Source organism: Psittacula echo (assembly GCF_963264785.1).
Source record: "Psittacula echo genome assembly, chromosome: 1".
NCBI classification, from domain to species: Eukaryota; Metazoa; Chordata; class Aves; order Psittaciformes; family Psittacidae; genus Psittacula; species Psittacula echo.
Window position 1 is genome coordinate 158,242,127 of NC_137735.1, and position 144,179 is coordinate 158,386,305.

The 144,179-nt window shown below is 40.8% G+C and overlaps 1 protein-coding gene across 1 annotated transcript; it reads right to left on the bottom strand.

Annotated features, from left to right (window-relative positions):
• Positions 1-20,959: 20,959 nt before the first annotated feature.
• GPR85 (G protein-coupled receptor 85) lies at positions 20,960-22,072 on the bottom strand (the record flags this gene model as incomplete). The annotated part of the gene is made up of 1 exon (XM_080638972.1): positions 20,960-22,072. One exon carries the CDS (start codon positions 22,070-22,072, stop codon positions 20,960-20,962), a length of 1,113 nt encoding a protein of 370 aa, XP_080495098.1.
• Between the last annotated feature and the right edge of the window lie 122,107 nt (positions 22,073-144,179).

Sequence of the window (144,179 nt, forward strand, 5' to 3'; positions counted from 1 at the left end):
GGAGGTCAATTACTGTGCAAAATCGTTTCGCCAGGTAATATTTAGTGCTTGAAACTTCACCTGGCTTGCACTGACTGGAAGGCAGCCTGCATGTGAAATGCCCTGGAAAATGCAGGGTTGTTTGCAGTGGGTTACTGCATTGCAAATGTTATCTTTTGCATTTTTGCTATTTCCAAGCTAAAAATCAGTGATGGTTTTGCCCTTTTAAGTTATAATAGTGTGTTGTCCAATCCTCAACACTGTTCTCCCTAGGGATTAAGTTATATTAATGGAGAAAGTTAATTAAGATTTCCCCCCATCTTCATTTTTACAAACTGGTGCACTTCTAGACTTAGTGCTGAAATATGGAAAAATACAGTTTCTCCAGGAATGTGAAATATTAAATGGTTCAGGCCATTTTGTTCTAATGAGATTAGAAAATAATTCTGCTGATACAAACGACTAAAGTAGCATATGATAAATATATAGTTCAGATAAGCACCAACGCTCTAAAATGATTACCTAATCTGACCTTCTTCTATTCCTTTTGTCCACCTGGCACTGCACAGCAGTGACAGCAGTGATGGCAATGAGGGGCCAAGTCATGGGATCCTTTCTTTAATCTAGACTGTTCTCACAGGCTTTTGCTACTGCAGACCCACTCATCTCAACAGAGCCCCAGCATTAAGACACGACATTTCCAACCCTCCCTGCAAATGTATCAGCCCTCTGAGGAACTCTGGCATGGTTGCTGTTTCACCAGCCCTTCTGCTGACCTATACCAGGCTGATCTTCCAGTTAAATACAACTTTTTTTTACCCTGGATGGAATGAAACAATAGCCTCAAATAAAACAGTTCCTCAAGCCTTTCAGGCTTAATAGTCTTTTCACAAACTTCATTGTTGCTATGGGTTTCTCTAAATCTTTAACCACTTACCCAATCAGAAATTGTTCACAGTATTCTGGTAGCAGCCATGTCCATACCAAACATTCAAATGAAACCACCTCTTTGCTCCTTTTCCACATGGCTTTGTTTAAATACTGAAGGATTACATTTGGCCCCTTCAGCCACACTTGTACACTGGGAACTGGTGCCTGGCTGATTACCAGGCCAGTAAGTCATTGTCAGAGTGACTGCTCGTTAGTACCAAGCTCCTGATCTTGAAGCATGAGCCAATAAACTGATCAGAAATGCATATTGTTTGCCTGTGCCCGCTCAAAAACACAATCCAAATTCTATCAGCAACCTGTCAGCCTCACTGTTTACTGCTCTCTCAATCCCTGTAAACCTTCTCAATCATGATTTTTTTTGTCCTCCCGGTCACTGATAAAAAAAGAAACCATCTGTAGCCAAGAGCAAATCCTTGAAGGCTGCAGTAACTTTTTTTTCTGTTTGATGGGGATTCAGAGCCTACAGTTTCACGCAGGCGGTTACTCAGACCTCAGTGGCTTTAAACAGTTACTTTTGTATCCTGTTTCTTAAGCACAAGTACAAGTTACAAGTCTAGGTCAAGTGATGTATCAAAGTGTAAGTACGTTACATCTCCAATACTGCTTTGAACAATGCTGTTTGTCTTTTAGTCAGAAGTATCAATCAATTAAACCTTTTTTTCCCTGGGATTAATAATTCATGAATCCTACCATGCATCCCATGGTTTGGACTAAATATTGCCTAAGTTTTTCCAGCTGTTCCTTTATCTATCCTGATATTGATACCAGGCTAATCAGTTTGTAACTTGACTAAACCCCTAGAAACAGTCACCCAGCAGAAACTGTTTGTAGTCAATGGTCCAAAATTATCAGCAATGATTTTGGAATTTATCAGGTAGGCTATACCCCAGACACACACCTCTTAGCAAAGGTCTATAATCACTAGGCTATAAAACCAAATTCCTCCATGCTTGCTTTCCTTTCAGTTTCATCAGTCACACAGTGCTGTTTAAACAATGACTCTACTTAAACAGATTGTTCCATAGTCTCATCCTGGGGCATGGAAGGATGAATGGAAGGTTTGAATTTGCTGAAACTAAGGAGGGATTGAACTATCAGAGCTCTAATCACCCCCAGAGTCCTGTTTTAAAAGAATCAGTCTTCCTCAGGAGAGGATTTTGTAGTCTGGATCTTGGCAGGACAGGAAATCCTCCCAGCACAGGAGGTCAGAAGAGTGCTTTTGTGTCCATTGTCACTTACCAGCAAGCACTTTCTTACTTTGGATCAGTTTGTAGGCTTTCCTGTTTGCCCTCTGGGTAAGCACTTTCTTTCCACTAATTAAATATGCTTTTTAAGGATATGTTTCCACTCCTCTGAATCAACAAGTATGAAACAGTTGTTTATCTTTAGGCATTCCAGTGCCTAAATTACTGTCATCACTATAGTCAATTTGGTTCTCCACTTGGTATTACTGAAGTCAAAGGTGAAGTGTCATCCACTTTGCTGGCAGTGTGCCTAAATGATAGTCCACATCCTCATATGTATATTGATTTCACTAATATCAGAGGACCTATAACAAGTAAGGACTTACTTTTAGCCTATATTGGATAAATATTTAAATAATTATTATTTTTTTAAAATAATAATGCTATTCTACTTCTAGACAAAAGTTGTAAATTGTTCTAAATTATTTTTAATCTTTCATCTCATGTGTCACTAAAGTGTTGCATGTCCATAATTCCTAGTAAAATGAAAGTATAATTCAATAGCTATAGTTAAAATTGTGCTTAATTTTGGTGTGTTTGGAATCTCAAGATTAAATTCAGTGGGACCAATTCAATTAAATATACTGTAGACCTCAGTGAAGATGCCAGCTTCTGGAGAACAGTTATTAATCACTATGAGCCACATCATGTCCTCTGAGTTAGCTAAATACATACACAGAGCTGATCTTAAACTGATATCCTTGAGGACATGACCTTCCACTCTTTTAATGATTAGACAATGATAACAATGCTATCAGTAAGAAAGCTGCACTTAAAATAAATTTAACTATCCAAGCTTACAAAGGAACACTTTAAAGATTTTGTATCTGAAGGTATTTAAAATAGAAAATATCCTAAAGATCTCAAGTGAAAAAGCTGGCATCCACCTGAATGTGGCTGGATGATATGAGATAGTTGTATAAACAATGGGAAGAAAAAAAGTCCTGCAGTGATTTCTGATCACAGGTTTCTGCTTTGGCAATCTTATCTGGGAGGACGCTCAGAAATAAGAAGTTTAAACTTTTTTCAGTGTATCTGTACACCGAATATAAAATGCTGTACCCAGTGAGCATGAGAGGTGAAGAGCTCTTCACCTTGGAAAGAGAAGAGCTCCCATTTAAATTTTTAAAATTAATTACTATTGAGAGAGTGGAATAAGTAAACTTTTGAATGCCTATAGGAAATCTAGATTTTCTAATAAAACACTGAAGCAAAAACAAATACCTCAGATCTCTCTGATCTATTTCTATTTCAGGACAGGAATGTAAGGACCAATTTGCTTTGTACGTTATCTTCCAAAAGCCCTTATCCATGGTCCTAAATTCAGATCGTATCTCCTACCTAACAAGGACATGTGCTCCATAAACTTTGTATTCCAACTGTATTTCAACTTATATTCTGTGAAGAGGAAAAGGAACTTGAATTCCACCTTCTGTGTCATAAATTTTACAAAATAAGGTTTTAGGAAAATTCATAGTTTGTTAAGAGAAAAGCAGCTTTGAATGTTCTTGATACACACACATGCAGATCAGCCGAGCTGACCCATGCTATCCATTTGGAACTGAAGTGAAATTAAAACATTTTATTAAACTTACTCAGCTGTACTAAGGATGAAACCTGCTAATTATTATTAGCTTTATTATACACTGCAGTGTTGGCATTGGCATTTCATAACTAGTCTCACAGGATAAAATGTATAATCGTTTCTTTTTCTACACTACTTGCACTGGAGTTAACTGCCTAAGACACACAAATTTAAATCTTGTAGTGCCAAGCTAGTTTTTATTCCCTGAGAAATAGAGAGGAAACGTAGGATTTCTGTGTTGTGGTTTACTCTGGATATCCTTTCCCATACATGTATCAGTCCTGCAAAAGTTTATGTACATAACTAATTAATTGCAGCTAAGCAACTGTTTACCTCACTGAGGCTAAGACTACCAATGCTCTTACTTGACATTGTTACATTTGTAGTACTCTAAATTCAGTTTATGACATCTCTTCAGAATATCCCACTATTTCTAGAAGCTTGCTTTGCTGCCTCATTATTATTAGCAGGCTAGAAAAAAAAATGTTATGCAACTTTTCTTCCTTTCTTCATGATACATTTTGGCTTCATTCAGTGCCCCACAAAACCATGGGGAAGCTCTTGTGGGCTTAAATAGGTACTAGTTCAAGCCCTGAGTGAATCATTCAAGAGTTCTGTTTCTGTGATCAGACATTCTCTCGCCTGGGAACCACTGCTTCTCTTTTTCTGTTTGTTGCAATCCATTCCCCTTAGTCTACTGGTATTCAAATAACCTTTCTTTCGACTACAGTAACAGAGTCATTTATTCCCAAGTTATTATTTCTGCTCTTTTCAAACAGTGGCAGCTACTATCCTGACAATATTGAACTGCACTATGAACTCTCCTCAGGAGGAAGAGCCTCAGGCACTGGCACAGGCTGCAGGCTGACTGGCTGGAAGCCACTTCGCAGAAAAGGACCTTTGGAATCCTGGTGGACCCCAAATTGAACATGGGCCAGCAATAAACCCCTGTGGCAAAGAAGGCCAACAGTGTTCAGGGCTGCTCTAGGAGGAGCATTGCCAGCAGGTTAAGGGAAGTGATCCTTCCCTTCTACTCAGCACTGGGCTCAGTGCTGGACTCCCCAGTACAAAAGAGATGTGGAGGTACTGGATAGAGTCCAACCAAGGGCCACTAAGATAACTAAGGGTATATGGGGAGATGTGAGAGATCTGGGACTGCTTAGCTGGAACTGCTTAAGGAGGGATCTTATCAATGTGTGTAAATGCCTGACTGGGGGAGAAAAGAAGACAGGCAGACTCTGCTCAGTGACAGGATAAGAGGCAATGGCCACAACCTGAAAAACAGGAAATAACACTTAAAACTATTAAAAAACCCCAACCTCTCTTTATTGTGAGGGTGGTCAAACACTGGCACAGGTTACCCAGACAGGTTGTGGACCCTCCACCCTTGGAAGCACTCATAACCTGACGCCCTGAACAACCTCCTCTAGCTTACCCTCCTTTGAGCAGGTGTTTGATCTAGATGATCTCCAGAGGTACTTTCTAACATCAGCTCTTTCGTCTTTCACTTTAATAGAAAAATACTGGGTAGCGAAGGTATTGGAATGTGGTTCTTATGTCCTAGAATCCAATTCTGAGCATGTGTTTTACTGAGAATAAGATCTGCTATCAGAAATATCACTAACGATGAATTGTTACTGGTTATAGGTTGCATTTGCAAGATTAGGCCCTTCGTAAACTCAAGAAATTCACTTCTAACAAGTCCAGGCTTTCAATTAAGGGATTGTTCTTTAACAGAGCTTACAACAGGACTGCATTCTATATACACTTCACTGGTTAGACAGGTTTGATGGAAGGAGGGAATCAATAATTTAGGTTCTTATAAAAATATGCATAAGTACATCACAGAGACTATAAAAACTTCAGGGGAAAGGTGATATTATTATTTAATGCCTTGTTGATGAGGTTTATTTTGGTAAGCTCTTGACAGCACAAGGTAACATATCATCTTTGCGTTGACACAAACACTATCAAAATGTGAAAGGATGCATAGCAGAAAAAGATCTGCATCTAAAATAAGATTTTTGAGAGAGCAAATTATTTTTCTCCTTCCCAATAGCCTGTTGATTTTCTTTGTTAGAATGCTGCCAACACCTTGAAGCAAAATTAAAAAGCATTTTTATTATTGTATGCTATTCTTTCCAGGTCTGTTTAAAATACTCAATTACTTTCTGCCTTCCATTCAGTGTTGAGAATATTTGCTGGTATTTGTGATGGGGTTGAATGTCTTTGTATTTCCATTGCTTTTGCAGTACAGCTGCTTTCAGCACTCACTGCACTGTGTGCACTGTGCTATTCATTTTCACATTGGAGACCAAGGCCTTTTTCTGGTTTTCTCTCTGATGTTCTTTGTTCGGCTTGCAACGAGAGTGATTCAGAAAGCTCCAGAGGGCAGTGTTGTGCTGAAAGCATCGGCTCTTTGGGCTCTGCCTCGATACTTCTTGGCAGCCGGAGGCCTAGGGTTATTTACTCACATGCAGACTTGCTTAAATGGCTTTAAGTCTTAATTCCACAATGGCCTTGGATATCCACATCTTGTGACTGGGGTCCTTGCAACAAACAAATTATCTGTGCTTGTGCACATAACATGATCTTCAAGGTTTTTCAAATGCTAAGTCAGATGGCAACAGTTAAAAAAGAAGTAAAAATTCCAGTCATCTTAAATAATGCTGTGCCAGATTCACCAAGCAGGATCAATGGGCTGGAATATCAATTTCCCTGTTTGTGTCACAGGAGAGAAAAGGAGGAAAGAAATCATCCCCACGACAGTGAAGGCAATGCTGTTCCCCTTCTCCCTAGGGAGTTCTGCGAAAGAGCAGCAGTTTTCAGTTCCAATTAAGGCCTTACAGGAGCACACTGTTGAGACAGGCTGCAGGGGAAGCATCAAATCACACACCTCTTTCAAGTATGGCCTCCCATACCTTCCCTCTGCCTTGTCCTGCCCTCGATAGAGTGTGCACCAGAATTGCTAGCTGGCCTGGAAAAAACAGGATCATCAGATCCAATTGCCACTGACCCCTATATTCTTTGAGAACTTTCTGGCTGCATTTATTGTGTTTTTTAAGCATGATTCATGTTTTCCCCTAAACCAAGCCACTTTGGCTGTGTCTAAAATGACTTCCCAAGGCACAGAATGGCTACTGATGAATGGTTACATTTCAGCAGCCTTTCAAATCACCATCCTTTCTCACCCAGACCTGCTTGCCTGCCTGTGCATGCATTTCTTTTGCTCCTTGTCCCAAGACCCCTACTGTCTCTCGTAGTCTCTCCACATTGCCTCTGCTCTCTGAGCATTCACGCTACTCCTAGGTATACTGCCTCTGACACTGCAATTGTTGTCATCGGTCCTCCTCTTTCACAATGAAATCCAATGTTCATCTCCTCCCTCCCACTGCAATTCTTCCCTTTGCCCACCCTGCAGTGCCCACAGTTAAATCTTTCCTTGGCCCTCAGAGACAACTCTTGCTGCTCAGTGTGCTGCTTGGGTTAGAGGCATGAGCAAAAACAACAAAGGTACAAGTACCCTGACTAGTCCATCAGTTGACTAAGGACATGCCTGTACCACCGCACATCCCGAGCATAGAAGCACTTGCTTACGCCCCAGATGCAGAAATCACCTTGGGAGTTGTGTGTGGCTTACAGCCATAGCTTGAACTGTTTGGATGCAAGCCTGCAGTCAGGAGGAAGAGGCTTTCAAGAGCCAGCATGCCACCTTTTTTAAACATGCCCTTCAAGCAGCAGCAATGGGACAGGCATAACCACAGCATAGCTTGAATTCACCACAGGTATCCCAGAATACCAGTCTGGATTCTTTAGTAGATTATATGTATAGGAAGGTACCATGGGACGGTCATTGTGAGCTGAACCAAGAACCTATGATGGACAGAACATCATGGAGCATTTTGCACTTTAAGTTGCTCTTGAGCCTCCACACCACTGAACAATGGAGACAGACTAAAGACCAGATGATGCAAATGTTTACAGATTTAAGCAGTCCTGACAGGGTAAACCTAGGTTTTCACCTGGGTCATACTCTGTCCTCCTCCAATGAGACACTTGGAAGCAAGCACGGGGGTATCAAACGAAAGTAGCTCAGGACACAAATTAGTATTTGCTGAATTTTTGTTGGATAGGGACAAATATGGTCGAGTTCTGCAGTTGTTGCCCTCCAAGAACACAAGGTCTTAAGGCTGTAGCATCTGGAAAAGGAGAAAGGAAAAAACTGACAGAGTGGGGCAGTACTTGTGCAAACTGGACATTACAGATTTGCATTTATATTCTTCATGTGGGTGCTGGCAGAAGTTTCTGCCCTTTGGAACTACTAAATTCCATGTGGATTTTGAGGATCTACTAGATGGCAGAGTCACTCCCTCTGACACCAGTGACATGGACTTCCCGTGGATATTCACAAGAGCTGGCAGGAACAGCTATTGACAGGCTGTTCAGAAGTGCCCGCAAGTGAAACAGGTTTTCAATACGCTCATGAGACTGTGAGAAATACATCACTCTTTAAACTCCTCATGCAGCAGAGGGAGCCTTTGCTATTAGCTCTGTTTATAAACACATCCCTAGATTCGTGACTTGAGGACAGTGATGCACTCCATGCTGAGAAAGGAAGTGGAAAAGAAAGCGTTGCCGCCTGCTTGTGTAGAAGTTTAAATTCATGCACCAGCTCTACTGCACAGTGAAATAAAAAGTCTTCCCTTTATGTTACATTCAGTATTAAGAGCGAGGCAGTTTTCTCACAGAGAGACCTGAAGAAAGACTGAAAGAGTGCTCACCATCAAGCCTCGTGCTCTGATTCAGGCACCTAGACTGAAAGCCTCCAGAATTCAGAAAATGCCTCTCTAAACCTATCAATCAAACCATCAATCTATTTGTTAGAAGTCCACTGACAGTCAAGGGAACTAGGTTGTTCCAAGAGAGGCTAGGTTGGTCCAAAGCGACACACATAGCCTCCATGGTGCTGCTGTTCCCATAGGGTCATTATGTCTCACTCGGGTTTTACATGTTTGAGTTCTAACATTGCATTAGTATGATTTGGTTTCAAATACTAGCATGTTAAAGTAACATTGCCAAAGTCCACCTAACTGATGACAGCATTGCTGCCTGACAGAAGTACTGGGTTTTTTTAATCAGGGATCAATACTTGTTTTTATTTATAATATTTTGTGGTAACCCAGATATGGAATCGCCCAGACAACTGTGACTTAATCATGTGTAACTGCCAGCTTGCATTTTTGCAGGCACATCTACCCTGACAAAAGCTTTTAATATTTAAAATCATGCAGATTATCTATTCAGCCCTCAGAAAACTCATTGTGATTAATTCAGTATCTGAGTTTCAGGCACTTCAACTGCTGACACCTTTCTTCAGGCTACAGAGAGACTTTATTAATTGTACTAAAAATCCTGTGCAAACATTTTAAAAATATTAGTTAGCACTCAGTGAAATATTTTTTTATTTGAGTATGTTACCATCTATCACTGTTGTCACGAGACTCTAGATCTCAGGAGTGTTTTTTACTTTCCTTTCTAAATGCATTTTTATTCTAAGAGCCTCTGTTTATGCAAATTCATCAGTCATGTCTACTCAGAAATGCTTATATCATATCTGAGGTCAGGAATTCAGCTGTATTTAAATTATATGCCAGACGGATGGGCAATGCATACATTTCAGTTCCTTGACAACTTAATGAACATATCTCTTGGCAAGATGAGGTTATCTGAACATCCAAAATCATCTGTCATAGTTGTCTCCAAACTTTGGGGCTGCAGTCAGCAAAGTCTACGATCAGCAATGAAGCTGACCACCACACTGTCTCATCAACCTTTAACTGAAAAAACTCTTAACAATTATTTGCTTGCCTAGGGCGGCTCTCGGCATCTTACCATGGCCCTGTCAATTACAGGGGGTAAATCCTGATTTATAACGAGTTTCAGCAATCTAGAAACATTACATAATTAAGCCTCTCATACTTCAAGTAAGTTATATTATTAGCCATTTCATTCAACTGGCAAACAACGCAGAAAAGTTTCCAACCTCCATTTTCAAGCTGACTATTGATCTGGTTACCTTATTTTTGGAAGACTACCTCGAGATACTGTTTGCCCTAATCTTAAACAGTGGTCAGGAATTAGAACTTTTCTTCCCAAAATATTTTCTGTTTCTCAGGAAGGAAAAGTCTGAGAAGTGGAAGATAAAATTTCCCACACAAGGCCAAGACTTGGCTAACCAAGTTAAATAGAATATTCTTGATTGGCTTCACCACCTATACACCTACCACATTAACACAATCTATAATTATGGGTGCTGCATTTCCTTATAAATACATTCAGTAGTGTCTTAAACTGGGAACCCAAAATGTCCTTGAATTGCTTAAAATTAGTGGATAGCTGAAAAGTTGTCCTATATGAATCACCCAAGGTCACCCATGCGGTGATGTTAGTGGCAAAGCTGCAATGAGAACCTGGACGTTACTGGCTTTCATCCTAATGGTCACTTCACCAGACCAAGATACCACCATTATGGGAGATAATGACAATAAAACACTGCAGTGCTCTCAAATTGCACAGAAACTGCACTTTCACTGTTCTGAAAAGCTATCATTCAGTCTGAAAGTTATAAAAATTGCTGGGCCAACATACTCTAAATACATAGTGTCACTTACGAAGAACATGTAGTTTTTCTTAGTAGAGTAACGTTACAAAAAAGGGCAAGAAAAAGAACATGAATGTAGAACAGAAACTCCTGTTAAGATGTTACAAAGGAAAGACCAGTAAATAATGGATACTAGTCAGTCTTTCTTCAAGCTTCTACTGAACTCAGATGTAATACAGGCTGCAAGACACTACAAGAGCACTGGGACCACAGTTGCCCAGAACTCACTAATGTTGGAATCACTTGACACTGCTTCCTTTTGCCAAAGGTTAACACAGTGTAATTGATAAGCAGCACCTATAACAGACAACAGCAACCTGTTCCTGTCTGGGTGACCTCACTGTTGGCTTTTGCCATCCTCCTGCAAGACGGCTGCTCATCACTTCTTTGTCCCTCCCTTTCCCTGAGTGATGTCATTACCCTTTCTTGTTATTATCATCCTTTCCATCTTTCCCAGAGTCCTCCACCTCCTGGAATCTCAGATGCACATTTCATCACTTTACTCCAAGAACATTCATCCAAATTTGGTATTTCTGCCAGCCCTCCCTTCAGCTATCCTCACCTCCCACCACCCTTACCAATAGCTAGTCCTGACCCTCAGCCACTCCTTTGCTGGTTTCATCACCTTCTTCTGTCCTCTGTCTCTTCCCATACAATTCAGGCATTATGCAGTCTCTTCCTTACTTTAGTACGGGAAAAAAAGAAAAAAAAGGGGTGAGGGAATGACAAACCTGTATCCCACTTATTCTGGCAGCTATTCCGCCATCTCTACTGCTCTTTTTAAGTTCCCTGACTGCAGTCACTACCTGGAGTCAGTCTCCTTGGCTTTCACCAATTGTTTTCATTGAACCTTACTTTCAGTCTGACCTCTAATGACCTCTCTCCACCTAATGCTGTGAATCAGCAGCTATGTTTCTCCCTCAGCTTTGATGCGACTTCATTCTCGTCTTGGCCTATCACGTTTCTTTCTTTATCAAGAGGTTCCAATCCGCTCATGTTGACAGGCTATCACTGACAATTACCACTGACAATTAGATTTTCAGGAAAACAGACTTTGTACTTTCTCCCAAGCTGCTCTTCCCTTCTGACAATCCATCCCCCTGTTATTTTTCAGTTCTTTTAAAACTTCATTTTTCAAATATATATCTCTCTCCCTCTCTTTCCTTTTCCCTTTCCTCTCTCCCAGCTCCCCCCCTCACAAAGCCTGATTATGCTGGGATCTCCTTGCCCATCATGCTTACCAGCACTGTCTCATCAATTCCTTGCAATCCCACTTGTCTGCACCCATCTTGTGTTATCTTTTAATTGTTTGCTTTTAGACAGCAGTTGCTTTTTCACAGAACCTAATACAAAGGGGTAATTGTCTACGAAGAAGCTATTAAGCAACATGGTTATATATAAATACAAATTACAGCAGGAGTTTAGATTTCATTGCTGTAAGAGCATAGTATGAAGACCTTGTCATGAAGAAATCAGAACAAAAAAGCTTAAGAATGAGAAGTGGGCCTGAAAAACTCATTTCTTAGATATGCTGGGCATACAAGTGCAACGCATACATCAACTGCATGGCATGTATCCATTGTCTTTAGAACTTACGGTTTATAGAACCCTGCCTTCACTGAAAGCAACAGGCATTTTATTACTTATTTCAGTATGGTCAAGGTTTTTCTATCTGAGTTTTACCATACACACTTTTTCAATATTTGCAAAGAAGCAGTCAAGTAGAATATATATAACAATACCATTTCATAGTTACATTCAGTGACTAGAAATTATCTTGACAGCTTGGTTTCTAATTCTGTATTAAGTTTGAATGCTAAATCTGACAATAGTCAGGTACCAAAGCCAATGTTTAATGGATCACATACATTGCTCATTTTTTTTTATGGTAGCTAGTTTCACACAGTCTCCTCTGAAATTTAAATGAATAAATTATTTAGCAGCCAGCACTTGTCCTTAGATGGCATAACTTAGATGTCAATACCACTCAAAGCAGCCACATTTGCCAAACCTGTCTTGCATGAAATGGGATGAGGATATTTGCATAAGAAAAATGTCAAAGCAGGAAATTAACCCCTTCAGGGGTTCATACAATCAAATATTGCAATAATTGTTATTGCATTAGCATTTAAATGATGTCAAAGGATCAAAATATTCCGATCAACATTGTGTTTACCAGTTAGACTGGTGGTTTTCCTGACTGGGAGGGGTAATGGGCTTTTCTGTGATACCACATTTAAGTTAGCATGCTAAAAAGCAAGTTTAGCATGAAATTTTAATACAAAAGGTACAAAACGGAAATGTTTTCTGCAATACCAAAGGAAACAACAAATCTCAGCTTCTGTGACGATGTACCTCTTAGAGGATGGTCATCTATCTAGACAAGTCTCCACAAAAAATGGTGTGTGTTTTTCTGGAGATGAACATTAGAAAGAGAGACTGAATACTGACTGGGGCAGACCATTTGAGGCCCTTGTATGTGTAAATGCTAGCTACACTGAAGTAACAGGGTGTCTGAGATGTGGAATAATTGTGAGGGGCTTCCACACCTATTTACACCCTGATGAAATTCCTCACACCAAGACTGGGTTGATAAGGATTTGCTCAACTCATTCACTCCCTTTACATGCATTTCTTTTCCACAGAACAGAAACTACTCACAGAAAACACTGAAAGAAAAACAAGCTTCAAAAATATGACTGTGACCAAATAACCCATCTGGAGGAAATCCCAAGGCTGCTGAGTTTAGTGAGTATTACTGCTACACAAGGTGTTTGGTGCAGCAGCCAGCCTAAAATGTGTACTGCTTCCAGCCCCCCCTATGTAAAGAAGTGGGGATAAGGACTCAGCTGCAGCAGTACACCCCACCTTACTGCAGATGCCCTTAGCACCACTTAGGAGCTTATAAGGTTTACAAATGAGTCCAAAAACATTATTTACAACTACATAGCATAGCAAGCTATTACTAAATGTCCCTCTCCTTCCTTGCATCAAGATTTTATACTCACTGTATTCTAGCGTGATATTTTGTGCCCTGAAAAGGGCTTGAGCTGTCCCTGTTTGGTTTCGACTACACTACACTATTTTGGGGAGTCTAAGAAGTCGATCTCTATATGTGTGTGTATATACATATATTTCCCTCTTTAAACCAATCAGAAGATTGCTTTTGCCCACAAGCTATGACAGAGATTACAAGTCCTGCTATGCTGTGCTCTCACTGAGAACTGGTCAAGTAAGAAACATAAACACTTACGTAAATTATAAAGATCTTGTAGTCTTTATTGAGACAATTTTCCACAAAAGAGGGGGAAAATTCTGCTTGAGTAGGAATTGTAGGAACTGAGCCAGTTACATGGATTACATATCAAATGGTACGCTGCTTTTTCTTTTTTGCTTTGTGCCCATCTTGCTGGAGCTATGACTGAATATGTTAATCAAAATCCTATAGAACTGTACTCATTTGTGTGTGTGTTTACTTTCTATGTACATAATCATCTTACAAAAGGAGCATTTCTGCTTTGTGCTAGATGTCTTACTATGTAATTTAAAAGTTGCAGTTACTGAAATATCCTATTCTAGCAGTCCCACCACTATCGATTCTATTGCCCAGTCATTACAATAAATTATTATACAGGACCTAAATATATATTTTCAGTCTCTGATGTCCAAACAGTTCTGCAGTCAGAGAAATAAAATGTTCCCTGTGGTGTGCCCTAAGAAACTGCATTTAGTATTTTGGATCAACAAACAGGAGGATTTTCCAAAGTTTAAAGGCCTTCACAGAGAATTCAGGAAACACGTAATTGTAGAGTGTTTTAACTTAAAAAACAGGATTTGTGTGTCTGTTACACAGGAAATGCTTATGGAAATGAGGAAGCACATACGCTGATATACCTGTCCATAATCAGTTCAAAGCTACAAATACATTTTACTATTAAATATGTATTTTAAAGAGTATACAAACTTGATTGAGCATAAAATCAAATGCTCAACTGTTAATTGGTGGGATGGAATGGAGTAGCTGAGATGGCATGCATTTTCCACAAAAACCCCGAATTAAGAATAGAATAGATCTTCTCAGCCACTTCTGAGGGGCCAACAAGGCATGAAATATCAACCAGGTCACAAAAAAACCATTTACCTTTGGGCCTCTGCTGCTTCTGTTCTGTTTTGAGAAGACAAGCACGTATCACCTGTCTGTAGCCTATGAATGTTGTCTAGGCATTCCTTATCTTTGCTCACTGCTGAATTTCACTCACCTAGCACTCAGAGTATGCAGAACCAAAGTTCAACTTAAACTCAACATGAAGAGGGTCACAGGGCTGTGATGGGCTGTGATAGGAGGTGGCTTCATTATGGGATAACAGCAGTTTTTTAACTGGCTCATAAACAGGGGTGAAAAGTTTATTGTATCCTTCAACCTGCTGCCCAGAATAGTCATAAAATATCTGTGCCGCCCTCTTAAACTATGTGAAGGACCTGATCTGCTGAGATAGTGCAAAACTTCATATTTTTAGCAATTTCTTCAATTTGCATGAGGATGTTAGCATGCCTGAGCTTAATGGTTACAGAATGAAAATAAAAGGGCTCAGGAAATCCTGCAGTTAATGGTGGCCCAAAAATTGTATCTATACAACATATACGTACTGGGAAAAAGTAGGCAAACTGACAGATTATAACTATGGATAAAATGCACTACATATACGCTATGTACCAAATACGATACATATATTGCAAAGGTAACCTTAACAGATCTATTTCTGGTATTTTTTCTCTCCTATCCAACACACTTGTATTTCAGAGCTTGCCTTTACATTCCTAAATTGAAACTGTAACATTCAGTGGAAATAAGAGAAAGAATGAACTGGAAGCACGTGATTGTTTGGGGGGATTTTTTCATCATAAATCATTTGCATTCTTCAGACATAAACTTTGTGAGGTTATTTAAAATGTGGCTACAACAACGCCACATATAGGTAGTGTAATAACTGAAATTCAAATGAATTATTTGATATTGTGATTTTTAACTCCACATTACAGCAGAACTTGTCTTAGCCAGCCAATGAAAGGATGAAAAAAAATATGCATCTTTAACTGGATGGCTCTTTAATAAATGTGAAGTAGACTTTTCATGAATTAGCACAGGGATAATTATGAATAATCTCTGGAGACAGTAACTTGCCAAATATTTGGAGAAGTTTTGTTGTAGCTGATGCAGAGTTTGTTGAAGATTGTATCAGTTGAATTCTGGTTGTACCTTTCTTGTGCTTATTAAATACAAAGCATAGTACAAAACCAGTGATGCGAAGAGTAAGTCTCTCACTGGGCTGCATCAGCCAACTCACTGTCTAAAGGCATTGTTCTTTAAAAGCATCAAGTACCTAAAATCACTAAGTGCTGAAAATGTCAATAACTGTTTTGTTATCTAAATTTTATGAAACATATGGACATCTGCAATTATTTTATTTCAAATGGCTGATGATTGTTGTTATTTATTTCCCCTTTAGACTATAAAAAAATCTAACTTATTTACTGTGGCACTCCTTTGATCATCGTATACTTATGTCATTACACAGTTCAGCCCAACTAAGAACACCACAAAACCACTTCACTCTTTATAATGAGCCAAGTTTAAAATTCACCCCTGTTTTTCCACACTGGCTAGTTAAAAGACTTTATCCACTTAAATGGGCAGCTTTATCTTTTCTTTTTTTTTTTTTCCTAAATATAAAGCATGAGCTATTTTCAGGCCACTCAGGGAAAGTCATGGTGTGTTATATCAAACTCTTTGATTTGTTGCTGGCATACGCATTGCAAAATGTCATCTCCTGTTGTTAACGGTCATGGCCAGAGAATGCTTATGATCATTACTGATTTGTATCACTGGTTTCTTCACACTCAGAATCACTTCAGTAAACACAAGCAGAGAACATACTGAATTTTAGTTTTGACAAACAGTACCTCAGACTGAGCCTTCTCTTTTCTCTGAAAAGTCAATCAGATTAGCAATGTACATTTACACAGCTCTCAATGAATATAAACCAGAAGGAAGTTGTCTGTGGTATGCAGAATTGTACAGTCAACTCTTGGTAGTCTGTGGGTGTGTAACCCAGGTTGCAGATTAGCAGTGCTATGCTAAAACAAAAAAGAAAAAAAGGAAAAACACCCACCATTTTTCTTTGAATTCTGAACTCACTTTTTACTTCAGCTTAACTTTACTCCTCAATAAATGTAACAAACACAGGAAGTCCTTACCTAATGTGCATACGCTTTGTATTACCTGTGTTATAGCTTTATGTGGGTTAGGCTACTCCATTTCTATTTTCAATAACTAAGAGTTGACTGTGCAACCATGAAAGAGCCCAGCAACCCACAGTTTTATTTGACATTTGCTAAAAACCAATTGCTTGTCAAAATACCTAATTCACCTTAAAAAGCATCAGAGTTCCCCTTTATATTATTTTTTTAAACCCATGAGTAATAGCAGCTTGCTGCAATACTGGACTTCTATTAATATAAGTAAAATGTTCACCTGCTTGAAAGGCAAAGCAAAGACAATAGAAGGGAACAAACTCAATGCACTTAAAAGGAGATAGATTCAGTGGACTCATCTGCCCCCAAAGACTAGAGACTGATGGAATGCTATTTTGTAATTAGATTTTGTAGCTGTACCAAAACCCTTGTATTAATTGGCTAGCTGTACATTTTATTAATTTAGAGGGTCATTAGCACCGAATATACTTTAAAAAAATCATTTGCTCCTAGGCAATGCAACAATAATAGAGGTTTCTTCATGAGGAGTTAGGAGAGGGGAAGTTGTTTCCTGTTGCCCCCTTCCCCTCATTTCTCATTCTCATTTTAATCTGCAGAACATAAACAACACCTGCTTCATAGCAAAGCCAAAAGACAGCGACACCCAGTGTGTCATGGAATGATGACTCCATGAACTACTGAGGCAGCTGGAACTGGCGGTCTCTCTCTGTCTTCAGGAAGGGAATGCAGACACTAACAAACCTTGGGAAGCTGCTGCAGGAGCTTATCTGCTGAGGAGGAGGGATGGCTGAGGCACTTTGTAAGGAGCAGGAGAAAGATAAGACTCACTATATGAAACATTTAATTTTGAAGAAGGATTGACAGAGAGGCTGTCAAAGGGCCAGTGGGGCAACAGAGGGCAGGAAAGCAACAGGGACAGACAGCCTTTTCTCCACAGAATCTGTTCTCACCCTTTTTTTATGTCACCAGGAAAATTAAAGCTACTAACTTCACATTACCCATGAGCATACAGATACAAAATAGTATGACATTCTTCGCTGTTCTAAAAGAAAAGAGTAACCTACCAGCCCTGTATTTAACTTTGGCAATAGCTTACTCCTGTATCAAAATGAAAGCAAAAGACTTTTCATACTGTGAGACAACAGTGTACTGAATTGGAATAAACCTTCTTGCTCCTTTGAATTTATAGCTTAATATATTAGGTCTGATATGCTGACTGGGATCAAAATGCCAAAACCTGCAAGCTGCTTTAATTCATGTATACATACAATTCTTGTAGGAATCTCTCTAAACTACTTGACATCCTGTGCCAGTGAGTTCCACTGAGTAATAACTTCGCATAAAATATTACTTCATATGTTGCATTTTAATTTCCCTGAACATCCTCTTGTTCTTTTAACAACAGAGAAAATAAAAGGAAATACTTCAGTTGTTTGCTGACTGCTTACTGGAACAATTATAAAAATTTGCTTAAAAAAAGTACTTCTCCTCTGCCATGTAGTAATACAGTTGCGCATTTCGCAGCTAGCCGAAGAAATTATATTCATATCAAAAGAAAAACATTTAGCAAAATATTTGCTTTCAGACTTGTTTACTGTTTATTATTTTAATTTACATCAGTTACTGCTTGCAAAACTTCCAGGGAAATAATTTTGAATTGTTTTTATTTTTTCTTTTCCCACTGCATAGTAATTACAGCCTTCTTAGTATTTCAGAAGCATAGTACTATAGAAATGTTAGGGCCTGCTTCTGCTCCAAATGAAGTTAATGGGAAAACACCAACTGACTTTATTAGGAGTTAGGTCAGGCCCCAGATTTGCAGCTTTTGAAATTTCATGGTTGAAAATTTTCTGGCTAACCTTCAAAACCGACTACTTCTACAACTATAACACTATTTACAACTTTATTTATATGTACTTCTTTATTACAATATGTAATATCAATGTTCCTTGTAAAGGTTACTATTTTATAGAAATTAGACTGAAGTTATTGCCAATCAACCTTTTAATAAACTTAAGTGGGATAACTTTCAGATTTTTTCTCCACATACGATCCAGGTTTTATTCACTCTTGCTATCTTTGACAATTACTTAACTACCTTAATTTCAAAGCCTTTTTCAGTGTAATAAAAAAGTCCTTTTGGTAGAAGTTTATTGGTCCCATTTCAAATTATGTTCTGAAACATTCTTGTATTGACGAGGACTCATTATTTTAGCAATTTTTCTGTTTCAACACAGTATATATAGCCATGCCTCTCAACCAATCAACCTCAGTATAAAAGTGTAAGTGAGGTCAAACAGATTGCTCACCAAATCTTTGATCAAGTTGTCTGATCATATATAGACACAACTCTCTGAATTGTTGCATACGTTGTATAATGTTATCATACAAATTTAAGCGTTTCCATTATTGACTGCTGCTTGTGTATGTCTATATTAACTTGCTGGTCATAAAAACACAACAAAGGACAAGATGTACCAATACTGAATTAAGACCTCTAGTCTTGTCTCTCCAAAAATTAAGAAAAATCCATGTTCTTTGTGATTGACCAACTCATGATGTTGTGCTTCAAATATACACATTTTCCAAAATTAAACTGTGAAGTTAATGTCAAATACTGTGTTGTAACTTTAAATATAGCTGACATATTAGAACAGATAAATGGGTAATTATGATAAACTACACAATAGTGCTACTGTAGATAATATCATTTATCAATCCTGTGGTCCCCATCATTCATGCATTTACAGTTTGGGAATACAGTGACTGCAAAGGATAATAATTCATAATGGCTACATTCTCAGTACTTCATGCTACCTCACTAGACAAAATAAAAAAGGTTAATTGTATAACTGGAAAAATGTAAAATTTTATTCCAAGAAAATTAACAAGCTACACAGGTAAATTTTGGCAAATGCAACTTTATATTGAAATCCACACATCTGTATCTTAAAGAAGGAAAGACTCACAGACTCTAATGTTTTTCTAAAATACTAAGAAATCATATTATATGCTTTCACAAGTTAAAACTTAAATAATTTAAAACAACCAATACATCAAAATGTGCAGAAAATATAAACAAGACTGTGCCTTCAGTAGAATAAATGCTTCACAAATTGTGCAAGATATCATACTAAGGCTGCGGTCTCCCCATGACAGCTGTCTTAAAATATAAACATACATCAACTGCCTGTGTTTCTCAGAACAAACTAGAAAGGGCGGCACACCTAGAAAAAAATCATATAATCCCAGTGATGTGCATACTGATTTTGGGAACCACTGGAGTAAAAAGGAAAAAAGAGGACTAAGTGATCTTTCATGCACTCCCAAATGACTGACCAGAGTTATTGATTCAGTTTTCCTTGCTTATTTGCTTCAATGCTAAACAAAATGGAAGATACTAGATAACCCTTTAAGGCAACATGTGTTTATTCTGTATAATTATAACTGTTCAATTATGACTGGATATTGTCATTAACGTTGCCTAACAGACTGATATCTAGCTTTTTAAAAAATATAAATAAGAGTCTACTAAACTTTATACCAAATCAGCAAAAAACACAGAATACAGTTAGATGTTAGTAATTTCACTGTTAGGGAAAATGGCATTTAGAAAGAGTAATATATTCTGGGGGAAAAAAAAAACAAAACAAAACAAAAAAAAAAAGCCTAAATCTGACCAAAAATACTGCTTTGGAATGCTCCCCAAAACTTACTCACAAGGCAAACAGATTTGTAAGTGTGATAATCCAATAACGCATGGCACATCTTTAATCAGTTACAGTACTTGAGTCCCCAGTTTTCAGTCTTTGCAAAACAATAATTGTATGAAATGTTTTAAAGGTCTTCAGATGTCTAAAATTAGTTTTATCAACACATTAACCTCATATCAACTTAATTTATTAAGATGTCCAATGCTAATCTTTTTGATGGTCTTATTTTATGTAGTGATATACACAGCATTTAGCACTGATACTTAGCACCTGCTACTTTCATAATCTAGATTTTAACCACATAAAGGAATTCAGGGCAGTAGTTCGGTCCTTTGTTCTTAATTACAAACCTTCAGCAGTGGTCAGCAGGAACATGTTTAGGTTTAAAATAGGATTAGAGGTGAGCTATTGCAAAGACTGCAGAATGTTGCCCAAATCCTTACAACTGCTGACATCCCATTCTTGATTTTCTCCTCAAGACATGGCTACAGGCCACAATTGCTTAGCAGAGAATGGTAGTGTTTCACAAGGCTAAAGATTTACAGATGCTCCCTCATATAACACAGTAAGGTTCCCTTGGTAACCTGGATTTTCTGCAGTAAAGAAGGGTTGTGCTGAAACAGCGCCTCAGCTCCCTGTTGGAGAAAATGCAGACAAAAGGATTGATTCCAGCTTGGGCAAAACTCATCCAGACAGCGGCCGTTAGAAATCCCCCCGGTACTACAGGCCCTCTTGCAAAAACTCTCCAGTAACAGGCTACCAAATAGGGACCCCACAAGGTCAGAAAGAGGAATGTCATGATGTAGAACATTCTGCTGATTCTCTTCTCCATTTTGAACTCATCTAAAACCAGTAGCCTTCTCCTGCCTGTGGTGTTCGCGTTTTGCCTGATTCCCAGCAAGGTTGGAGGTGTGGGACCCCTTCCAAATCCAGCCAGCCAATTAGCAGCTGCTTGACCACTCGCTCCAGGACCATGAAAAGTCCAGTTCTGGCTCACTGCTGCAACAAATTGGACTGGCTTCATTTTCCTGCGATCGTGAACAAAAAATATCAGCTTGAGGTAGACAAGCTGTGTGGCTAGGAGGATAAGGGCAAGAAGAAGCATAAATCCCAAGGAATCATTAGCCCTGAAGGAACGATGCTGGAAAGTGCATTGGTCTTCCTCCCTAATGAACGAGTAGGTGCCCACATCTAAAACTGGGGGGAAAGCCATGGCTACAGAGAGGGTCCACACCATACAGATAACGGCCAAACAGGTCCAGAAGGTCAGTCTTTTTGTATAAAAACGGTGGTGGGCAATAGCTAAGTATCTGGTGACGCTTATGCAGAATAACATGAAAGCAGTGTGAAAGCAGGACAAAACCCCCAAAAAGGCAATCACTTTGCAAGTAAGAGTCCCGTACGTCCAAGTAGAGCCATTTTTTACAGAGGTGAAAACAAATGGGAAACAAATTGCAGATCTGAGGATATCTGAGCAGCAAAGATCCAACAGGAAGTAGTAAGGAGCTCTATGCAAGGTCTTATCTTTGACTAGCAAAATGGAGATCAGAAGGTTACCCACCACACTGACTCCTATTATGAAACCCAGTGAAGTCAGTTTCAGAAAAGCTGTTAAAGGAGAGAGATTTTGTAAAATGTTGTCAGCTGCATGGCTGTAGTTCGCCATAGATGGATGGATGATATGTATATTGCCTCAGTCAAGTCTCATGATCTATATTTAAGAACAAGGAAAAAATAGATCCATACATCTTACTGAAAATGTAATCCACAAACAGAACTGATCTTGTGTCTAGTCATACAGTACATCCTCTTCTTTCTGATTTGTCATGCCATCAAAATATCTGAAAAAAAATCGAGCTATCAGTTCTTAAGTTAACAAGAAATGATGTCAGAAAGTGCTAACAAAGATGTTAATTTATGGAGAACCAAATGAAGTTGTAAATTTGAGTACTATTGTTTGTTTTTAAAAACCATGAGGCTTTTATATATATATATATATAGACATATATATACTTACTGTTTAGCATGATCGATTACTGGCATTTCACAGATTTGGCTTGTTACAGTTTCAGAACTGACTGGTGCCCCTTATATTTGGTAGCATATATAATTTTGCAGTTAAAGCCTCAGAGATTTTATGAATCAAAAGACTCCCAGTTTGCAAGCTCAAGAGTTAATCACTGACATCTTAAAAAAAAAAAAAAAAAGGAAAAAAAAAAAGAAAACAAAGACTGCTGATATTTTGACATTAGCTACATTTATTTTATGGCTACAGTATTTGTCAATGTTTTAGAGGCAGCTGCTGTGTTGATACGGTTCACACCCAAAGAAATCTTGCCGAATTTATGTTTTTTAACCCAAGTCACCAAAGCACATTAATCACACTGTGTTAGTTCATGCATATTGTAAGAGAAACAGTATTCACGTTCCCCTCCCTTCCTCCTATAAACCGTAATTTTATCATTTAAGCTCTCAAATAAACAGGTATGCCAGACAGTCGATAGCACGATGCTTTAGGGGCTCCCTCCCCCCACCTCCTCGCTTTAATGCAAATCATTAAAGCCTCAACATAATTCATAATAAGCAACGGTCAGTGTAAATACTGAGCAAAAATGGGCAGTACATCCAAGATGCAATGCCCATCCTTTCGGAAGGCTGGTTTTGGTAATGCTTAAATAAACATATAATAAATTGATATTATTATTTTTTTAGCTAATTAGGGCTCCGTGATTCCCACTAATCCTCCCAGTGAATCTTACCGGAACACATTTCATGCAATAAAATAACAAAAAGAACTGCCTGCTGCTGCTGGAGGGGGGTTTTGTTGTTGTTTTTTTATCCTTTCCCTCCAGAGCCAGGGACAGGAGCCACAGCAGCAATGATCAGGCTCCTTCGTTATTCACACCAAGTGTTCCCTATGCTACCTCGGGTGTACAAAGGATATTCCCACCGAATCCCAGCAAAACCCTTCCATTCTTACCGTCCACAAAAGAGCCTGATTGCTGCTGTGTAAACAGAGGCTGATCAGATCATGGCATCGTTTTAAAGCCATGAAATCAGGCTCGCCCTCCCCCCTGCCGCCAGCCCCGCCGCTTCCCCTCCTCTGTGGAGCTGTCCCCGCGGCGCGCCGGCCCTACCTCCGCACGGGCACACGGACACACACTGGCACTGACACACTGACATAGACGCTCACTCACACGCACACGAAGCCGCCCGCTCCCCCGCGCACGGCCATGCAGGGCTGGACTGCGCCGCGCTGCAAGGCAGCCCGGGTGCCGCTGCCTGGCAGAGCCGCATCTGCCGGAGCCATGCGGGAGCCTCCCGCGGCGGGGAGCTCGGGAGAGCGGAAGAGGCATTGTCTGAGCACACTTCCATCATGCCGCCTCTTTAGAAATCACCCCCCTCTCCAGACCCGCTCCCGAGGGGAGCCCTCCCCACACGCACCGGCAGCTGCGGCAGCCCTCGCCACCCCCAGACTGCCCCGGCCCCTCTCCTCCTACCTGTTGGTGCCGGAGATCCCCACATGCCAGAGCTGCGCCTTCCCGCCGGCCGAGCGGTCTCTTTTAGCGCCTGTTTTATTTTCCTCCGCCGCCTGCCATTCTTCTTTCTCGCAATCCTTTTCCTTTTCTTGTTCTTTTTTCCCCTTTTTCCCCCCAGTACCTTACCAGAGCCCAGTCAGCGGCTGGCGCGGCGCATGCTCACTGCGCCCCCAGCTCCGTCCTCCCCTGTCGCAGCGGCACAATCTCTCCCAGTAACGCTGCCTCAATGGGGGCAAGGCAGCTCCGCGGCAGCAGCAGTGTCCTCAGGGGTGGGCAGGCAGCAGCAGCGGCGGCGGCGGCGGCAGCCTCCTCGGTGAGGGGAAGGAAGCCCCGGCACCGCTGGCAGCAGCAGCCTCCTCAGTGACTGGAGAGCAGCCTTCGCGGCAGCACGTTCCCATCGCAGTGCATAGCCCAGCTGGATTTATTGGCGAGCCTGGGCAAGCCAGCTTGAGGAAAGAGAGGGGGAAGCATTATATCCTGCGCTCCTTGTGTATGCCTTTGAAGTCCCCCTCCTGCTCCTTTCGCTTAAAGCGAGGGGCTCGGAAGCGCCCGCCGTGGTGCGCGTCGCAGCCTGTCGGGAGAGGGACCGGGCGGTTTCTTCGCCTGTCACCACTCGGATCCTCCCGCTCGTCGCTCGTTTTCTTCCCTCCTGTTTCCCACCCGGTGAATTTCTTCTTCCTAACCCCTGAGCCGGGGAGGTCCTTCAAAAGTGCGGCGGTCCGTGGAGGGCGGATTTGCCGCGACGACAGGGCGCTTTCCGCCGGGCTCCACCGCCTTTCCTTCCCCTCGCAGCCGGTTCTCGTTCAGACCAAAGCCGGCGCAGCACTGTCAGTGCGCTGCATGGCGACAGCGATGAGTTCCAGTGTAGCAGGACCCGCTCTCCCCCTCAGCGCAGGGCGGGCGCGGTGACAGCGGCAGCCGCCGCTCACCGACGGGGATCGGTACGGAGCGGCCCGATGATGTCATGCGGGCCGGGGGCCGGGGCGGTGGCTCCGCGGGGCGGCCCGTGGCCTGTTCCGCCGCAGGGGCCTGCCGCCGGCCTCCGAGAGCCCCGGGCCTGGCAGCGATGCGCCGCGGTGGGACCGGGAGCGAACGGGAAGGGCTTGGGTACGGCTGGGAAAACCACGTCCCTCCGGCCTCCCACCTCCGTGGTTTTCATGGAAGTTTATCCGGGAAGAGCGGGAAGGATTGCCCCAAAAGCAACTGGCTCTGACTGCGAGGCAGCTGAGGAACAGCTTATTTTGGGTCGAGAGATTTGGATTCAGGGGAACTTCTTCACTGGGAGCTTCCGCTCCGGTCAAAATAAATCCTTCTGCGGGATAGATTTATGGGGTTGATTCATAATGTGTGTCACATCTCTGAGGCCGTTAGTAGAGCGCAGGCATTTTTTTCAGCCTGTTGTCAAAGTTCGGTTCTTTTTTTGGCACTTTCTAAAAGGCGTTGGAATTGGTGGCCAAACCGCAAAATTAGCTTCAGTAACTGCACCATCAAGCCCAAAGGTCTTCAGCCACTGGAAAATACAGTTATTTAAAACCCAAATTGCACTGTATTTAAACCCCAAATTACACATCACAGCATGTGACTAGCTTCAGGTGAAAATTATTCTTGAGCAGAAAACTCACACAGGGCTCAGGGATCTTTTTTTGTATTTTTTTTCTTCTGTGAATGTAATTGTGATGACTGTATTGGTGATCATTGGCATTTTAGGTTGTTATTAAAGTTACTACTTCAAGCTGCACTTTTCATATCACAGTCACCTAAGCTATGCAGACCTCTCCAGCTGTCTCTTTTCTGTTGTTTAATAGATGTACTCATAGTGACACGAACAGTGACTTTAAAAGTCATTCTTAATGTTAAAATGTGAAGGACAAGGAAATGGCTACTAAGCCAGCAAGAACAGGCATTTTAATGGTCTAATATAGCAAAGAATTCTCTGAATGCCATGGAGATCAAACACAATGCCAGTTTAGGAAGCAGATTTATAATATGTGGTACAGGATGGCTACAGTATGTTCATGGTCAGTGCCTGTTCTTATACTCTGATGTATGACTTTTTTTTTTGTGAAGAGTAAATAATATTACACCATCATCATTGTAAAAAGATTCAGTGCAGTAGTTTTTAACCTTTTCTGTCTGTGCTTCCTTTTAGAGATGTCACAGAGGTATATTGCTGTATAACATTCAAGAACTTGAACTTTCTTTTAGACCTCTCAACAAACTGCTTACAAGTAATCTGTGGTCTTCAGAATTCAGTGTTCAACCACTGGTTCACCATAAACCCATTTGCCACTGTATGTGTAATCTGAGAACCAGTACTGTAATTTTGTTCAACAAAATGTAGACATCTAGACTGAAGCAACATATAACTAAGCTAGTTTCCCATCATAGTCAATGGTGAGTAAAAGATGCGCTAGGTAGCAGATCATCTCATTCTGAATCACAAGTCTAAAATATGTCAGACGGATTGTGCTCTATCTTCTGTATTTTAAGTCAAGACAAACCCTTGTTACCAAGGGAGATATTTCTGATGGAGCGTGACATAACGCTATGTTAAGCTGTTGCACTGGGAGCAGGTCACATCCCCCACAGAGGGAAAGAAAATCCAGGAGTCATGGGACAGGACTCTGGGTGATGAAGACAGATCTCAGTTAAAGATGGTTCCTGGAAGCATGAATCAGAAGATGAATGTACAATTGAAAGGGGAGGAGGAGAAGAGCTATGGGAGGACAGTGAAGAGGTCTGTGGTAACTAGTTCTTCAGAATAGCTGGGCTAGAGATATGAAAGGTTCAGAAAAAAGTGTGCAGCAGCCTTTGTGGCAACAATCAGGGGTAGCCCCGCAGAATTTCTTGGGGCTTTGCCACAAGAAAGAATCCAGAACAATGAATAAATTGCCCACTACACAGTGTAAGGGGGGCTACACTAGGGTGGTTCAAAAAACCCAGAGGACCTGTATGCTTTATTAGCATTTCAGATGAAAGAAGTGATTACTCAGAAAGTCAACCTTTTTCTCTTGGCTTTGTATGTATTTATTTATTTATTTATTTATTTATTTTTACTTAAGTATTTAAGTCTGCTTTTCTCCAAGAAGGAAAGCTCAAGGGAGTGAGTGTAAGTGAAGTGTAGGCACAAGAACGCTTACATACCCCATTAGAGCTTTTCCTAGAAAATGAGAGAGCCAAGATTATTTCCCTGATTTTCTGATTTAGATCAGACATGAACCATCGCCAGATTTGGGCAACTCCAGTGCAAAGTTACTGACGGTTCTGATACAGAGCTCTTTCGTTTTCTCCTGTTGGATTTATTTAATAATCATGGCCTAGAAAGTTACTGGTGAAGTACTCAGTTTTGTTGGTGGTGACTGAATATCCTGTATTCCAGTTGTAATTTTTTTCAATTTAGGTACTGTTTAAGAATAACCTAGAGACTGGGTTCAGTGAATTGGACCTACTACGTCCATTCCCAGATCAGGATCACCTTACTGAGGAATCCTGTTTTGATATTCTTGGGATCCTGTACCACAGTCGTAAGCCAGGTGAGGGTGCTGGGTAGGTGATTCTTATTGTTTTGAGCTTTTTCTTCAGAACAGGAAAGGTTTTTGAGAAAATTCTGAAACTGAGAAATCTCACCAATTGAGTCAGAGGCAGAGACTGGTCTAGAAGACAGGCTAGTGATGACAAGTAGCTATCAGCTGAAAAGACGGGGTGAGATACTGGCTTTACCAAGGTCAATAACAGCTGTCACCAATTTCAGAGGAATGAGGATTTCAGCATAGGACCAGAAGTTGTGACTAGCTAAAGTGTAAAATACTTATGTCCCTGTTCTCCTGATCATTTAAGTAATTAACGTATTTACTGGCTGCCTTGAAACTTGTATATATGCCATATCTACCCAGTCTGCATAATGCAGACTCTGAAGCACTGTAGGATTTTGCAACGTTTCTGCACAACAGGAGAGATGCTCTGCCAGGTGTACCCACCTCTGCGCAGAGGCCAGCACAAGATTTATGTATTGCTTAAAAGACTGTGATAGATACTACCAAAGTACATAATTTTCAAAGGGCTCAAGGAATTCTTCCAAGGGAAATTTCTTGCCTGTGCAGTAGATTTGTGCAGCTTTGAAATAGTATTTAAGTAGGACTTCTGTAATACAGAGACCTGTGTGAAACCCCTGCACAATGGAGAATTTCACCTGCAATATATTTGGTTACTGTGCTTTGTAAAGTATTTACACAGTAAAGATGCTTGTTGATAGTGTCTGGCTCCTGGGCTGACTTTCAACACAGACATAAATTTCACCCCACACTGAAAATCTCTCTAGTCTCTGGCCCAGTGATGTATGTTTCACCTATAACAAAATTGCATTCACGTGACTGTAACAAGTTCTATGGATAATCATTGCATTTTTTATATTAATCTTTAATCAGATCCTCAGATGTTTTATAAATATTATTCAAAAAAACTTAATGAGGTATTTTAAAAAAAAATGTTTCATGACTACCCTTTGAAACTTAGTTTTTGTACTTAAAAGTTGATCTGAGTCGCACATTTACATAGGAATAAGTGAAGGTTTATGGGCAAATACACATAAGCTTATGTGCTAGGCATATGAAAAAGGCTTTGTCCTCCAGAGGAAGACCTCTGCTCTTTGTGACTAATGGGAGTGAGGCACAAAAATGTTCCCGACAGACCTGTATCCTCAGGCTTCTAAACACCTTTTATCAACTGGTTCATTAGGGCAACATTTGAAAACCTGAACACTTCTTTGCATCTAGATTTTGTAGATACACTATTAAACCAGTGTTGTAGTGTTAAGTGCAGCTATTGTACAATTTTCATAGGGTGGATATGTAAATACTTGACTTCAGTTGCATACCAGGTAGGTAGAAATGAGAATGAACTTCATTATGGTTATGAATAAACCAATGTTAAATTGTGCTGCTAGTAATTACTTGTGCCTGCAAAAAGATCAGCTATGTTTTTTAATTGCCGGACTCCACACATGGCCTTATATATATGTGTGTGTGTATATATATATATATGCATACACACACATATGTATGATTGAGAGAATAAAAGAGAATTAGAGAGGCAAATCAAGGTTCATATGCAGTCTTTGTTGTTGTATGCATGTTGTCCTGTACTGAAAAATGACCATATTGCTTGTTTTCACAGCCAAGGTGGAGTGTTAACATGTAACTTCAACAACATACAGCCAATGACATCCACAGTGACACAGATCAATGGTTGAGCTCCTCAGAAGGAAAAAAATTAAAAAAGGAAAAAAAAGGGGATCTTTCTAGTATCTGAACAAGGAGGTCATAGGATCACAGAATTGTTTGGGCTGGAAGGGACCTGAAAGTTCATCTAGTTCCAATCCCCCTGCCACGGGCCTTCCATTAGACCAGATTGCTCTAAGCCCCATGCAACCTGGCCTTGAGTACTGTCAGGGAAGGGGCAGCCACAGCTTCTCTGGGCAACCTGTGCCAGTGTCTCACCACCCTCATAGGGGAGAGCTTCTTCCTAAAATCTAATCTAAATCTCCAAATAGATACACTTGTTGAGAGAATATTTCTGGATGTTTGAGAATATTTCTCTAATATCACCTTGTTGGATCCCTCGTAAATGGTATATATAAATAACAAAGTACTCAAAATTTAATCTGTGAGTAATTTGTTTAGCTCATTTTGGGGCTTTGTGGGTTTTATGTTGTTTGTTTTTTTTGTTAAGGTTTTTTTTTTTAATAACAGAGGGTAAGCTCTATCTTGTATTCTGTATAAAAAAATCTTTAAATTCTGAGCTTGCAGTCTTGTTAGTGGGAAGTATTGAAATTCTTATTTTATCCACAGTTTGTTTGGTTAATATGGGCTGCACTGTAGAGATGCCTCAGTAAGAGGGTCTATAGTGAGGTTCTGAGCTGCTGACCTGAGGATACTTGCTGTTATTCTCTGAACTCCTGAGGAGGTGAAAGAAGCTCTTATCAAAACATTAAGAGAACATGGACCAAGCTTCCTGAAGTTCCCACTATATCCAGACACTCTGCTCAATTTCTATGCCAGAAAATCTGTCAGTGTTTTGGTAACTGCGTGTGGAATGGGAGGAAAAAGACTTTCTTCTTTCTCCTTACAAAAAATATAATACCGTTCCTTGCAAATCTTGTGGATGGAATTTGTTGAAGCATGCGCAGACACTGGGAATAGTCTTACAGAAGAAGTGATTCATTTATTTAATGTATTTTCATCTGCAGTTTAATTAATCCAATTAATTGTACATATACATTACAATATGTCTTTCAGCTACTGTAAATACCTTCCATTCACTGATTTGTTTTTCTGTGCATGACATACGGTAATGTGAACACATTATTGTGGTACAATTCAGCAACCAAAGGGGTTGAAAGCAGCAATGCTGAGCACAGTTAAGAATTCATGACTCAGTCACCATAGGTGCAAGGCATGATTTTTGCATGAGGCTCGTCTAACCAATAATACGAAAACAATCTGATGAGAAACAGGTGGACAGTCTTTCAACATTATGAAGCTGAATTGGGAGCACTGCCCCAGGGCCGTGCTAGTGACGTCCTGACTCTGATGCATGGCTAAGCCTATTTGCTGACTGTTGTTCTCATATCTTACCTTCTGACACTATCAGCTATGTTTGGGTAAACGTGAAGCATCCTCACGCAAGAGATTTCCAGCCAATGAGAGACAGCACCTCAGAATCTCTAGTATAGAAAGTTACATTAATTTACACCAGCGGGGGATCTGTTACTGTGATTTCAGAAGTGTCCTCTGTTAGCTTTAGAAACCGATGATGGACAGAAGTTTATAGATTTTTTTTAAAGAAAGGAAGTGTTTAGTTTGTGTTGATTACACACCTCACCCCTTCTCAGATACCATGTTTGATAGTCCTTTTTTCTATGCTATTTTAACACTTGAGTTTTGAATAAAATGCTTTCTCAGAGGCTATGTAATGCTTCTGGTTTGCCTTACTACGTGGAAGTACAGCTAACCAGTGCTGAAGCACACAGCAGCTCTGTAGTGTCATCATCATTAACAGTGCCAATCACAGCATTCAAGAACACTTTTTTCCTATCGCCGTTACAGACTCCAGTGGAACACCGTGTAGCAAAATGAATGGGGTAAGTGACTTTACAGAACAGAATGCTTGCTTTGAGAGAGGAACCTGAAAATTACTAAGAGTCAGGGGAAGGATGACTTCTTCCAGCTGAGCTGCATCCAACAGTTTTGTGCACCTGATATCAAGTCTAGACAGCCTCATGTCTGAGATGCACATGACTACATGAGTTATGCAAACCTACTCTATCCCAAGCTCTTCCACAGTTTTCCAGCGTGTATGGATATGTGTGGAATGCTGCTTTGGCTGACAGGGGGAACTGCCAGGCTAGCAGACTGGCAGGTATTGCTCCCATCTCTTTCTGTGCTGTTGGCTCACTGAAGATTATTAGGCCATGGCTGGGGCTTAATGAAGGGAGTAATTATGCTCCATTATTTTTCATATACTTTCTGTCATGAAGCTATATAATGACTAAGTGAATTTATGCACTTCATTGTCTTTTAAAAGGCACTCCCCTTCAGTGTCTTTTAAACCTGGAGGCTGATTCTAGTGGTCAGATACATGAGCAGAGAGGTCTCAGAGGCAGGTGAGGTTCCTATAAATTTTGTGAATGTAGGCTTTGGCTGCTTGTCCCAGCAGATTACCTTTTTCCCTTGCTGTTCTTTCAGGCTGGCCACCACTCGTGAGGGACCCTGGTCTATACCTTAGGCTTCAGCATACGTCGATTTAGCTGCTGTTCAGAGCTGGCTATGGCTTGGAGTCTTAATCCCTTCCCAGTCTGAACACTTCATGACCAGGCTTGGCTGCACTCAGCTGTGCCGCTGAACAGTACATGGGGTGCATCACCATGGTTTCTCTATCTAGCGGCAGTAGTAGCAAGCACAGCACTATGTTATACCCAAAGACCATGCTGGTTCTTTGACAGACTACACACATCCTATTCATCAGTTCAATATCAAATGGATCAACAGCCATGCTGCAGTGTTCATAGAAATATTAGAATGACTATTCTTAGTGTGTAGGGATATATGTCAACTCAAACATTTTTGTAGAGCTGAGACAAAGAAGTATTTCCATTTTCTGCCACCTTTAAGGTTAGGTTAGAGATGAACCATGAATGGACAGTTTGTTGTAAGATTAAAGAGATTATTTGGGCAATAGCATTTTCTATTTCTAGCAATATACTGAGAGGGGGATTTAAAAATAATAGGATAAAATAGGATAACTGTCACTGAGAGCTTTCAGAGAACATTTAGGCTGTGCTCAGGAAAAACATTAAGTGTCAATGTTAGAAATATTTGGTTTTGCTGATAGGACTGGTTCACATGAAGACAGTAGGCTTCCTACTAATTTATTGTTCAAATTTTAAATTAAGATAGAATCATAGAATCATAGAATAGTTAGGGTTGGAAAGGACCTTAAGATCATCAAGTTCTAACCCCCCTGCCATGGGCAGGGACACCTCACACTAAACCATGCCAGCCAAGGCCTCATCCAACCTGGCCTTGAACACTGCCAGGGACAGAGCATTCACAACTTCCCCGGGCAACCCATTCCAGTGCCTCACCACCCTCTCAGTAAAGAATTTCTTCCTTAGATCCAATCTAAACTTCCCCTGTTTAAGATTTAACCCGTTACCCCTTGTCCTGTCACTACAGTCCCTGATGAAGAGTCCATCCCCAGCATCCTTGTAGGCCCCCTTCAGACACTGGAAGGCTGCTATGAGGGCTCCACGCAGCCTTCTCTTCTCCAGGCTGAACAGCCCCAACTTTCTCAGCCTGTCTCCATACGGGAGGTGCTCCAGTCCCCTGATCATCCTCGTGGCCTCCTCTGGACTCTTGTTCCAACAGTTCCATGTCCTTTTTATGTTGAGGACACCAGAACTGCACACAATACTCCAAGTGAGGTCTCATGAGAGCAGAGTAGAGGGGCAGGAGCACCTCCTTGGACCTGCTGGTCACGCTCCTCTTGATGCAGCCCACGATACAGTTGGCTTTCTGGGCTGTGAGCACACACTGAAGCTGGCTCATGTTCAGTTTCTCATCGACCAACACTCCCAAGTCCTTCTCTGCAGGGCTGCTCTGAATCTCTTCTCTGCCCAACCTGTAGCTGTGCCTGGGATTGCTCCGACCCAGGTGTAGGACCTTGCACTTGGCATGGTTAAACATCATCAGGTTGGTATCAGCCCACCTCACAAGCGTGTCGAGGTCCCTCTGGATGGCATCCCTTCCCTCTGGTGTATCAACCGAACCACACAGCTTGGTGTCATCGGCAAACTTGCTGAGGGCGCACTCAATCCCACTGTCCATGTCACCGACAAAGATGTTGAACAAGACTGGTCCCAACACCCATCCCTGAGGGACACCACTCGTTACCAGTCTCCAACTGGACATTGAGCCATTGAGCACAACTCTTTGTGTGCAGCCATCCAGCCAGTTCTTTATCCACCGAGTGGTCCACCCATCAAATTGATATCTCTCCAATTTAGAGACAAGGATGTTATGTGGGACAGTGTCAAAGGCTTTGCACAAGTCCAGGTAGATGACGTCAACTGCTCTGCCCCTGTCCATCAGTTTCATAGCCCCATCATAGAAGGCCACCAAATTGGTGAGGCAGGATTTCCCCTTAGTGAAGCCATGCTGGCTGTCACCAAGCACCTCCTTGTTTTTCATGTGCATTAGCATGTCTTCCAGGAGAATCTGCTCCAAGATTTTGCCAGGCACAGAGGTGAGACTGATGGATCTGTAGTTCCCTGGGTCATCTATTTTCCCCTCCTTGAAAATGGGGTTATATTACCTTTTTCCAGTCATGAAATAATACTGACATATACAGTATGACGACTCTGGATTGATTTAAAGCTTTGTAAAGAAAATATAAGTTGGTTAAAGTATACTGCTGACTGATAATTACTTTGAATATATAAAATTGAGGCAATGGATTCAAGCATATAAAGTCTTAGATGGAGAGTAAACACCGGCTTTGCAAGCAGCTAGTATGAATATATGTTCTACTTGTGAGCTTCAGGTCTTATGATCTAGAAAGTGGACATACTCTTGGATATTCCTGTGTAAACTCAGCTGTTACCTGTTCACTGTAGCTAATTTGATACCTAGAACCAAGTGTCATGGTCCCATTTTGCCAGTTTGTTGGATTATTAACTATGAAATGTTCTCATTTACATGTAGAACAAAGAGAAGCAATTTCAAGTTTTATACTTGCAAGGATGCAGAGAGCAGTCTATCTCTGGAAAAAGATAGGTCATCTGTTAAGAAACATGACAGGTCGAGTTCTGCAGATACTGTCGGAACAGCACTATGATGGCACAGTAGGAGGAACTGCATGAATGCAGCTCTAGGATGCAGCCGTAAATGTAAACTTACTACTGCACTGCCTATTTCATGGCGGTATGAAAGAATGAATGTTTTATTTAAATGTCACCTACAAAACTAGTCAACCTAATTTTAGCAAATGGCAATATCTTTTTCTTAATTTGACTAGGATTTTTATATAGTTAGGCAATGTTTGAGTAATAGTATTTAGAGAAAAGGGTAAAAAACTGAGCAGGAATAGGATTTCACACTGTACTAGATAAGACACTGTGCTGGCAGGAGAAAACACATGGTATCTGATCCCAGCTACCTAGATTGTTTAGTGCTGATTTTGCTTTGTTTTTTGGTTGACTACATGATGTTAGATTATGGAGCTGGGACCAGGACCTCAGTCATGATTTGTCCACATCCCACGCTCCTGTGCCATTGCTTTTACGTTTTCACACATAGAGTGTCCAGGATAAAGAGAAGAGCATCCTTTCTGGGATTGTACCTCCTGGCACACCAGGGAATTCTTTTTTGGAGGTGGGAGACTGGGCTTGAATTCCAGATCTTCCATTTTGTGTGACTTAGTTACTAGGTGATTATGGAAAAGGTAGGCTTACTGCAGCATTTGTACATTCACTGGGCTCAGCACTGCTGCTGATGTACCTAACCTGGACACACCTCTCAGACCAGACTCTTCCAAGGACATTACTAAGAGTGAGACATTTAGGTTATGCTCTCTCACATCTGGAGCACAGAGATTCTGCACTGCACACTCTTAGGCAGTTCTGCACATGGAAAGCTTGCAACCTCAGGTCCAAAGTGTAAACGTCAGCTGAAAAGTGAACACTGCTAAGTCTTGCTGTTGCTGCAGTGAGTGGTTTCTGGAGGGTTTATGTCCTAAATCCTGTTCAAAGTCATGTTTTAGACACTTAAATCACCTTTTAAGCTCTTGCAGTTCCCCACTGCAGAATATTATTAAGCCTCAGTGAACTTACTCACTCTCCATTCTTAAAATAAAATGTGGAAATAAGGGATCTAAATAATATTAATCTGGCTTTCATAAAATGGGGTATGTACCTGGACATAAAAGCACTCTTTGATGAGTGAACACAGCAGTCCCTCATAGTACAGGATAGTAGCAGTAGCCAAGGAAAACATACCTGTTGTGTAATTCTGGGCTGCATTGTAAAATTTGGCATTAATGTAAGGCTTCAAAAGCTAACAGAACATTTAGTTGATATACTGTATCTCTCTATTATGTATAATATCTCCTCATAAATATGCATGCATAACAAAACTGGCAATTTGAGGAATTTATGTAAAACTTATGAATTCTCTTTGATATCATGGGTCCTCAAGATAGATCTGTTTCAACCTGCATGCTCTATATTGAAAACAGAGAAAGTTTTTTCTTTCTTTTTTTTTTTTTTCTTTTCCCTAACCTTTTCAGTGCATTCAGAATTTCAAAGGATCTGCCACAAGGCCAACCATGGAGCATAATGGAATGCTGACAACCTGAAATCAAATGGAAGACCTTCAGACAAAAAGAGCTGGCAATTGCTCAGAATGATGTATTTGCCCAAGTGGGTTAGTTACCAAAACACGGATCACATCTTGGGAAAACTTAGTGATGCTGAAAGAGAAGTAGAAGGTAAAAAAGGGAAGATGACTTAATGGCCATTCTGGAGTAAGAAGAAATCAGGAGGAAAAACTTGTGGCAGGAATGTGAGAAGTTATTTTCTGCTGTCACTGGCAGACAGAGGCGATTGAGAGCATAGAATCTGTGAAATTGAAGGCTAGATTTAAATGCACTTTTGACCAATTTAGGCAAACCTAGTTAGATAATGAATGGAGCTACACTGAGAAGTTGGAGAGAGCTAAAGCTATAGTCTTAATTACGAAACTTTCAGACTTCTGCTTCACTTGTCAGTCTCAGAATACAATTTTGAACCTACTTAACCAAAACTATTTTAAAGTGAGGTAGGTTTTCAGCCCTTAAACCCTTTAACCTTTACTTAAAAATCTGCTAAATTTGGAATATAGATATTCAGATATAGCTCCTAATGAACAGATACAGTAAGATACCTTTCAAAACAGAAAATAATGCTAAATGCTTCTTTTTAACGTGAAAAACCTACATGTTAAAACATGACTGGAGGTTTCTGAAATTGAAAAATACAAGAAAGAGTAAGAGGATGAATAATTGCTAGTACTAAGAATATGTTGAGATGTTAACATTGGGCTTCCAAGTGCTAAAATGAAGAAAGAGATACAAGTCTAGCAGAATTTGACTCAGCATTATGGTTAAAGGCTTAGCTATGCTGTAATGCGAATAAAACTGGATTATATAGCAGTTTCAGGAAAGGATTTCCAAAGTGTCTCTACCAGGGGATGGTGAAAGATTTGTTCTGGTCTGTTCAGTGCGAGCTTCCTAGAAGGAATTTTTTGAACCAGTGTAGTTTATGAGCTTCTGTTATTTCTGTAGTAAGTTTACAGAAACGTGTGTATTTACAAAACTCTTTATAAATGTCCCAGTTCCATGTAAGCTGCATATTTCTCAGTCTTTGTAATAAGACCAGAAGTAGCTACTGTAAGCAGCTGGCAGGGATCGACTGGTTCAGAAATGAAAAAAACCAAATCTTTCACTCATGAAGTTTACTTCCTTAGCATTTATTTCTTGTGAAAACAGAATGCAGCTTTTGCAAACACAGGACAAAAGGAAAGTGGGTTTTCAACACCAGATCATGAAAAACCAAAAGCCCATTCCTGTAAGAGACACAGAATTCTTACAGAGCAAATGGCTCAGCTACTACTGCATGAGAGTGTGTTTAAAGTATATCTGTCAGTGCCTCTTCACTCTGTTTCTATGACATTTGCTTCCCAACACCTCTATTTTGCACTAAATCAGGCAATTTATTGTTCTGAGTTAAGATGGTTGGCATTATGATATATTAAGGCAGCAGTCTGACAACTACTATGTACAGCCAATTTCACATTATTTTGGTAGTGTGCATAAGGTGATCACGTGCTCTACATTCACTATTGGAAGGTCAGTATTCCTTTTAGAAAGGATTTTAATTCTTAATTCCTATTAAGTCTATTGGGAGTTATGCAGAGAAACCTCTGGCAGAATTCATGAAAGTTCAAATTTTGAGTGATTTACATTTCTAACTACAGCTATAACATTTTCCTTGCTAGCCTTTCTGAAATTGAGAGCCTGTAATCCTTTTTTTACTGGAATTTCATTTTTACTTCTGGATAGGGAAAGGAAATTACAAAGTCTGTCTCATTCAGTACAGAGAACCTCATGTAGACTTGGCGAAGGGAGTTCTTGAGGAAGACTTTGACATAGACACAAAGTAGACTGCTCATTACCAAAATGATAATAGCAACAAGGTAGAAAGGTAAGCTGATGTACATCAGATGTGTACAGCGTACGTATATTTAAAGTGTGTGAAGAGGCACTTTGCATTATTATAATGTCCTTGAGAGTAGGCTGGTTTGTGGATTTCCTTTTGCCTTGGTTGATAAATCTTGGGGGATAAGAGAAACAATGGAGTCTAAATTGAATATGCAAGTTCTGAAGTGTATTTGTGGAATAAAAGTAGGAGGAATATTTTTTTCTAATATTTATTAAGATGTAGGTCAAATAATTTACTGGTAGCGGGCTGAGAGAAAAAAAAAAAAGACAGCATCAATTTTAAGAACCAATTTAGATTTTCACATAAATGGAAATCAAGAATAATTCTACTGCATTACACAGAAGTATAAGGGCTGGTGCAAGGTCAGAGTGAAGCCTCCTGTGATTTCTGTTCAAAATGAATTTAAATCAGGATGACTGCACTGATTTCAGCAACTTCAGGCTGGTTTTTTTTAACCAGATGAAAATTTGGCATTCAGTTATCACAGTAAGTAATTCAGGTAGTATTTTCCTTAAGGAAAGAGATGGGGATGAAGTCTAATGTGGCTGCAGTTCCCCATGAGCACCATCTGGTGCAAGGTGCACTACTGGTCAAATGACAGGGACCCCTCTGTCCTATCGACGTAACTATTGCATCCAAACCTGTATTTTGGGTTTGACCTTGTCCTAAACTCCCACTGATGCCAATGCGAACTACATGTGCAACATGGTCTTTTATTCAGGCTGTCAAACCTTAATATTTTCAAAACATTGACTTGAGCAGGCATTGAGATAAGTCACATTTGGGGCTTTGCAGTGAAGAACTTGAATTCCATTTTGAGTACAGTACCAGCCCCATAAACCCATCTCTAAAAATCCCACCCTGAAAAGAGGATTACTGTACATATGCTACATTTGCTCCCTTTTTTCCATAACATTTTAATGCCTCAGGGATTGAGTTTCAGTAGACACAGTGGGAGAATCCTGGTACATCTGGTTTCCCTGTGGTCTTACATGATGACTGAACAGCCTCACAGCTTTTGCGGTCAGGTTCCCTATGGGTTCACACTGTGATTAGATTTGTTCACCACAAATATATCCCTGTTTGCCATAAAGATATGAGTGAATTGAGCTGCTGTTTATGCATCCCATTTGCAACTAGGATTTCATAGAATCATACAGTAAATTAGGTTGGAAAGGACCTCTGGAAGTCACCTTGTACATTTCCTGGCTTGGTCTCTTCCCAGAGATGATTTCTTTTTTCCCCTTTTGTGGATGGACAATTTACAAATACCCTTTCAGCTGACAGAGTGACCTCTGCTTTCCTACTTCTCTCAAATGCAAGGACTCACCCCAGCCTCCACACATTCCATATTGTAAAAGATTATATACAAGCTTTGTAAAAAAAAGAGTGTAATATAAAATACTCAACTTTGAAATGTGAAATGAGGCATGGAAAAAGGTTGAAGATGCATAAGCCACACAGCTATTCCTGAATGTCTAAACAAATACCTGATCACCTGTCTGACTTCTTTCTCAGCAGGAGATCATTCCATGGAGCAAGAGGGTAGCAGTGGCCTGGGCATGTGTTTGGTACCCAGTGAGAGTCACCTGTCACTTCCCAGACAGGATTTGAGGTTATCCAGCTCCCTTTGCATCAGGACAGCCTGCTGCCATAACCCTGGCATGGGAGATGGTCGTGGCAAAGTTGTATGGGCTTCAAAGGATACAGTTTGGCCACCCCTTTATGAGAGCTTGATTTCATTTTAGGATAATAAAATTTTTTGAGCTGACTTCACTGAGATTTTCACCAGGGCCATAATTATTACTAGATAACACTGACCTGTTTTTGGAAAAGCACTTCATCATATTTTTAACACAGAATAGTTTCTTTTCTGGGATTTATATTTTCTTTCTGCAAATACAATAGAATGAAAAATAAGACTATGTGGTGTTTATTGCTGAGTACTGGTTTCTTATTGGCAACTGCTCCGGATACACAATCAGTATCTTTCATTTTTATGAAAAGATGAAAAGAGACTTAGGTAAGGCCCATTGCAATATTACTTTTGATGAAAAAGGACTTTTTGGGTTTTTTTTTGTAGATACAGACTCTAGATACCATAGATGCTATGCTGTCTCCAAATCTCAGATAGACTTTTGGAAGCTGACCACAAATAACCTTTCTGAAAAGGTCAGACTTGAAAAGGCACAATCATTCCTTGCTAATCATGCAGACACTGAAATAAAGACATACTTTTTGAGAAAAAAAATGAGTCAACATGGCTTCTGCTGATCCTCTAGATCATTTGCATAGATACAAATGAAGTTTAAAACTGCTACCATGTTACTTATCCACAATCATGTTAAAGTCTGAGAAACAAGTTCAGGTATTGACTGCCATTTCCACAGCCATCTGAGCTCAGAAAAAAGTTGGCAGAAAATGCCCTTGAACAGTTCTAAAATTAATTCTCATTTCACAGGTGGTTCATGCAATGGAAAGGGAACATACTTTGCTAAAAGTGACAATTTTCTTCACTTTAATTGTGCCAAGATTAAAATTGGTGATGTTTTAGGACTGCTGCTTTTTTGTGAGCGGGTAGAGAAGGCATGTGCAGTTGGATTACCTATTATTAGTATCATCACAATGCGTGCAAATAGCTGCACAAACAGAGCAGAACAGAAGAAAAAGACCCTTCTCTAGTAAGTTTTATAGAACTGTGTTGCGCTGCAGCATTTTGACTCCATTCAAAAAGAGAAGGTGATTTTCATGCTTTTTTTATACTTTCAGAGTGAAGAGTAGCGGTATGAAGATGTGTGCAAACATTTTAGTGCCTTGAACGAATGGCAGCTGGGAAAGCTGACAGTAGTGCTGGTTCCAGTTGCAATTTCTGAGGCAAAGATTAGTGAGTAGGAATAGAACCAATAAAACCAACAGAAAAGCTCAAGCTGAACACAAAACTTTAACCCAAGACAGCAGCAAGCTCTAGTGTTATACAGTAGCATGTCTGGGGATACAATTCATTCTTCCCTGCCTCTAGTGGTCGCAAGTCCTAGGTCTGCTGGATGCCACACCGCCTTCAGGCCTTCACTTCTTATACAGGTCTACTTTGCTCATGAAAATCTCTGCTCTGCTCTAATGAGATGAATGATCCAGAAACAAAAGGCTATGCTGTCTCGTGTGCCTGCACCTCAGTGTGACAGAGCCTTCCACGTATATTCAAATTTCATTACAGACAAATGGAGCTGACAAGACCAGTACAACATCTGGAAAGGTTTTGAATATATATATATAATTTTATTGTTCCTTTAATTTTACTTCAAAGTAGATGTGCTTTTATGGTATTTACCATACCATAGCTTGGTATGTAAATTACAGCTTGCTTGCTGGAAAGCTTGTTTTCTGAATATTGGAAATGTAGGATGTAGATGCATGTGAACTGAAAATCTTCATAGTTTCAAAACTGCTTGCATTCTTTAACAATTTAAGGCTTAGTACTGTGGTCAGTACCTAATGTATTAACAACTTGTCCCTTGCAAGTTTTGATTTCAGCAGGAATTAAGTGGTTTGGGTCCTTTGCATCTTCAGAGAAGGGCCACAAACATGATCCAAGGACTGGGAAGCCTGCCATGTGAGGAAAGGCTAAGAGAGCTGGGTCTGTTCAGCCAGGGGAAAAGAAGGCTCAGGAAGACCTTATCACCATGCTCCAGTATTTAAAGAGTGGCTACAAAGAAGGCAGAGAGTCCCTTTTTACAAGGAGTCACATGGAAAAGACAAGGGGTAATGGGTATAAGTTACTCCCAGGGAGATTCCAGTTGGACACAAGAGGAAAAATTTTCACAAGGAGAACAATTAGCCATTGAAATAATCTCCCCAGGGAAGTGGTGGATTCCCCAGTGCTGGACACTTTCAGAATTCAGCTGGATGGGGTGTTCTCTGGTCTAGATCATGTTTTGCCAATAAAGGTTGGACCAGGTGATCCTTGAGGTCCCTTCCAACTTGGTATTCTATGATTCTGTGATTAGTCACATCAATCTCACCCAATATGTTTCTGCATTTGTTTCTGAATTAGTAGTCTTAATTTTCTAATCAAGTGAAAAACCTGTACTTTCTGTTGACTTCAGATCATTTACTAACAATTTGTTCAAGTGTAAACTTCAAGGACAAACAGATCCAAGCCCTCCTTTCCACCACTCTTAACAACCTCTTGTCATTGTATCTGTTTAGAACTGCCAAACCTTTCATCAGATGTAAAACTGAATGGAAAGGTTACTTCTGTGATATAATAATTAAAGCACTTACCATGGTAACAGACCTATTACGAATCATCCATTTAGTCATAGAATCATAGAATCATAGAATAGTTAGGGTTGGAAAGGACCTTGAGATCATCTAGTTCCAACCCCCCTGCCATGGGAAGGGACAACTCACACTAAACCATGTCACCCAAGGCCTCATCCAACCTGGCCTTGAACACCGCCAAGGATGGAGCATTCACAACCTCCCTGGGCAACCCATTCCAGTGCCTCACCACCCTCTCAGTAAAGAATTTCTTCCTTAGATCCAATCTAAACTTCCCCTGTTTAAGCTTGAACCCGTTACCCCTTGTCCTCTCACTACAGTCCCTGATGAAGAGTCCCTCCCCAGCATCCTTGTAGCCCCCCTTCAGATACTGGAAGGCTGCTATGAGGTCTCCACGCAGCCTTCTCTCCTCCAGGCTGAACAGCCCCAACTTTCTCAGCCTATCTCCATACGGGAGGTGCTCCAGTCCCCTGATCATCCTTGTGGCCCTCCTCTGGACTTGTTCCAACAGTTCCATGTCCTTTTGATGTTGAGGACACCAGAACTGCACACAATACTCCAAGTGAGGTCTCACGAGAGCAGAGTAGAGGGGCAGGATCACCTCCTTGGACCTGCTGGTCACGCTCCTCTTGATGCAGCCCAGGATACAGTTGGCTTTCTGGGCTGCGAGCGCACACTGAAGCCAGCTCATGTTCATTTTCTCATCGACCAACACCCCCAAGTCCTTCTCTGCAGGGCTGCTCTGAATCTCTTCTCTGCCCAACCTGTAGCTGTGCCTGGGATTGCTTCGACCCAGGTGTAGGACCTTGCACTTGGCATGGTTAAACTTCATAAGGTTGGCATCAGCCCACCTCACAAGTGTGTAGAGGTCATGTTTTATGTTATTACAAATGGTGAGCCCAGCTCCCTACTCCCTTCTCACAAAGCCTATGTAAACAGCTTCATGGAAAGAGGAATCAAGGCTTCAGGCTTTATCTAAAAAAATATCTTTATCTCTAAGCTGGTCCAGGGGCAGCTCTCATGGGCAGGAACATGGTGGCCACGAACCACAAGCACAATACCCTCCAGAAATCTCAGTGAGCATCCTGGAGATATGACCTACTTCCTGTGACACCACTGCAACTCAGTGACTCTCCTTCTACTTGTTCCACTCATCAAAGGATACGATAGGGTTGCAAACAATTAATACCATATAAGGGTTCTCAGATAGAAGGTGCTATAGAACTGCCAAGTCTCACAAATAGTGTTAAAGCAGCACCACTGGCAGCAGGACTTATCTGAGTGGGAGAAAGGGTTCACAGCAGTTGTCAGTTTTCATATACCCAGGGAAGCAAGTGCATTAGGAATTGGGTGAAGTGTTTAGAGTTCCAGTCCCACGTACTGTTGTACCCAGCAGAATGGCAATGCCTAGCTGGTGTGTAGCGCCTTAAGGTACACCATGAAGAGCGAACGGTTTCTGTCCATTTACAAAGGGACTGTACACTGACTGTTAAATGTTTGTAGGATGGCTGGGTTTGAGCTACACTATTAAAGCAGATGGAAATCATAGCAGTCAGAAGCTACTCGTTCATGACTTGCAGCTTTCTTGCACTAATTAGAGGGTAGGTTGTATTTGTTAAGAGGTAGGCATTGTCAGGCTGTCTTGGCTTTCTGCTCTAAAGACAGCCACTAATGGTATTAGCTTAGCGTGCAGTGAACTGCTTTGTGTACTGGCTGAAGTCCCAAATAAGCTAGAACTCTGTTTTCATAAAATGCTGGGATAAACCAAGCTCTTTTGAAGCCTAAAAAATATACAAATATATAATTCAAATAATTATAAAGCACTAGAACATAATTTTTCTTTAGAAAAAAAGAAAATGGTCCTTTATATCCTTGGATTTCCAGCTAGAAGACTACCATAAATGGCTCTTCTCGTATAAAGACAACTACATAACAATTATTTTTCCTTTTGAATGTGATTTTTAAACATTAATACTTCAAGTTTACCTTGTACCAGAGAAACAGGCTTCTTCACAATGCAAGCTGCCAGTTTCAAAGTAAGGGGACCAGCCCCCTTGAAGTGCGCTGAACTAATTGGTATTGAAATGAGATAAACAAGTAACAGGACCAAAAGGCCACGTTAGTTTTTAAACTCACCTAACATAGGCAAAAATATATAAGAAAAAAGTATTTAATATAAGAAATGTAAGCAGTTTAATTTCTTGTCATCCCGATTTTCCTTTTCATAAGAACTACTTTATCAAGCTGATGACAAATCATACATGAAAGTTTATTAAGACAAAAGAAAAACATGGGTATCCGATTTTACACTCAAGCCATTAACAAATGCAAGTCTTTAACAATAAAGCTTCTGTCAGAACCCAGGAAACAACACCATTACACTGTGCAAACACCTTTCAATAGAATATAGAGCTTCAGGCAAAGAACACAGTTCTGCATATCCCTGTCGCCTGATGCTAATTACTCTGGTAAAGTTTAGTTCTCTTGCAATGAAACTATTGCACAGCTCTGTGAAACTACTGCCAGGGATCTTTTCCAAAGTAAAGATAAAGGAGTCTGTGAAAAGCTGCTTGTGATAAGATTTATTCTATTGAGAGAGCAATATTTAATATTCTTCTGAGAAATTGGCAAAATTCTTGAACTTCAGAAAATATAAAGCTAATGGTGTGGTGGTTTTGTGGGTTGTTGTTTGTTTTTCCCAGGGTAATAGTGGAAGATCACACTTTATGTGTGCTTGCATCCACCCAGTTGAAAAATCAGATTCAGGATCATCTGCTGCTAGGCAGCTTTCAAAGGTGACACTACTGAAGCTCTTCTTAGGGCTGCAAATTTCACCTGTACATAGTACTAGTGCACTATGTCCCTTTCTGCCTTTTGCAAGTCACAAGAAGGGTTCAAGAAGAGCTATCTGGCAAGACTTAAATCTCATCAGAGTAACTTTGTGACCACTATTATCCCTGTAACTTCAGAGCAGAAACCTACATTCCTGTGGCTTGCTGGGTTGAGTCCTGTAGTTTTAACCCCCCACAATTTCAGAAGCTTTCGTTTTACCTTCCTCCCTCCATCAACCATGAAAGGAGTATAAATTGCAAGACTGAAATCACCAGGGCTTCTGTCTCCTCAGAGGTTGGAAAGCAAAGTCAAACCAGTCACAAATGGCATACAGAAATCTTGTGATTTGGATTACATGATCTGCCCACCCAGTACAGCCCTGCCTGACAACTCCTCTAGCCATTGTGCTTTGTGCTCTATTGAACAGAGACACAGAGGGAGGAACAGTATCAAAATATGTAGCACTGCATCACATTTAACCTTCTTCCCCAGCTCTGAAAGATAAAAGCCAAAATTTCTAGTAAAAGTGGCAGCGTTCCCAGTACAAAATCAGAAGGAAATTCTGTGAACTGCGGAAAGCTCACCTTCCTGTGCTCCTTATCCTGCTGCTGCTACAGACTGCGCTCAAGTGGAAGCTAGAACATCCTAACAAGCCAGAGGGACTTGTGGTAGACATTCTTGGCTGTGCCATCTCACCTTTGGTACTTAAAGGAAGAAAAGGGTCCTGGATATGCTACTGAGTAGTCTTTCAACCATACACCATACAATCCGACTGAGCATGAATAGAGTAAGACAACTTACATCACCCATTTTGCAACAGGATTTTTTACTTTGGTTTTGGTGCTGATCTTTTGTGGAACATACATGCATCAGTCAGGTAAGAAGCCTAAACACTTAGCTAGCAGCGTAAGTTCGTCATGAGGAAGACACTTAAGAACAATGGACCTGTTGACTAAAACCAGGATTTTAACACAACATTTCCAAAAGAAGTATGTGCACAACTGTCTCGTTGTAACTCTAATGACCCCCTAATGCAGAAGTATTACACATAATTCCTCATTAAATAGGTAATTTCTGTTTTAGGGAAAAAACAAACACCAAATGAAATAAGCCTTAAACCTGGTGTGCCTAATAGAAAGCTGAGTACAAAAAAGTACAGACAAACCCCATATCCCTAATCCTATTTATGTAGCCTTATACGTACTTTTCTGTGAAATACACATTAAAGAAAAATACTGGTTCCATTCTTAAGTGTATCTACTTGGTAACCAGAACACAGGCTACCGGAGAGGCATGTTCTAAAATAAGTAAAAAAAAAAGGTTTAAATGTTTTCTTAGTTCTCTGAAGTCTCAATCCCTGTAACAGAAGTGACCTGTTAGGCGTTAACTGTCATTATGAAGAATGTGAGCATGTGCACACAAGTCAAACCAGTCTGCTCACTAGCTATCTAGTCAGGAGTACTTCCAAAGCGCTGTCGTTCTGACTGGAAGATTAACAGGTGCATCCTCCTGATTAACCCTTGAAACCAAAATTGAGGAACTTGTTGACGGTCTCCCATACATGTACCATTTATAAACGTTTACTGTGAACCACTGTGGTTTTCCTTCCCCATTCAGAAAGTTCTTACTCTTCTCTAAGAAAGTATTTAATCACAATTAAACACAAGCAATATAAAACCATCTTACTGTCACAAGGCCAGATCCTACAAATCCCTTTTACTGTGCACAGTCTTGATTCTGCTGCCTTGCACAGTAAGAGGGGGTTCGCAAAAATATCTACTATATGGTTTCTGAAAGTCATCCAGAACCAAAGCTCCGCCTCACACCCCAGATCTCAACCCCAAGCCATGTTTGGAAATTCACTTCATCTGAGCATCTTCTTGAAATCACTGCTGCCCATTCCTTTTCCTTGCGTACAAGCCAAGGCAGGCACAGAATCCAATGACACTGACGGCAAGCCCTAGTAGGAAGGCGATGGTATCTCCTGCATCCAGGGCTTCGGCTACTGGCAGCACCAGCAGCAGTGAAATGAGGACCAGGAAAAGTTTTGAGGTGTTCTTGGTAGAAGGCATAATGACGGCCAGCTGACCCCAAGCGGAAGTTAAAGGAGAAAAGCAGTGGAAAGCTTGGAAGCAGGTACTTCAGTGTTATCTACAAAGGAAAGCAAAAGGAACGTGATAGGATTTCCCTTTCCTTCCTCCCTGGAATTGTCTTGCTGAAAGCCAACCGATGTGACTGATGTATTACAAATACCTCTGTGGGACTCAGGAAATTACGGTTTTATCTTCACAATTACAAAAGTAAATGACTTACTATCATGAGAAAGCCACGGTGGGATTGCTATCTTGTTATGCAGCTCGGTGGAAACTAATCTTTTGGAGCCTTACCACGAGTTAAAATCGCACCAGGCTCTCCTGCCTGCCGCCCGCTGTGCCTGCTGACTTCACGTTGCGCTACACGGGCCTTCTCCACCTGCTGTTCAGGGCTGGGTGGCTGCTGCACACCACTTACCCACGCCTTATACAGCGGGACATCCCCGTGAGCACGGGGAGACCGCTGCACTCCGGCGGGATCTGAATTTCACTGATAGCCCCTCCCCGGGTACGTGTCTCCAAGCACACCTTCCTGCGGGACAAGGATTATCCTTCCTGTTTCCTCCAACTTCGGCATGCCGCCGGGACCCACCCGCACGGCCTCTCCGCAGCCGCTTTTCCCGCAGAAGCGGCTCACTCGCGGGGACACACTACAGAACCCCCCCGCCGAGATGCTCCGCCGTGGCCGAGGCCGCCTGGGCCACGCGGGACAAGCGGCTTCTCCACCAGCCCCCACCGGGGGTAGTACGGGGCTCTCGCCCGCATCCGGCCGGCCCACACCGGAGGGGCCGCGAGGCAGGGAGGCACAGACCGGACCCGTCCCAGCGGAGCTGGGCTGGCTGCGAGACGGCCGCTCCCCAGGGCAGCCCCTGCCCGCACGGCGCCCCTCAGTCACCTCCTGCTGCCGGCTCCGCACTGGGGGGACCTTCCCGCTCCGCTCCGCTCAGCGCCGCCCGGACGGACCCTCAGCTGCGGGGGGCGCCGGGCCGCACCGCCTCACCCCGCTCTCGCTGCCCGCCAGCGGCCATGACAGGAAGGGGCGGTGGCGCGGCCGGGGGCGGGCGTGACCCGGCCGGGCCGCCTCCCGCTCCCGCCACGCACCGCCCCCGAGCCGCCTCAGCCCTGCCGCCTCAGCGCGGGCTCGGCGCGTTGTTTCTGTGTGGTTTGCGGGCGCAGCCGTGGTCTGGGGAGCGCTGCCGGCCTGGGCCCGGGAGTTGGTGCCGCCTATGGGCAGGTGAAGCACCGGGCGCCGCCGGGGAGCCCCGGCACCATCGGCCGGCCCCGAGTTCCTGCTGCGTCGTGGTGAACTCCAGCCGAAGGAGCGTGTCGGCGGGCAGCGGGCCCGTACCTACGCACTGCGGCTTAGCTGGAGTCAAACCATGGCGACTTGGGCTGGTTGTCCCTAGAGATTTCACTAAAACAAATAGCACAAGTTACCCTTGGTTGGATTGCAGGCAGTACCTGCTTCGTTTCACACCTAGGCTGTCCTGCAGCTGTGATAAGAAGTACTCACCTGAGCCATTATAACCAGTTCCTGCTCTGAGGAAAGCAGTTACAGGGTGGACGGAAAGCAGTCTGGTGCCTTGTAAAACAAAAGTCCAAGACACAGAGAAGTGTTACCGAGTATAACCTGGGATCACCCCAAAGCCTAAGTCAAGCTTGTCTTGATTTTTATCTTATTTCTACTTTGGGAAGGCTGCTTGTAGAAATAATTGTGTTACACTGTTCTGTTACATGGAGCGGGGTTAAAATGTCCTTGTAAATGCTGCAGCAGGTAAGAGGTGGCTCCTAGTCAGAGCTCAGTTTTTATCTAAGTGGAAAACGTGTACCTGAGTTTGAATATAAGACCTGTAAGCAGTTATGAATTCAAAGTATATGTGTCTTTGGAATGCTCACAGAAATAACCAGAGGAAACCATGCTAATCTGATGTCAAAATCAGCCTAGAATGTGTAATCCATTACATCAAGCATTAATTCTGAGTGAGAACCCAAGCTCTCACAATGTTAACCAAGACTTGTGCAAGAAAGCCAACTTTTGTAAACATTTCTCTTAAAGAAACAGTTTCCAATGACCTTCTTAAAAAGCAGCAGAAACCCAGATTGTTCTACATACATATAGCCTTGCCTCTGCGTTATGTAATTGCACTGTAATTGCCCTTCAGCAACCCTTCTTCATGCTTACAGGAACTTCAGAAATCTGAGGTGGGATGTCACCATTGTGCTGATTGTTATTCTTTCATTCATGCCCTTCCTTTCCCCATCTGTCTGGATCCATCAGCTGTCAATTTTATTAGGCAGTAAATGTCCAGGGATAGAACAGTCTTTTTGCTCCCTTTTAATACCAAGTAGCATAAAAGCATCTTCATTATGAGGAGTAGTGCCCAGATTCTGTGTAATACAAGTAGTAATGAATATCAGTATAACTCTTAAGCATCCTTTTTGTTCATGAGACACCTATTTAATTTTTTCAGATCTGAAATACTTCATGCTTCGTGTTCAGTTCTGAAGGCATTTTCTCAAGAAGCTGATGCCAGATAAACTCACTGTAGAAAAATCTTGAAATTCCTAAGAAAATTGTCATGGCATGGAGGAGAGTAATGCTACAATACCTTTCCAGTACAATCCCTTTCCTTAAGGAATCAGATATATTGTAACCCAAACAGGCCCTGAAGGGTGGCAATTTGAAGTGCTGGAGATAGGTGTCACCTTAATAACTGTTGTCATCTTGGACAGTGGTCCTTGGAGTCCTGGCTGTCTTTGTTCCTTGCTTGGCCTATTTACTGCATCCTGCACTGTTGACAGGTAAATGTTACACTGTTCTCCAATGCCAAAAATGTTTAAATCATCCCTTTAAATTTTGGTGCTCTATTTGCTGTCACCACCACTTGCCAAATAATATATTCAATAGTTGTCCCACAAAACTGATGTGAGGGGATTGAACAGTGACTCTCAAGTTCATCTTTTACAACTAGAAATGTCAGTACCAACGAGCTCTGGCATCTTTGGACTTGAGTGTTTTGAAGGTGACGAACGTAAAGTCCAAGGGGAAGACTGGTCTTCACATACTATCTCTTCTCAACAACCATACAAATTTATAGGCAGTTGAAATGAAATGGGAGAACTACGGTAGGGATGTGGCAAATATTGATTGTGAGATATATAATTTATTAATAATATAATGGAAATGCCATGGAGGGCTAGAAAGCAGTGCCATCTGGGGATATTTCTTTCGCTTATTAGCTCTTTCAGTGCCATTGCATTTTGTAGCATTGGCTTCAGAAACAGTGCTGCTTTGAAAAAAAGCCAACAAAATCTAAACAGTGAAGGAGGCTCTGTTGGGTTTTGTGCTATCTGAATAGCAGAGAAATGTGTATTCAGCTTCAAGCTCTGCCATCAACTTCCTGCATCACCTCAGGCAAATCTTCCTTTTGACCTATCACTGCTTTGATTGCTTAGCTCAAGCTATTATGTAACTAATATTCAGAGGAAAGACAGAGAATTCCCAGAGCTGAGGAGCTGAAGCTTTGTAAATTTTGAGCACAAGGCTAAGGAGGTGTACGTGAGAACGGAAACTGAAAATAAAGTGCACTTTCTGGAGAGCAAAACGTTAGGAGATAATCAGCAGAGCAAGACTACACCCTGAAGGAGGTATTCAGTATTTTTCTTCCCCTCCTCCTTGGTTCGTCTGCTTTTGAGAGCCATTTGTTTATTGCATGACCACACTGATTTGAGAAGCTTTCTGATCAATCTTTAGGCTTCAGTTGTACTGCTGTAATGAGAAATGCTAACTCTGATTACCGATAAGACATTGACTATGGGGCAGAGATTATCACTTCTACATCAACATGTTCACCCTTGAGCTACTTTTCCCTGCTGATACCTAATCTGACATTTTAGCTGTCTGTCACTATGTCCTCATGTCTTCACTCACAGATCTACATCCAATTTTTCTCATACAAAAAACATTACTTGCTTTATTTGTGTTTCACTGGGTGCTTCTCTTTCTTTGAGAAAATGGCCTCAATCTCATTTGCAACCACCTCATTTGCTTCTGCAGAAAAGCCAGAGTTAAAATACAGCACAAATTACTTAGGTCATTAACCTTTTCCACATTCACTTCTCATTCTGCTGTCACACAAATGTTGACTTCATCCTTTCTCTTCCTTCCTCTGTCATTATTATCCCCTCCCTTCCTATCGTGTGTCTACTTCATCCTGTCTTCTTTTTTCCACTTCTGTTTCTCAAAGTCCATAAGTTTCTTCTCAAATGAAGGTAGTCACAGACCTTCCCTGTCATGAAAACATGAGTTGGATTCCCTTCCTGTAACTCTCATGTCATCTGTTTCATTCCTCTCATCTCTAACCTCTCCAAACCTGCTGCCTAAAACTGCTCTAATTACATCCTACATCTCCCTCAGTATGGTACATTCCTTCCTCCATCAGCTAAAGCTGCTCATATTGCTTTCTCTAGTTATCATCACAGACATGAAAGCCTGTGTTTCATTGTTGTCTCTTTGACTGATAGACTGCTTTTGAAACTCTCATTCCTTTTCCCAAATCCAGTAAACACTTAACCCCCTTCCCCCCCATTTCCTGATTCTTCACTTCTGTTTCTTGAATCTTTAGTGCTGAGTCCTCCTTTTCTGCTGCCAAGAGAGTGCTAGGCTTACTTCCATGTTTTTTCCTCTTGACTCTAGACATTGCTCCTGGCTGCTGTTATCAACAAATAAGGACTTTGAATACCATCCATAACTCATGTTTTTATTTGTATTTGCTTTCTTTTTATACCCACGTGATGGTGTTGAGGTCTTACTGCATGTAGCACAGCAGCTCCTAGGCCTAACAGTTCTCTTCTGACTGTTATGATCTAAAGTCATGTCTTGACAATGATTCTTGCCTCTTGCTGTGACCCCTGAAACCTTGTTTATTCAAAGTGCTGCTGTGAAGGGGTCTCTCTGGTCTGTAATTTTTACCGTGTTCCCTCACTTCTTAATCCTCTGGTGTTGCATCTCCTCTTTTTTGCTTAACCAAAGACAATTTTCTTCTCAGTCCTAGAAGGTCTTTGCAGTATAATCTTCCTTCATACTAGCTTATCTTATTGCCATGTCAGGAGGTTAACTTCTACCTTTCTTTTGTCACCCCTGGCAGACTCCTTTTGATCCCTCTGAGGAGAAAAAGTTACTTCTGAGAGCATGGAAAGGCTCACAGAAAGAATTGTGCCACTTTATGATAGAAAATTCTTTCCTTTGGTAGCACATGCTTCCCACTGTCCTTTATACAGACATGAAAAGAAAGGATTAAATAGCCCAGTGATTCCTTTTCCCTCAGTCCTTTGCTCCTTTAGCCTGGCAGGATATCTCCCCTGCCCGCTGGAATCTCTTTGAGTTCTCTTGCCAGCACTTCAGAGATGTCTCTGTGCAGCGCTGGCTGGAGCAGAGACATGGAGACAGCTGTCGGCCCTGCAAAAAAAAGCTCTGGAGTTGGTGCTGGCAGGAGGCAGGAGCAGTGAAACTGCAGGAGTGAGTGCAGAGGATGCCAGCCAGAGTTAAACACCCATTGACTGACTTCTCTGCTGAACTCTGCAGGAGAATGTGAGCGCTCCTCATCAGTAATGGCAAATCTGGGAATTCCCTATGATTACTGTGAGCGCTGTCATGCTTTTTCTGCATTATGAGGAGCAGACTCCTAGGGTTTTATAGAAGTAGAGATAGATATCTATTGGAATGATGCATCCAAAGTCCTTTCAGCTTTGAAGAAGTAAAGTCTTAATCTAGTCATCTTAATTTCAGTCTTTGTACTAATGTAATCTATTGAGATGTTCTCACATTATTCTTCAGTCTTTCTTTCCACAGGTATGTTGAATATTGTGTATTAGTCTGTTTCTTTTTGAGGAAAGTAAGTTATTGTACAAGTTCAACATGGGCTCTTCTCTCCACAGGGCCACAGGTCCTCCCAGGAGCCTGATCAAGTGCAGGCTTTCAACGGGGTCACAACCTCCTTTCCACACCCCCCTGCTCCGGTGTGGGGTCCTCCATGTGCTGCAGGTGGAGATCTGCTCAACCATGGACCTCCATGTGCTGCAGGGGCACAGCTGCCTCACCATGGGCTGCACCGTGGGCTGCAAGAGAATCTCTGCTCTGGTGTTTGGAGCACCTCCTCCACCTTCATCTGTACTGACCTGGGTGTCTGCAGGATTATTTTCCTCTGACATTCTCACTCATTTCTTCAGCTGCTGTTGCGGTCGCACAGCATTTCCACCCCCCCCACCCCCCCCCCTTTTTTAAATTAGAGTATTAGAGAGTGGTGAGGAACTGGAACAGGATGCCCAGAGAAGCTGTGGATGGACGGGACTTTGAGGAACCTGGTCAGTGGAAGGTGTCCCTGCCCATGGCAGAGGGTTTGGAACTAGATATCTTTAGAGTCACTTCCATTCTATGATTGTATGATGTAACTCACCAGTGCTGAGTAGAGGGAAGGATCACCTCCCTTAACCTGCTGGAGATGCTTTTCCTAATGGTGTCCAGGATGCTGTTGGAGCACAGTATGTCCCTACACTGCTGCTATGCTCTCCAGATTCTACACTGATCTGAGGAGCAGAGGGGTTTTGGAGTAATTTATACATCCCTCAAGAGCTGTTAAAGTTATCACACTCTTTAAATGCTCTGTGGTTTTGGGGCAGTAATTAAATCACTCTTTCATGTAGTACTTGCAATGGGCCCTTCAAAAGGCAGCTCGGTATTTTTGCTTATCAGCTTAGAACTTGATCTGAAGGAACTTTTTTTGACTGACTCAGATCTTTTAGAACCCTTTTGTCATGGTGCAGTGTCAGTATCCCGGTCAGAGACTAGGCTGCTGGGTTGTTATGTGTACAGAGTGAACAGTCCTGCCACAAAACAGAGGTTTATATAACTAAAGATGTTTATGGAATTATGTACAAGGCAAGAAGCAGTTAAATTAATACACAGAATTAAAAAATGCCAAAGCCTGGAGAAGGAAAACCGGAAAGTGTAAAAAGATCTGAGCTACATAGAGTGAAACTGAGGGTGGGACTTGCTGAAGACAATCAGAGAAGATAATAAAACTAAACACTTTAAAGGAAAAAGAAGAGTCATAGTTGCATATGACTGCATTGAGAACTAATTATAATGTGCCAATTAATCTTGGACATCTTTATTGTTTTTGAGCTTGAGTTCCCTATCTAAAGTATTTTCTTACTGATATGTACTGGAATTTTCCCTTTGCCTTCAGGGAGGCCATGATCCCACCTGTATCTGAAAAATAGAGGCAATCATTCCTCTCAATATTGCCAAAATTTCATAAATTTTCTGATGCAAGTGCAGCAGTCTAACGGTGGTGGTAAACCCACATGAAATCCTATAAATAATTACACTGAAAGTCATTTATCCTAAAACTACATGCATTTGTTTGGTAAATGCTGAAGTTTTGCTCTTGCTAACAAATTGTATTATATTAGTAGAATGTATTTCCTGTATCTTATCTTATTTTGATCATAGAAGGCCCTAAAAATACTTTGTAGAATACAAAGTAAATCTGGATTATTTCAATGCCAGTATAAAGGGAAGGGACATCATTCACGGGGGGCACATTTAATGAGCCAACTGTCCGCTTTCAATAGCCTGCAGCTCATTCCAGCACTTGGTTATTTGGCTCCATTTTCATGAGCAAAACAGTTTGAGTTTCACTGTTGAGCTGAATACACAGCTGTTGTTACAAAAGACACCGTGATTCAGGAAAATATAACTGCTTAATGCCTTTGTGTTTCACAGATTACACAAACTTTTAAAGGAAAATGCATTTAGCTTCTATTACCAGTCTGAAAATTCATTCAGTGAGAAATACCACTTGTGATGTGTAAGCTGAGAAATATAGTTGTAAATACATGTAATTAAAACTGACATATCTCACCTTAATGGCTTCAGTGACCAAGGTGATAAAAATCTAAGACTCATGGAATATGGAATCTGTATATATTTTATGTGTATGTTTAGTAGTGATATACATATAAATAATAAAATAATAATAGCCAAATTAGAGCACTCAATCCAAACTCACCCACCAAAGTTACTGTTTTGGTTTTTTTTTTTCATAGATTTTAGTGGATTTTGGGTGATGTTTAAATATTAGCTTTCATGCATGGATTTCATGTCATGTTATAAAGGACAGCTGGGGATGGTCATCCCTATTTTACAGCTGGAATAATCACAGAATCACAGAATCAGCTAGGTTGGAAAAGACCTTTAAGATCATCAAGTCCAACCATTGCCGCAGGACTACCAAGACTAAATAGTTACCACTGAGGGCCTCATCTATACGGGTTTTGAACACTTCCAGGGATGGTGATTCCACCACTTTGCTGGGCAGCCTGTTCCAATGCCTGAGCACCCTTTCAGTGGATAAATCTGTCTCCCCACTAAGGGGTATTTCAGGAACACGCTGACCCAAAGGAGCCAATGGACAGGCATGGGCTAGGAAGCACAGAGGAGGACAGAGCAGGCAGGGAGAGCAGTGGGATGGCCAGGCAGGCAAGTGGCTGAGCTGGGGAAGGGGAAGGTGGGCAGGGGGCTGCAGTGCTGGTGCCTGGTGTGGGCTCAGAGGGAGGTCATGTCATTAAGTGCATTGTCCAGCTCCTCGCTGATGGCTTTGTACTTCATCTTCTGCGCATACACTTCGTCTGCAGGCGGGGGGCAGATGGTGGAGCAGAGTGGGGGGCAGGTGGTGGAGAGAGAAAGAGTGGCTGTGAATGGGGGGCCAAGGAGCATGCAGGCATAGGTGGAGTGGATGCAGCTCTATTCACCACCAAAGGCAGAGCCCAGACCCCAGAAGCTCTGTGCTTCCACCATGGCATCCAGCCTCACCCTTTATGGGACCCTTGCCCATCCCCTCACCCCAGCCCCACCAGGGGCACATCCTGAGCAGTGCTCCCCAAAAAAGAGGGACTCAGGGCTGGTGGGGACATTTTACCTTCTAGATCATCAATGGTTTTCTCCAGCTTCACCACAGACCTCTCTGCAAACTCGGCATGGGTCTCAGCCTCCTTCAGCTTTTCAAGACATGGAAAGATGAAACTAGTTCCTGGAATGCTTGCAGAAGATCAACAGCATATTGGGAAAGGAGCCTGTGCTACCTTTTTCTTGCCACTTCTGTACCCATTGTGCATGGTGGTAACTTCCGGAGGTTTCTGTGGAAACAGAAAAGGAAAATCCTTTTGTGAAAATGTGCTATCTCTGTCAAGATGTGTGGAATTTCCTGCCAAAACCAGAAACCCCATGAATGTCTTAGGAGATGTCTTTTGCAATGACATATTTCAGCCTTTTCCATGCTGACTGGCCTTATGTTCTAGCCGAGATACAAAGATGATTGTGATGAAAGCTGTAAAGATAGATAGATACTTAAGTCCCTATTTTCAAAATTTACTGGTAGCATCTTAAATCACAAAACATTTTATTTTACCAGTGCTCAAATTTAAAGGGGATAGGGGTTTCTTCACTCAGAGGGCTATTTGCTGTTTTGTGTAATCACGGTCCTTTCTCCAGAGCAGGAGTAAGAAAAATTACCCATTTTATCCATTAGGGAGATGTGTGTAAATATGGTTGCAGTTGTTTAATGTGTGGCTAGGAACTCATCAGTATCATGAGGGCAAAGCTCAAACTTTGTCACTTTGGTGAAATACCCAATGCTCATGATGATATAAACATGTAAAACATGCATACTCAACTGTGTGTTTATATTGCTTCTGCAAGACATTATATATGAATTATATTTACATTTATAGTTATAAAATTATAATTAATGATTAGTAATCATAATATAATGCATTGTAGTAATTATATTACATCATATTAGTATCATGTATTATATGTACAAGATATGTTTATGTTGGTTTTATAATGGCATATAGTGACGGGACGAGGGGGAATGGCTTAAAGCTGAAAAAGGGGAGATTTAAATTGAGCAACCTGGTCTAGTGGAAGATGTCCCTGCACATGACAGGGGGTTGGAACTGGATGATCCTTAGAGTCTTTTCCAATCCAAACCATTCTAGGAGTCTAAGATTCTATGATATGTATGCGAACATATGTACATAAATATATAAACACACATACTCCTGTTTCACTTCTCTCTTAGTCTGAGCAGTGTGACAGTCTACACATTTTGTCTGACATTCTGTGAAACTCCTAATCCTGTGCTATGCTGTATGCATATAGGTGGTACTGGGAGAGTCAATGAGACAAGTCAGCTGTTGAAATCAACTCATGTGCTTAATTGTGTTAGGAGCAGCACCTTCAGGGCCCTGCCGAGTAAAGCCCTAAATGTGTATCCCAGCAAATTGAGAAGGCAGTAAGCTCCTGCACCTGGCATCCCACTTTTTGATAAGACTTTTCCAAGTATTAAGGTTGCATTTTTAAGTGTGTAGAGGCCAGGTTTTATGCCTCAGTGTTATGTACTGTTGCACACCTCTGCACACAAACCAGCAATGTCTGTTCAGACAAACTTTGGAAAACACACAAACATGTAGAAAAGGCATCTACATTAAAGACCATTTGAAATTAGATTTTAATGTGTAATGCTTTTGAGGATGTGGAGAATAAACTCCTAAAAAGGGGTAACAGATTACTGAGTTTGAAACCAATTTTGTCTGACCATCTGCATTCTAATGCTTTTGACTAAATTATAAACACATTGTCTATCTGTTCCCATTGCAGAATATCTTGAAAATATTTAATAGGTGGTGCTAATTGCTTGTATTCGTAGTCTCTGGGGACCCCTTTTGCCAGTATCCGTCATCTTCTGGAAGTGTCAAGCATTGATGGATTCAAAATTTATTCTGACTCTTTCATGACTTGAAGCCCAAATAGAGATAATAAGTCACAGTTTCTCTTCATCAGCCTGTAGTAATGTAGCCTCTTATTTATCCATTATTGCAGGCAATTAGAAAGCATATATCCATTAGTCTGTGTTATTTCAGAACACAGTAGCTCTATGCAGATTGGTTTAGACATTGCTTTCCTTACAAACATTGACCTTCTGTTTCATGCCTTTTTATTATTTTCAATGCATCAGAAAAGATTTATGCAAATGATGGTGGGGCCATAAAGGAGAAGGTTATATGGGTCAAAGAGGGAGATGACAGGAGCATGGACCAGTATTTTAACAGTAGGTGTAGAGTGAAAAGGTTGGATTTTGATTTAGAGAGAAAGCTATGTGACGGTCTGTTGACGTTTTGGTGCCTACTAGAAAGTGTGGGTAGAAGATTACACTGCAAGCCACAGATAGCAGTTGTATGCTTCATACTATGGGAAGGAAAGCAGAAGGCTGGTTTTGATGAGTGTTAAGATGTGAAGCCAGATGGAGGCCATCTAAATTTGTTGCTGTAAAGCAACAATTTCTGACTAGTTCTGTAACTGCTGTTGCCACTGGACCAGGTGCCTTGCATCATGTACTGCGGCTGTCTTGGGAAATCCCACAGAACTGGGATTATATTGGACTATACAAAAGAAGACTGAGAGTTAACATTTTTTTCCACCCTCAAGGCTATGGCAGTCACTTAACTTTGGCAGGGTAATTGTCAGCTGAGTATGGCTGAAAGATGAATGCTTGTCCAGGTGGGATTTGAATTAGTACACAGATAAAAGGCTGCATAACCCCTTAGCAGCCACTGAGAAATCCTCATTCCTGGTTTCACTGCTCTAAAGGTTTTCTATAGTGAAAGGTCAGCAACTGTTACTGAAGTTCTTCACGCTGTAATCTTTCGTTTTGTACAGGATCACTTTTTTCTATGTGCTTAGACTAAAAACCTCAACAGCAAGTCATTGTGACGGTAATGCATTTGTTGAAAGTTACAGTGTGCAAAAACTGCTCTTAGGAAGATGAGGAAAGTTATCTGGAGTATTTAATAATCCTATGGTGTTTGGCTTTATTCGTAATGTCTCTGCAGAGTGTCAGTTGTCCTGCTGTCTACATGAAGGACAGATGATAAGCCCTTGATGTCAGTTTGAGGTAGGAAAAGTGTTACTACCAGTTAGCATTACAAACACTAGTGAATGACTAATAGAAAGATCAATGCTTTGGCCTGCATCTGAAGTTAATGTGTTGAAGAAGTTCAATAAAAAGTCTTTTCCCCCACTTAGCTGATACTGGAACCCTATCTTATTCCTGGAATTGGAATGCATTTATTACTGTTTTTCTTTCTAACAGTTTTCTAAGTATTTATTCTAAGTTTAGGATAATTCTGAAAGTAGAATAAATCTTATTGACTTGCTTGGTGTGCTTCCTCCAGTTGACATTTCCAAGCTGATAAGATGCAGCAATCATACTTGCCTGATGATTTCAGTATTGCACAAGAGCATACTCCATAGCCTTTAGATGCAGTTGACCTTATGATGAGATGAGTAATGAAAGAATTAATGTTCTTTAATCCTCCCTGTGATCATCTAAGAAACAGAGCAGCTTGGACGCTCCTGTCTTATCTCTTTATGTTTACTCTTTCTGTGAATTACTGAACTGAACTCTGGTGTTTTCAGTGTGTCAGTTATGACATCTGATTATGAGTGGCTGAATCTGAACTAAAGTATTGATGGCTTTATCAATAACAATAGCGATTTGTTGATGGAGAGGCACTAGACAGTTAAAAATCTCAAACCTTAAAAGCACCGCAGCCATAACCTTGGCAAATATAGGTCAAATTCATCAAGCATATTTAGGTCCTATATATTTCCATATAATACCTCTCCCATCAGTTCTACCTGGCTGTCTCTTAACCCAGAAGTGACTATAATCTTGCCACGAGGCATGTACAGAACCATCTGTGAGCTGACACTGCTCTGTGGTTAACAAGCTGCCCATTAATCATTCAAGACAGATGTTAACTGACAGCCCCAGAAATAGGATCCTCAGTGCAGCTGGCGGGGTGTCCACCATGTCAGTGTTGCCCCAGACTTTGGCTGTGCTTGAGGTGTGCTTCAGCTGGAGGTACCTTTCACCACACCCCAGGAACGAGGTGTGTAAATGCCACTGTACGTACAGAATAGTGGAACAGCAACTTGTACACAAAGAATTTGGCTTCAGATCTTTACTTGGGCCTGATCTAAGGCAGGGACTTGAACTTGTGTTTCTGAGATAAGACAGGAGCGTCCAACCTGCTCTGTTTCTTAGGAAGTCAAGATGTACAATTTGGTGTTCCAGGCAGAAGTAAGTGGGTATCCCTGGAGATGTCAGCTGTTCTCCTTGATCCCAAACCTTTTTCTTGTGCAATCAGGTCTTACATGGCTTCTGAGGATCTTGTAGAGCAGAGGATCTCTGGCCTCCTCTTGCCCTGCACAGTGCATGGCAAAAAGAGGCTCAGGACTGTGCTGTGACAGGGTGGAATTATGCTCCAACTTGGCCTGGCACTAGTGGCAGAGGGCTTAGATATACGGTAATCAACTTCCTGGCATGACCAAGAATGTCAGAGAGCTGGGCATTGTCTAAGAAACATGCAGTATCCTCCACTTGTGGCTGTGCAGTGCTGGGAATGCTGCCAGAGGTCAGGCTCGATCTGTGTTTGGCTCAATTCAGCAGTACTGATCTCTTCTGCACTGCATGCAGACTTTCTAAAGGGGAAGCTCAGTGTTTGAAAGCACTACCAGCCAGTGTCATTTCTATCTTTTCCTGCTGCCAATTAATAACAGTATTAAAAATAAAAATAGCAGTCATACGTTGTGCCATTACAAATACATTAAGAAGCACCAAAATAAATACTGTGCTAACCATGTTCATTTAATCTTCGATGTTACTGGAAGAATGAGTCACTGGTTCCTTAGCATGGCAGGTTTTGGGGGCAGCAGGTCCAGATAGCTGTTAATGCGATGGCCAATTTGCTGTGCTTGGTCCCTGCTGTGCTTGGTCTCTGGCTCTTTTCCCAGTCCATCCTCCTCCCAGATCTCCTAAGCACCTTTGTCCATCTCTCATATTTGTCTGCTGAGAATGACTGTTGTATAAGTCCTGGGGCAACCTCCCAAGAAACAGTCACTGTGGCTGTAGTTTCTCATTACAGAGATGAACAGTGTTGTTTTCAGGAAGCGGTGGCAGCTCCTGGAATACTGATGGGCTTTTTTTAAAACCAAATTTGTATCTTTCTCTTCCTGCGGTTCTTTGGTGACTGACACTGTTTTCTGACTGTGCAGGTGTTTTGTTTTTGTTTAGCGAAGTGTCAGGAGCTGTCAGTACATGATTCATCGATGTCATTTTGTGATTACGTTACCTGTGCAAAGAATTATAAAGAGCCATGAAGACTGATATGAGTGGGGAGTAAATGACAATGCATAAGCACCAGAAGGAACAACAGAAAAATAGCATGTGTTGATGACACCTGTATCAGCACATCTTCAGGATCTCTATGCATCTATGTACAGATTCTCAGGATACCCAGTTCAGAAGTCAAGAGACACTGAATAAGCCCTAATAACTGATGGAGGAGGAACAGGAATTATATTTGCTTCCTAAGGAGTACAGAAAAGCACATCTAAAACCAGCATGTCATCACCAACCTAAGAAAAGCCCAGAAAACATGATGAGGACTCAGTAGCTGGCATCCCTCATCTTCTATATCACCCAAGACAGACAGGCCAACCACCTGGCTACTGGTTTATTAATTCAACTTTTTTTATTCTAGATTGGAAGTTAACATAGACTCGCTGTCACATAGGAAGTCACATATATAGTTTTAAATTGCTTAAATTCATGTCCTAAAAATTATAAGCCTATTGTCAGGTACTGCTGTCAGATGTAACACGTCTGGCAAAAGCAGATTTGGCAGGAAAAAAGTCTCAGTTACCTGGAACTGTAGCTGTCTTGGGGTAGTGTAGTAGGAATACCTCACTTTTGCCAATAGTGTAAAAATTCTAGAAATCTAAACTAGTTAGATATCATGGCATTAACATTGGCCCTTCATTTTGCTCATTTTGTGGTAACAAGTCTTCTGTACTCCCTCTGAATATGTTCATGGAGTATTTAATTGTATATTTATTTTCATTTTACTTCGGGACTGATGTCTTTTAGGTAACTTGTGTAAATTCTTGAGCTTTTCATTAATACCATTGTGTCATATCCACTGTGTATCTTCCTGTAGTTGCACTTTTAGCTTATCAGTACAGATGGCTAGAAAAAGAACACTGATGGTTCTTACAAGAAATCTTTGTGATTCTCCTTATCTGTTGAAGCAGGTCCAATGGTAAAGCCTCAGGTTACTATGAAATGCTCTTGCATTCTGTATTATTCACTTCTTTCAATCCAAAACACAGAATGTAAATTAAGTGTTGCTTTTGTTTAGCAGTTTAAACTGGTTTTGCACTTTTCCGCACAGGAAAATGTCCTTTATACAGACCTCATCATAAAATATGTTATATTTTCTGATGAAAAGCCTTGGGTGCCAAACTCCAACCCAACATCTTCCCAAGATGTTTAACACTCGTGCAACAAGATTTGATATTTCTAAGGACATTTGACAGATTCTTGGAGATGCAAATGCCTTAGAGAAAATATTTGATAAATATATTTGATAAATTTGATAACAATACGAGCTGTATTCCCTGATACTCTAACCTGTAGGTAGTGGTGATGCCAAATTCTGTGTCTTGATTTTGTCACAGCTGGTAGTCAAAAGGCTTATGCTGACAATGTGCTTCTTGAGCAAAAAGTAGCTACAGTGGTCAGTGGTTGCGCCCTCCCTGTCAATATGGTTATAATAGGAGTGAAGTGCTTAGATGCTTCCTTTGTTTCAAACCACTTTTTTAGCACAGTACCCAAGCCCAGCAAACGCAACTTTACTACAAATGTTCCATCTCCATCATGTGTACCTGAAATAATGCTAAAGTCAGCGATGTATTTGTAGACTCTCCTTACCTGATCAGACATGAAAAAATGCAGCTCCCATGACCACTAAAGAGAGTGCATAGTCGCTCATGCATGTGAAGAAGACCCACGGGGTTTATGAGTCTCTGGTAGGACAGAGAGAAAACCACCCACCCACATCCTACCTGGCCTGAAGAAGAAGGCAGCATCTGGCCAGTGATGTGTTCTGCCACAGATGGTTGAGCAAACACCTGTATTGAATGCCAGCTGTGAAGTGTCATACTGCTAAAAGCTTGCCATGTTTCCTATATCATGTTAGCTCTATGGCTGCACTTTGGTCCCTTACTACAATGGGCTGTGAGAGGAAAAAAAAGCTTTGAATATCACATCAAAGCTCCCTTGCTAAGAATTCAGGCCTTAAAAGACACAATCCTAGCCACAGAACTAGCAGTAGATCCCACTTTGTTCTTGGAAAAAAGCAATTTTTCCTTTTCTAAAAATTCCCAGTCTATTAGGACTTTGATGTCTCAGATGGTTGACCCTGAGCTGGACCTAGTAATGGGCAGGGAGCTGCACTCTGTTCCAGTCTGCATGAGGTTACTATGTCAGCTCTGGATGAAATGGAGAGAATATTTTCCTATGTGGGAATGGGGATCCAGAAGTTGGCAGTGACTAGCAAGGACTATACAATCTGTGCGCCCAGATGAACCCAGGGGTCCTGGGCAGCAGGTCTCAGTTCTCGGACATCTCTGTTGTGTAACCTTTGCTCTTGCTGCTGAGAAAGACCTGTGGGAAATTCTGCAGAAAGGTCAGAAACGTAAAGTCATAGATAGAAGCAGCATTGTTGAGACAGTTGAAGCAGTTGAAGGAAAACACAGCGTGGAAAGATGTAAAACTTTACAGGAAAGTCCAAGGAGGTTGGTGAAGGGTTAGTCCAGTGATCATAGGGACATTAAATTGAATCATCGTTGTTATCAGTGTCAATTGAGCTGGTTTGGGATGGCAGCTCAGCAACACTTATGATCCCTTCCAGACAGCTGCAGAGGATGAACCCTCCCAGCCTGCAAAAAAACCCTTTTGGGCCGGTGAGCATACCAATGTCTAATAGTCATTATAATATAACTGCTTTTTACTTTTAACCTTATATATCCTGCTTGCAAAAACAGTGCCCAACTCTAGGTGTCCAGACAAACTGATCCCCAGAACAAAACGTAACAGCCAAGAGCACAAAAACTGGAGGTCAAGTGATTGTGGGAAAAATGGTGACTTAAGTGCTGTCAATTTTCTAGGCATCAGGCTATGAAGAACACAGTGAGTGGTTTAGCCTGGAGGAGAACTGAAGGCAGGGAGACACCAACAGTTTTCCACCATAGCCGGGAAGGGAGGTAGTAAGGAGTCATACCTAAAGTCCCTCTGCATTAGGACAGTGCGTTATAATCCATAGTAAGATACTTTTTCTTGGATGCACCGCAAAAATCCCCAGAGGAAGGTGCTTTCAAGAGACTGTGACCAGTTCTGTCTCACGCTACCTGGTGGTAGCCACGGAGGGTCTCTAAAGGGTACAGAAAAGATACATACTTAAGCATTTTGCAGAGTCCTAACAGGGGGAAATTCATATTCATAGAGAATATGCATCATGTCTTAACTCATTGTACTGCCCACCTATTCAAGGCTGTCAAAATTTCACTGTATTCCCTTCTGATGTTTTCCCTGAGGCTTTCTACACTTCCTTGGAAAATCTTTTTCTTGATCTTACTTCTTTACTGACCCCAAAATTAATTCCAATATGTATTTAGCTGCTTCTTATAAAGGCTCTTGACTTACATATGGAGGGTCTCCTGTAGGAGATTTGCATAGCTGTCTTAAAACTGGTTCTTTGTGGTTGCTAAAATTAAACAGTATCTGATTGCTGAGTATCAAATTAAATTCTTATGTCTTAATATTTCTCTTTATTCAATAGCTACTAATAATTAATGTTGCTAGGTATTTAAGGAGCTTATATTGCTATCCCTTGCTATTGACTATTAGATAAACTTCTGGAAGTCATTCTTGTCAATTTACAAGCACAAATTTGTTTTTATCTTTGTTGATCTTAATTCTTGTTATTCTTGGCACGTCTTTCAAATCTCCTGTCATTTTCTAAAACTTGAGGAGGAGTTAAGTCATCTTTTTAGTTTTGTGAGTATATCCACAAAAGTACATTTTAGACTAAAAATGAGTGAATTTATAATGAGCTTTCTAAACTCAGATTCTGGATTAAATTACATAATTTAGTGCCAGGAAGGTACTTCTCTTTTTAAACTAAATTCAATAAACTTGTGGCATGGTTTAGTGTGGGGTGTCCCTGCCCATGGCAGGGGGGTTGGAACTGGCTGATCTTAAGGTCCTTTCCAACCCTAACTATTCTATGATTCTAGGAAACTTCTTTTTTAGGCAAAAAGAATCACTGGAGGTGTTGAGGGTGCCAAGTATGGTATGTAATAAATCCTTATGCATACAAGGGTTCAAACCAATGGTCCATTTGGATTCTTCCAGAAGAATGATGTTTTATCTGACCAAAATGAAATAAGTTAGCATGTTTATGTTGCATTGCATTGACTTAAAATCAGGGAATGTATTTGTTTTAGTGTGAACTCATCAATATGAGTTTATTAGCACAATAACTGTTATATACTAGTTGTCTTATTTGTGAGAACATGTTTTCATGTTCTTAGAATCCAGTAGAAGATCTGCAGGCAAGAGAATGAATATACTTTATTAGTAACTAAAAGTCCCTGGAAACAAGGTGTTATATTACCTGCAGAGTATGGGGGCAGGACAGATGTGCAGATTTACCAGGACAGGGAAACAGGCTGTAGCATCTCTCTCATGGCCCAGGGGATCTGAGCTTCTCTGTCACATGATTCACAGCCCCTCAATTTACACTGCTTCTAATCTGAACTTAAATTCACAGATAGTTAAATGCAGTTACTTGTAGTTTGTAAAATGTTTAGACTTTTTTAGATTAGCTTTGTGACATACAAAGTGTTTTCTAAAGGTGATTAAAATATCAAATGCATTTGGGTGTTTTCCACCAATAACAAAACAAAAATCTGTATATGAGCTCTGATCATTAGATTATCTTGCTTTGCAGATTTGTGAATCGATGTTATCCCTCCTAAAAGGAGAAAGGATACTGGCATGACAGTCAGTAAACCCGGATCATATTCTTTTTCCATGCCCTTAACAAGTCTTTGTGCCTCAGTTTATTTTCCCATTTCTCACTCCTAGAGTTTATAATGGCTTTGGGACAGGAATTGCCATTCACTACATGATGGTAGAGTGCCTGTAGGACAGACCTGGCACTGGGAGTATTAGGTGAACTCTTCATATCAGGAAAACATGCAATTTAAACTTAGCTGCAATATCCTCCTAAGCTTACCTGTAAAAACTTTTTCAGCTGTTTTTACTCAGAATATCATTGCTCTGTATATATATGTGTGTATATAAATATAGTAATGGATATATACATACATAAATATATATACAAATACATAGTTAAAGAGGCATAATATTTATAAAATAGTACTCTCATAAGCAGCTCTTAAATGTTTTTTGCTTCCTTGGTATGGCAGTCCTGCGTGCTGATAAAATGTCAATTTATGCACCTGTATCTCATCCTGTCTTAAAAGAAGAAATTATCGAAACCCCTTAAATATAACATATACTTCATATTTAGCAGAAATATCTCTCTCTGATTTAGACACAAGGACTTGAAGAGTTCAGATTTCCTAATACCTATGCTTTTATAAAACATTTTAGAGATCTAGTGCTCTGCCTTTCTTTTCTCTGTGCCTCATTGTCCCAAACTGGGGTATCATGTCCAACTGCAGTCTTGCTTCACAGCGATCCACATCACAGTGGCAGATGATAATGTTTAATACTGTCTATAGCTTTAATTGATGACAATGCTCAATGTAGGAGTACATTTTAGAGCACTGAGGATGGACCAAGGATTCATATTCTTCAGGGAGCTGATTAATTTTAAACTTATTTCTTTCCTTGTGTCTATATTTAGTGTAAGAACAAATCATTTTCATATAATTTTCTGTTCTGGTTACAATCTTAAGGGTGTCAAGGGAATGGATAAATGGATAAATGTTCTGCTATTTTCTCTTTATTATTATAATTTTTCTCACAAGATTGAGAAAAAAGGGAGAATATAATGAGAATAAAAATGCACAGTATTGAAGCATTAAAATTTGGTGATAATTCATTCCTGTGACAGACTACAGCAAGTACAGAATGCACTGTAAGATATATTCATTCTTCCAACAAAATGTGTAGAAAGAGTAGGAAATGGTATAAAAGTAATTTACTCTTATGTCAATCGTCCTAAGGCGGCAGTCTCATGTTCTCTTAGAAATGTCCCTTGTGACAACATAGCTGCAGATATTTTATTTAAAGGTACTCTTCAGTTCAGATCTATTTCTGATGTATGGAAACAATACTGGGTTTTGTGCATAGGTCATTAATTCTACTTTAAGAATATGAATATCAGGGGTTTTGTCAGGCCATGAAAAGAAAAAATGTCTTCACTCTGAATTTCTAGATGTTGACATTGCTATAGGAGTTTTTTATGATGTCATCTAGCAAAACTAAAAACAATCAGGTTTTGACTTTTCCCTGCATGGGTTTAGTTCTGAAGTACTGTATTATTTACAATAATGAGAATAGTAATGGTTCAATTTAGAACTCAATTTAATCCCGCTGCAGCCACAGAGATATGGAATGATAGAGGACATTTCTTCCTAGCAATGTTGGCATGAGATTTGTGAGCTTGAAATATGCCCCTTGAAATTACATGTCCACACAAAATTTAGCAATAGTAAACACTCAAATAAAAAGCTATTAGAGCACAGAGCATTATCTCTTTCCCTAAATTGTTTCAATTGAGTTTAATATAGTTTTACTGAGCAATTGCCCCAAGAACTTTACAGTTTGGTAATTAACCAATAAATAGAATGCAATAGATTTTAGTTTCAGACAGTATTTTCCCCTCTGTTAAAAATCTCCAAGTGCTCTGCCAGAAAGGTTTAGACATTAGAAATGCTGTAATTGTCCAGGGGAATGATGTAGTTGCTCTATGCTCAGCAATGGTAGAGATTGGAGGGTTTTATTTTTGCTGACAGACAGTGGCTTACACAGATCCTGGAGTAAAAATGAAGGGGTAGCTGAGCTTTCCTTTGGTCAGGGTATCAAGGAGCTAGAACAAAGGTGTTCTTAGTGTGTATCGAACAGCCAAAGCCTACCTCAGAGTTGCAGAAAAATAGAGATTGTATTATCTCACAAATGGTTGTCATGAGACTGACTTGAAAGAAATTTACATCTAGTCATATGTCACCCTGAAGGATCCATGTAGTAAGGTATTTAAAGTAGCTAAGATTAGAGTAGCTTCATTTGCAATTTAAATTTGCTAGAGACTATTTTTTGAAAGCATATACAAGGGTCCTAGGATGTGAAGTGTAGTTCGGTAGGGAATTATATTTGAGCTTTATTAAGGTTGTATTTCTCAAACCATCTTTTGTCCATATCTGTCTTTCTCCCGCATTTAGTTTTTAAAGGAAGGCTGAAATGTGTATACACAAACACCACTCTGTACCCTGCTCTGGTTTCTGCCTATGTAGTCCTGGCGCAGCGCTGCTTTGGAGCGGCTAAGCTGCCTTTACCACTCTTGGTCAGTGTCTGCAGGCAGAATGGGCTCTGAAGTGGGTCCAAAGCCAGCACCCACACAAGAACATGTTGATATATTACACCCGGGTTGAGCAAATTAAACCCAGTTTATGTAAAAAGGGACAGGACTGAAGATCTGTGCAGGGGGTAGGGAAGCACTTCACTGTAGCACAGAAGTGTCCAAGTCATGGCAGGAACAGGGGTTGAAATGTGCTTGTCCTGGCACCACCACCAAGTTTTAGATATGCAGGGGCAGATCCCTCTATCCCCAGTGCTGTTCTTGCTTCTCTACTGTAATGTGAATGATAATTATGCCCAGTTACTATCCAGAATTGCTTTAGATAATTAATTAATAATATTGTTCACTGTTTTTAATGTGGTCCATGTATTATTGTTGTTACTCTTTATAACCAATATGTTCTTTCAGCTACAACCCCCAAGGGTCAGACTTGTTCAGTAAGCGAAAGCAGAGCCCAGGCAGTACAGTAAAGCATGGAGCAAATGCATTAGAGATCACAGTAAAGATAACTCAGGACAAACAATTGTCTCAGGAGCCAGAGAAAAGCATCATGAAAAACAGTAAAGTGAGAAAAGGGCATGTAGCAGGACACAATGTTTATCCCCCAATTATAGCAGCATGCTGTTTAGTTTAGTGACTATAAAACCCGTGCAGAACTAGGATGCATTTCTTTTCCAAGAGAGAATATGCTTGTGTTAAGAATAAATGATCACTGCTTTTTAACAGTGCAGCAATTCTGATCAGATGCCAGCATGAAGACAAAAGAGGTTGAATTTATTTAACTTCTCTCAGGTAAAAAAAGGGTCATATACAGCAACCCCTTAGACTTCAGATTTCAAATGGCGGTGTCTTCTATAGAGTTAGCAACAATGCCAAACTTCTTTCAGTCAGCTACTGGCATAGAGGAAGAAACTAATGGCCGTGAGAAAATGTTAGGTGTTAGAGCTTGGGATTGATGGCCTTAATTTCTCGGTAGAGATTAGATGCTAGTAAACCAATATTTTTATCTCAAAGCTTCTCTAACAACCTACTAACAAGAAAATTCAATAATGAAAGTCCACATCATGCTGATTGTATTGCCAATAATAACGAAAATGTTTCTGTTGTTCTTTGTTTAAGTAGGTTAGATATCACAGTGTCTCTGCCTAGAAGTTGCCAGCTAAGTGCATTTTTTTTTCTGGAGACCTGTCAAAACCTAACACGACAGTGTGTTCCTTCTGTGTGAGATGAAACAGCTTACACTGCCAGTAAGAATATGTCAACACGGTAAATTTCTGCCTCTCTGGAAGTGGGCAGCTTGATGACTGCAGCCTGATTGTGACACTGAGGAACATTCCTGTCGAGTCTGCTGCCTCAGATCAGAGAGAAAACACAAAGGTATGTCATCCTGGATAATCTTTTAAAGAGTTTTACAATGCAGACGGTGGTTTCCCCCTCTTGAAAGACAAATTGCATGTCAGAGGTATCGCTGTGCACTAAATACCTGTGTGGTGGGAGGATGCTTTTATCTCTGTTCTAATTTGGTTCTGGTAAAACAAATGCATGCACTGAGTAATTAGGATTTGTCCTTCCTGTATAGTTCCTTGTTAGAAGGTTTGCAAGTAGGTCTCTTGCATCAGCAATTGCAGAGACATCTCCCATATCTAAGCTGCTACCTCCCTGCAAAGGCAACATTGCTGCTTTTGTGTGTCCATTAGCAGGTCTGTCACGGCGGTGATGCTGTGAGCATGTTTTCATTGCTGCTATTCTTGTTTTTAAGCTACTTTAAATAACAAATTTTTCTAAGAAAGGCCTCTTGGAGGATATTAGAAATGACATTTTCCATGTTACTTTTCAAGGAATACAGTAATAATGTGTCATGGTTTAGACCAAGCCAGTAACTCAGAACCAAGCAGCTACTTGCTTGCTCCCCTTCTTTTCCCCCTGCCTCTTGGGATGAGAATCAAAAGAATGTAGATCCCACGGGCTGAGATAAGAACAGTCCAGTAACTAAGGTATAACACAAAACCACTACTGCTACCACCAATAATAACAATGATAAGGGAGATAACAAGGGAAGACAATACAAAACTAAAAGGGGAAAAGGAAAAGAAAGCAATAAACACAAGTGAAGCACAATGTAATTGCTCACCACCCACTGACCGATACCCAGCCCAACCTGAGCAGTGTTCTGGCACTTCCAGGTAACTGCCCGCCGTTTATTTACTGGCCGTGACCTGCTGTGGTATGGAATACCTCTTTGGCTAGTTTGGGTCAGGTGTCCTGTCTCTGCTTCCTCCCGGCTTCCCATGCCCCTCCTCACTGGCAGAGCATGAGATTGAAAAGTCTTTGATTGGTGTAAACATTACTTAGCAACAACCGAAACATGGTGTTATCAGCGTTGTTCTCAGACTACGGCTGAAACCAAAGCTGCGGATGCACTTTTTACTTCAGTCACAGTAAATACTGTATGATGGAAGTATGGCCAAGTAAGAGCAATCTGAAGACAGTCTTCATAATCATGAAGACAGCTGTGTGGAAGCAGCCCCCATAAAACTCAGTGCTCTTGTTTTCTGGATGCCACCTCGGGAATAGTTACTATGATTGTGGCTGTATCTAAATATGGGGACAAGGATGGGGTGCAGAAGTATTGGGAATATATTGCAGTATTTTGCTTTAAAAAAAATCCAGAGACAAGACTTTCTCCCTCCAGATCTGATGTGATTTAAGATATCATGCTGCCCTTTAACTTCCCAAGTGATGCACTAAAAGCATATAACACTGTTGCAGTAAGAAGGATAAATATTTTATTTCCTTGTAAAATATCTTTCATGGGAGAAATGTTTTCCTCTTAGCTCACTGGGGACAGCATTTGAGAAGTTCTGGCACAGTTGTTTACACCTTTACACAACACTGGCTTTGCTAAGGGCTTTACTACAAAATGGCATGGGTTCATATTGTATGACATAAGGACCGCTGCATCTCAGAGAGGCCGCAGCTTGGCTTGGATTTGATGCTAGAAGAGGCAGTTACAGCAGCAAGGCTTACCATCACACTGTCAGGTGTGGACATGCCTGTAGGCATCCACATGTTGAACACCCCACCAAAGAAGTCACAACCTGCAGATGTTGTAGAAAAAGCCAATATGTCTGCACTTGTCACTGAGGGCCTTACACACACACTTCAGCTGCAGACTATAAAGGTGACAATCTGCTCCTAGAAATATGTTTTTGCAGCGGGAGTTGAGGCTCATCATAGCCAGGAGCCACCTCACCCTGTAATAGGAGTTATTGTATCCACTGAAAGGATCCTTGATCTTCAACACCAATTTTCTCAATGGAACAGCTTGATTTCCTCCCACTGTGCTTGCAGTAGTTTTAAGACTGAGTGAAAGAAATAGCTTTTATTTCAACAATCACAACATTACAGAAATCTCTTTCAGTCTTGTTCGTTGTTGCTGTTAAATTCACATAAAGAGGAAATAATAGGACGATTTTTTTCAGAGTAATTTACAGCTGTTGAAGGTGTGGACCTCAGATGTGCACTTCTGACATAGATACTACTATCAGTGTGCTTTGTTAGAAGCTAAAAAAGTTTTAAGGCTTACTTATTTTTCTCCTACTGCCTTGAGTCTTTAGGGGAAGTGTGTCCATTTCAAACCAGTTTGGAATAATTCTTGAAATTGCTGGAAATTTCTACATTTCCTTGCCTGTTCTTCTTTCTCTGAAATTTGTATACATATGCTTTTGAATATTCATATTTACTCTGTTTTTTAGGATTTGTTTGAGAACTTCTCCATTGTGCTTCTCATGTTGCATATTGCCAAGTAAATTGAATAGTAACTACCTTGTTCTTTCTTAATTTAAGTTTTGCTTATAAAGCCCAGCCAGTTCTGAATACTAGCAGGCTGGTGCTTCTCTGCATAATGTAGAAATCATCAACATATTTAAATAAGCTCCTATAGAAGTTACATCAGCTTTTCTGAATTTCTTAATGGTGGTTCATTAGCTGGCAGCAAGACCAAAACAAAAACCTCCTAGCCTATCTTTATTTCCTATATTTATTTTCCCCAGGATCATAATTGTTGATATATCAACATTTAATTGGTGGGGTTTATATATTTATGTATCATCAGGAAGAAATTCCCACTATTCATAATCCAATCTCAAATTCTTATCCTTCTCTTATCCTTCTTCATAATTCACAAGAAACAACAAGCAGTGGCATTTTGTATCAAGACCATAATGTCTTAGTCAGGCTCCTTACTATAGAATCTTTATTTGAAACTGCACTCTTACATTTTCAGCTCAGTGCTCTTTTGTCCAATAATTAATTTGGAAGTCGGTGACCTCCTTTTTTGTAGCTTCCTCTTCAGCACTTTCTCTCTAAACAAGCTCTTTTACCTTGGTAAGTCCAAATCTCTGTAGCCCTAAAGAGGTCATTGTTCAGCTGGCAACATTTCTTTTGTTGCCTGGAAAGCATTTGCTGATTTTGACCCTTGTTTTTACCTCCTCGCTGTGAGGGAGCTGGTTTCAAAAGCTTAACTGCCTGCTCACCACCCATTACTCTTTAAAACATTTTTTTTGCTAAATGCAGAATTCAAAGCAGTGTTTTTACCATTATCGTATTTACAGAGGTCATAACAGGAAAACAGTTAGCTATGAAAACAGTGCCTGCACCATTTTTCTCACAAGTAATTCTGTACTTTGTGGCATACTTTGAATGTTTCTGTGAAACTTAAACTACTGTTGAGCAAGTGTTGATTGATTACTACACGAACAGGGCTTTTGGCAAGAATTAAGTTTAACATTGGCAAGTTGCTTGATAATTATTAAGAGTGTGAAAACCAACATAAATACATTCATTTTGCAGGGAGCTCAATCTCAAACCACATTTACAGTTACATGTTCCTCTTGGTAGTGATTCTAGAAGTCAGTTATACTATTTAATATGAAAAATAAAATTAGGATTGGTAATGTTTACTGCTGAATATCCTAAGGTGTTAAAATTGATTTCAAAAGAAGGTAACCAATATGTGTAGGAGGTCTTAATCAGCTACATTTGTTGCTAAAATGCTTCCTATTCCTTTCCTTTCTCTCTAGCAATTCTGCTATGATATTTGTTGGAAGAATTTCCTTTTGGTTTTGTCTTCAGTGACTTAATTGTAATTCTGTCCAGAAATTTCAGTTTACAGTTTGGTATGGGTTTAGGGTTTTTTCAGTTAGAAAAGAGGAAATGCATTTACAAAGTGAAAGTGGAAGCATTTTCATCTTCAAATAGAAGGAAAATTTTCTTTCTAGAATCCCAAAGAAAATGCCATGAAAATATAATTAAACAATTTAAATGCAAAACAGTATCTATTAGTATGCTGGTATCTGCAAAAAAACCCAGGATGTAACACTGGTATCCAGAAGTTCTAATCTTGGGGAGCCATTCTAGGGAAAATGGCATCTGGACAAGGAAATTCACTGGTTGATATTGTTTCTTTAAGGCAGGAGTCTCCAAATCTGTTGTAGCTGCATCTCACTTGACAACACATCAGCAATGTCCAGCTAGCATAACTTCCTATGTAAGGGCTGCTCCTGCTTCTAGTTTCCTCCACCTTCCTCCGTCCTCTGTCTTCCTCTTCTTCTTGCCCCCACCAGTGCCACAGTCATGTATCAACTTGACCCTGTCATCACTTACTCACAAGTGAGGAAATGAGCATCTCTAGCAGTTATTTAACATCTTTTAAGCACCTTTCTTGAGATAAGAAAGTCCACCTTTTTTAGGTGTCTTTTATATTCCACTGGTCATTGGGTAAGTAACTTAGACTTTGATGTCCAAATTTTTAAATGTCCTAAGTTATATAATTAATCTTACCCATAATCTCTTAAATCAGAAATTTTACTCTTGGGAGAAATTTACTGCTGTACAGATGGAGAATTACATACTCCTAGTAAACATGCGTTTGGGGATCCAGACTCATAGGATATGAAAGGTACTCTGTGATTAATGCACAGTAACGGGAGTCACACTGCTATAGCATCATTAGGCTACCTTTAAAACAGCCTGTTGCTCATTGAAGGCTCCTATTTATCAGTTTTACCTGAAGTTCACAGATACTCAGACTTTTGCCATGAAAAAAATTGTAAGGGCTATTTTCCCCAAACAGCTTGACATACTAGTTTGAGACAGAGGCATAGTTTCTTTGGGTATGGAGGAAAACACAGAGGAATGTTGTTTGGAGTTTTTTGGGGGGATTTTTTTTTGTGTAGTGTGGTGTTTGTCTGCATATGCCTTGCTCAGACATTCTTGTCTGAATGTCTTAAGGTCTGGAGATTTTCAAGGCAATCTAGGTCAACATATGGATTTTAGAGAACTTGGAAAATTTGATAATAAACAGTAAGGTCGTCTTGATGTTTAATGTGATGGTGCTATGAGCCAGTGAAAGCTTCTCTATTAATTCATGGAATGTGTATATAGGTGTTATATTTTGAAAATTCAGTATGTACTTTTGCACCTGCACATGAGGATTTTGATTTGTATTTCCACGTTCATTTAGATTACTCAGAAGAAGGTAATGTTCCCTTCAGAAATCACTGTGTTCTCTTCAGAAAATGACAGCTCTGGTTTGACCTTCTTTAAAAAGAGATGGCATAATTGTAGAAAAGTGCATCAGCTGGCAAATTTTATATATATATATATATGAGAAAGATTAGGTGAGTGTCTTGTTCAGGATTATTAAGTTTTCCAAATAAATGGAATAACTGAAGTATTTTCATTAGGACCTCAGTATCAAAGATCATAATAACTGTAGGACCCTAGTTTATGTGCAGATGAGTGATTTCGTTGATCATGGATTCCCATCTAACTGGGTTGGGAGACTTGAACTATGAAATACTGAATGACATGGAGAATACAGCTGCTTATGTAACCACATCACATCTTCAGATACTACTGTATCACATGTATAGCTCAAAATCTTAAATGCTCTGAGTAGAAAAGATACTCCTATGAGTAGTTTAAGGCACAAGACAATGGGGCTAAGATCTAAGGAAAAAAAAAGGACAGTTGTGTAGATTCTTGTGCTTTTCCATTGCATTTCCACAGTCTACCATGCGGTACTGCCTTCAGAACTTAGCTCTCTTCATGGAATGACATTATGCATTGTATGTATTAGCTACCTGTTCACCAAGTACACAGTTATGACATAATATATATCAAACAATGATGACATTACTCTAATAAGAACATATATTAAGACTCGCACAAGTTCCGATATTTATCATGTTTTAATTTTCAGACCTTGCATAAGTTAGTTCGCATAGGTTGACCATGTAAAGAATAGGTTGACCATGTAAAGAATAGTTTGACCTGCAGTATGAGGGCGTTGCTGCTGGGAGAAAAAAAAGCGTAGACATGGCTTAAGAAAGCAATGTTCAAATCCAGACTGGTAACATAAACCGGGCTTCTAGACTTGTATTTATAATTACATTTGGGAGCCACTTCATAGTCAGATGACAAAGTGCTGAAATGTGGAGAGGTGCAAAAAAAAAATACTAATTCTTATATAAATGAAACTTGCAAAAGGGTTAAGATCATCTGGATACTTTTTATATTTTTCCAAACTAAAGACAGAAAATCATGTTTGCTTAAGAGATATGTCCAGCTTTTGCACTTGCCATCCTGAAATCTGGAATGCTTTTGCTTGAGAATATTTTGTCACCAGTTTTATGAAGTCTTACAGAATTATATGTTGCCCATTATACGTAACAAAAGCAGTGGATCAGCTAAGTGTGATTAGAAATTCTGAAAGCAAAACCGACAAAGGCCCAATTCTCTTCCAGCTTTACAGAGAGGCTCCTTTGATTTAATAGATTTGTTCCCAAGTAATTGGGGGCAGGACTGGGGCACAAGGGCATACTGGGAAATTCATTCTCCTGCCTTTATAAATAAGGAGTTGATTCTGACATAATGTGATAGTTTCATAATAGATGATTGTCACGTACATTGCAAAACCCACTATTGTGCCTTCCTCTGTATAAGGCTAGAATTGAGCCCAGTGTTTCTATTTTAAGCACTGAAATACAGAGTCTAATTAGTGATGTACTTATGTATTATTCCTACACCAGAGAAATAACTCTTACAGAAGGCTTGCACTTGTGTAACATATGTTTATTTAGCCTTTTGTAGATGTATTATCTAACTATTGCTTTAATGGTTCAGGCCATGGATTATTAATTGAAACAGTAAAATAAGCAATCATCTTTGGTTGCCATAGCAAAGCTACCCAAAATATAGTTGCTGAGGAAACCATACTGAGAATATACACAATATATAACCTAATAATGTTGATATACAGCTTTAAGGTTACGAGGGTATAAAATATACTTGTGCTCTTGTTGGGACTTTAAATACTGAATCTGATAAATGCTTATTAATTTATTGTTGAAAGTCTTCCTATTGAGTGTAAAGATATAGCTTACTTAATTATCAGGTATGTTATGTTTCTGATAATCCTTTAAACTATGTAATGATTTTTTAAACAATTCCTGTTTCATTAAGGGAAGAAATAGACTTTGGAGAAAGATCATAAATAAATGAAAACTGAGCAAACATCATCATGACAAATGCTGCTTTTGTAATACAAATAAAGAGCTACAACAATGAGAAAAAGAATAACTGAATATATAGTTTTGCACTGCAGCTTTGTGGTACTTTATTTCTTATTGTCAGAAAAGGCTAGAATGACCTGCCACATCCAAGATGTGTTGTATAACATATATCTCTTCTGACAAAATCATATGTGTAACCCTTTTTGGTGTGTTTCCAGTATGGAGGTTTTCAGAACATCCCCATGCAACCTGTTCAAGGGCTTTGCTCTTTCACTGTTATTAAGGTTTTCCCACTGTCTACCACAAAAATTTATTGCTGCAGCTTAAGCCATTTACTTCTTGTCCTGTGTATCATGGGCAGAGAACAGAGTATTTAATTCCTTTCAGTGTACATGAAAGTTGTTGTTGTGTCCCCCAGTTAGTTGTATCCTATTTGATTAAATAGTTACGATTTTCTATTTTTCTTGACTTTTTACATTTTATGCTTAGATTGTTACAACTCTTTTGAAGTTCTGGGCCTGGAAGAGAATCCCATATTCCATCTGAAACCTAATCCATGCTAGAGAGAGCAAGGAGATTATGTCGCTTGTCTTCCCATATTCCTAATTATAAATCCTGACATGTCTCTTTATCTTCTTCTTGGGAGTAGGCCATTGTTCACTCACATTCAGTTTGTGATCCACTATGCCCTAAGATCAATTTCTACCTAAATCAAATATTGTACATCCCGCATTTGTGCAGTCAATTATTGCTAAGAATAGAAGCATGCGACTTGTTTCCTGTTTGTCAATAGATCATTCTTTGTTTGTTAAGAATATTTGAACAGTCATGATGCTAGCCAAGATACTTGTTAAAAAGAGCATAGGAAGCCTTCCCCTTTAATCTTCGGACTCTTAATAAAAATGTTGCCAGTGCTAAAGCCAGGACAGACTACAGTTGAACCTCAATACATCCATTTATTTTGGACAGTTATCTACTGTCAGCTGCTACCTAGCCTCCGATTGTACAACTAGTTTTACATCATGCAGTAGGAGATTGAGCAAGGCCATATTTCCCTAACTTGTGTATGACAAGCCTATCCTGCTAGGTTTCTTTCCCTAGTCAATCAGGAGGCTGAGATTTCCCATCTTACTTCCGCCTTCTTCAGATAAAATCTCCAAGGGAGTGCAGTCTTCCTGGTCTTTAATTGGCTGTGGCTGTACCTACACTCTTTTATTTTCTTAACCTGGAATAAACCTCCCTTCAGTTGGCTCAACTTTCTCCATATGCTGGCTTTCCAAGATGCTAACTTGGTACTGAGTACACACGGTGACTTCTCTTTATTTGCATGCTCTTAGTGAAAAAGCTATATCCTTTAACATTGACAAGTGAGTCGTGAGATTTTCCACAAAATATATGCTATGAATATTTAGTCATGTCCTTAATCATGTAGTAAGATTTCCAACTCTTTTCCTTTAGTTTCACATTTCTAGCCAAGATATGAAGACATTTAAGGTATTTAGCAAACCAATTCACCATCCTCTCTCTTTGCTATACCCTATTATGGATAGGATTAGATTTTTCACCTCTGTTTAGACTTCTCCCAAGACTTTTGTATTTTGTTACAACCCCTTCACAACAGATTAGCATGTGATATGAGGAAGATGCTGCCTTTACCCAGCATCACGGGGAAAAAGATGGTGGAAGCAGTTGTGTCCTTTCTGACAATGCTCCTGCCTAATCCCAACCCTTCAGTTATTCCCTAGGACCTTGCAAGTATTCCTGTTCTGGGTTATGCCAGGGCTGGGAAGAAGGGGGCTGATGGGCGAGTGGGGTTGGGCTGTAGATATGAGTGGGACAGCCCAGTGCCCTGTAGATCTGTAGCCACAAGGCAGGTCTGCGGTCCTGCTGGGAAGTCCAGGAGACAAGTCAGGGTCATGATCAAGACCATCAGGACACAAGGCTGGACACAGGCAGAGCTACAAGGTGCCTCCAGCAAGCACCAGAGGAGCTCAGTGCCAGTCCCACCTCAGAGGGGGCCCCAGGGGTGATTTTTCATGACCCTTTTTCACAACTTGGCTGTTTTCTGTGAAACTGGATCCCAGGTTACGTGGCTGCACCAGATCAGGGCAGACCTTAAGCATGGGCAGTTAACCCCTGGAGGATCACTGCTGTCACTGTTGGTCTGGATCTCTCAAATTTACATGACAAAGTACTCTGTAAATGAAACTTTATTTTATGAACTCGCTAAGAAAGAAAAACAAACACAGCTACAAGGGCTCAATGTCCTTTGTACATGCTAGTTTAACATGTGAATTCACTAATTCATCATGTAATTCATGACATTTCTAACTCACAAGTTCTCTAGTTCATAACTCACAACTTGTAACTTGTGCACTTAGGAGCAAAATAGTTGCCTAGCCAATGGTGAGAGTGCTCATCCTTCCTCCTCCGTTACAGTGCAGGGATCCCCTGTACCACACCAGGAAGCATGAAACCCTCAGCAGTCCATCTGCTGTGGGATCCGCTTCATAAACTGTTTTGGTAGGCTGATGTATTGATACCCTCCAGCTTGGAGGTTTGGTCTATCCCATTTCTGTGAGTTAGCAGATTCTGAAGAAAGCTAAGGGGCCAGTCAACCAATATGCAAGGATTGTGGCTGCAGGAGACAGCAAACTGCAGGGCGCAGTGGCTGTGTAAGGACCCTCAGCCCTTTCTGACCACCATGTCCTGCCTACATGTTGCTGTCACTTTGACCTAACAGCATACCTCAGGCCTCGTGTGTTAGCAAAAACCTGAGCAGGAGTTGAATGAGAGTCACATCTATAGAGAAAGATAATTAAAGGCTGGTCAGGTCATCAATACGCTGTTGGTGCTCCTGAGTCTTGGCAAGTTATTTATGGCAGTACCCTTAGAGCTCATGTGGGTAGTGAATAAGGGACACAAAATCCTGGGACATCTTTTAATTACTCCTAGAAAGTAACATAGTTCTTGGTCTCCAGAGCGGTATACAGAATTACGTTGAGGCAAGCATATACTTTAAAGCAAGTTACATCACACAGAAAACTGGTCATCCACAGACTCATCAATAATTTTAGCTGAAGTCTTCAATAAGGATTTTTAGAAGGCTGAGTTTAGGAGGTTGTACAGATTTATTGCCTTAATGCTCTCTAAGGAAAGCCTGAGTAGTCTGGAATCGTTCTGGATTGTGTCAATGAGTGATAGATTAAAGATTCCCCAGGTGCTGTGTACAAAGCGACACTGCTGACCCGAATGGTTCCTTGAAAGCTATTCTGGTGTATTGTGTCAGTGATCCACAGATAATAGGTCTCTGGAGGACTTTTGAGCCAGGTTTTTCAGTTCATGAGGCAGTAAGGATGCTTTGATTTGCCAAGTCTAGGCAAACTTTGGCACATCTTGAAGCATATTTGAAGGGCTTGAAGCAGCATCTCACAGACTTTTATTGAACTTGTAACAGATTTAAAGGGGGAACAGTCAGGAAATGCAGTGATTCTGGACTGGGGAAAGGCATGAGTAGGAGGGAAATCATGCAGTGCTCAGCCAGAATGTTAACTGTAGAAACAATTTTCAGGCACAGAGGTAAAGAAAATGATTTAATATATTTCCAAGCCTTGCAATAGCTGCACAATATTGTGTCAAATTTTCTGACTTGCTGCAGACTCACAGTAGAATATATTTACATTCTTCTGCTAGAGTGAGAAGTAATCACACAGTAATTTCGCAAGAAAACCTAGAAACATTAGCAGCTCTAATTATTGAGTGATAGGAAGCATATTGATAGTTTTCTTTCATGTAATTAAAAGACAGCAGAAGGAAAATTTCAAATTAATTGCCACAGTTTCATGCAATGATGTGATATGGAAGTAAGAAACAGCTTTGGAAACTAAAATCTGTCAGCAGTGGAACTTGATACTGAAAAAGGCTTATCTTACATAAAACATTTCTGCTTATTCAATCCAATTAGCATGGCCTCTCAAAACCTTACATTATCGCATAGTTTTGTTTTGTTTCATGTTTGCATTCTCCCAAATTTTGTACTTTAAAATTTGTTATTAAATAAGAAGAAATACATTTAGTACATAGCATGTTCTCATTACGTTTTAAAGATAATTCTTTTATGAGTAAACCATGGAGTTAAAAAGACTTTCTTCCTTTAGAGAAAGACGATTCAAAATGCAAACCCCAGTGGATCATTAAATGTTTTTGCTAAATTATGTATTTTCAGAAACATTTAGAGATGCAGCTATATTTTATCAACTTGTGGATGATAGTTAATGAATACTGTTCATGAATTGTTGTTATTCATGAATTGTTGTTATTCATGAATTCTTGTTATTCATGTCTGGATCCTTGTTTACTCAACTGAAACAAGATTACTTTGTAATGTGGGCTGAGCTCACTAGCCTTAGTTTGCATGGAGCGTCTTTTCAAACAAATTCCTTATTTTTGAAGCATGCTGGTTTGTGGTGAATCATTATGAATCCAAATGTGCTGCTTAGGCTTTACTTACACATCATTAGGGTACCCCTTGAATGTCTTAACAAGAAATGTAATAGCTATTGTGCCTTTAAATAACAAATGACAATTCAGCAGTGTACCCTTTCCCACTGATATACCAACCATCTTCTGTCAAGCCAAGGATGTGAATGACAGGTGTCACTCTTCCTTAGTATCTAAAGTGGCACAGCCACAATGGTACACAATACTCGTGTCTAGTCAAATGAGGCATTTAGTTAACAGGTGGCCTGCAATAGCTAAAATAGATGTGTGGGAAAGGTTTCATTGAAATGCATGCTGCATACCTCTTTTTCTAATCTTTTCCCCTTACATGAGCACTTTCTGTTCTATTAAATTCTGTATTAAATGAACGTTATGACCTATAAGAATTACAGCAAGAGGAAATTATTCTCACTTATCACATTACAGAAATGCAAAGCTTCAAACAATAATGTGAAATTATTTGTCATGGTAAGTTTCTTCACATGAGGCTGCACTTACTGTTTTGAATTCTTAGTTTTAAGGTTGTGCCTCTATTACATTACCAGTTGCAGGTGGCCTAATTAAAACCAAGACTTATTAAGAGTCGAGTGGGAAGATCAAATCATAATGAAGGAAATATTATGAATAATATATAGTAATTTATATGCAGCAGAAGCTAAAATAGGTAGGCAAATTTTGAATTAGTTATCCCAAATTTAGACTGAGCACATTCCCCATTTTCCCCCATTTGAACCTTGAAAGGACCCAGCCTGTCGTACCCCATTCATGTCTGTTGTAGCCTCTTTACCTCTTTATTTCACCTGTTGTCCTTTGGTGTATCGAGTTATCTAATTATAATTAAAGGAATCTATAGACTTTAAACAGTTCATGCTCACACACAGACAAAATATTCACATGTTACTGGAGGCTCTACACCTGTCCCAGGAAGGATGATAAGAGATAAGATAGTTTGACAAAGGTAGAGCACTTAGAAAGATTGACCTTAGGCAAAGCGCAGAGCTGGCATTTGCTCCATGCACCTGTCAGTTTGTAATGGTGACTGACATAGACTGAGAAAGAAACACATTTCAAAATAGAAACCAAAATAAGTGCTTCAGTGATGAAAACCCAAACTGTGCAGAAGCTGTTTGATGGCATGCCACACAGCCTGCACATGTGCTGGAAATGCATCTGTCTCGTGGCATTCTGAAAAGGACTGGAAACAAAAGGGAAACATCCTCATTATGTGGCATGTTGCATCCTGTACCAACGTTTCAGTGTGATGGCAGTTGTGTCAGAGCCTGTAGTAGTGACAGGAAATATGAATACAAAATGCTCTTAATAAGCCTCTCTTTTCCTTTTCTTCTTAAAAAAAGCATGAGATGAGGTAAGTTGTTTAAAATGTACAGAATAGGCAGATAGAACTGTATCAAGAGGTTTAGTGTGAGGTGTCCCTGCCCATGGCAGGGGGGTTGGAACTAGATGATCTTAAGGTCCTTTCCAACCCTAACTATTCTATGATTCTATGATTCTATTCAGTGCAGTGGTTTAATGCTGCAATATATTTTGCACTGAACTTCTTTCCACAGTTTTCCTCTTTTCAAGATTTGTTGGGAATTGCTTGCTTCTATGCCTTATTTACAGTTCTATCTTTCTTTGAAGAGCTTTTCCTTTTTCCTGGACCAGAATGATTGGAAACAATGCAAGTGGAGTTCATATATGAGGGTTTTCAAGGACATCAAAAAGATGAAAATCGTATTTAAAATACTTCGCCTGTGCAACGACCAACACCATACAGTGCCTAACAATATCTTGTGACGTTAAAAGAATTTTTGCAAACTAAATTAGCTTTTATGTATAGTTTATATTTCCTTCAGCACGTGAAACCAGCACAGTTCTTTCAGTTATTTCAGTGTTCTCATGCCTGATTACAATGCTGACATATTTGTTGCTAGCCCTCCAAGCTAGTCTGTGTCTCTAGGCGCAGCCCTGCGCAACACAAGTCGCACAGGCTGAAGCGCCACAAAAGCAGCACTTCAAGGCATTGTGCATCAGGGACACTCCTCTTCTGCTCCTATGTTTGGGAGGAAGGAGAAAACAGGAGGCAGGAAGAATATTTCTGACTTGTCTTCAAAAATAATATCTCACTGCCTTGCTCACAACAGCCAGGTACTCTGACTGCAGAGCACGTGGGTGAAGACGGAGCACTTCTGGGTAGAACTCACTTCTATGTGTATTTCATTTCACATCTCCTAGGTTGTTTACTAGCCCAGGCTTGCTTTCAGGATCCCAGGGGACTTGCTCTCCTTTTTGTCAATGACATGAAAGGAACAGGACACTTCACAACGCAGTGATTGTTTGGTGTTTGATAAAATCAGCCTTTCAGCCTCAACTCCCATTTCTAAGCCTGATGCAGAAACCATATAAATTGCTCAATGGGCAATGAAACTTTCTCTGTAATCTCTCCTAATTTCTTTAAGGTCTCACCAGCCCTTCAAGAAATAGAAATCTGTAATTCTGATGGGAGGAGAGAATTGGAACAATTAGAAAAAGTGCAAACTAGAGTATACGTCTAACTCAGCTGGATGTCTTTGAGACATTAAAATCCCATGGGATTGGCAAGTGGGGTCCCTTTGTGTCTAGACCCACTTTATGAGTTCTGGGGCAGTTTGCAGAACCGGTTCCTATTTTGCACTTCTGCGACATCTGTCAAGTCACCATGGAACAGAGTTTGTCCTGCATTTTGGCAAGAACTGGGGAAGGGGTCTCACACTGCGGTATGTATGGTACACATTTCTACAGTGAGACAGGCTGGATTACTAACTTCTAACCAGCTGCCAAATGTCTTTCCCTTTTCTGTTGACTGGGATTCTCAGGATACAACTGTGCAGCACAAGGCACGCTTTGTGGAGCCGTCTGCGCTAGCCTGGAAAGCAGGAGTATGTAGCTGTGCTACCCTGGTTCTTCTCCAGAGCAGATGTATCTTGTTGTTAATGAGCATTAAGTATGCAGTACTGAGAACAGTACTGTAAGAATCGTATCTCCTGTATATTATATAACATTTTTTCTCCCCACAACATTAAGTTCTTCAATACAGATATATCTATCCATAGGATTTTAAGGACTGAGTGAGGGCTCTCGTGAGACCTCACTTGGAGTATCGCCTCGGAACGATATGGAGCCTTTGAGCCTGCGAGGCAGAATATTGTGTGCAGTTGTGGTGTCCTCAACATCAAAAGGACATGGAACTGTTGGAACAAGTCCAGAGGAGGGCCACGAGGATGATCAGGGGACTGGAGCACCTCCCGTATGAAGACAGGCTGAGAAAGTTGGGGCTGTTCAGCCTGGAGAAGAGAAGGCTGCGTGGAGACCTCATAGCAGCCTTCCAGTATCTGAAGGCGGCCTACAAGGATGCTGGGGATGGACTCTTCATCAGGGACTGTAGTGACAGGACAAGGGGTAACGGGTTCAAACTGAAACAGGGGAAGTTTAGATTGGATATAAGGAAGAAATTCTTTACTGAGAAGGTGGTGAGGCACTGGAATGGGTTGCCCAGGGAGGTTGTGAATGCTCCATCCTTGGCGGTGTTCAAGGCCAGGTTGGATGAGGCCTTGGGTGACCTTAGTGTGAGGTGTCCCTGCCCATGGCAGGGGGTTGGAACTAGATGATCTTAAGGTCCTTTCCAACCCTAACTATTCTACGATTCTATGATTCTATGACTGGCCTGAGGAAGCTTGGGGAGAGTAAGCATCTCAGATGTCCAGTTTCCTACTGGCCTTACTGGTGGAAAAACTTTTTGCACTAATAGTTGCAGACAGCATTTAATAGAAATAGAGTGCCAATAAAAATACAGTATGTTCTTATTTGTAGTCTTGCTTTCCCATTTCAGAAGGAAAAAAGATACTTGTGTAGAGAAGGCATGATGAGTTGGCTAAGGGGCACAGATAGTTTCTTGGCTCAAATGCAAAGGAGGAAGCACTATGATGACAGTTACATATTTTAATAGATTCCCAACAAAGCCTTGGTGGTAAGGTTATTATTTACTCACCCTAGCATAAAAGACTCTTGAATGCATTTTAAAGTAACTTTCAAATTTGTTCTTTCAACAAGGTTTGGATGCATGGTTCAGATATTTCTTAAGAAAATGATTCCTCTAAGCTGACATAATGCATACATAACAGCTACAGAAAATAATGTAAAAAATAATATTAATCCCTTACACAGAGAGATCTAATGCCAGGACTCAACCAGAGAAGACTGCTGCCTCTTTCATCTTTAATAACTGAAGTGTGGCCCCTGGAGACTGAAGGTCACTGCGTGTAATGTTTCATAATGTGATATGCAGTCCCAGCATATAATGCTCCAGCCTCATCTCATGAGCAGATGGCAGGAGTCACAGGTACAAATACACAAACTTTACAGTTTCATGCTGTTTATATCAAGATGAAATGGTATGTGATGGCACCTGTTGTCTCTGAAGTCTTTGCAGGTATTTCCTCTGCATTAAAGATGAAAAGACTCATAGCTCAATAGGCTGTTAGCCTGCTCTCTTTTTTATTGTGATTGTTCCGTCTCTCTCTCTCTCACTCATTTCTCCCACCACAAATAGGTTTTGAAGTCACTGTCCGATTTCCCCAGATTTTACTGAAATGAAGTCTCAAACATATTAAGCTCTTAAAAATGTCAAAAAAAGCAGTGGTTGAGTAGAGGAAAGACATCAGAGTCAAAGCCCACACTGGCAAACACCCATTCAAATGCCTGCACTGGCTATGTAATCTGAGCAGTTATTTGTTTGCTTTGGACTCTGGCTGACCAGGAGCCCTGTGCACAGGTCTGCCTGGCTGCAGTGCAGCACAGCTGGGGAAGAGGATAATCTAGGATAGAAAAGGAAGCTAGGGGCTGGAGGACACGGGCAAAAGTGGGGGAAAGGAATCAGAGGGGCTGTGAGTACAGTGCCTGGGAACCAGAGACAGCTCAAGGGCCAGAAGCCTGCATGGTGTGGGTAAAACAGCTCTGTGGAAGGTGGGACCAGGAATATATATCAAACTATAATTATAGCAGGGCAGTCTGTGGAACATGCATGAAACTAGTTTTGCTACATATAGAACCATTTTTAGCAACTGCAAATAGGCACTGTAATTTGAGGACTGGTACTTGCCCTGTTGATCATGATTTGACCATATCTATGCTAAGATGAATTTCCTAAATGAAGCTGGTATAGCTATGATTCATTATAAACACTCCCCATCCTCAACAGGACAAGGGACGAAAATAAGATGAAAAGCCCAGGTTGAGATAAGGACAGAGAGCTCACTCCAGTTACTGTCACATACTGAGCAGACTCCCCTCGGGGAAGATTAATTTAATTTATGGCAAATTAATAACAGAGTAGACTTGTGAGAAAAAGACAAAAACTAAACCACCTTCCCCCCTTCTCCCTTCGTCCCAAACTCAACTTCTCTCCTTTGTCCTCTACCTTCTCTTGGTCCCAGGGTGCAGCGGGATTAAGAATGGGGGCTGCAGCCAGTTCATAACAGCTCATCTGTGCTGCTCCTTCTTCCTCACGCTGTTCCCCTGCTCAAGGGTGGTGTCCCTGCCATGGGATGCAGTCCTTCACTGACTTTGTCAGTATGGGTCTCTGATCTGGCTGTCTGCAGGGCTGTTCCTCGCTCCTTTGTGGTCCCAGATCCTCTCTCTGTCAGGCATTTTTGCCCTTTCTTAAATCTGTTTCCCTGAGGCACCACCTTGGCCGAGGGTCTCAGCTGTGCCCTGTGGTGGGTTGGTTGGAGCCACTGGAACTGGCCATGTCCAATGTGGAGCAGCCCCAGCCTCTCCTTACGGAGGCTGCCACACAGCTCTGCTGCCAGCACCTCGACATGAACACCCAGTGCTGTAAGGGGCTTGAGTACTTAAATACACCTAAAGATACACTGGCACAGGTTGCTCAAAGAAGCTGTGGCTGCCCCATCTCTGGCAGTGCTCAAGGTCAGGTTGGACAGGGCTTGGAGCAACCTGGTCTAATGGAAGGTGTCCCTGCCCATGGCAGGGGATTGAAATTGGATGATCTTTAAGGTCCCTTCTAACCCAAACGGTTCTATGATTCTAAGATACAGACTTAACAACAAGCTTCAAAAAAACATGCATTCTGAAACAGTTCAAAGAACAGCAACACCACATGGAAATGAAGTCAACACTTTTACTGGTAGCTATTAGCCAAAGATTCAGGAAAGGAATACCCACAACTGGCATGGTATTACTTTTAGCAGATGTCCTGCCTATATGATCTGATTCCCCTTCTAAACTGTGATTTAGATGTTAGTCTCAAATTGAGTCCTAAGTGAAAGGCTGCATTCAGCTGCTTAAACATGTTTGTTTATGGCCGTTTCAGATACATTAAATTTCCAAGACATCTGCAGGGAACTTTTACCTCAAACATCCTCCTGGAATGGCAATGGAAAGTGAAGTGCCACACTGAAACACATCTCTAATGGTGGTCAGGCCTATGTTCAGGGGACTGAATCTGGCCTGAGGTACCTGATATCTTCCTTGCTACAAAAGAAAGGAAAAGGTGATTGCTTAACTCTACAACCTGCTGCTGTGGTGGTTGCTTCGTGTGCATTGCAAATTAGAAAAAATAACAATGAAAGTTTTAAAATGCTTTAATCTTGATGCAACAGTGGTGTTTAAGTCTTAAAGGAAGACTGGGGCATATCCCCATTGTTGTATAGCACTGGCTGCACAGGGTGCTTTGCACATCCCACTTGTGAAGCAAGAAGACGTGATGACCTACGGTGGTGGTGGATTTAGGAGATGAGAAAGACTGAGGCACATGGTGAAAATGTCCATGTGTCAGATGAAGAAGAAGAACTGGCCATACTGAAGGAAGGATGAAGGAACCATGGCCACCATGGAGATGCAGGGGCTGTCTTGCCATTGGTTCTGTCTCATAGCAGCCTTCCAATCCTCATAGCAGCTTTCCAGTATCTGAAGGGGGCCTACAAGAATGCTTGAGAGAGACTCTTCATCAGGGACTGTAGTGACAGGACAAGGGGTAACGGGTTCAAACTGGAACAGGGGAAGTTTAGATTGGATATAAGGAAGAAATTCTTTACTGTAAGGGTGGTGAGGCACTGGAACGGGTTGCCTGAAGAAGTGCTAAATGCTCCATCCTTGGCGGTGTTCAATGCCAGGTTGGACAGAGCCTTGGGTGGCTTGGTTTAGTGTGCGGTGTCCCTGCCCATGGCGGGGGGGTTGGAACTAGACGATCTTAAGGTCCTTTCCAACCCTAACTATTCTATGATTCTATGAGGTTAAAGCAGCCCAGTAAAGCACCAGTCTTCTGATGAGATCTCTTAGTGCTCAATGACAGCTCTCCCCTAAAGTTGATGAAAAGAAGACTAGGACTGTTTGTCTAGTTTTGTGGATATAGACCTAGGGTGACTGCGAATCACACATATGAAATAAATCCTTCTAGAGCATTGTTGAACAAATTTCTTTGTTTATTTCTCTTTGAAGTTATATCATGTGAACCATTATATTATCAAGACAGCAGACACCTGACAGCATTTGTTGCACCAAACTGCAAGAACAGGAAATAATAGAACATGTGATGTCTGCAGGTTCACAGATCAATGGCATGGAGGGAACTTTTACCTTCATCACAAGTATGAATACAGCAATTCCAGTTGAATTTAGATTTCTTTGACAGATTTAAGAGAAACTGCAGAAACCTGACAGTGCAATGGCTAAATGTTCTCAAATGCCTTGATTCATCTTTAATACAGTTCTTCATACTAAAGAACGAGTTTCACTTACCAGATGGATGTGTGATAACAGATGTTCTTTGACTCACTATCTTAGAAATGCTGCAGGCAAAATGTGCAGTTGTACTGTTGGTCAGGACTCAATACTGAAGTTAAGGCTACTCTAAAATTTTGCTGCATGAAGGTCACATTATGGGACAGTAGCGATGTGTTGAACTGCCATTCCAATTTATCTTTTTTCCTAGTTCATTGTAAGAAGAACTTGTGTGTGATACTGTAGTGACATTTGATCTTGCAGGTCATCTCACTAATAAATTACTTCAGGAAGGGATCAGACATAGAGCTTATATTTGCACTCACTTTCAGCAACCATAAATGATTTCTCCTTTAGGTGTCCCATGGAACAGGAAGAGTTAGTGTCAGACACCAAATTGCAATATGTATCCTAAGGATTTGAAGCTTTTCTCAGAGAGAAATATTGTATTGTAGAAGATTGTCAGTTTTCTGTTTTGAAGATGGTGGAGGAATTGAACACTTCAGTATATGTTTTGAAGAGGTTTTACTGAAGCTAATCTAGGATAGCCTTGAAAATCTTTGCTGCTGATTTGGTCTTCAAAAAGGAGCATGAAAACTTCAGCACTCTGCACTCTGGATCATGCTATTTTTTGCGTCTGATTGTTAGCTGTACAATGTCTGTGAGCAGGGATCAGAACCACTCATTCCTACCCTCTCCTAAATGAGTGCCCTATTCACAATGTCACAGTACTGGCATCTTCCTTATTTGCTCATCTTTTGATCCCATGACTCCTACTGCCTTGGTTTTAGGGTGACTCGGCTTTGGCAAGAGGGATGAAGAGAAACTTGAACCTATCGTTGTGTTTGTCTGCTGGAGAAGCTTGAAACCCATCAGCTGCAAGAGAGCCTAAAATATGTTTTCCACTTTCTTTGCGAGTGACCTAACCACAGCGCTATTCTGAAGAAGGCAGAGAGCATCACCAATGCCATTACATGTCCTCCAGTCCTGGTTTCAAAAGTAGATGTGATAAATTAAGCAGCTACTCCTGGAAGAGGATTCTGGCTCTGTAGAGGGATGGGGGAATAAAGCCAGCTGCTTCCAGGTGCTTTGTTTTGGCAATCACTTTTCGGCAATACTTGGGCAGGATCTTACTTTGTAAGTGATGCTTGAGGTGTCAGACTCCTATAGTTTCTTTACACAGGAGTCCAAAGGTTTGAAGATACATAAAAGTCATGGAATATATTAAGAATGAAAGTTTTTAATTATGTTGGACATTCCCTAGCCTATTGCCATCAGTGGTAGAGAAGTGACAGCAATATGCATGGGAATGCCAAATGTAATTAAAAATGTTGGTTTCAAGTAGAATCTGAGATTTTTCTGACACCTGCAATGTCACACTCTTTAAATGGATCTCATCTCACTTGAAGGCTGACAACCTACCTGTGTCTCAGGAGGAGAGAATCAGCTGGGATGAAATGAGAACTGTGCCAAATCTTTGCTCTTTAAAATTTGCAGTATAATGTCTCTGAAGCCTGAAAATGTGCCATCCGCACGTTCTGCAACTGGCAGTAAGCTGGGACAGTGTGTTTTGCCATGGCACACAGATAGTGCTGGCTGATTGTGGCATAAGCAAGACAAAACCTGAAGCTGTCTGCTTTCCTAGTGGAAATGAGAAACAAAGCCACTATACAAATCCCCTTCCAATTCTCCATTGACAGAGGTGTCAAGTTTTTGACTGCGTGTGGTGGATGTCCCAGAGGTGTTCCATGGACTCCAAGATGGGGTTGATCACACCTGATTTTAGAGAAAAGTAATGTAGACAACTATCTGATGTAGTCAGCCTTGACTCCTCTGATAGTCAGTAGAGAGAAATGGATGCACTTGCAAGGCTTAAGTTGTCTGAAACATTTTGTGTGCATACTTTAGCTGGGAGAAGTCACACTGCAGAAGAACTTATTTCACCTCTAGAAACAGTAACATAGAATCATAGAATCGTAGAATAGTTAGGGTTGGAAGGGACCTTAAGATCATCTAGTTTCAACCCCCTGCCATGGGCAGGGACACTTCACACTAAGGTCACCCAAGGCTCTGTCCAGCCTGGCCTTGAACACCGCCAGGGATGGAGCATTCACAGCCTCCCTGGGCAACCCATTCCAGTGCCTCACCACCCTCATACTAAAGAACTTCTTCCTTATATCCAATCTAAACTTCCCCTGTTTCAGTTTGAACCCGTTACCCCTTGTCCTGTCACTACAGTCCCTGATGAAGAGTCCCTCCCCAGCATCCTTGTAGTCCCCCTTCAGACACTGGAAGGCTGCTATGTCTCCATGGATCCTTCTCTTCTCCAGGCTGAACAGCCCCAACTTTCTCAGCCTGTCTTCATACAGGAGGTGCTCCAGTCCCCTGATCATCCTCGTGGCCCTCCTCTGGACTTGTTCCAACATGTGCAAGTCCAATGCAATTGCAGATGTCTACATTGCATACTTTTGCAATGGTGAATCAGACGGATCTAACACCATGTCTATGTAAGTGTGGTATCTTCAACCAAACTGGTGGTGGCTGAGCTGAAATCTCAGTGTTCAAACTGCATTAATCTACAGTAAGGTCACTATATATGCTGGAATCTCTCCTGATCCAAAGTTACTCTGAGTATGGATTTTAACCTTTTGCTTTAAGTTCTTTTACATATCATATAATCACTTGCACTTTGTCATAACAGCCCCTCAGAAGAGCTTTGGATGATCTTGTCGTCTTCCTTTCTTTTGAGAAATGTGAAGACTTGGCTGAGATATTGCATTGGGTGAACTTATCAGGAGTGAAGGTGGGAATGAGGACCCATGATGGCATAATAGTATTTTCTGGACTTTTGAGCAGAAAAGTAAGGATAGGATTAATGCAGTTACCCTGGCAGCTTGAATGCTGGCAGGGAAGAAACTTCATTCTTCTTGGTGACTTATATGCTGGTGTAGGAAGGTTAACTGCATCTCTTTAGTTTCAGCCCTGCAAAACATTCCTCCAAGGCTGCTCTGGAACAGCAAAACCTTACGAAGACATATCACCTCCCACAGCAAAAGTTGTATTTACGCTGGTGCTCTAGACACTTCAATAGCAGTAATTCGGCTCCTGTTTAATATTGTTCAAATCAGGCTAAACTGTATTTTTCAGTACTTCTGGGTTTAGCCATTTAAATATTGCTGCAGGGACTTGGTTCAAGTTTGATTATCAGACGAATTTTAATACAGGAACCAGAACTGAAGTTTTTGTTTTCAGGTGGTAAAATTAGCTCTTTGGCTGTTTCTTGACTTGCATAACTTCTGCACCATCTGACTTGCTAACGAGCTTGTCACCTACATACATTAATGCCAAAGATCTGATGTCAAGGACACATACCACATTGGTACAGGCTGTGCAGTCCAGAAGCTGATATGCTTTCTCTCTGGGGTAGGCATCTGTCTAGCCAGTGTAAGCAGCATGCCCTGCTGTCATTCCATAGGGAAAAAATGCAAAGTGACGACTTAACAAGAATTGAAATGGTGAGTGAGGAATAACAGAAAGCAGTGGAAGAGAGAAAAACATAAAATATGGCTCATTTTAAAAACTTCTTATTTCATAAGAACCCAAATTTAAATGAGTATATTTCTTCCTGCCTGCTTGCCAAAGAAAATTAAACTCTTGTATCAGAGAATGGGTTTGTTTTACAGAGAAAACAGTGCTATTATGAATTCATTTCTTTCTTAGTAGAAAGTGCCAGACAGAAATTATCACTAAAGCAATACTTTCACTGTTTCCAGAGTATTTCATCATCCTATCCAACTAGCTGAAGAGGTCAGCAGGTTGTAACCTACAAGATGTGAGAAAGGACTAAATGAAAACATGGGAATTTAACAAAGCAATGTCAGGGAGGGCTGACTAGCTAAAGAGAACAAGGAAGGAGTGCCGGATCCCAGCTTTTGCTGGGAAGTGTTTGGAGAACACTAAGTCAGACCCAGGTCCAAAGATGGAAGAGAAAGAACTGTGGCAAATCACTGTGCAGAATCAGTGCAGTTAGATTACTGGCGAAGGGAAATTGGGGCAGTTATTAAATACACCCTGACATAGAATAGATTGGGGTTTGGTTTGTCTGTTTAAGGAAATCATACTGTCTGGACCATTTTCAACTATTCTGGCTTCATCAGTCATTCAGTCATTCTAGCCATTCTTTGACATTCATTTGTTTTTCATCTTACTTGCACAGTTTCTTTTGGTACTAAGATTTGCTGATCATTACTATTTTCTTCTTGATGCCATGATCCTACAAACCTTTTGCTTAGGGCTGCAACCCAAGATTTATCCTGGCTTCATATTGACCCTTCTGAAAGTGTGAAAGAGCCTGACTCCTTCCTGTGCCACAGGTTTAGGACAGGAAGTGGCACCTGGTTCTCTCTCTATCACTGTGGCATTCACTCCTTGGGGTCATTTTCTGCTCCAGCAGTTTATCTTAAAAGCCTTTCCTGCCAGCCTTCTTCTACGGGTCAGCAGTATCCTCAGCTGCATTCAGTGGTTTATTTTAAGTGACTCTTTTTGGTGATCTTTGCCCTCTTTGAGCAAAACAGTTTATCTGCAGTGTAGATATAACGAGGAAAGCTTTATTCAAACATTTGCAGAAGCCTGGCTGCAGTATCGTGGTGCTCAGCGTATGGAAGTAGGCAGAATTTGTCTGCTTTCACTGGGAAAAAAACCCCTCTTTTCTGCTGTGGTTAGACTACCACCAACATTCAAGTCATCTAGTTAGCAAAGTATGAACTACAATGACACCAGTCTGCAACTGTAGTGCATAAATACAATTCATGTATGTGAACAGCTGAAGCACAATGCTGAATTTATTTGATATTATTGGTCCTCATCGGAAATCCACCTCCTGATGGGACATACTTATTTTTAAATAAATATCATGTATTGCAGAGAACTTGCACAGCAGGGAGGCACAACGATCTCTCTCTTGGTAGCTTTTACTAAATAGGCTGTAGGCACACATCCATCTCTTATGCAATGTCATATTTTATTTTCTTTGTTTTCAGTTGTGCCTATTCCTTACCCTAAATTTTGTTTTATTGCTCATTTTCTTTGTGTTAGTTGTAATTTTCCAGGTCACTTTGTTCAGGAACCATTTACCATATGCAAAGAGACTTTGCAAATAAGATATACACAACTTATAAGTATAGAATTGTTATTTGAAGGATAACACATATACAAGATAGCAAAGATTACTGTGCTATTCAGCTTACTGTTAGTGAGCTCACCACAGAGCTGCCACTGGTAATCAGTCATCAGTCATGCTCCATAGAGCATGTCCGCAGTGGTGCTGAGTTGCCAGATCCTTGGTTTTCCCTTTAAGGTTTTATACCTTCCAAGGTTCATGTTTTTCCTTTTGAACTCTCCTCCTGGAGCTGCTAGTGACCTGTCTCAACATCTCTGTGTCTACAATTTTACCTTCCTTATCTTACCTGTCTCTGCTTTACGTAACATCCCAGTGCTCTTTCTCACAGCTTTGCAACTTCCTCAGCAGCCTGAGCCAAGGCTACATGGCTGGGTTGTGTCAGAGCTGTGCTCTGACTGCAGAATGCCAGATCCCTCAGGAGTGTGGGTGTCACACTTCACCACATCACTCCTCATGTTGAAGTGTCTGGCCATTTCTGGGACCAGCTCATGAAGAGATCTGGAGATTTTCCCGGCAGGTATAGGCTTGTTAGAAGACATATGTGAACTTCCAATGGGTCCTTTTCTGAACTTGCAATCCTTTGTGGTTTATTATTGACTGCTAACCCTCTTCCTTGGGCCCTTTTGTTTATACTTTAAAATGATTCCAAATCCAAAGTAACCACAATTATTTGTCTCCAAACAAAACGGTTGCTTGGGTTGTGTTTGTTTATGACAGATAAAAGAGAATATATGGTTACCCAAATCTCCACCCAGTATTTGCAGTTTGAGTCTACTATTTCCTTTACCTCTTGTTAGAAGGCAGAAATCTGTGGACTCCCCAGAGTGCTTGTGCTGCTTCTCTATCTGCTTTTTCTCTGTGGGGTGGAAGATGGCAGTGCTGGGATTCAATGAGATTGCAATATGTCTTTTAATCAACTGAGATACTTACCCACATTTAGCAATCAAATCCACCATGTAGCTCTGTGGAGGCTTTTCTAAAGCTTAGTGGGAGAACTGAACTAACAGGGCTAGAGCCAATATGGCATTTGCACATGCCTCTAGGTGTGGTTGTGACCTAATGCAGAGCAGCTTCCTCTCTGCCCACTCATGATGGAGACAAGACATAAAGTTGATCTTAGAGCTTGGTCAGGACCAAAATCAGCATGGGTTTTGCTCTTTATCTGTCAGTAGGTTTTGTTGCAGGACTCAGATTGTAAAGGATTTTAGGTAAGGCAACAGGCTTTTCAGGTATGTGTGTGAGATTTCAGAAGGAGCTATCTTGTATCATTGTTTAGGATATGAATCTTGTGTCTGTAAAATGTCATTCAGCACATTGGACCAATTAGCCTCAGACGTTTCCTTCCAGAAGAAAACATCCTGTGCATTTGCTTGTAGACATTCAGCTTCCAAGAATCTCTAGCTCTGATTCACTAGAGACAGGTCTTTCAAAGGATCATCGGGATAAAAGAACATGTATTTTCTTGATTTCTGCTCGAAATTCACAATGCAAAACAAAGTTGTATTTACACTATATTTAACTGAAATGGCACTTTCCTGGCATATGTAGTAATCTATAGTTGTCTAGATTTAAGAAATGTTCCATGTATTTCTTTTCATGTTTTCCTATTTTCGAAGTAATGAATTTACTCCGAGGGACACATAAATTTTGCAAGCCAAAGAAGAAAGCACTAACTCCTTTTTCAGCACATGCTATAAAAATAGAAGAAATCAGGTTTCGATAATAAACATTTGCCTCTGTAAATGGGCCAAAGTGCCAGTACTCGTAAATGCTTGACAATCATATTAATCACCATGAGAAAGCAGGCTTATGCAACCAGGCACCATGCTCTGGAGGTGCTTGGGCATGCATTCCCTTCTGAGGCAGATTTGTAGCTTGAAGTCAGGCTGGTTGCTACTAGTTGCCAGTCTATACTGTCCGTTCTGAGCAGTGAATTCAGAGCTGTTCAGCTTCAATGAGTCCTGACAAGCAGAAATGGAGCCATATTCTATTTTCTGAAATGTCTTCTCTCATTACACATTGGTGCTCCTTTGACAGCTACTCTTCCTGCTGTCATAACTTCTTTCATCCAGCTTCCAGTGGGCTCAAATCAAAACTCTGAATTTTTTATTAACTAATGACTGCTGATATTTAGAGCTTTTGTACTCATATTGTCAGTGTAGAGTTCTCTTAATTCCCTTTTTTATACCATATGACGGCACAGATGCCACTTATGCAGTATTGAGCTTCCTGGGCTTTCCACAGGGTTTATCGTGTATTGCAACGGTGTTCGGAGTTCATATTTGTCAGGTGAACATTACTGTTAATAGATTCATGAGCATTGCAGCAGGAGATACTTCAGGTGCTACACCCAATCTGAGAAAGACTGACATCAATCATATCTCTGTCTTCAAATAACATGTGAAAGTTTAGTTCATTAAAAAAGTAAACAGAAGTTGAAGCATGTGTTTCAGTCTCCTTAGAGATTGGAGTATTTTGCTGTAAATTTGGTGAAAAGATTACAAGGTATGTTTGACAAGGACTGGTTTTTCCATGTGCTATCCTGACAGCCGTATCATATATCAAGATATGAAGTTAGAATAACAAGGTTCCAGTAAGATATAAAAATTACTATTAACCTGAGTTGTCCTACCATTTCCCAAGTGGGATTATGAAACAATTCCTGAAGCAGTGGAGTTGTCCCAAAACTTTCCAGCTTTGCCATTATAACCGTCAGGGAATACTCAGTCCTGGTGTGAAACATTTTTTGTGCAAGGGTGTCCTGTACCTAATACCTGAGAATTCTTTATTTAGCAATTCTTCCTATGCGTTTGGACCACTCATGTTAAACTGGTTTTTATGGATGCCAAACATTGCCACATATTTCTGTTACTTCTCACTCCTGTACTACCACTTCTAGTCAGTGGTTGATATATGACCTGAGGAAATACTGTGGTCAGGGAACTAATCACCAGAAAACCTAGAGTATGTTTAAAGATGTTGCTATACCCTGTATGAATTAAAGAAGCAAGGAAGTACAGGAAGGAAAAGAGAATACCCTGCACATAGACTTTGCCTGATTTTTCAATGATTTAAACATTTGAAGACCCATTTGGCTTCAGCAGGGCCCAGGGTTATTCAAATCAGTGGAAGTCAATCCAGCAGAAACTAGACTGTGACAGTCAGTACCCATTTGTGGCCGATTACATCTCAAATCATGTTACAGAAGAAAACAATAATTTAAAAATGAGTCATCTTCCATATTCAAGGAAACGCTTCATGTATTATTTGTGAAAAGATTGGGAGTTTTCAGTCTTCCTGAAGTAAAAAACTATAAAAAAGCTCCTTCTGAAATATGATTAATAGCGCAAAATTTCATCATATCAAAATAGTAATTACTTCTGGCCATTGAATTGCGTGAAACAATAGAGTAGCTATAATGTTTAGACTATGACAACTGGAAAACAAAGCTAAAGTTTGAACTGGTAAAGAGATATTTTATGGAAGAAAGGCACTGAATCTGTATCCTAGGAATTTTTGGAGGCTTGGGTTCATAAGTTGTTCTGTACCAGCTGTGGCAGGGGGGAGACGAAGACAGAGACAGTGCAGAATCCTTTCTGCATCTTGGTGAGACAAGCTTGACAACAAAAGACTTAATAAGATAACTGCTTCAATAAAGCACAGTGAGAAGAGATAGATAGTGAATAAATCTTCAGATGCTGGGCTCTCCAGGTTTGTGCAGAATTGGCCAGAGCCCGGACAGATTTGCCCACAGTGCACAGATCCTGTTCATGGAAAGGAGCTCTTCATTTTAGCCATTCAAACTATAATTTCTTTACAAGAGAACAGCTCTATTTGTAAGGGATGTTCTCATGAAAACTGGTTGTTGCACTGTTAGGTAAAGGCAAGGCCATATAGGTGGCTTTGTTGCAGTGAGCCAAGCTCATTGTGCGGTGAAGGATTTGTGCAGCACAAGACAGGCCTGTGCCTGTTGAGGTTAACTGTTATGTGGATCACAAGCTCTAAAATGGGTAATTGTTTCCCATTCAGGATCAATACATGGGGTTTGAATTAAGGCTTTTTAGGTCAAAGAAGGGGAACTAACCTTCAGCATTCCTTTTCATTATTTTCTTAAATTCAGTAAGGCTGAAAATTGATCAAAAGGTCACACAGGTTTGAATAAATACAAGCTGAAAAATTAAATCTAAGAATTTTAGCTTCTAGGCAAATTGAGTTCCATTGTAGCTGAAATATTTAGAGCAGAAAGAAATGGACATCACTTTAGCCAGTGTAGTTTTGTCTAGAGTAGTATGATCAACTACATCGAGCAAAAACATTGACTAAAACCATTTAAGAGACATATGGTTAGAGAAAGAAAAAAAAAAGAGACAAAGAGTCTTAACCATCAGGATTGAAAAACTAAATTATGTGTAAATGTTGGAAGGGAAATAGTGTCTGTACTCTTGCCTTTTGTATATCAAAGCAGAAGACCAAGGCTTCATGTACATCTCAGAATACAAATAGAGAGCAGATATAGTTGCTTTCTTAGAGGATTAATAGTGCTGAAGGAGCTGGAAAATGGGAGTGCTAAAGGACTGCAGACATACTGGATTCACGGAGATGGCTAGGGAAAGCAACACCTTTGAGGGAGGTAAAGTGCCTCAGTAGATGCTCAGGCTAAAGCCATTCTGCTGTGATTTGTAAAGGAGGGGAATGTGGACTACAAAAAAGTTAGAAGGCCCTGGGTCTGCAAAGGTGATTGAGTCCTTACAACCATATCTGTGGTCTTTTTGCTGCTCCCCCATGACACACTCAGATCCACAGTGGTCACAGGACTGGAATGAAAAATGAGCACAGTTTACCACACCCCCTCCCTGATGGTGATCTCGGGAGAGATTTCCACTTTGTTCCCCTCCCATGAGCTTTGTTAGCATGCTGGCCTGAAGTACATAGGTGAAATAACACAATGCCATTGTAAATGCTTGTTATAGACTGGCACTGCAGCAACTGAGCTATCCAGTTATTGATAGGGTAGAAATGGGTAGGAGCGACTGGGATGCAGTTTTAAAGGGTGACATAAAATCCCTAACTGGCTATTTTTGATGTGTGCAGAACTCCAATTTAAAAGGATTTACAGGAACTGAGAATGTGACATTACTGATGTGACACTTTGAGTTTCTCTTCTCCATGTCTCTTCTGTGTAATGACTATTGAGTTAGTCTGCTTGCATATGGTGAGAAAAAACAGATTTTTTACTCTAGCTCTAAGCTATGCTGCAGGCAGATCGGAGTATTTCCTGAAACAGAAAATGGCTGTAATAAACAAGGAAATATAGATGAGGCTAATCATGATGGCTTCCATCCGATCTGTTGAGATCTGCATTTATTGCCTGATTTATGAGAACAGCAGTTGTTTTCCTTTTCTCTAAGACATCTGACTTGCAAGGGAGTTGGTGGGTAATAACTGATTTTGAAATCTGAATACTGATTTTGAATTTTGAAGGGTTCTCAAGTGGAAATAGTATCATAGAATAGTTAGGGTTGGAAAGGACCTAAAGATCATCCAGTTCCAACCCCCCTGCCATGGGCAGGGACACCTCACACTAAACCATGTCACCCAAGGCGCTGTCCAACCCAGCCTTGAACACCACCAGGGATGGAGCATTCACAACATCCATCACTCCCAACTTTCAAGGAAACTTTGGGTGTTTAAGTTAACTAGTGATGGGCCCAAACTGCAGATTTGAGACTCATATCTGAGTTTTGCCTCCTTTCTCCCACTCAGCATGACAGCTTTTTCCATAAAGCTTTAGTTCAACCACATCCTACTAGCCACACATAATCGTCATTTTGACCAATGCAAAAGCAAGTAGGGGATGTGATATAGAAGTTTTGTGTTGCGGGCAGTTGCAGAGACAGCTTTTCTACTGGGGCGTAGGATATGGATGGAGTGTCAGCAAGAAATATGCCCCTTGTTCATTCCACATTTCCTAGGAGTATCCCATGCACTAATAGGCTCTGATACAGCAGAGATGAAAAGACCTGTCAGTAAAGGAATAGGCCATCAAACTTTGTTTCTTGTCTCCAATAACAGTCTTTTCTAAATGTTTCAAAGGAATATGCACGGAAGCTTGAATAAGATTATTACAGGACATAAGCATATACAGGAAAGTTTCTTTACAAAAATCACTAGTTTTAGGGTTATAGATTAAAAAAGATACTTCCAGTAATTTTATTTGTAAAGTAGTAATTGCATGCTTAAGTTGTAACATCAATTTTAGGATTTCTTTTTCTTTCTTCTCTGAGAGGGAGAAGTATGTTGAATTTACTTGATCAACACTGAAAAAAATCTTTATTCATTGTTCAGAACAAATCTTCTGATTAAATTTATTTAAAGATGTTCGGTTCATGATGGATATTAATTTCCTTTGTTAGGGGGTTGAAGTTTAATTTAAACTTCATCATGCAATGTATTCCTCAATTTAATTTTATATTTATCCCTCAAGTAATGTGGTTTGGTTTTTTTTGACTTCACATGGATTATATAATCACATTTTTCATTCATTTCTAATATATACATTTTATTAATAACAAATCCCTATGTTTGTAAATGCATTATTATTATTATTATTATTATTCAGTATGCCGGAGCAAAGCATCCTTTATTTAACAAATTATAAAAATATTCTGACAAAGGCTTTCTTAATACACCTTATTGTATTTGCTATTTTTAGTAGAGAAACCAACATTTGGGACTTTTCTCAGGGAAGAGTGAGAATAGGAGGAAGGAATCAGTGTCATTGAGCCTAGATTGTATTCTGTGCTTATCAATGCTGTGTCTGTAGCAGTGGCTGTAGATAAAAGCAGTTGCATTTTGATGTATATCAATGTTTAAAATAACTGAAACGGCCACTGATTGATTTAAGCAAAGGCTCAGATAGAAAAGCAATTTATCACAGCTGTGAACCTTATAATGCTGGAGGAGCATGGAAGCAATTTTGCTGTTTTTCCAAAATCAGACTTTTCTCATCGTCAGTGTACTGTGGCATAATAAGTTGTTGTTCCTTAGCATACCACAGGTATAGTTAAATCTCAATGACGGTAGGCAATGCAAACTCCACAATACCTCTTCTCATCTGCAGTGTGAAGGATTTCTGTACTTTTCCACCACTCTGTCCTGAAGCTTTTCCAGTAAAAGATAACCTAAGATTATATTGCCCTCAAAGTGAGTACAGATTGATTGACTGATGGCTTGGCTTCGTGAACAAAGGTTTGGGAAGGGCTTTACCCATGCTTACTAAAAGCGTGATGATGACTAAAAGGGCGATGTGGGATAGGCAAATCCAGTTGGAAAAAGGGCTGCTGGTCATTCAGGATGTTTCCAAACAAGATTGTCATCTCCTGGGTCAGTCTCGAGCGACCAATGTCCTGAACCGCCTGCATGCAGGGTTGGGTCTGTGGCTTCCAGTGCACCTTATCACCTGCTGTTTCGTCCCTTGCCTGTTGCTATAGGGCTTTGTGAGTGTGAGTAAACCCTTTGGGCCTGCGCAGTGACTACAGATACTCTAAAGATAACAGCAGATCTGTTCTACCCTACTTGTGGTGATTTAGAACATAAAATTGAATCAGATTATCACAGGAAGGCATGGATAATAGCAGCAGTATTTTTGGCATGTTTCTTCATGCTTTTCTTTCTTTTTCTTTTTAATATAGTTTTAGATTCAAAGCAAGGTATTAGGTTGAAGCACCAGATAGGAGAGAAGCTATAACCATCTCAGTAAAGACCATAAAATTGGGAAATCTCCTTAGAAAATCCATTTCTACATCATTTTCAGACAGTCTTTGACTATATGTGTTAAAGAGTTTACATAAACAGAACCTGAAATGTGCCCATTTAAATACAATATTTTTGACAAGTGCTTTGAAATGACACAAACTCAGATGAATCCCAGTTCATGCTTTTCTTCACAGACACTGTACTTATGCTAGATGCCCAAGGGGTTAAATGATATTTTAAAAGTGCTTTGTGTTCTTACTATTACCCTGATTACCTGTATACTGTATTTTATCTTTATTGACTATAGGAAGAGTACTCCCTTTATTCTGTCAATGGCTTTTGGAAGAGGATGCTTAACAGGGGCATTAGTGGTTTGAAGCCTGAAGAAATTTTCTCATCCAGGGACACTGGATATTACAGCAATTGACACAGAGGTGCTAGCATCAACAACATTGTTCTTGTCACTTTTGCTGCTAGTGGCACGGATGGCCAGCTTAGAGGGGGCTAGAAGATACCAGATGAGGAGCCTGGGGACTGAAGTTGCAGCTTTTCTTCTTCTTTATTTTAGATTTGTGCATTTCAAGTCACTCCTCATCGATGTCTGGGAAAGAGTCCGAGCAAGAAGAAATGCAAGAAAAAATGAAACTGTGGAATGCACCAAACAAGGGTTCCCCGTGGTGACAAGGTCAGTGCAAGAAAATAATTAATTAAATACTGGAGGTGCCATTTGTATTTCCCATTCCAAGCTGTTTTGACAATGAATTTAGTATGTTCAAGAGTGTGTTTCTGCAGAACAAGAGAATGAATGTTTTTCGTTTGTTTCTCTTTTTCCCTTATGGAAGGCAGGAAGAGTCAGTAATAAAGTTATTCTTGATCCTCCAATAAGAATCCAGTAACAATGCTTATGTCTGCTTTCTCACTCTTGATATGTATCTTTATACATATATCTTGAGATATGTACGTGTAATATATACCACAACTTTTTAAAACTGGTCACAAATGACAGATAGCAGTGCTAGGTTCACCTCCAGGCCAGATGCACTAGAGGCCTGGGGTGATATAAATTAGGACAGAATACAGTAATCAAAAATGGAAAAGTAATTGCCTCAAGATTAAAGCCAGCTTAACAAAATTTTCCGGTCATCTGGGGTGAGTGATTATATTTTTTGTCCTTAATGAGTGGTAGATTATCTTCAAAGCTTCTGCTTTTTGCCACGGTAACTAAAAGCAGGGATAGTGCAACACATTTTCCATCGGTGAAACATGTGATGCAGATTTTCAGTTCTGGAAAGTACGTTCTGTTGTATATTTTCTTCATCATTTCTTTATCAGCTAATAATAAGCATAAGTTAACGTCCGGTGGTGCAAGAGAGTATAACAGATACTAAAGTGTTACTTATTCTAATGATCAAAGAAGAAGATGGGCACCTACAAGTAACGGCTCCAGTTCCCCTTCGCCTTGTTTGATGGTTGTGTGTGTTTGCTATGAACCAGAGTATGATTTTTGTCAGACTCCTGAATTTGGCAGCATCAGGTTGGGCTGCTGTGTTCGCTGTCAGACCAGGGTAAGAGTGATGGACATCTGTAGCTGCAACCTTAGCTCAGGGTCAGCACGGCAGGAGTACTGCAGCCTTGGACTCAGAGTAGGGCAAGATACAGGACTTCCAGAGCTACAGGAAGGACCTGTCATGGCTTGAGAAAAATCATGAAGATTTAGGTATGCTGTGATGCAGATATTCACCACTGGACTACAAAAATACCTGGAGAATTAAGGGAAAATATTTTCGAGTTTTCAGTAGATGAAGTGGAGATTGAGACAGTTTTTATTTCTCCTTTGGGTGGCAGAAAGTGTTATTTTATTAACAAGTTATTTTTGTCATAGTGACTTCAGTTAAAATAGTACGGAAGAAAATAACTCTCTTTAAATTAACGTTGGTTATTAACTAATATCCAGTACTGGATTTTGCTTAGAGTTTTTTGTTCTATTGGCTTTTCCAAAGTGAGGTATGAGTATACAGTAGTTTGGGATTTCTTTTTCCCATTTACCGTAAAAGTGCATCTATGAGCCAAACTTTTATGCAGCTGCCACTTCAGAAGAGAAGCATGTTGCGCACATTGACTGATATATCAGCAACCATTAGAGCCACTAGCAATAAACTGCCAGGAGAGGAAGCTCACTTAAGCTGTCAGTATGCTGGCGATAGCTTTTATTTTGTAAAGAAAAAGTTTTCCAAACTTGCATTTCAGATTAGCAATTCTTTAAAATGTTGTGAAAGCCTTGTTAGCATTCAACAACTTTGTGCTGTTCAGATCAAGTAATGCAGGAGATTTCCTTTCTTCAGATAATTTGCCTTGGAAATTGCGTTGAGTTGCAGTTGCCTTAACCTGCTTGGAGACAGGTGTTTCTAAGGTTAGCTGCATAATGACACAGCATTGCTTACTCAGGAGAGTGTCAAATCTATAAAGCAAGACCCGGGAACACCGCAGCAAGTGTCCAGCTCCCCTCCATGTACTTCACTGTAGTCAGAAAGGAGTGGAGGAGACTGCTCAGGCAACATTGAGAGGTGGCACCACATGGGTCAAAGGAAGCAGAGATTTTCTCTGGAGGCCATAGGTGACACTGTATGCTCTTGGGCACACCATGACTCTCCATGGAGGGAGTGTTTCAGCTATGTTAACAGCTGTAACACAAAATCTAATGGATTTGCAGTTCACAATGCAGAATTAGGGTCCAATTCAACCACTTTCTGAATCGATGTAAAGCAGAGTAATTACAGCAGTGTCATCATTATGGTGACCTTGCACTTGTTTTATGTTCTCACAGCACTCTAATCACACTCCTCACCTACACAGCAGCTTGCACTGTGAATCGTGTCCAGTACATTTTATGTCATTTACCTTATCTTGTTCTGTTTCCTGTGGAAGTACACTGTGACAAACATACAGCAACCAATATAACAAACACCCTGACCGCAAAGCAATTTCTGTTGGGGCGGGTGTGATCTGCAGGCTCTGAATCACGTCTGATGAGGAAGGAGTCACAGAGGTTCAGGACAGGGCGGTCCTGTGGAGCAGAATAACCTTCTGCTGGAGGCTGGCACAGCAGCCACGCTGGCTGCCAGGAACCTGCCAGCCTCCCTTAGCTGGTGCAGCTTGCAAACCAGCGCTTCAGCATCCTTTCAGAGGCACTTTAGGCTGTTAGAAGCCCTGTGCATTGGAGTGGCTGATGCGGGAACAGGCTGCTTTTTCATGCCTTTGCTGTGGGAGTGGTAGCCTTCAGCAAAGCCAAAGGAACAAACAGCTGAGGTTGATAATGTTTTAAAGCGCCGCAGTGAGCTGCCAGCAGTCATCTGTTAGACCTCAAGCCCCCTGCAGACTACAGTAGATGGTACTACAGAAAGGAAAAGCTATTCTGTGGCCAGCAGCATTAAAAAAGCCCGATTTTCTAGAGATTTCTTGTGCTGTTCCCATTAGACTTCTCCGCTAGCACTTTCTTAGCTACTTCACATGCTTCAGTGCTTGTGTCTCAGCCCTCAGTATCCCTCCACAATGGTCTTTCTGATCACATATTAAAACTGCAATTGCAAATTATTTCAGGTAAAAACTTGGGGGCACTCCTCCCCTGTGAACAGAAAAAACATTGTACAGCCTGATTCTCCATCTGATCTGATAGTTTTACTAGATTAAAAAAACCCCAGAACTTTTGAAGTGACTTTTTCAATAGGAATGGTGCTTTTAAGTAGATAAAGGTGTCAGCTAGCTGTTGAGTTCTGAGCAACTGGGAGGAAGGAAGCATCCTGTGGCCATGTTAAAATCTATCTTGGCAAAACAGCAGAGTCTTCTAATTTATTGTCAAAAATACTGTAGAAAAAATATATTTGTTTTAGTATTTGACAACAAAAAGGTACATTTGTTTCCAGAGGGGAAAAAGAAATGTTTCTAACTATCTCCACCCAGTTTTCCTGTAATATATAAATTCAGACTCAAACAAAACTAGGAAAATAGGTGGGCAAGGATAGGGTTTCATGAAGTATCCTACACCCATCTAAACACACTAACTCTCACAGAAATGCAGTGTTGCACCTTTTGTAATACCATGGTAACTCACTTCACACCTGCAAAAGGAAATAGAGTTAAAGCAATTGTTTTCCCCTCTCAGAACTCTGTTTTATACCATGCTTACCTGCATGCAATTGTTTCGGCTTTTCCATACTTGACTCTTCGGAGACCAAAAGCTGCAAGATGAGACAGTCTGCATTTTGATCAGGTGAGACTGGTGCAGAAACTGGATCCCAGTACATATACTACAGATCACTTAGTGAAAAAGGCATTGCAAAAATGGCTTATTTATTTATGAATATCTGTTTGTGTTAGGGTCAAGAATAACTTCAATTTATTTACATTTATACAGATGTAGCTGTTGAATTCTCCAAAGGAGTTGGAAAAGAAAGATAAGAGGGATATGGAGGGAGAGGCATAGCAGGGAGAGAATGGAGAAGGCATGTAAATGTAATAGAGACGTAAATTAAGACTGGTTTGAGATGAAGAAACAAGCACAAGGTGATAATGGTGCAAGAGACAGAAGAAGAGGAGAACTTCCCAAGTGAAAGTAGACAAAAAATGTGAAAAAGAAAATCTATGAAGAGAAGTTAGAGAAGGGAGAGACATGAAAAAAGAATATGAAAATAAAGCTTTCCATTATAGGTTTCAGATTCATAACGTGGTGCATGAAGCAACTGTCATGATTCAATATCAATAATTTTTAGTTCTATAACTTCTATAACTGACAGTCATAGATAGAATGGTAATGTCTGAAGGGGAGGGATGACAGAACAAAAATGTGTCTGTCCTAAAGTTTTTGCAATCCAAAGTTAAAACAAAAGGCAAGTTATGTTACAGACAAAAGAAGAAGACAAGGAAATGTTTAGACAGCAGTAACTGAAGGTGTTAAGTAGGCATAACTCATGTCAGGCATTTCTAAATGTGAGAACATGAGGATTTAAATGGAAATTGAAGGACAGCAGTGAAGTAGATTTGGAGCCAGTTATTGGAAGGTCTTCTCAAGCATGAAGAGCAGTAAGGAAGAAAGACCCTAGCTTAAAAATTAAGATGCAGTTGTGATGGAGTAGCTAGTAGGTCATGAGTCAGGATTAAACCAGCAATGCATTTTGATAGCGTCAAGAGAGCAAGGTGGAGATGACCTTGAAAACTGAGATGACTAAACTGTGTTTGCATTTAAAGGGAAGAGCATGCTTGTGGAAAAAAAAGAGGGAGAAGAGCAGATGAATTAGGTTGAGAACTGATTTTTTGCAGTGCTAATCTCAATGGACATGAGCAGCACAAAACTGCACTTACCAAGACCAAAGAAACAGACACTATAATAACAGAAATACAGAATGATGAGGGTTTGGGCAAGACTTTCAACTGGGTGGTTGGATGAGACCTGTACTGAGAGTAGTATTTACATGTAGCCTTTGCGCCACAGAAAAATCTGTAGTCCAAGATGGTTCTTTATGGTCTGAATGAGATGAAAAGATGGGACTATCAGAAATTATTTATGAGGAGCACAGCACATCTTAGTGTGAGATGGACTGATTGAAAGTCTTCAATGAAGTGACCAGAAGAAAATATGTTCACAGTTAGGTTGGTGTTTGAACACCCAAGACAGTAACAGATAGTAGGAGCAGAAGTTGCAATGTATGAGGACTGTGTAGGGACTTGCTGAAGCAGACTTTGAAATTCAGATCTTTTGTTCATGGAGACAACTGCAGAAAAAGACACTTAGGCCCAGCAATCCTGTTCCACTCTTTCATCATCTCAAGAGTGAAGGTACTAAATCTTTGTAAAAGCATCCACAGATTTTTCCCAGGAAGTGAGGCTCAGAACTACAGACATGACTTTAAGAACTGGGCTGAAATATGCTCTGATGAATGTTTCTGACAGCCCTAAAAGGCATTAAACATCACTCTGCAGTGTGCAATGGAGTGTCCTGGAATATCACCAGCAAATAGATTTGCTCATGATTATGAGGGTATGTCAGGTGTTCCAAAGCAGAAAACCTTTTTAGCCTATTTTGGCAAAATGTTCTCAAGCCAGTATTTGGGGCTTTATGTGGGCATTCCTGCAGAGAGCAGGATTGAAATGAAAATTAATGTTTAGAAAAATGTGCTATACATATGAGGCTACACTGGGAAAGTGAAGAGGAAAATGCACTATCTGATAGGGGTGGAAGAATGAAAAGGGACTGTTTAGAAACTTGTGCTTGTTTTTTAGAAACTTAAAATTATTTTGCTCTTTCTTGGTGAGATTCTAAATACCAAAGTAAATTTTAAATTGCAAAGGTCTATGTATTAAAAAAAAAAATTAACTCGCTGAACAAAGCAGGAAATGAGTCATAGTTGAAGGAGTTTTTTAGGAAAGTTTGGTGAACCGTTTTACTGAAAATGCTTAAATATATTTGACCAGTTTCTGCAAAGAAAATTGAAGATATTTTGTTCCAAAAACTTGCAGCTGGCCTTTTTCACTCTTCAGATAGATATTCCTATGTATTGTGCATATGTGAACTGAATATAATGATAAGACTAAGCAACTGCTGTTTCAGTTAAACATAATGTTTTCGTAAAGTGGATAATTATCAACATTGTTTTCTGGATGCTGCTACAGGTTTTACTTTACACTGTCACAATAATTTTCTTTGCCTATTTTTCAATGCTTGTTTTCTAAAAACATTTATTCAGAAGTGACATTTCTATGCCTCGTGCAACGATTACACATCATCATGTGGCTGGAAAACAGGAAGATAGGCCTGAATTGGTCACACTGAACAATTCTGCTGTTCAGTACAAAATACTGGTATTGCAGGTGTGCAAATTCTGAACATTTTAAAAAACTCTTGGCTACATAGTTGTGTCTCAGATCTCAAAAGAAACATTTGCTTTGGGTCTGCCAGTTTTCCTTTTGGCTTTGTTTCCAATAGACTTTCAAGTGCTCAAATTTCTGTGCACGGGATGGTCCAGGACTGGTACATCACAAGCCTGAGTATCCCCAAGTGAAGGGGTACGTATTTATAGAATAAGACTGTCAAGATACTGGGAGAATAGGCTTCTCAGGACCAGTTCTTAAGATCAGTCACTGGGACTTCTAAAACTGCTGGATGAAATTCCTTTTGGCACTTCATTTTGTTAGTCAAAAATGTTATTTTACAGAAGTCACCAAGTTAGTGTGGCATCTTAACACTCACAGACCTTTTTCTCGCCTTTGTTCTAGTTATGTACGTGCATATGCATGTGCATACACAAAGAAATGCAATCCTACACTCATTCTTCTGACTTAAGATACTGAGGTAAATTCTTCCAAACTCAGGTTGTTTGCATAGGAACAAATAAATTTGTGACCCAAAACCCAGTCTTCCGCTTTCTTGCATGTATAAACAGACCGCTGACAACTCAAATACTCTTTCTCCTTTCCTTCCCTGATAAAGCCATATCATTGTGTTGCATGAAGAATAAAATAAAGTAACTGCATTATCTGTCACTATTACTTGTTACCTGATTTACTGCCTATAATTTACATGATTATGTGTAGATAAATTAAATTTGATAAAATGAGGGGTTATAACAGCAAGTTAAGTGAACCAGCTGAAGGAGAGCAATCACTGCCAATGAAAGAAGATAACGGAATGCACTGGAATAATTACTTTTTATTTTCTAATGAAATTTTTTTTTTCTTCTTACTTTTCTTTCTGATTTTGGCAATACCTTACTTAAATATTTTTGAAGATCACTGTTTGTCTTTGAATTGAATAAGGAAACAGAAGTGGTAGGCATTTCTGTGATTAATCATTTGTACTTTTTTGTGAAACCTGGGTGTATAAAATGGCAAAACAAAGTCATATATCATGTAAATAAAAAATGGCTGCAGTAAAACCAACAAAGAAACTGTTGTCATACAGCATTTAGCAACTGGAATATTTGCAAAGCTTCATTAATTTTACTTTTATTTCCCCAGTATGAACAGATAAATGAATTGTCCTCTTTGGCTACTACAGTGATAGTTCCAAACCTTGGATTCAGACTCATTCATGAGAGTTTGTAGGGAGCTGTCCTGTATTTCCTTTGGCTCTGAATTAATTTCTGCTGTGTTTAAAGACAGCAGCTCTTGTAGCCTCCATCCATTCCCATTCCAAAGCCACTATTCCACACTTGGAACCTGCTGTCCTGATATATTTGTCATGGAGAAGAAAAAAGGAAGCATTTTTCATTATTAGTGTTTGAAGGTGTTTGCGGGAAACCTTGATTTCATGCCATTTGCCTTCTTGGCATTGCAGCCCCATACACACTTTTCTTCTTAAAGAACTTTCTCTTGCTAATTTTAAACAACACTTTCTGATATTTTCAGTGTCTCTGCAAAGCTCTAATGTTACTGGAATTTAAAACTTCTTTGAAGACTGCTGCTCATTCTTCTGTGGCCATGGATATTTATGTGTGTATATTCTTGGCCATGGAAAGTTATTACAGAATTTGTAAGCAGATATGGTGAGATCTGACCCTGTGTGGCTTCTTCTGAAAACACAGAACAGAAAATACCAGGTGAAAAGTAAGCAAATGTGGTTTTAAGCACTGTAAGTACTCAGACTATAGGCAGTTCACACCTTAATGGGAAACAACATATGCACTATCCACAGGGTTCATGGAAAGGACTGTCCTATTGTTTTGCATAGAAACTCATGGACAGAGCATTTTTAAAAATCTTTATTTATTCAGATCTTTTGCATAGCAACGTGTTTATGCATGTAATTACATATCCTGAATGGGATGGTCAGCCATTGTCCTGAAGGTGATGAGAGTCTTTGTTACAAATGTCCCTTGCAGTGACAACTTCAGCTGTATCAAATGAGAGTCTTTGAGCTCTTCCAGCGAATTCTTATAATTCAGCTGGGCCGTGGTCCTATGTGATTATTCCAGCACATGCATGAACCATTGCTATTCATTATTTTGAATTCTGTGTAAAAAAAGCGCTCCAATTTAACTAAATACAAAGGACTGCCCTGCGTGACCATTTCTGCATCTTCAGGAGCAGTTGCTCCTGACTATTTAAAATAATCTATAGAAAGTTTGGTCAGTTCTGCAGGAGAAACTGCTTGGAGGAGTCCCTGGGACTGCCAGTTTCTCCACCCAGGGAGTTAATCAGCACATCTGAAGCACAAAAATAGTGACTAGTAATTGGACTAAGCACAGCAGGAGCTGCCTGGGGGAAGCAGCTGTCCAAAATTCCCACCTGGAGAGTTTCTGTAAGGATTACTCAAACGTTTTGTTGTGGAGTTCAATCACCTTCTTTCAAGTCAGAATTTGTATCAAATAAGCCCATTGAACCATTTCTCTTCCCTGTGCAGGCACTAGCTGCTGCACTCCTGGGCCACCCAGAGCCCTGAGGGCGTGCACAGGCACAGCCCTTACACCCAGCTGTACCACAAAAGGAACTTGAATTTTCTCCCAGTATCACAATTTTAACTTAAATTCTATGGATTTGTCATAATTAACAGACTTTCAGAGAAATGGCAGAGTCCCTCATTGCGACTGTTGTGTTTGGACTTTCAGATACTCACATCATAACAGGTAAACTTCAAAAAACTAACATCACGAGAAGGTAACCTTGGTCGGTCTATCAAGGACTATGCTCTTGTCACTAAAAATGTTTAATTATTTGAATATTGATTTGAACTGGTTCCTGAAACACATCCAGACTCTTGGGATATCCTATATTAACATCCGTAACTCATTAGCATCAGACTGTCTACTTAACTGTTAACATTTTAATTCAAGGTACTTCCTAACCATGTTCACCATTCAATATCAATGGCATTATGGATCACACTTAAAATAAAGGCTGAATACCGGTCCTGTGCCTTCTTGTCCAGTGAAGGATTTTATGCAAACATACCCAAATGTAGCTGTGTATCTCTTGATTCCACAGGAGTTTGTACCTTTCATCATGAAGGTACAAGTAGAATTGGCACATCCAGGTTATTATAGATCTGATTCAGGTTAGGTGAAAGCCTAAAAAAGTCTACTGACTCAACTACTATCACTTTAAAACCCCAGAGAAAATCCATAGTACCTTAAAATTAAGGAGGTTTCAAGGATGTTTGTTTATCATTGTCAGAGATTCCAACTGCATTTTTGTAAAAAGACATTTTATGAAAAGAAATGGAAATAGCTAATGTTTAAATATTGATAAATATTCTGGGAGATGTTGTAACAATAAATGCATATTTGATGTTTGAAAGTTTTAGGGATTACAGCTGTTCATTTCTTGATATCTAATTGCTCCAGCAGGCTCACTTTAATTGTTTCTGCTGCAGCAGTCACTGAATATCAAATTCAAAAATAGTATGGTAATTCGGTTGTCCTCTGAAGAATTAATTAATTAAATTTGGACATGAAATACCCTCCTTAAAGTGTGAAATAGTGACATTTTAATCCTGCAAATCTCAAACCATTTAACTATGAATTAGCTGCTGATGTCTTCATAGTATACAGTCTCATGCATTATGCTGTCTGCTTTAAAGACAAAGATTTAAACAAAGTTGCCTACTAGCAAGTGCAATAACGTTCATGATAGGGTGTGGGGTGTGACAAAAATAAGTTATTATACCTGTTAGGCAAGAAATACAATGTTATTTGGTTTTTGAAATTCTGCCATGTTGTGGAGAGAGGAAATATTTGTCTTGAAGGCTGATTTAAAATGCTTTCAGCCATATTTCAGAGGACCCAATGGCTTGCAGTGTCACAAGCATTCCCAAGGGAGATGTATTGGCATTGGCAAGATAGTCAAAGGGCAAGAAAGTACAATTTATTTCTTGTCTGTCATCAGTTTACCTTCACACAGATGAAATGTTGCTCTCACTGAAGCCAATAACTTAATATTTGTAAAGGGTGCCTGTGTCTGTGTGTTTCTGTGCCTTCACGTGTATGTGTGTGTATAATTATGCATGCACACCAGTAGGAAAAGTTCTGATCAGATCGTTTTACCCATTTTAACAAATAGCAGTTATGATGTCATGATTTCTGCTAGTGTAGTCAGTGCTAAGTGATTGAGTATGTGGCTGTATTTTAAACTTTGCAGGCCAGCACAAAGCATGTATGCAGCTTATATGTAAGGCAGATTATGTGTATATGAACAGTGCAATTACAAGCCAAATGTGTTGTATTACGTGGGTGTGGAGGGCTAACATTGCAAATATATCACAGTGTTGCTGTAAGAAACTGAAATAGTCAGTGTGCTGCCAAGTGTCAGTCCTGGGTGCTTCATCTATAAAAATAGTCGTGTACCTTTTTACAACTGATAGAGATCACAGTATTTCTTCAAAACAGTGATAACAGAAGTGAATCAATGGGAAACTGTATCTGATCTTCAAAGAATCTGCCTTTATTTAGACATTTAATTTCAGTCAACTTTTATAAGTAAGCACTATGCCCATGGCTATTAAAACTTCTGTGTATAGGATTTCTACTGCAGTGGCTCTGTTGGAAGCTTTTATCAATATATGGAGATAACAACATATGAGGTCTGATTCTCATTTTAGATATACACCAATGCAGAGTTTACTCACTGACTTCAGTGGAATTGTTTACAATTTATGTCAGTGTAAACACAAGAGACTCACCCTTGTTGCAACCAAAGGTTACTGTCTGCTGGCTCTTGGGTGACATCTTTTTCTGGAAAGCACAGGGTAATCAATCTGTAGTCAAAGATCACTTTGAAACATCCATTTTTTTTCTGGGAGAACTGGAAGGGCAAGAGAAGAAGGTCATGAAGCTCAAGCCACTAATGGCAAAGGAAAGAGGTCTAGCACAGGAAGAAAATTGAAGGGGACTGCCAAGCAAAAGCAATTAAACTCAGGTAAGAGTGCTTAAAAATAATTCTTCATCTTATCAGCTTTGCAGTTTAACTCCACAAAGTTTCTTCTATGACGAGTGAAGGAATGATATTTGAGGAAGAGGTATCAAAGAGAACCATCCAACAGTCAGAAACAAAAAGGCAATAAAAATAGAGAAGAAGAAAGACAAAAAGAAGAATAGTAATAAAACAAGGAAAAGGTAAGGAAGGAAAGAGAGATTTTGTTTTTTCTCCCAAAATTAATGTATCTTCTCACTCAAGTCTAGACAGCAGCTTAGTAAAGATGACAGTTCTCTTGCATTGTGTTTCATGCAGGCATTCTAATGCAAAACTCTTTTGCTTTAAAAGCTGGGCACTGCAGACGAAATCTACAGGTGTATTTATAGTCCAATACATCTCCAATTATTTAATTTACATTTCCATAGTAACTATTAGCAGAATCCAGGCAAAGAAAATGTGTGCAGTCTTTGTTCAACAATTACGCTGCCACATACCCAGTGTTGTTCTGTTGATGCACACCTGTGGGGCTTTTTTCCACTGTTATTTCATTCTGTCATGGTAGCACCTGGGGTTCCTGGCTGTAGAATACAAAAAAGAAGAAAACATGGGAAAAGGCTATGCTCCAATCCAGAGAACCAGCAGTCCAGGTTTATAAGATGCGAAAGGCATGTAGACACATGAGGGCTGAGGACCTAAGGGAGGGACTAAGGTGACAATAACCATGAGTTTTCTCACGTACATATAAAGTGGTCACATAAGATAGATGACAACCAGTGTCCCCCAAGCCACGTGACAGTCACCTGGTAGTATTGTGGTAGGAAAAAATGTGAGGGATTTAGAACATCAGAACTTGAGACCATGAGAAACTGTGGTGACATTGAATTTATTTCTCATAAACTTACATTCATGTGGATGTTGAGGAATACTGGTAAGAATGAGGACCACTACCACAAAGGAAAATAACTGCATCCTTTTACAATGCTAGGAAAAATCTCATTGGTCTTGGTTTCCTATGAAACCAAATGGATGGGGGGTACCACAAGCCTGCTCTGGTATGAAGTTGTACTTCAAATAGTATATTGGCAAAGATTTAAAAGAGGTCTTTGCAACTTGTTTTTTGCTAACCACTAAGGCAAAGACCGCATTCAGCCCTTGTTGAAGTCAAGGGTGGAAAATGGTGACTTGTTTATGCTTTAAAGTGGTTCTCAAACACGAGCTTCTCTTTCATCATCAACTATCATTTTCGCCTCACTGACCGTGAAAAGAAGTGGTTGCCTCAGGTAATTATGCGTACAGGAAGAAATTCTCACTGCTTTCTGAATATCACCAATAACATGTTTAAGTGATTTACTGTACCTTGTAATTGGTTTTCTGAAAATATGAATATTTTACTGCCACTGTGGCAACTCTCCACAGCATCCATAATAGTGACATTCTGCAGGACATGATTAATGAGGTTTATTTTTTTGCTCTCTCGAGAAGTAAGAAGGTTAGAAGTTCTAAAATTATTTTCTATTTGAGAACATGCAAAAAGATCAGAAAGCTGCATCTGATCAATGTGTGAGAGCTTTTATGAAGGGCCAAGCAACCAAAATAACCAAGAAAGTGGTAGAAGCTGGCCCATCACGCATAAAGTAAGGCCATCTTAGTATCATATGCTTCTTTATAGCTAATTTGGAGAGGAGGAATTAGCCTGTCTCTGAGTACATGACGTGAGAAGGGGAAAGCGGAGAAGAATCTCTGTGAATGTTGAAGCCTAATTTACCATAGTGGGTATCTTTGAAGTCCCTTAAAAATATATATAGGGTAAAATACTATAAAGTTGAGTTGAGCTTCTTGATATTCTGTGCAAAAGTAAAAGAAAATCAGGTCGTTAAAAAATACTGGAACTGAGATGATGCCAAACACTGAGTTTGACATTTGCACTGGAAGGTTTGCAACCTAGTGAGAAGATATTTTGCTATCCATTTTGCCTTGCTTGCAAGCAGGAGAAAGTAGATGATGACAAAATAAACCCTTTCTGTTGATTACTTTCTATGTTCTTCTAGTTTCTAAATCACATTAGGAAGGGTTCTCAAGTGGAAATAATATCTTAGAACAGTTAGTGTTGGAAAGGACCTTAAAATCATCAAGTTCCAACCTCCCTGCCATGGGAAGGGACACCTCACACTAAACCATGTCACCCAAGCTCTGTCCAACCTGGCCTTGAGCACCACCAGGGATGGAGCATTCACAGCTTCCCTGGGCAACCCATTCCAGTGCCTCACCACCCTCACAGTAAAGAACTTCCTCCTTAGATCCAATCTAAACTTCCCCTGTTTCAGTTTGAACCCATTGCCCCTTGTCCTATCACTACAGTCCCTAAGAGTAATTTCAGGTTCTTTGGCACCCAATGCAATTCACAATCCTGTGTAAGGCACCCATACTTTCTCCTATAGTGCAAGGGGAAAGATTTAAGCCTAAAAAATGGTTTTACTAAAGCAGAAGTATAAAGAAGAATAGAAGAGTCGCATCCTGCCTATGACAGGCAGTTAAGTTCTCTGAGCCAGCAGTCGGCACTTCTTACAGAACAAGGAACTGAGCTTACTTACTTTCAGCATTTAAAGTAAAATTGTTTATTCTGAGAGATGAGCAGAAAAGCAAGTCCTGATGTCCTTTTAACCACTAGATGGGTAGCTAGGGTACTTATGGAGGTGTAAGAGACTTAAGCCCTAACCTTAGGGCTTTGTTTTAATAACAACATGGTGTGATTCTGACTTGGCTTTACCACTATGTTGGTGGAAATAATCTGAATTTGCATTTGATAATTATTTATAAGATAGTTCATAGTCATATATGCCTCTTCTACTATCTACCAGACAGTCTGATTAGAATAGTCTGTAAAGCTTTACAACATCTGAAGGAAAAGACAAAGACAGAGAGGCAGATGGAAAATAGGAAAGAAAGGCAGTGTGGGATAATGTATGACAGATCATACCAGATCAAGCTGATCTCTAGCTTTGTTGACATAATGAGCATTATGGGCAAAAGAAAGAGAGTAAAATCTTAAAGGATAAACTCACCTGCCTCCAAATACACAACACAACAACTGTAAAGCAGGAAAAAAAGCCCTGGGCAATAGGGAGACTGCAAAAAGCAGAACAATGTTTCCGGAAGAAGATAGCTAGTGTAATTCCTCAAGGAGAGGTCTTGAGGCCAATTACATGTAATGTTTTTATTGGTGACCTTGGCACAAAAAGTAGCTGTGTGCTGATGAAATCTGCTGATGACACAAAGCTGGGAGCAGTAATCAATACACAGGAGCATCAGAATATCATACAGGAAGAGCTGGATGACCTTGAGGACTGGTGTAATAGGAACAGGAGGATAATGTGCAGTACCAAGTGCAAGGTCACACACCCAGGGACTAAGAAGGAGAATGGCTGCCATAAACTGGGGATGCAACAGGTGCAAATGAGAAAGGAGGGCAAGTCTGTGAGTGTAAGTGAGCCACAGAATGCCTGTGAGCCACTTAAGGATATGACTGTGAAAAAAACATTTAAAGTTATTTCCGATGATGCTAGAAATGGACAAAAACATCACTCAAATGGTAAAATGTCATTTATAATTTGAAAATCTCCCTGAAAAATTAAAACTGGTTAGGTGCTGCAATGAAAGAGGAGTCTTAAGATAGGAATATACGAATGAGTTACTGCAAATTTGGGAAAGATGCAGATTTCTTGGTTATTGTAAAGTAGTCTCTACTGAGTGTTTGCTTGTTTGCGCTTCTCTCATAATAAATTCAAGGTAATTTTACTTAGTATCCACTGAAAGATAAGCTGTCTCGAACTTGCTATGGAGAAATACTATGGCAGCTTCCATGAGGTGGCTAATGAATTCTATAAAGTCATGAGTTTTTGTTCAAGTAATCTAACTGTAAAATTAGATACTTTGCCAAACAAAAGATGAAAAGAGACAGGATTGTACCTGTAAATATGCAAAGGAAATAGCCATCAGAGGTGAAGAAAATTTCTTTGAGTTAAAGAACAAAGTAGCCTCAAGATTTAATAGTATTTAATTAGCTCTATTTTGAATGGAAATTATCAAACAGTTTCTGATCACAAGAAGGGTGTGTGGATGGGTGGTCAGAAATTTTCTAGTAAGCATATTGACGGCAAGAAACTTAACTGCTTTTGGAGATATGAAATGAAAATGTTGTCTTAATGACTGTCAACTCTGTGTATGTAGTTCTTGTTAGCAAGGTGTTTCATGAGTGGGAAAGGTATGAGATGGATATTTTGGTTGCGAGAGTATCTTGGGGCACGAAGCAGTTCTCTGGAAAGCATTCCTTCCCTTTTCTGCTTTTTGAGTACTAGATTATGACAAATAAAAGACTCACTACAATGCCCTTCTGTGCTGTTTTTCTATTATTCTAATCCTGTGTCTGAATGTCCTATAGTGCTCCTGAGCATTGTAATGAAAAGAATAGGACTTGAGCCTATTTAACAAAAATAGAACCTCTGTCTATTAATAGCTCAGTGAGTAAATGAGCAGTGAGTGTATGACTGAGCACAGATGAATTTCAGTGTTCCCTTACATGCTACTGTGTTTTTCTCATTTATACTTTTCATCTGACTTTTAAAAAATAATAATTACAAATCTTCTTTTTCCTGCCCTGTTGAAAAGAAAGTGTTAAGATAGTGACTGATAAGGCTGACATTTATACAAATGTGTCGTGGTTTAAGCCCAAGCTGTAAATCAGAACCACGCAGTCTACTGCCCCCCCCCCCCACCTTTCTTCCCTCCGCTTCTGGAGGGACGGGGAGGAGAATCAAAAGAATGCAGCTCCCACGGGTTGAGATAAGAACAGTTTAATAACTAAGGTATAACACAAATCACCACTGCCGCCACCAACAATAACAACGACAAGAGAAATAACAAGGGAAGAGAATACGATACCGCCCGCCGGAAAAGACAGCCCGCCCGACCAGGGGACGTGCCCTTCCGGGTAGCTCCCAGTTCCATCCCCTGGCATGACGTGCTGTGGTATGGAACACCTCCTTGGCCAGTCTGGGTCAGGTGTCCTGTCCCCGCTTCCTCCCGGCCCCTCCTCCTCCCTGGCAGAGCATGAGACTCACAAAATCCTTGGTCAGTCTAAACATCGGTGTTATCAGTTTTTTTTTGTTCCCAAGCCAAAAGTCAAAAACACAGTGCTGCAACAGCTACTAAGAAGGAAAAAAAAAAACAAACAAAAAACTGACTGCCACTGCTGAACCCAGGACAGTATCCACCCCTTGTTCCATACCATTCACGTCATGCTCAGATCCCACATTTTCCATATACCCTCACTCTCATCTCGGTGCACTGTTATCTTAGTGCACGGACCAATTCCTATAAAGCTACTGAGTCCATTCGGTTCATGATGTTGGGCTCCATCTCTTGGAACAGTCTTTCAGGGCAGAAGAAGCTGTATGCAGCGTTGGATCGTTGCCTGCTGATGCTGATCATTCCTTTACTGTAGAACTCATCCGGTTCTATCAAAGTTCATTCTCTGTTGGGATGATGGTCGGAGGGAAGTCAGGGCCAGTCGCTGGTGCCCTGCAGACTTCTAGTTGATGGACTATAGCAGGCAACAGCGTACAATTGAGTTCATTGTCTGTTTTCCCCTAAAATCAAATCCCCTTGAGGTACGCATCGGACTTCCCCATCTTCCCGCATTACCCACCAAGTATATCCAGGTCCCTGAGCAAAAGCAATCCCACGAGTGGGTTTGCCTTTACCTGAAGCAGGAATAACCCAGACTGTCTTCCCCAGCAAATTCTTCATGTGCACCACAGGAACTTTGTCCCCCTCTACAATATGTAAAAGTTCTGACTGTGCTGGGCCAGCCCTGTTGGCAGATCCTCTGGTGTTGACCAACCAGGTGGCCTTTGGTAAGTGTGTATCCCAATGCTTGAAAGTTCCCCCACCCATTGCTCTCAGTGTAGTTTTTAACAGCCCATTATACCGTTCGATTTTCCCAGAGGCTGGTGCATGGTAGGGGATGTGATATACCCACTCAATGCCATGCTCTTTGGCCCAAGTGTCTATAAGGTTATTCCGGAAATGAGTCCCATTGTCTGATTCAATTCTTTCTGGGGTGCCATGTCGCCACAAAATCTGGTTCTCAAGGCCCAGGATAGTGTTCCGGGCAGTGGCGTGGGGCACAGCGTATGTTTCCAGCCATCCGGTGGTTGCTTCCACCATGGTAAGCACATGGCGCTTGCCTTGGCGGGTTGGTGGGAGTGTGATATAATCAATTTGCCAGGCCTCCCCATATTTATACTTCAGCCATCGTCCTCCATACCAAAGAGGCTTTAACCGTTTGGCTTGTTTAATTGCAGCACATGTTTCACACTCGTGAATAACCCGGGCAATAGTGTCCATTGTTAAGTCCACCCCTCGATCACGGGCCCATCTGTATGTTGCATCTCTGCCCTGATGACCTGAAGTGTCATGGGCCCACCGGGCCAAAAATAATTCACCTTTATGTTGCCAATCTAAGTCCATCTGAGCCACTTCAATCTTAGCAGCTTTATCCACTTGTTGGTTGTTCTGGTGTTCCTCAGTGGCCCGACTCTTGGGTACATGGGCGTCTACATGGCGTACCTTCACCACCAGGTTCTGCACCCGGGCAGCGATATCTTGCCACAGTGCAGCAGCCCAGATGGGTTTACCTCTGCGTTGCCAGTTGCTCTGCTTCCATTGCTGCAACCACCCCCACAGGGCATTTGCCACCATCCATGAGTCAGTATAGAGATAAAGTACTGGCCACTTTTCTCGTTCAGCAATGTCCAGGGCCAGCTGGATGGCTTTCACCTCGGCAAACTGACTCGATTCACCCTCTCCTTCAGCAGTTTCTGCAACTTGTCGTTGAGGACTCCATACAGCTGCCTTCCATCTCCGATGCTTTCCCACAATACGGCAGGACCCATCAGTAAACAAGGCATACTGCCTTTCACTTTCTGATAGTTTATTATATGGTGGGGCTTCTTCAGCACGCATCACCTCCTCCTCTGGTGACATTCCAAAATCTTTGCCCTCTGGCCAGTCCATGATGACTTCTAGAATGCCTGGACGACTGGGATTTCCTATTCGAGCTCGTTGTGTAATTAGTGCAGCCCATTTACTCCATGTCGCATCGGTTGCATGATGTGTAGAGGAGACCCTGCCTTTGAACATCCAGCCCAGAACGGGCAACCTGGGTGCCAGGAGGAGCTGTGCTTCAGTGCCAATCACCTCCGAAGCAGCTCGAACCCCTTCATAGGCTGCCAGTATCTCTTTCTCAGTTGGGGTATAGCTGCCCTCAGATCCTTTGTATCCCCGACTCCAAAAGCCGAGGGGTCGACCTCGAGTCTCCCCTGGAGCTTTCTGCCAGAGGCTCCAGGTAGGACCATTCTCCCCGGCTGCGGTGTAGAGTACATTTTTTACATCTGGCCCGTTCCGGACTGGTCCAAGGGCTACTGCATGAACTATCTCACGTTTAATTTGCTCAAAGGCTTGTTGTTGCTCAGGGCCCCATTTAAAATCGTTCTTCTTCCGGGTCACATGATAGAGAGGGCTTACAATCGAACTGTAATTCGGGATGTGCATTCTCCAGAACCCCACAGCACCCAAGAAAGCTTGTGTTTCTTTCTTATTAGTTGGTGGAGACATTGCTATTATTTTGTTGATCACATCTGTAGGGATCTGGCGACGTCCATCTTGCCATTTTATTCCCAAAAATTGAATCTCCTGTGCAGGTCCCTTGACCTTACTCCGTTTTATGGCAAAACCAGCTTTCAGCAGGATTTGGATTATTTTCCTCCCTTTCTCAAAGACTTCTTCCGCTGTATCACCCCACACAATAATGTCATCAATGTACTGCAGGTGTTCTGGAGCTTGCCCCTGTTCCAGTGCATTCTGGATCAGTCCATGGCAGATGGTAGGGCTGTGTTTCCACCCCTGGGGCAGTCGGTTCCAAGTGTACTGGACGCCCCTCCAAGTAAAAGCAAACTGTGGCCTGCATTCTGCTGCCAAAGGAATTGAGAAGAATGCATTGGCAATATCAATCGTGGCATACCACTTGGCTGCCTTTGACTCCAGTTCATACTGAAGTTCTAGCATGTCCGGTACGGCAGCACTCAATGGTGGTGTGACTTCATTCAGGCCATGATAGTCTACTGTTAGTCTCCACTCTCCATTAGACTTTCGCACTGGCCATATGGGGCTATTAAAGGGTGAGCGGGTCCTGCTGATCACTCCCTGACTCTCCAGACTACGGATCAGTTTATGGATGGGAATCAGGGAGTCTCGGTTGGTGCGATACTGCCGCCGGTGCACTGTTGTGGTTGCGATTGGCACTTGTTGTTCTTCGACCTTCAGCAACCCCACAACAGAGGGATCCTCTGAGAGACCAGGCAAGGTGGACAGCTGTTCATTTTCCTCAGTCTCCAAAGCAGCAATACCAAAAGCCCATCGGTACCCTTTTGGGTCTTTGAAGTACCCTCTCCTGAGGTAATCTATGCCGAGGATGCATGGAGCCTCTGGACCAGTCACAATGGGGTGCTTTTGCCATTTCCTTCCAGTCAGGCTGATCTCAGCCTCCAGTACAGTCAACTCTTGGGATCCTCCTGTCACTCCAGAGATATAGATGGGTTCCACCCCTTGACAGCTTGACGGCATCAGGGTACACTGTGCACCGGTATCTACTAGAGCTTTATACTTCTGCGGGACTGATGTGCCAGGCCATCTGACCCACACAGTCCAGTAAATCCGATTATCCCCTACCTCCACCTGGCTGGAGGCAGGGTCCCTCTAACAGTCATCACAACGTTGGACACCTAAGTCGTGTTGAAAGGGATTATTCTTCGTTATCACAGGAGCTGGAGTAAAATCAGCTCTTCCGCTCCATCTGGGAACCTGCTCACCAGAGACTGAAGCCGCAGCTCTCATGGGATGATTAGTCTTGACCCTTGTTCCTATTTTCAATTCATGCACCCGTTCCTCCAAAGCTGAAGTAGGTTTTCCATCCCACTTCGTCATGTCTTCTCCATGATCCCGCGGGTAAAACCATAGGGTGGCCCGTGGTGTTTGCCTTCTATATCTTCTGTCTTGAACAATAGGACGTCTTTTGTTAACAGCTGAGACGTATGTTGGTACACGTGAGGAGCTGGATAAATCAGATAGATCGTCCCTCAATTGTTTGACATCCTGGGACAGTTTTTCCACAGCTGAGATGATGGAAGGGGTGAGATTGTCTTCGAACTCTCGGAGTTTGTGAATCATTTCATCCACTGTTGGTGTTACTATGTCACCCCAGGTTACCGTTGCCAATGAATGGGCATATGATGACGGTGCATTCCGTGTAAGTTTTCGCCACATGGGTCGTGTACATTCGACTTCATCTGGGTCTATGGGTATATCTCCGTTATTCGGTTTGGTGTGATAGATCATCTCTACGATGGCTGATTCCCTCAGAGACTGGATGCCTTTGTCTAAAGTAGTCCACTTGGCCGAACGACTCGTAACATCATCCTTGTATGGAAACCTTTCTTTCACAGCTGCCAAGAGCCGCCTCCAAAGACTGAGGGACTTTTTCTCTCTTGCAATTGCTTTGTCAATTCCCCCTTCTCTAGCAAGTGATCCCAGCTGCTTGGCTTCCGTACCTCCTAGTTTGTGACCATTGGCCCCATTGTCCCAGCATCGGAGCAACCAGCTGATGATGTGCTCCCCTGGTTGACGGGTAAATTCTTTTCGCATATTCCGTAGCTCGGTTGAGGTCCGAGGTCGAGAAGTCACCTCTTCTTCTTCTTCTTCATCATGGGATGATGACTCCTGATCAGGTGGTGGCCTGGGTGGTGAATACATTGTTTCTTCATCTTGCTTCACCCTTCTTGCCTCTTTTCTGCTTTTTCTCTTGCTTATGGGGGCAATCGATATTGGTACGAATTGGTCCTCTGGTTTAGCTGCAGTCATTATCACTGTGCTTTGAGTAGCAACAGTACTTGTCGCGGGGGGTGGTGTAGCTGCTGTGGTTGGGGCTGGGGTAGCTTCGCTATCTGTTGCAGTTGAAGTTTGAGTAGTGGCTGTACTTGTCGCTGGGAGTGGTGTAGCTGCTGTGCTCGGAGCTGGGGTAGCTTCGCTGTCTGTTGCAGTTGAAGTTTGAGTAGTGGCTGTACTTGTCGCTGGGGTAGCTGCACTGTCTGTTGCAGTTGAAGTTTGAGTAGCGGCTGTACTTGTCGCTAGGGGTGGTGTAGCTGCTGTGCTCGGAGCTGGAGTAGCTGCGCTGTCTGTTGCTTCGCCCTCAGATCCAAGGACATTTCCTTCCTTTTGAAGGTGCTGGATAGTGTTGAACAAGGCCCGGTAAGCATAGGCCAAGCCCCAGCACGTTGACATGATTTGTCCCTCTCTGGTATGACCAGGATGACAGCACACCTCATTTAAGTGTTTTACTAATTCTTCTGGATTTTGCACTTGTTCGGTGGTGAAGTTCCAAAACACTGGAGGGGCCCACTGACCTAGATACTTGCCCATACTATCCCACACACCCTGCCACTCATGGCTGTCCAGCCTCGGGGAAAATCTCTCGGTCCCCCTATTTTGTCGTCTAACCCCAGACAAGGCCCAAACCCGACTCTGCTTAACTCTTGAGATCAGACGTAATGGTTGTGGACAAAACACACTCTGTATGCGTGCCAACATGGTGACCCCCATCACAATCAGCAAACAGGTCTCAACAATATTAAAAGGCCACTCAAAAACTTCAAAACTCTCAAACGATGCTGTAAACGGTCTGGAAGGGGCACTGGGAGGGTAAAAGAATGTCTCCTTCATAGGTTGACCACCCAGGAAGGAGAAAAAAGATGTATAGTTGCTAAGCATTTGTATTATATACCTCCCAAAGTATAAAGGTGGTGACCACACTGGGAACATAAGCCAGATCAGTTTCATGATCAATTTTTCTATTGTATTACAAGTCATTACCATAAAATATAATGAGACAATAACCTTAGCCCAAGCCCCACACTTGAAAAACACTAACACAGCAAATACCGGCTCTAAGTAACCTACGGCATATTGAGACTGTGAGATCAAAAACAACAACTTTGAGAGCCAATAAATCAGCATTGTGACAAGTGACTATCAATCCAAAACACTGAATGCTTATCACAAATACGATTAGACACACTCCGGTCAGATCTGTCGTTATCTCAACCCTTCGTGCCCCACGTTGGGCGCCAAAAGAACTGTCGTGGTTTAAGCCCAAGCTGTAAATCAGAACCACGCAGTCTACTGCCCCCCCCCCCCCACCTTTCTTCCCTCCGCTTCTGGAGGGACGGGGAGGAGAATCAAAAGAATGCAGCTCCCACGGGTTGAGATAAGAACAGTTTAATAACTAAGGTATAACACAAATCACCACTGCCGCCACCAACAATAACAACGACAAGAGAAATAACAAGGGAAGAGAATACGATACCGCCCGCCGGAAAAGACAGCCCGCCCGACCAGGGGACGTGCCCTTCCGGGTAGCTCCCAGTTCCATCCCCTGGCATGACGTGCTGTGGTATGGAACACCTCCTTGGCCAGTCTGGGTCAGGTGTCCTGTCCCCGCTTCCTCCCGGCCCCTCCTCCTCCCTGGCAGAGCATGAGACTCACAAAATCCTTGGTCAGTCTAAACATCGGTGTTATCAGTTTTTTTTTGTTCCCAAGCCAAAAGTCAAAAACACAGTGCTGCAACAGCTACTAAGAAGGAAAAAAAAAAAAAACAAAAAAACTGACTGCCACTGCTGAACCCAGGACAAAATGTCACAATAAAAATTATACACAATCATGAACTGTATAAAAATACATAGAATACATTTAATAATTCCGTAAATTATTTCAAAGAATGATGAAATTAATTTGAGTAGCCTGGAGGTGGTCTAAAAATGGGAATTCCCATAAACAGAGAAGAAAAGCAGATGCTCGCACTCTGTGTTGAGGATCTCTGCCCTAAAAGGTAGAGCGTTGAGAAAACTTGGCAAATAAGACCAAGGAAGGTATGTTTCTAGCAAACATGTGTTAATACATCTGAGGAAAGAGTTATATGATGGAACTCTCTCCAGCCATCGTGTTTCCATGGATACAGCAAGACTGTAAATATTCTTGAGGCATGTATTTTTGACTGTTTTTAATTGAGACCTCAGTTTGGAAAAGCATATAACTGTCTGCTTAGCTTTTAGCACTTAGCTAGACTATTAAAGGGAGAAAATGGAAGTAGAGAACAGATGATTTACTTGACTTCAGAGATGCCTAAAGAGAGACGTTCTTACAAAATCATGGAATGACAGAATGGTTTGGGTTAGAAGGTACCTGAAAGCTCATCTGATTCCAACCTCCTGCTGTGGGCAAGGACACCTTCTGCTAGACCAGGTTGCTCCAAGCCCTGTCCAACCTGGCCTTGAACACTGCCAGGGATGAGGCAGCCCCAGCTTCTCTGGGCAACCTGTGCCAGTGCCTCACCATCTTCATAGTGAACAGAGGATACAGACAGAAATACTTCCCAACCACCTCACTGTAAACCAATGGGACTGTAATTGCAAAGAAAGCCACAAACCCCTCAGAAAAACGTGTAGACAAAGAAAGAAGAAATGTCTAATATTTATCAGTGGGAGTCCTGACAGAAGAAAAGCAACTTGCAGGGAGCTCAGAAACTGTTTCATTTCTCCTGGCTCCTTTGTCTATGAAGAGCAGAAACATAGGTTACTTCATGCTTCATCCTCCAGTCTTCACTGGCTGACTGGTAAAATTATTAAGTAATATCCTGCCCTATTTCTCTGTATGTATCTGAGCTGGTCATAACTCTGAACTTGATGGCTTGTGAACAGTTTTGACATTTTGAAGTTTGTTTTCACGAAACATCAAAAGTATTTTCAGTATTTCCCATGGTGTGGGATTTCAAAAAACTTAACTTGCAAATTTTAATTACTTTAATGAAAATGTTTGAAAAGTAATCTGTATTTTTACACGGTTTTATTACATTTTCATAAAGTTATATAATATTAAGAAACACGGTGATTTGTAGATATCTAAAGCCTTTTACATTCCCTTCAAGTTCAAGCTCTTTCTCTCCTATTTGTTTTCTAATGAAATACTTCTATAGCACAGTTTCCATCAAATCTGTTCTGATAAAAATTTTTGACCAACTACAGGTAGTAATAACAGCCTGGAACAAAATGATGACAGATAACCTGTTGATAAGCAATTTAGCTTACCTGCTTTAGAAATCAATTTTTGGGAGCACAGCCGATAGGTTTCTTTCCAAGTAAATCAAGAGCAGTCAACAACAGAAACCAGGCAAAAAAATCAAATTGCATACTTTACTTCTTTTTGCCTACATTTTGTCTTGCATATTTTCTGTCTAATCCTTGTAGTCTAAGGCATAATACTTACACTGATGGGAATATTACCAAAATAAGGTCAACCCCACACAATTTATGACCAATATATTTTTAAGTGACAAGCGTTAATCTGCCAAATCAATGCTGCAAATCTGATTATTGAAAGTGCAGTGTGACTGGCAGTTATTGGCATTGCTGAAGGTTGTGCAATACAGATCTACACTTGCTTTTAAAAATTTCTATCTCTATAAATTAGACACTGGACAGGTGCTATGATGGTTTTGCTATCACAGTACAAGTTTTACTACTGTATCTTCATGTTATATAAAACCACAGAACTAATACATGAGATGTGTTTTCCTAGAGGAAAAGATGAGTTTGATTCAATAACACTTTTCTGATACTGAGCTTTATGAGATAATTCTAGTGTTTTTAAAGCAAAATTGCCCTTCTTTGCAAAGTAGCTTTCCCAATAAAGCGAGGTCACAAAATATACTATAAATCAGTTTGGCCTAAACAAATTTTATGTTGTTTAAATTTAAGTGACTTGTAAGCCACAGAATAATTAAAAAGAAAAAACATAGAAAATATGTTAATTCTACTAGTTACTGCGAAACAATGGTTTGAACTTCTGAAGTTGTTTTATTTTGACAGTTAAAAGAAGGGTGTTTTTTAACCGTGAAAAGACATTTGGGAACAGACTTTTTAGTACAGCCTGCAGTGATAGAACAAGGCGTAACGGTTTTAAACTGAAAAAAGGTAGATTCAGACTAGATATAAGGAAGAAATTCTTTGCATTGTGAGTGGTGGAACACTGGAACAAGTAGCCCAGAGAGGTGGTTGATATCCCATCCCTGGAAACATTCAAGGTCAGGTTCCATGGAGCTTTTAGCAACCTGGTCTAATTGAAGATGCCCCTGCTCATGGCAGGGGGGTTGGACTAGACTGTTAAAGGTCCCTTCCAATCCAAACTATTCTATGATTCTATGATTTTTTTTCTGTTCATAAGCCCATTATAAATTTAAATTGTGTTAATCATCATGACAGAATAAGAAAGGACTTGGTGGTCTTTTTCAATTTTATAAAATAGCAGCATTGTCATTGGCCTATCAATAGGACTTTAAAATATTAATATTCTACCTGTGGTGTGTCTGCTGTGGTCAGTCCCTGGCATGCTGGGACTCCCAAACCGTGCCAGGAATGCTCTGGGAGAGTGTGGGCTGATGCAGGTGCAGCAGTTCCCAAAACTGCTGTGCCAGCTCCGTGATGTGAGCACTGGCACCGCTCACTGCAATAGCATCCGTGTAACCTCAGTTCCCAATCTGCCAGTGAACTGAATTACATAGCTGCAGCTGGTCCTGTGTTGAGGACAGGATAAATGATCCCTTAAAATCCCTTCTGGCTCCATAGTGACATGCAAAAGCCTTATTGTGATGTAACATTAAAAACTACTTCCTTCACTAAGACCTTTATTAAGGCAAATTGAATTAATTCATGCTGGTGCTCCAAATTTCAAGCTTTTTGGTCCTGAGCAACACTTTCTTGAACATCCATTCATGACAACTTAACTTATCACTTCACATAAAGTTTTGAACCTGTAAGAAATGATGATCTGTAAGAAATGACCCAGGCTTCCTGCTTGCCATATTTTTCTCTTCAATTTTCATCCTGAAAATTACTTATTCCACACCTTGAGAATCACAAAACTAGGGCAATCAAAGAGATATTTGCATCAAATACACAAAATCACACAGGATTTCAATTTTCCACTATAAGTCAGTGAGGGATAATTTAGTTTTGGGAACTGAGGACTACCTTGGAATTCAAAACTGGTAATTAGAGGACTTCAGAAAAAAAGTGATGACTCTTACCAGTAGGCCAATATCACTGGTAAGAGTGCTGAGGGAGGAAAGAGCAGGTCTCCCAGGACATTTTTACATTCCAGTCACAAGCTTATTTCAATGTGCTTTGCATACTCCATCATCACCTATGCAGCGTCAGGCTCCAGGCAGCCAAGGGGGACCTTAGCCTTTACATTGGTGGCAGCTGTACCAAAAATGTCCTTACTCATATTAAGAAACACTTGGCAATTTTGTACTCCTGTTTCTGAGGTTGACAGGCATTTCAGTTTTATTATGAAGTTGATACAAAGATCATTGAATCATAGAATACAAAGTTGGAAGGGGACTCAAGGATCATCTGGTCCAACCCTTCTTTGCAAAACCAGTCTATACTGGATGTCCTAGTACCCTGTCCAGCTGAACCTTAAAAATGTCCAGCACTGGGGAACCCACCACTTCCCTGGGGAGATTATTCCAGTGGCTGGCTGTTCTCAGTGTGAAAAATTTTCCTCTTGTGTCCAGCCAGAATCTCCCTAGAAGTAATTTGTGCCCATTACCCCCTGCCTTTTCCATGAGATTCCTTGTAAAAAGAGAGTCTCCATCTTTTTTGTAGACACCCTACACAAGATGGTATTTTTTAGAAGAAAATGAAGACCAGCAGTATCTGATCAGTCAGGGCTCTGTGAACCACAGCTGTTGCCTGTTATTTGTCCCAAATGGGAGGATTTGTTTTCACATCTGAAGGCCAACCCAAAGGGCAGAAAGTGTCAGGAAAGGAGCAGTTTCCTCTGTAAGGACACAGATCACCGCTCAGTGGTTCTAAAACAGTGAAGAATACATAAAAAAATAATTAAAATAGTATGTGTATATATATGTGAGGTATAAAAATACTTTGAAAAAAATGCAGTACTTTAGTTCTGAAGAGTCATTCCTGTAGTTTTCTCTATAATATGACTTTTAACCTACCAGCTTTAACCAACAAACCAAAACATCTTCTTAACTCAGGTCTGTAAGTCAGATTTATATTGCAAGCGACCTGATTGGCCTCCCCTTGCAGGAGCTCATCTGGCAGTGCCTTGTATGGAGGCTGACTCAGATCCCCATGTCCAGACCTCATCCTGACCACACTTGCTGACTCTAGGCTGCAGTTTCTAGCTGAGATCGTGCCCTGTCTGCCTTGGTGCTCAACTGTGGCTGCTGCAGGGAGACTGGCCCTGGGGCTGCATGGAACCTTGTCCCCACAGCTCTAGTTTGTCCTCCAAAAACCTGCAGGAAGCTGTGGTCAATGTGTAGGTGCAGCTGAGCTCTTATTGAAAAGTTGGTTGAATATGTATTCTTTCAAATGGTTTCAGAGTATCTGCTGCTTGATGCAAGAAAATCGTTTCTGAGATGTGGTCAGATCCAACAGCCTGGAACAGCTGAAGAAGAAAATTTCTTATCCCTCCTAAACTACATACAGATTAAAGTTCTTGTGTAGATTAAATTATAATGCTTTAATGTGGGAAAATTCTAAAGACAAGTAAAAAAATAGCAATAATAAAAAAAGGGTTGTACCCAAATTTACTCCATAACTGTCTGCTTCCATCCCTGTTTCAGTGTTGTGAGCCCATGTCAGTTTTCCGATACAAATTCAGCACAGTCATGTTTACGTTTAATTTATGTTTACATGGAAACATTAGATTTTGCCTAGTACAGCTTCTGCTGCAGATCTGCAACAAGCGTCTGCATCTATTATTTTTAGAATCTGCTCCTAAGCTAGCTTTAATTGAAAATCACCTGTCTGCAGGTTCTGCAAACGTATCTGAAAAGACACAAAACACCAACAGCAAATGTGGCATAAACAGCCTTTATTCCATAGCTCTGCTAAGACGAGGATTTCACCTCCTAGGTACAGAATTCCCATGGAAATCAATTTATGGATCCAGTAAAAATAACCTCTCTCTGCTGAATACACCACTATTTAGTTATACAGCTAAAAATACATCAGGCCTGATTCCCTTCTATTTTAAGGCTTGTCTAAGTAGAGCCTTTTGAAGACTTACCAGGACAGCAAGCAGAACTGACTTTTGCTCATGATGAACCAAGAAGAGTTCAAGCTTGGGTTCCTTCTCTTCCTGGAAGAGGAAGGCAGGACATGATGGTGCAAGTGCTGGTCACTGGAAAGTCAGAGCTGCTGATCAGCTTCCTTTAGGGAAAGGCAGCTCATGGGCCAGCACCACTGGACCCCATGCACTAACTACTCCGTCAGCAGCAGCAATCAAGACTTTTCAGTGCTCTTCCACAGACGAAGTAGATACAGGAAATTCTGCAAAGGCTGTACCCTAAGTACTTGTGAAAAAGAACACCATTCCTTATGTTTAATAGTGTTGTGATTAAGGAAACTCAGTGCTTACACACCTTTCTAGATACCTGCTAGTTCCAACTATTACGCCAAGTATCAGTAAACCTGTAAAGGACGATGCTTCCAGGAGCTCCATCTTTCTCCTGGCAAATGAAGAACCAGCTGATGTTATAATACATCTCTTTTCACTTTAGAAATATCCACTTCAGTCTCACCATTCCTCGAAGCACTATAAATCATGGTACCTGTGTGCTCCAGCTTACTGGTAATCAAAATACCCAACTTAATCACAGCATTCTTCAAGCATTTGCCCCTAAATTTTTGGAATGGGGAAAGTAATACAGCCTGCAGCATATTTCATAGCTATCTAGTCCAGTAGGAGGATTTATAGGGACTTCATGTGGTGATGGCATTAAACACAAGCTATTCAAGCTAGCCTGTGAGCTAGGGAGCTGAGAGGAATTACTGAGATCCACCATGAAAAAGAGAGAAAATGAAGATTAACACTGAATTCAGTGTAAGGGATGCCTCTGCTATGCTCCAGGAGATCATAGAGGAATGTGGATTTAGCAGCTCAATTCTTGGGAAACTTTATAGGCATCGCATGCTATAATATCTATGTATTACTTGAAAATGTAGTCTTGGATATTTTGAACTTTCAGCATATTCCAGATGTAGTACTGGTAGTGGTATTATCTGTATGTCTGAGAATAAGAGCTGTTTGAGCAACTAGGAAATGTCAAGATAGATAATTATTCATTGAAACCCCCCCAAAAATCTGCAGTGGATGTTATTCATATTATATTGTTTAGCCATTTATAGAGCTGGCTTAATAAAGGGCTGTGAATAAGTAATGCAAAAATTGCCAAAATTTACAATGACTTCTTTTTAAAAGATATTTTCCCTAGCTCTAAATAGAATTTGGATCTAAATCATTACCACAGAATGCAACATGAATACTAAAAATGAAGGGCTCATTTATAACCACTGCCCTGATTTTATCACTTCAGTACTCTAGATAAAGGACTGAATATACTAAAAGAGCAGGTGATAGGTATCTAAAGAGGAGTTTTAGGTGGGCTTTATGTTTCTCTTTCTGACTGTAATCCTTGCTCCTCTCTGCCTCCACAGGCACTATAATTTTCATTTTATTGTGTCCCAAAAGCTATAGTTAAGTTTCTGAACATGCCCAAAGCTGCCCTTATCTATTTGAAACAAAACCTTTCATTGCCTGGCAAAAAAAATTGGAAAATGAGGTCTTCCACCAGACTCCCAAATGGACTCTGTCAGCCATTCTCAGTATAATTAATGGATTAATGTATGTGTAGGTCCAAATGCGTACAAGAGAAAAAGAATTATGGTGTTGGATATTTTGTATGTAATTAATTCAGGGTGCTACATGGGAATTTTTCAGGCTCCAGTGTCCTTCCAGGTCCCAGGACTTTTAATGCATTTTGTTCAAAGAACTGTGTTTCTGACACCTGCAAAAACTACTGCTGTTCTGCCTTACACTGCCTGTGTCTAAATCCTGCTTGTGGGCAAGCACATAACACTAACAGACTCTTCTCCATGTTAACCAGTTCTGAGCGTGCTGCAATCCCTCAGACTAATGGGAAAAATGCATAGCTGAGAATGAAAAGCAAAGGGTATCTTAGAGTCACAGTGTGGTGTTTCACTTCTTTACTCGTCTTCACGTTGTTCTAAGATTGTTAGCTTTTCTGTTCCAAGGGGGTTCGTAATAATTAAGCCAACAGTTATTAGTTATTCCAGGATAGTACCAAAAGTACCATCTTCATTAACTGTAGCTCTTCCTGAATTTGGTTATCACACAGACCTGGGGAGACCTTAACCTTATTATTACCTTGGGCTTCAGTTATCTATGGCCAAGCTCTGATACCGTCTATATGGATAACCATGTCTCAGATTTAAGAGGGAATTGCAAAAAGAGAAAGAGATTTAAAAAAGGCCATGGAGTCATGCCATGTAAGACAAAAAGGCAAAACTGTAGAAAGGTGTGAGATTGTTGAGACTTGGCTCAGGAGTAGCTTGAGGGTTCAGGAGGAGAAACCCAACCACGGAAAGACAGATAATTCTGAAGGAAAAAACCTGGATTTGGAAGATGGCAAATCAATAGAAATGGAGGTTCTGCTCTTGGGACCATTGGAAGTCAGATCTTCCCCATCTAACTAATGCCTACCTCTGCAGCAAAGACATTTTATTGGGGTGGTAGGCTTATTAATCTTGGATATTTTTTGTGTGTGTTGCCCAATAAATAACAGTTTTGTACTTGACCTGGTTCCTAAGCTTCTTGCAAAGTCTTTTGTACATAAATAAAGGCACTTGAATCTCTTAATTCAAGAGATTTGGTTACAGCGCCCTAAATCCTATCCAGGAAAGTCAATGAGCCTCTCTCACTCCCCTCACATATTTAGAAAGGAACAACACGGGGACAACAGCCACATGAACATGTTGCCATTGTATGAAGTGGAACAGTACTAAATAGAAAGACTTGAGCTTGCACCTCTACTTTGAAGCAGAAAGAGATTTGAAATGAACTCCCAAGGAAGCATGCAAGCTGGCTCTCATCTCAAAGAACTCTGTCTTGCTGTCTTGTGTTTACAAGAAGAAAAACAGCTGCACAGGATCCTAGATGGAGGAAGATGTGGAGAGAGTCACCCAGACAGTGTAGCCGAGCATTTCACTTCTGAAGCATAAATAGCTCCTTATTCATATGGCTTTAGGATCTTTTCTCATCCTTGATACCTGTACTCCAAAGTACCTTTGAGTGTCTTTCTCTGATGCAATAAATTGTTCACATGTATGACTTTCCTTAAGCATGCAAGGAATTTAAGTACATATAGATTACCTACATGATTAGGATCTTTACTAAATAAGGACTGCCATAAAATGTAGCTATTAAATTAAGGCATAACTCGACCCTTGGGTCCAGTAAACTTATCTGAGTTTAAATGTTTGCTCTGTAGTTAACCCTTGCTTCAAAAACATTTAGTTTTAACCTAAATACTGCTAAACACAAGATTTCTTTTCTTTTCTTGTATTAAGGCACATTCAGTGGTCTGAGTCATTGTATTTCTCAGTGCAACGATGAGCTTGATTTGACAGCCAACTTGCATTAAATCTCTAAAAATAGGACTGCATAATGAAAATGCTGTCAGACCCTTATCTGTAGTAACATTAGTGGGCACCACTTTAACCGGGAAAATTACTTTCAACCGGGAAAATTACTTTCAACCTATTTACTGAATATGAGATCAGGTGACCATTTTTAATTCCAGTTAAAATATGCAGTCGTGAATGGGTATGAGGCTCAGATGGCCTTTTAATAAGTTTGTAATTTGGTTATCTCCCTGAGCAGACTTAAGAATTTATCTCAAACACAAAATATATATTATTTTTTTCAATGTTGAAGAAGCTCCTTGGAAGGTCTCTTATTAGCGTAATAACTGTTGGATTTACCTTGAACACTTCTCAGGTTTTCATTACTGGATATTAACTTATTATTTAGCTAGGCTTCATCTAAGTTGTAACCTTTCATTATCACTCTTACATTGATTTCTACAAGACTTCAAGGCGTAATTGACCTTTGTACATGAAGGAGGCATTTCTTTTCTCTGTATTAAAAAAGTGATCCATATGTTGTTTTAAATCATTAAAAGACAACATTCATTGTCTTTATATTGACAAAAGGAGAAAACAGATGAGCAAGATGGAACTATAGAGTTATCCCTACGTTTTCATCACAATTTGTTCCATACAGTTGTTATATGTAGGTTGCCATTGTATGCTCTTATATAGCACATGGATTAAATCCTTATCTGGGGGTTGGAGAAAAACAGCAAAAATGTCGTCTTATATCCTTGTATATCATGATAGGATCTTAACAAAGATTTAAAGAAGGGAAGTCCGATTTTTCACTCTTAATTTGATTAAAAATAAATTGTTGGGGTTTTTTTCCATAGCAAAACTGCAGGTTATTAATAAACTGGAAACAGGATTTCATATTAAATTGGTATTAAATATTCTTCTAAAATATTTTCTAATCATACAATCATTATAACTTATTAAAGCAAAACACATTGTCTTAAACCTGTAAATGTCTTTATTCTATGTACTATTTAATGCTTTTTGTATTAAATCCTTATCAGTAACCAAGTTTCCTCATTAAGGAGCACTGTTTTGGTTGCATTCCAAAACACCTGATAATTGGGAAACAGCTGCTAATAACTTGTATTTAAAAATTTTATTTGTTCCCTTGTGAAAGCATGTGATGATATGGTAACTAGTTATGTAATTATGCCATAATTTCCCTATGGGAAAATGATATTTTATGTATTTTTTTCTATATTCCCCCTCGCCATGGTTTAAGCCCAGCTGGCAACAAGTACCTTGCAGCTTCTCACTCGTCCTATTTCCCACCAGTAGGATAGGGAGGAGAACTGGAAGAAGGGAAAACCCACAGGTTGAGATAAGAACAATTTAATAATTGATATGAAGCAAAATATAATACTAATTCAGGAAACACAAGTGATGCACAGTACAGTTGCTCAGCACCCTCTGACCGATACCCAGCCCAACCCGAGCAGTGATCTAGCCCTTCTGGGTAACTCCCTCCCATTTATATACTGGGCATGCTGTGCTGCGCTATGGAATACCCCTTTGGCTAGTTTGGGTCACGTGTCCTGTCTCTGCTTCCTCTCAGCTTCCCATGCCCCTCCTCACTGGCAGAGCATAGGAAACTGGAAAGTCCTTGGTTTAAAGTACTACTTAGCAACAACTAAAACACCTGTGTGTTATCAACATTGTGTTTATACTAAATCCAAGCACAGCACCGTACCAGATACTAGGAAGAAAATTAACTCTATCCCAGCTGAAACCAGGACACCCCCTCCTCCTCTTCTTCTTCCATGTTGGGATTGTACTTTAGATACTTCAAGCCCTCCAAATTTCAGAAAAAAAAAAAAAAGTATTCCTTTCCTCATATTTTTGTTAATTGCTCTTATTGAGTCCTTAGGTGAGCACCCAAAGCATATGCAATTGTTTTTCAGAAGTCAGGAGTAGATTGAGATCGTTTTCTAACCTCAGTGTCTTGGCCAAGGCTTGGATGAGTGTCAAGGAAGGAGTACCACATACCTACCTTTTTCTGATACTTCTCCTCAAGCTACTGGTCACTGTCAGAGACAGGCAACTGAGCCAAAAAGTCGTTGGACTGGAGGTTTTCCAGGGATATATCACTTGGTTGAATCTGGGTAAGTTTTCACAAGTTTGATAAGATTTTCATGTGAGGGGTACGAATTAACTCTTCTGACAGATGTCAGCTGCTGCCTCGGAAGCATAAGGTCAGGAGAGGTTTACAGTAAGACTGCCAGGCTTCATGTAGGTAAAGCTGGATATTGCATCTGCTCTCACTATTAGATATGACTGCATCATTTCCCAGAAAAACTAATCGAATGCAGGCATCACCCAGCATGAAAAGTTTCCTAAAATGTGATCTTTCGGTGCTCTTTCTTTCTCTGTAGTGCAACATAAGACAACAGTGCTAGTGGGAGTAGCAAATGCCACAGTGTCAGGGTGCTCACTGATCAGTCACGCATCAATACTGTCCCAGGTCTCCTTTGATGGTATCTTCATCACAGATTGCAGCATAGATAACACAAAATATTTCTTAGATGAAACGTAAGAGTTTATGTGTCCATCAAATGTGACCAGTTTTCTGCAGCCAAAGATGCAACCTAAGCTGCATGCTTTGACATCTCCATGCCCCTTGTGAGCTGCATTAATTCAGCATCCACAGCTATCAGGCCAGATGAATTCAGAGGAGGTGCTATGTGTCTGCATCTTTCTCTAAATGCTATTCCTTGTCTCCTGGAAAGAAAAGAAAGCAGTTGAATGGAGGCCTCCCATTGCCTCAGGGTGACGTGACTCCAGTTTGGCCCATCTTGGACTTGGAGAAAGTCTGATATATTATTTTTATACAAACAGGTTTGTAGAAAGAAAAAACCCATAGTCATTCAACTATACAAGCCTTTTATTTCATGAGAAACATGTATGACTCTGAGAATGTTCACAATAGAATCATAGAATCATAAAATAGTTAGGGCTGGAAAGGACCTAAAGATAGAATCATAGAATAGTTAGGGTTGGAAAGGACCTTAAGATCATCAAGTTCCAACCCCCCTGCCACGGGCAGGGACACCTCACACTAAACCATGCCACCCAAGGCCTCATCCAACCCGGCCTTGAACGCCGCACAGGATGAAGCATTCACCCTCCCTGGGCAACCCATTCCAGTGCCTCACCACCCTCACAGTAAAGAACTTCTTCCTTATACCCAATCTAAACTTCCCCTGTTTAAGCTTGAACCCGTTACCCCTTGTCCTGTCACTACAGTCCCTAATGAAGAGTCCCTCCCCAGCATCCTTGTAGGCCCCCTTCAGATACAGGAAGGCTGCTATGAGGTCTCCACGCAGCCTTCTCTTCTCCAGGCTGAACAGCCCCAACTTTCTCAGCCTCTCTCCATACAGGAGGTGCTCCAGTCCCCTGATCATCCTCGTGGCCCTCCTCTGGACTTGTTCCAACAGTTCCATGTCCTTTTTATGTTGAGGACACCAGAACTGCACACAATACTCCAAGTGAGGTCTCACGAGAGCAGAGTAGAGGGGCAGGATCACCTCCTTCGACCTGCTGGTCACGCTCCTCTTGATGCAGCCCAGGATACGGTTGGCTTTCTGGGCTGTGAGAGCACACTGAAGCTGGCTCATGTTCATTTTCTCATCAACCAACACCCCCAAGTCCTTCTCTGCAGGGCTGCTCTGAATCTCTTCTCTGCCCAACCTGTAGCTGTGCCTGGGATTGCTCCGACCCAGGTGTAGGACCTTGCACTTGGCATGGTTAAACTTCATCAGGTTGGCATCAGCCCACCTCACAAGCATGTCGAGGTCCCTCTGGATGGCATCCCTTCCCTCCGGCGTATCAACCGAACCACACAGCTTGGTGTCATCGGCAAACTTGCTGAGGGCGCACTCAATCCCACTGTCCATGTCACCGACAAAGATGTTGAACAAGACCGGTCCCAACACCGATCCCTGAGGGACACCACTCATTACCGGTCTCCAGCCGGACATAGGGCCATTGACCACAACTCTTTGCGTTTGACCACAACTCTTTCACATCCAAGGTCAAACTCAGTTTCTATTAAAGGTATTCCTTTAGCAACATCTGGCTCTTATGTGAGCTACTCAATTAAGAAACGTTCTTTTTTTCCCCTTCGTTATGTTAATTGTGTTTGCCATTACATTTAAAATATCATGGTTTATTATAATAAGGTTATGTTAATGTTCTGAAATTCAGATCATTTAGCCAGTAGTCTGGAAATAATTTCTGTTTCCCAATTCAAAATTTTCTGTATGGGTTAATAGGCTATGTATGGGATTCATATGATGCATGCATGTACAAGATAAGAGTATAAGCTCTTTTTCCTTTCACATATTAATTCCAATTGCTTTAGTTTTTCAGATGAAAGCTGAGAATCTTTGATCTCCTCGTCATATGCAAAGATTATTGATAAATGAACCATCAAAAGGTCTTATTTCAGCAACTAGAGGTCAAATAAATAGTGCTAGAATGTTCTGCACAGTTTGGTTTTATTTTGGGGTAAATTTGGATGGTTTTGTTTGAATCACAGAAGTTCTGGGAGCATTTTAAATGTTGCTAAATTCTCACTAAATAGTAATAGTGTGGAAAGAAGACTAGAGTAACTAGCTCATCAGCAGTAAGCTATTTTGTGCATGCTGCCACATTCTACATACTACGCATATATATATAAAACATATATTTAGGCATTGATATATAAATAGTTGCTTATCATTGCTGTCAATTCAATTTTCTGTCAAAATCAAGCTTGGCACAGATTATTCTGGGTCACCATCTCTAGAGAAATAGATTAGGAGATGCTGGTTTAAAGCATTAAAAAATCACAGGGAAGGTTGCCAAATGATATTAGTTTTAAAGTCACAGCAGTTAAAATTGATCAGCTTTTCTCTGAACTCCTGAGAACCAAAAGTTTGTATTGTTCTAATGAAACCAGAAACTCTCAGGTAATACCATCACTCTGGGAACAGATTTTGGGAAAGTTCTGGGCATCTCAAGATCTACAAAAAACCTGTAGAGCTGAACACTGCCATCTGTCTTTCTTTTCCTGGCTCTTCAGTGTCTGTGTGCTGCAGGTGCTCTAAGCAGGGAATACAACTGTCCATTGACTTTGCTCAAAGGTGTTGCTCTGCAGTCCAGACCAGTGTGTGGCAAATGATGTGATGAGGCTTGTCTGAGCTTCAAAATTGGACTACTGCTCCAACCCGAAATGTTAATCTAGATATATTCTATGCTGCAGTGTCTGTTTTCTCTAATCTTTTCCTGCTATTACTACAGTGCACAAAACCACATGACAGAGAATGCTGCCAGCTAATTAAGCCACATATTAAATGACTCTGGAAGCTTTGTGTTTCTTTAAACTCTGGTCTTCAAACATGATACTTAAATGTACAACTATGTGAATAGTTATATATATATTTTTTTAATTGCAATTGGGCATGCACTAGTGTTGCCTAGTGACTTAAGGTTCAAAAAATAACTAGTCATTTATGAGTGAGGATTTAGGAGATTGCTAAGCATCTCCTGATGATCAAGCCCTCTGAAGGCATCTCAGTCTCCTTTGACCTCTCTCCCCTTGGGTCAAGTTAATCCTTCCTTTGCAGGCATGTTGCTCACTGTGATACATACCGATTCCCCTCCTCTCCTCCTGTCTCTCCAGATTTAGTAAAGCAAAGATTGAGCTACCACGTACCCTGTTGTTGCCTAAACAGACTTTATAGACCACAATTCATCCTTTTTTTGCAGACCGCAATTTCACTGCCAACAGCCTCTTATTTCTTCACAGATGGACTCACATTACCAGTATCTAGATATTATACTGACAGGTTTATTGCCTATGCTCAGGACTGGGCAGTGGTAGTGCAAATGAAAGGAGGGCAAAGCATATCTCAACAGATAAGATGAAGCAGTAAGGAAACAACTGTAATTGAAAGGAAAAGCTGTTGTTAAATTGCAAAACATTATTAAAAATTACAAAACAGTATTAACCCCCTCTCCATGATTCTGGCACAGTTTATGCTGAAGTAGTGCAGCCCGCACCTTGCAGTTGTGTGACACGAGAAGCACACACAGTGCAGTGGCCCTATGTCCACATTCAATTGCTCCTCTTGGGGAACAAGGCAGAGCGTGAGGTCTCTAGTACAGGACCACCAGAGAGCATTAATATTGTAACCTGACTGAATCTTGAATAAGTATGTGAGTATTTTAAGAGCCTGAAAGTGCAGCTGTCCCCAGACTCCATGGAAACCCTGAACAGGTGATCAGAATGAGACCAAGAGCTCCAGTTATTGGTATTTATATAAGCTTTCAACCCAGAGTAAAGGCATAATCTGAATGTTTGTATTTTTAAAGGGAGAGGAACACCTAATGTGCTTCTTCTAACAGAGAGAAAAGCAAAATGAGGTGTGAATGGGTAGACCAAAACAACAAAGAGGGCAGTGTTAGCTTCCTGGGAAAAGCAAAGTGCCTCACTGCCTAGACTGAAGTGAACAGGGCTGCTCACCACTGTGTGACTTTGCCTTGTTCTTGTATTGAAGTGCACATTAACTGAATATGCAGCTTAGCTCTAGATACACTGTGGAATTCACTCTCCTGACTGCCAGGAGACAAGATCAGACCACGATATTTCTGGCAGATCAAATATTACACTATGGCATGATAGTATCCTGATGGTGTTATTTTCATGCAGCCAACCCAGAAGTATGTACAGACAGGGGTGACTTCCCAGAGCTGAGATGCTGGGAAAGGAGCTGCCATTTCTCCATCTGTCTGCCGCTATCGCATTACTTGGATTCCATCACTGAAGATGGAGCACTGTGTCATGATTATGCTCTGTAAATGTCATTGCACTGGTTCATAGCAAGATTCATTAACAACTAACATGTATAGAGATAAGTACCTACCTGTTCTTTGTGCCTTGGAAAAAGCCTCCTTCGGTATTTAATCTTTTGAGCCTGTTTGTGCTTGCTTACTTTCAAAAGGCTCTTAAACATTTTATATAAAAAGATATAGATGAGACAGCAAATTTGCAGGCAATAACAAGCTGTCTGAAGACATTGTGGAATTCCTGTCATGTGCAGGCTCATCACCAAGTTGTCCAGAAACTCATTGCCTGAGGAAAGGTATTTGCCTTCGCAGAGCTCTTCAGGATGTCAGCTGAGATGCTTTGGCTTTATGAAACCTTCCTGCTCTGAGTTCTTAGTCGTGTATGTAAATTGGCCAAACTAATTTTGTTCATAGCTGAGTCAGGTTCAAACAGGGGTTTGGAAATGCTCCTGAAACAATGCTGTCCTGCTGATGTCAATCACCAAAATCTTGACAAAACCATGGCATATTATTTAGATTGCTGATGCGAGTGTACAGTCAGTGTAACGTTTCATTATGTCACAGCTGAATAAAATATTAGCATACTCTGCATGTGTATCTATCTAGGCATATGATGCTTTCGTGGTTTAACCCCAGCTGGCATCTAAGCCCCACACAGCTGCTTACTCACTCCCCCTACAGCGTGATGGGGGAGAGAATTGGAAGAATAAAAGCGAGAAAACATGTGGGTTGAGGTGAACACAGTTTAACAGGTATTGCAAAAGCCATGTACACAAGCAAAGCAAAACAATGGAATTAACTCACAACTTCCTATCGTCAGGCAGGTGTTCAGCCATCTCCAGGACAGCAGGGCTTCATCACACAGCAGTGACTTGGGAAGAGAAATGCCATCACTTTGAATGTCCACCTTCTTCCCCGAGCTTTATATGCTGAGCATGACTCCATATGATGTGGAATATCCCTTTGGTCAGTTGGGGTCAGCTGCCCTGGCTGTGTCCCCTCTCAACTTCTCGTGAACCCCCAGCCTGCTCACTGGTGTGGTGGTGTGAGGAGCAGAAAAGGCCTTGACTTTGTGTAAGCACTGAATTATCAACACTGATTTCAGCACAGATCCAATAGCAACAAATCCAACCCATATCAGCTACTGATTACTCTATCCCAGCCCAAACCAGCACAGATACTCATTTACGACGTTCATTTTCTCTTCTAAGAAAATATTTCTCTTGTGAAAGCAAATGAGGTCATCTACCAGATATTGGTTATATCTTAGATTATTTATTCACTGTTAACATTTTGTAAGATTTATGAGTAGGATTTGCACACTAGTCTGCAAAGAAACAACTGATTTAATGAAAACTGCTTATGAAAGGTGTGCAGGATGAATGCTATGTATCAGTCTGGGATGGGGTTTCAATCTACATACTTGTAAAGTTTGGTCTAAATGTCAATACTTGTCAAACACCACCAAAAGAAAAGACATCAGGATGATCTGAATAACAAATTCTGTTAGTGCTAGTATATTTTCCCACTCAGCTATTCAGTAAGAGTACTTCAGAATAAGTTTATGCAAAACTGATTGGTGAATATATCATTGGAAAGCTGCTAGTGTTAGTAGTGGAGGATGTCATGTAGGGAGCCCTTAGAATCAGAGAATAGTTAGGGTTAGAAAGGACCTTAAGATCATCTAATTCCAACCAACCCGTCGTGGGCAGGGACACCTCCCACTAACCATGCTACCCAAGGCTCTGTTCAACCTGGACTTGAGCACTGCCAGGGATGAAGCATTCACAACCTCCCTGGGCAACCCATTCCAGTGCCTCACCACCCTAACAGTAAAGAATTTCTTCCTTAGATCCAATCTAAACTTCCTCTGTTTAAGTTTGAACCCGTTACCCCTTGTCCTGTCACTACAGTTACTAATGAAAAGTCCCCCTCTGGCATCCTTATAGCCCGCCTTCATATACTGGAAGGCTGCCATGAGGTCTCCAAGCAGCCTTCTCTTCTCCAGGATGAACAGCCCCAACTTTCTCAGCCTGTCTCCATACGGGAGGTGCTCCAGTCCCCTGATCCTCCTCGTGGCCTCCTCTGGACTTGTTCCAACAGTTCCATGTCCTTTTTATGTCGAGGACACCAGAACTGCACACAATGCTCCAACTGAGGTCCCCCTTCTCCAGTATTTCTGCCATGATAGCACTACATCTGAAACTACTTCTTGCCTGAGTAAGAAGTAAGACATCCAGTTCTGTGGGATTTAAAATGGGGTCTTGTCAACAGGTTTCATCTACTGATTACTGCGGTCTTTCACTGAAGGTAAAACAGCCACTTCCAGTATTTCTGATGCAGAGTTAATTTTTTAAGTAGTATGTCAGTGTTAATACCTGAATAAGCTAGTCTTGCT